The sequence below is a fragment of the Pinus tabuliformis genome, chromosome 4_2 (assembly GCF_031772625.1).
Source record: "Pinus tabuliformis cultivar Carrire ecotype Pingquan chromosome 4_2, CPIR1, whole genome shotgun sequence".
NCBI lineage: Eukaryota > Viridiplantae > Streptophyta > Pinopsida > Pinales > Pinaceae > Pinus > Pinus tabuliformis.
The window spans coordinates 135,974,807-136,118,985 of record NC_142304.1 but is presented as its reverse complement, the minus strand read 5'-3'; positions in this window follow the sequence as shown (position 1 = coordinate 136,118,985).

Genomic DNA, 144,179 nt, shown 5'->3' with positions numbered 1-144,179 from the left:
CCGAATTTGAATGTCAAGCAAGTTAGATGGTTGGCCACGATCAGCGAGTTCGATTTCGAGATTAGGTACATTAAAGGTAAGGAAAACATGGTGGCAGATGCTCTCAGTAGATGGGTATAGGTACATCACTTAGTAGTTATGAGCTCCTATTGGATGCACTTACAAGATAGGATCTTGTAGGCAGGACAACAAGATGTCAGGTATATGGAGATTGTGCACATGTTGCAGCAAGGTCATAGTACATGTACATATACAGGTCATGGTATAGGTACAAGTATAGGTACATGTATTTGTACATGTATAGGTGGTAGTGCATGTACATGTATAGGTACGTGTGTAGGTACATGTACATGTAGTGGTACAGGTACAGGTGGCAGTACAGGTATAGGTACAGGTTCAAGTGCACAGGTTATGGATTATTGTCTTACAGCAGATGGATTGGTCAGGTTATGAGACAGGATATATGTATTGGATAACAAGGAGCTCAAGAACGTGATCTTGCGAGAGTTTCATGTGAAACCTTATTCAGGTCACCCAGGTTATCAAAAGACACTGAAAACAGTGAACATATATTATTATTGGCCGAATTTGAAGAGGGATGTAGCAGAGTTTGTGGCTAGATGTTTTGATTATCAGTGAGTGAAGCCAGAGTGTAAACATCCAAGTGGACTGCTACAGCTGATTTCGATTCCAGAATGGAAATGGGAGGTCATTTCCATGGACTTCATCACAGGGTTGCAGAAGATAGTGAAGCAGCATGATTCCATCATGGTCATTATGGCCAGGTTAACAAAGGTTGCACACTTAATTCTCGTGAAGTCTATGTTCTCAGCTAGTGATGTGGCACGAGTGTTCATCAGAGATGTGGTTAGACTACATGGTTTCCTGAAGAAGATTGTGTCAGATAGAGATGCGAAGTTCACTTCCAAGTTTTGGAAGGAGTTATTTGCAGGTTTGGGCATAGAGTTGGCCTTCATCACAACTTATCATCCACAGACAAATGGACAGACAGAGAGGGTCAGCCGGATAATGGAGGACATGTTGAGGATGTATGTGATGCATCAGCAATGAAAGTGGGAAGAGTATCTCCATTTGGTAGAGTTCGCATACAACAACATTTATCAGGAGTCATTGAGGATGAGTCCTTTTGAGGCATTATATGGGAGAAGTTGTACCACACCCATTAGCTGGAGTGATCCGGTTAGCAGAGTATTGATTGGACCAGATATGTTGGGAGACATGAAATAGGAGATGTAGGTGATCAAGAAGAATCTCAAGGCAACACAAGATAGGCAGAATATTTATGTAGACAAGAACAGGTTGTTCAAGGAGTTCTAGGTTAGGGAACAGGTGTACTTGTGCATCAAACCAAAGAAGAGCTTCTTGCAGATTGGATCATGTGTCAAGATGGCACCACAGTTTTGAGGACCCTTCAGTATCATTAAGAGGATTGGACCAGTAGCCTATCGAATTGTACTGGCTCTGGCAGTGAAAGTCCATGATGTTTTCCGTGTATCTTTGCCTAAGAAGTATGATGAGCATGTTGATCATATGGTTGACTAATCTGTACTGCATTTGTAACCATATGGACAATTCCAGTCGAAGCCTCAGTGTATATTACATAAAAAGGTGCTCATGCTCGAGAATTGAGCAATCGAGCAATTTAAATTGAAATGGAAGCATTTTGGGCCCGATGAAGCTACATGGGAGATGGCAGATCAGATGTAGGCCACGTATCCTTCCTTGTTTGTCAGTTGAGGCAAAGAAGCTTGACATGGTGGTTTGGTATTTTTCTTATGGTGGTTTGGTATTTTTCTTGTGGTGGTTTGGTATTTGGTTATGGTGGTTTGGTATTTTTCTTATGGTGGTTTGGTATTGGCTTATGGTGGTTTGGTATATGCTTTATGATGGCTTGATATATGTTATACGATGTTTTGATATGTGCTTATATATGATGACTAGTATATGTTTGAGATATGAATTGGTATATGATTTGGCATATGTTTTGGTATCTATATTTATGGTGATATTGCTATATGTACCCATGTATATGGATGTAAATACCATAAAGAGTTGTGTTATAAAGCTCCACTATGCGATATGGGTTTCATGTCATTATGGTTATGTTATCATGTTATTATGTTATCATGTTATTATGCTATCATGTGGCTATGTTATCATGATGTTATGATGTCATGTGGATTGACACTCGGCAGGATGATCATTGTAAATACTGTAATGAGTTGTGATTGAGCCGAGAGGTTCATTCTACAATCCAGTATGAGGGACATGTGTAAGTATGTCACGTCCTAAAAAAATAATAAAACTAATTTTGGCTCATGTCGGCCAAACAAAAAAACAAAAATTAAATAACCATATAAATAAACAAATAAAAATCTATTAACACAACAATTAACTCAGTTGTTGATATTTCACTTTCACTCTTCAAGTAATAAATAAAATATTTCGATTTCTATCTTAATATAATATAATTTTATGTAACTTTACCAAAAAAAAAATCTCTTATAAATATCTGAATATAAAATTTAAATAAACTTTTGAATATCCATATTAACTAATATATTTCAGTATGAACCTTAGCTTGAAAGGAAAAAGTAATTATAGGTAAACTAGAGTACTTACTTCTTAATAAGAGGAAAATGTGTAACTCATTCAATTTTTAATATAAAATATTAATAATGATAAAATATCAAAATATACAATTTAAACAATGAAAAATTACCACTATAGATCTATATTAATTACATATTTACCAAGCACTAAAATGGATTAATTGATGTGTAAATATTTTTTCAAGTTTGAGATTTGATCCCTCTAGGCTCGTAGATATCTCGTTTGAATGCATCTATACTAGTTCTACAACCCACTGTGAAGGCGATGTGTAAGTATGTCCATCCCTCTTAAAATAAAAGTAAAATATTCTTTAATGCATCTATACTAGTTGTACAACCCGGTGTGAAGGTGATGTGTAAGTATGTATGTCCCTCTTAAAATAAAAATAAAATATTCTTTAAATAGAAAAGCAATGTTGGCTATAATAAAAAAGAAAAAAATATATGCTATGCATTTTTAATTAGTTGTCCATATAAACTAATATCATGTAAAAAAAAATATGAGTAAGATGTTTAAACCTTATGTTTTTCAAAAATATTTTAATATGTGATATCAACTTTATATATATCTATATATGGAAAAAAAATGTTAAAAGAAAATATTTTAATGTCATATAGAATAAAATATCCAATGTGAGTTATGAATAAAATATTTTAATATGAATTAATATAAAATGGTTCAATACACATGTTATGTAATCTCTATAACATTCAAAAATGCAACTTAACAGTAAAATATTACACATCTTTTTTTGCACTCTAAAATAAGTTTGCAACAACAAAAAAATTGATCCCTCTCGGCTCATATTAGATTCGTGTTTTAGATGGATCTATGCTGGTATAAAGCTCCATTATCTAGTATGTTGTCATGTTATCATGATGTTTTTCTCTTGAGCAAATCTTTCGTTTTAATACTGCATCGAGTTGTTTTTTAAAGCTCCATAAGCAGTATGTCTTCTTTTAGCAGGTTGTTGAGGTATATGAGTGATTAAACACCAAGGAAGGTGTACCCCAAGGGGGAGGGTTCTGCAACAGCCTTGGTGAAAAATTCATGTAATAAAAGTTAAAAAACAATAACCACGGATGAATGGGACACATATTCCAAGTTGAATGTTGGGCAAGACATCCTAGGGGGTGTTCATTTGGTGTTTTATGGCTAAGTAAATTGGCAAAGGTAATGGTTAAGGCTTTGGAAAGACAAAATGTCATTTTTGGCACTTATTTATTTATTAAAATAATGGAAATTAGGAGAAAAAGGAGGCGAAAGGTCACAAGTTGCATGTGAGGAGGAAAATAATGGAAAATGAAGAAAATAGAGGCCTCATTCATAAAAAAGGCTTCTGAGGATCAGTTGGTAATATTTTGTCAGTTTAGCTTTGGAGTTATTTCATTATTATCTCTCTCTCTCATACTCTTGGACACAGATTTTTCTTGGAGAACTTTGGCATTGGAGCAAGAAAGGAAAAGAAGGAAAGAGGAAGCAAAGATCAAAAAGGGAAAGGCAGGATCAACCAACTACAGCAGGCTTCATTGCAGGTACCAACTTGCATGTGTATTTTCCTTGCTATATTTGGCATGCATGGGATTGCATGTGTTTCTTTTCTACCATGGCATGGGTTTTTCCAGGTGTGATAGGATTTTCAGCCTAGCCTTATCATTTCCTGATAGCTTTGATGAGATGGATTCTCTCATTCAGTTTAGGTGGGATGACCGGATTGGATTTAAAGATCAGTGGGGTGGATCTCCAAATTGACAAACACATGATGTAGTGGTCCCTGAGTCGAACTGAGGATGCACGAAGCCACTGACCTGGTAAACTCTGAACCTGACTATGGGTTGTAGTAAAGCCAGATTGTGTGCCTCGTTGGGCTTAGGAATACTTGTAGATGAATGGCCGGATATACGATTGTAGAAATTGTGCAAATTCTCTACAAATCTAGTTGTAAGACCATGTAGAAAATTTGACTGTAGATTAACCTGATAATGCAATATAACCAAAGCAAAATACTATAACCTACTTCTACTATCAATTTGCGGAAGCTTAAAGATCGAGAAAGATCAAGCTGAACACATATAACCAGAAAAAGAATCAATCACAATACACACGAAAATACTTTGGGGAAAGCCTCAGCTAAAAACCCCACTATTTGTATTATCATACAAAGTGGAAATACATAGGAATTATACAAAGCCTTAGCTCTCACAGCTAGCCAACTCTCAGTACAATCCTCACAAATGCTCATAGGCAATCTTGGCTTCTCACAAGCCTTCCTCTGCCCTCCAAGATCCTGTTTCCTTGCGTTGTTCCTATTGGATGATTCTCCTCCACCCAGTGGAACACTACTCTAACACACTGTTAGAACTACACAATCGTCAAGGAACCTTACCTTGATTTCATGCATGAGTTTCCTTTATAGGAAAACACATGCAATTGATAGTGCATTGTCCTTGACATTTAGCTTAACTGGGTCTTTCTCAAAATACACATGCATGAGTTTTTGATGAGGGAATCTTCAATTATCTGGAGTACACTAGTTGAGTGCATGCATGCATCAACTGACTGTTAACTCTCTATTAGTTCCTAAAACAATTTGGAACTAATTTAACTGGAATTAACTCAGTAAATTAAGCTAACTAATTACAACTCAGATATAACTCAATCTTATCTCCTTAATTTAAGGGATAATTGTTGCATGACTTCAGAAAAACTTCTAACTTGAATTTCTCCAACTAATTAAGTCAAAATAACTTAATTAATTATTTCCAAGTAGTTGTTAAGACTAAATTCGATTTTAATTCACAATTTTAATTCAAGGACAAATTAAAATTTGAATATTCTTGTTGCCACATTTCAACACTCCCTCTCAACAAGAAAGGGATTATCTTCCACCCCGATCCTGTCTCTATGGAACTCGAATTTACACTTTGACAATGCCTTTGTCAAAATGTCAGTGTCTTGCTCCTCTGTCGAAATATACTATAGCAACATGATCCTCCTCGCTACATAGTCTCTAAGATGATGATATCAGATGTCGATGTGCTTGGACCTATCATGAAATACTGTATTATCAGAGAGTTTGATACAACTCTTATTATCGCAATAGATCACAGTTGGATCCATCCTCTGATCAAACAAACCAACTTAGGATTTTCCGCATCCAAATGGCCTCACATGCTGCCTGACTTGCAGCCATGTATTTTGCCTCTGCCGAGCTGAGTGCAATCGACCTCTATTTCCTGTTGTACCAAGAAATTGCCGATGACCCAAGGTTGAAAATCCCTCCTGATGTGCTCTTCCGATCTGATGGACTCCCTGCCCAATCTGCATCAGTGAAGCCCTGTAGTTTCACCCCCTCTTTCTGTCTGTACCATAATCCATACTGAGATGTGCCTCTGAGATATCTCAATACATGCTTTGCCACCTTCCAAAACATATTGGTAGGCTGAACCATCGCTTGACTCAGTTGGTTCACCACATAGCACAAATCTGGTCGTGTGTTCACTAAGTACATCAGTGAACCCACAAGTCGCTTGTACACATTAGCCTCCATTACTTCTCCTGAAGTAGCATCCTCCTTCCTCTAGTTACCTGCTAGAGGAGTCTGCATGGGCTTGCACTTCTTCATGTGGAATCTCCTGAGTATCTTGTTGGCATACTTTCCCTGAGACATAAACAACTCCCCATCCTTCTTCCTCACTTCCATGCTAAGGAATTAATGCATGAGACCCATGTATTTCATCTCGAATTCTCTTAAAAGGTCCTCCTTGCAAGACATTATCAACTGATCATCACCAGTCAATATGAGATCATCAACATAAAGAACTATGATCAATAGCTTAACTTCCACCACGATGTGGTACAAGTTCGCATCCACTTCACTCTTTGTGAAGCCCAACCTGGTGAAGTAGTTGTATATCCTGGTGTACCAAGCATGAGGTGCTTACTTCAGCGCATACAACACTCCCTTGAGTTGGCACACATGTGACTCGCGATCGAAGGTCTCAAAACCTTCCGTCTGCTCTATGTACACCTCTTCCTTAATCTCGCCATTGAGGGATGTAGTCTTCACATCCATCTGATGGATCTTCCAACCCATTTGTGCTGATGGTGCCAACATAGATCTGATAGATGAGTACCTTGCAATAGGAGCACTCATCATAGTCAATCCCCTGGACTTGTGAAAAGCCACGGGAAACAAATCTTGCCTTATGCTTCTCCACATTACCATCAGCAGCTTGCTTTACCTTGTAAAGCCAATGGGAACTCACAACTGACTTGTTCTCCAGTCTTGGAACCAAGTCCCAAACACTATTATGAACTATGGAGTCATACTCCTCCACCATAGCATCAACCCAAATCAGTTGCTACACTACTTCCTCAAAGGAATATGGCTCGGTCTCAACGCATTCCCTAGCAAGGGCCATGTATCCAGTGTACCTCTCAGGTGACCTCCTCTATCTGTGTTGAGAAAGTTTTGCTCCCACATTCTCTCTCGCATCCTCCAACAATTTGTCAGCTTCTCTTGTGCGCTTCCGTCCATCTCTGGAAGATTATACTTGAGTGGATGTCTCCACTCCTAGAACCTCTGCATGCGGCTGCTTCGCATCAATCTAAGGCTCCTTCTCCTTAGGAACCAACAGTTCCTCCACAACCTGTAGTTGGATCTCCCTTTCAAGGGAAACTCGCATGGCCTTCTGCTCATCAAACTTGAGATCTCTGTGAACTAGTGTCCTCCGACTAGTAGGCAAGTACACTCGATACTTGTGAGGTGTATTAGTGTACCCCACAAGTATCCCCAACTCTGTTGTCAGCTCAAGATTCTTCCATGCATCCTTTTTCACATGGCAATATATCGATGAGTCAAATATCCTGAAGTGATCCATATTTGGTCTCTTACCAGAGAAAGCTTCGTCTGGTGTCTTCATCCCAAGTATGCGATGCAGGCTTCTATTCTGGAAATAGATTGTTTTGTTGCATGCTTCAGCCCACAAGTGAAGTGGTAGGCCTTGGTCATGCAGCATCGCCTGAGCTGCCCCTACAATAGTTCTATTCTTCCTCTCGGCCACCCCATTCTACTGTGGGTTATGAGGTTCTGTCAACTCCAATTTAATTCCTTCTGCTGCATAGAAGTCCTTAAACTCTTGAGAGACATATTCTCCACCATTGTCGCTTCTCAAAGCCTTTATCTTCTTCCCTAACTCTTTCTCGACCAAAGATTTGAACTCACAAAACTTTGTGAAGGTTTGGTCCTTCTTCTGGATGAAATAAATCCAACATTTACGAGATATCAATGAAAATAAAATAATACCTTTGCTTCGTTGTGGATGTCGTCGAGAATGATACATGCACATCAGTATGAACTCGCTCAAAGATAGCCTTTGCTCGACTGTCTCGATCATGAAAGGAAGACTTGGTGTACTTTCCCAAGGTAAAAACTTTGCATATGTCAACTTGCTCAAGTTTACCTTTGGGAAGTCGTGTAGATATCTATTGCATTATCTTCAAAGCTCCATGATGCAAATGGCCCAACCACCTGTGCCACAACTCGCCAATGTCTTGGCTTTGCACCAATTCTACTTTCGTACTCAATACTGCACAATCATCTACCTCTAGTTTATAGAGATTCTTCACCCGAATCCTTATCCTCTTGATCTGACCCGTGGCTATGTGTCTTAATAACACCTTTCCTTTACTAAAGACAACATCGTAGCCTTTGTCCTCCAACATCATGGCTGATACCAAGTTCTTCTTCAATCCAGGCACATACATCACATTAGTCAAGGTGATAGGAGCTCCATGTAAAAAAAAACCCTCTGAAAAGCAACCGTGCCCACTCCTGAAACACTATACTTTCCATCGTCACCCATATCTTTGTGCATCTTGAGGTCTTTCTCCTCCAAGGCACTAAATAAACTTTTATCACCGGTCATGTGGAATGAGGCTCCACTGTCAATATACCAGACACAACCCATCATCGATGACACCATGCATGCGATGAGGGTAAAGTCCATTTCGAACTGAGAGGTTAATGCCTCACCTTCTTATCCTTCCGAGGATCCCTTCTTTGACTTCTTCGATGGGAAATTAGTCACATAATTTCCCATCTCAATTTAAGTATGATATGAATTCGATTTACACCTACAACCCCGAACTTCAAACTTCAAATTCTCTTCTCAGTATACTGTTCATAGCTTTGATAAACTTACCTCTGATACCATGTAGAAATTCTGCAAATTCTCTACAAATCTAGCTCTAAGCCCATGTAGAAAATCTAACTATAGATTAACCCAATAATGCAATATAACCAAAGCAAAATACTATAACCTACTTCTACTATAAATTTGTGGAAGCTTAAAGATCAAGAAAGATCAAGCTGAACACATATAACCGGAAGAAGAATAAATTGCAAGACACATGAAAATACTTTGGGGAAAGCCTCAACTAAAAACCCCACTATCTGTATTATCATACAAGGTGAGAATACATAGGAATTATACAAATCCTTAGCTCTCACAGCTAGCCAGCTCTCAGTACAATCCTCACAGATGCTCACAAGCAATCCTGGCTTCTCACAAGACTTCCTCTGCCCTCCAAGCTCCTATTTCCTTGTGTTGTTCCTAGTGGATGATTCTCCTCCACCCAATGGAGCACTGCTCTCACACACACTGCCCTAACACACTGTCAGAACTACGCAATCCTCAAGGAACCTTACCTTGACTACATGCATGAGTTTCCTTTATAGGAAAACACATGCAACTGATAGTACATTGTCCTTGACATTTAGCTCAACTGGGTCTTTCTCATAATAGACATGAATGAGTTTCTGATGAGGGAATCTTCATTTATCTAGAGTACACTCATTGAGTGCATGCATGCATCAACTTACTGTTAACTCTCTATTAGTTCCTCAAATGGTTTGGAACTAATTTAACTGGACTTAACTTAGTAAATTGAGCTAACTAATTACAACTCAAATTTAACTCAATCTTATCTCCTTAATTAAGGGATAATCTCCTTAATTTAAGGGATAACTATTGCATGAATTCAAAAAGACTTCTAACTTGAATTTCTCCAACTAATTAAGTCAAAATAAATTAATTAATTATTTCCAAGTAGTTGTTAAGACTAAATTCGATTTTAATTCACAATTTTAATTCAAGGACAAATTAAAATTGGAATATTCTTGTTGCTACATTTCAACAATGATAAAGCCAAGAGGTGGATTTTCTCTTCGTTGGGCCTAGTGATTCTGAGATGGAATGCACAGTAAAGCCTAGAGAGTATGTCTCGGTGTAGGGCAAAGTGATCCCTGGATCAGATTGCGGATTCATGGTAAAGATTCAGAGACTAGGAGGCACTCAAATTCCTCATGGTGTAGGCGGAGAACTCTAGTGGCATCCACATTGATTGGTGTTTTTGATGTGTTATATGAGTCCCACATTCATACTTGGAATATGGCATGGCGATGATTGGATGAAGAGAGACTTGGCTCAGCCAATCTATGGTTAGGTGGAACGTGGTAGTCCCATTACCGGTTGTTTCATTGCATTGATTAATGAGAAATTCATTCCATTGATTTTCATGTGTAAATGTATTGGTGTATATATGGATTTTGATGGCTAATATTTTTATTCCTATTATGTTGGTTATATGCACATTTTATGACAAAAACTATGTCTGGCTCTCAGTATGTTTTTACTTGAATATGAATGGATAATGTGTCTATGACCTAATAGATGAATATGCAAAAAAATGACACGAGGGAACAATGGTTTATAGCGATTCTCAAATAAGTATGGTTAAGGTCTTGTTGAGTTTATTGCTTTTGTTTCATTGTTTCCTTGTACTTTTATTGATTTCAAGCTTTCATTACATTCTAGGCAGTGGCCTGGGCTTTGCGCCTGAAAAAGTGGCCTAAATCCCAGAGTCGTTGGCACAGAACTAGCAAGTTTGGTCTAGAGTCGCTGGCATGTAGGCCTGGGAGAGCGACTTTAGGTCTCTAGTCGCTCCCTTGCCCATAGCATGAGAGATACTATGGCCTCAGAGGTCTAGAACAACAGTGGGACCAAGGGAAAGGTTGTCTGAGTGGTTGACTTGTCTCGTGAGGGTTATGTTGATGATGTTGGATGACTGCGTGTGATGTTCCATTGATTCCACTTCCTTAAGGTCACATAGGAGGTCGAATCTTATCATAGTAGCCTCTCGTCTCATGTTTAACCCAGTTGGCATAGTTACTTGGGTGGATGTGGGAGAAGGGTGTTACAAGAAATTTTTGAATTCATTCAACACGTACTCACCTCCCTTATCACTCTTGAGAGCCTTCACCTTCTTGTTGGTTTCTTTCTCAACCAGTACCTTGAATTCTATGAACTTGGATAATGTATCATCTCTTTTACATCAAGAGATCCATCACTTCCATGAGAAGTCATCAATACAAATGACAAAATATTTGTGTCTGGTAGTGGAGGCTGTCGAGAAAGGTCCACAGACATCAAAGTGGATCCTTTCTACGATTGTATGTGCTTTGTTGTCCTGATCATAGAATGTATATTGTGTGTCCTTCCCCAAGGTACATCCTTTGCATAAATCCTACTAATCAAGTGCTCCTTTAGGGAGGCCAGTGGTTATTTGTTGCATAATATTTAAGGTGCCATGATGCAAATGTCCATTTATTTTGTGCCAAATTTCACCAACATCGCGGCCATGCACTTTCTATGCCTTAGTGCTTAATTCAACACAGTCTTCCACATCTATCTTATACAGGTTCTTCACACAAACCCCGATATGCTTCACCTATCCGGTGGCTATGTGTCTCAGGAATGCTTTCCCTTTGTTGAAGATGACATCATAACCAAAGTTTTCCAAAACTGCAATAGAGATGAGATTTTTCTTTAGGCCCAAAACGAACATGACATCCTTGAGTCTGAGAGGGGATCCCAACTCCCCATGAAAGGTGATTGTACCAACCCCGGTCGCGATGTACCTTTCGTCGTCCCCTAGCTTGATGTTCATATAAAAATATTTCTCCTCTAGGTCATTGAAAAACTCTCTACACCTTGCCATGTGGAATGATGCACCTAAGTCCAAGTACCACATGCTCCCCATAATTGTGCTAGCTATGCATGGGATAAGGGTAAATTCAAGCTCAAACTATGAAGCCATGGCTTCACCTTCTGCTCCTCCTAAGGTCTTCTTCCTTGCCTTTTTTTGTGGAGACTATGTGGCATAGTGCCTAAATTCATGACAATGGAAGCATTTAATTTTTGACAAATATTTCTTCTTGCCCCCTTAGCTGGATTCTAGTATGGTTTGAGATTTCTTTCCTTTTCCCTTCTTTCCCTTTCCAACCAATGCAATTTTTTCTTCATCCTCACCCTTGGATGAATTCCCATCTAGGGTATTCTTCCTTATTTCTTCTTGTACCAAATTAGACCATAAGTGTTCCCAATTTGGTAGTTTCTCCCTCTCATTCACTGAATCTTTGTAGCTATGCCAGCTCTTGGTAAGGCCTAGAAGATCTAGGATTACCAAGTCATCTTATGCAACATTTAAACCAAACCCACCAATTTCATCATGAACTTGTGTGAACCTGCTCAGATACTGTGGAATATTGTCATTCTTTTGCATCTTGATATTTCGAAGTTTATCCTTCAGTGCCAGTTTCCTATTGTCACTGCTATTCTAGAATAGTTCTATCAGTGCCTACCACATTACATAAGGAGTTTATTTCCCATGGATATTAGTGACAATGTGGTCTCGTACTCCCTCCAATATTACTCTCCTTGCCTTGGTTACATCTTTCTTCTATTGAGCAAGGTTATGGGCATCAGATGCTTGTGGTTTTGCAGCATTTGCCTTGATGTATTTTAGTAATCCATTGTCATCCAATACCACCTCCATGCGATTAAATTAGAGCTGTCTTCCAAGGCATACTCTAGCCTCAGCCCATTGAAGGTCATGTTCTCAATTCTGAAGAGATCCTACTACACTAAACTGCAAATTTGAAGCTCCTGAGAAAAAACTTTGAAATTACTGCTCTAGTTTGAATCCTGCTCTGATACCATGTAGAAATTATGGTGTAGATTTGCAGCTGCTCATGAATTTTTAATCAAAACCTAATCAACTTCTCTACAAATTCACAATTTAGAATGTCGATCACAAACATCCAATGAGAAATAACACACATGCACACAATGTTTTTTTAGGGGAAAACAATCTGCTAAAAACCCTAATGTCTTCCTGCATTAGTCTGATGAATAGAGACTTATTAAGTGAATAACCTATCTCTCTGCTCACTGAGAAGATCTGACCCATACTTAGTCAATTTATGCCTCTACTTGAACCCCTATTTCCTTGTGCCATTCTTGAGGAAATTAGGCCCCTATTATTTAGGAGTTTCCTCCAAAATGCTTACGTAATTCCCAAGGTTGATCATCTGATAGCATGCAACATCTGTACACTCAAAGTTAGTCTACAACTGATGTTACATTTCCTTGGAATCTCCACCACAACTGGGGAACTCGAATTATCTGCATGCACTAGTTATTTTGGGTTAATTGATTAGTTAATTGGATGGTCACTGAGTTAGGCTAAAGGCCCATTGCACAACTAACCTTCCACTAGTTCCTCCAACAGTTGGAACTAGTTTAACTGAAAACAACTTGAAATAATTGACCTTTATTGCTGCAAATTAGCAATCACACATGCTTAACTAAACTCTAACTCCTCCAAATCGAATTTACAGAGATAAGTGAGTGACAAGATCCATGCCACCTCTGTTAACTACATCCAAGTTGTATGTTGATGTGGAAATTAGAATTTTCTTAGTTTAATCAAGGCAAAATCAAATTGATAATTTCTTATTGAATTTTTCAACACGAAGTTCCTGGCATCTTAGAGGCGATAGTCTTAAATACAATCCTATCAAAAAAATCCAATGTCGTAGAGTTAAATTAAATGTAGAAGCTTGCCAAAGGTTTCTCCAAAGTCTTTCCAGTTCGTCTCGAACCACTTCACTTGCTAGAAGAATCATGTCTAGAATATAGAGCTAGCCTTCAAGTTCTACCCAAGGCTCCACCTCTTTTGGTTCATCTTCTTCTGGTTATGGTTCGATAGCAACTCCATCAATTTCGATTGGTTCTATTTATTAATATTTTAATCCACAACAATCAAACACTAAACTTGTTAAAGTCATTAGGAAATTTGGGTTCTTTCAGTTCGAAGAAGACACTAATACCACTCCCTAGCATATCCAATCCCTGTTGAATCTTGCACCCAAAAATGCACCTCTCCCTAAGTTTAAAGATAATCTACCCAAGTTTTTTGTGGATTGTACAATCACCACCAATGAACACTTAATCGTTTTCTCGAATGCTTGCCACAATATTGGGGAAAATGATAATGATACTTGTATGTGGTTTATTGTTGATTATTTAATTGGTAAGGTTGTTGGTGATTTCTTTGAATTATATTCAAATGATTTTAACACCTGGGGTGAACTATTTTATTCTTTTAAGTCTACTTAGGGCAAACCTCAAAGTATTATTGACTTATTACATGATTATAATAATGTTTCTTCCCAAAAGGGGAGAACATTAAGAATTTTAACCTGCGTTTTACTAATCTCTATAAGCATATTCATGAGATCATTCATCCCCAAAATCTAGCTGCCATGATGCACTATTATCGTGCATTACCTCCCCTTTATTGTTAGGAGCTTGAAGAAAAGAATGCCACTAGCCTAGAATCTATCTTTCAAACCTATCAAGAATATGAAGAACAACTTTGGAGAATGGGTGTTCCTCTTGAAAGTCAAACTAGTCAAAGTGATATGACCATAGTCTTACAACTAATCAAGACATGAATAATAGGTTGATTTCATATGTATGTAGATTAAACTCACAAACTGAAACCTCCACCATTAGGCATTCTCATGTATCTCAACAAGTCTATCAACCTACTTCTCTCCTCTCTTGCCCATGGTGTGACTTTTGCGAAGAGTATCATGATGGTAAAAAATTTCAAATTCGTAAAGCTTCTAGGGTATGACCTTCGGTAAGAAACACGACCCTACTATGGCTAATCTAGATTGGTGGTGAGCTCCAGTATTCCAGCAATAATTTTGCAACTCTTGGGGCTTCCTTCTTTACATTTATCAACCCAGTAGTTCGTAACAAACTTGGAAGCGACAATGATGTATGCACAAGTACTAGCTCTTACTGCAGGCTGTCACTTGATCAGCTAGCGCAAGTTCGTTAGGAGATTAAGCCAACTTCTATGAGTTCTCAGAAGAAGCTTTAACTATGCTGGAAGAAAGCTAACTCTACAAGGGCTATTCTACTTGCAGAAAGAGAAAGAAAGACGAAATGGAACGCAAACCCTAGTTTACCCATTAACCCTACTTTTGCAAGAAAAGAGATGGAAGCTAATGAAATGAGTGCCATTGACTGCTGAAAAGGTAAATTGAATTTATTCAAGCTACTTCTGAAGAGAAATGAGAAGAAATCATCTTTTTGTACTTTTGAGTATTTTCATGTGGAATTATTATGATTGTGATTTGACTGGTTGTGACTGTGCAGCGGTTTGGTGGCAAAGGAAGATGGAGTTGGCTTTTACAGAATGTGAGGAAGGTGTGGAGAGGTCCTAAGAAGCCCCTAGTACCCTCCTAAAGACTTCCATTACGATCAGGCTTCAAAAAATCACTCACAGGAAATTCTACAAGAGGCTACAGGGGATCTACAGGAGGTTCTACTGGAGGATCTACAAGAGGAGGCCGAAAGTGGTTTTTGGAGGTTTGAACGTTCAAAAATGATGGGAAGATGGAAATTACGGCTGGATGAAGGTGTCGAGATGTCTAGAACTTGACAAGGATGGTTAGGGATGAATGAGATGGTTGGATTTGTTCCATTGGCAAGAAAGCAACTTTATGGAAAAAATGCAGAAATTAGGGCAGATTGGCGAAATGTGGCGAATGATTTGGGAAATCTAGGAGAAGTGAGTTGGTGTTGGCTGTTTGATGGAGGGATGGTGAGCTGAGATTTCCTACAAGAGATTTGCCCATTCACTTAGCAAAACTGGCCATAGAAAGAACTAAAAACATAGTTTTGTCTAACTTAACCCAATTTCTGACCTAAAACCAGAAAATGTTGAGCAGTATCCTATGAACAGAAAATTATATGAGAGAAATATGGTAAAAGGACATGGAATGATCTAAGCCATTAAATCTAAACCAATATCAACTTTTCCAAATCAAAGGATCACACTAGTAGTTGCATGGAAGAGAAAAATTTGTGTTTTTGGTGGTAGCAGTAGTGCCTTGACCTCAAATCATGGTCCCAAGAAGGGAGAAAGGAGATCAAGACCTGTTGTTGGCCTTTTTGGATCTTTTTCTATCACTGCAACAACTTACTTAAGCAACTTGAACCAAAACAACTATTCTAACCATCAAAGGCAACCTAATTTAACAAAGCAAGATGAACCTAAACAACAGAAATTATCTCATGAATGAAAGAAAAAACATATAAATACACAAAGGAGGGGTTGGGCAGCTTGGGTTGGACCCTAACCCAACAGCTTCAGCCCTCTGGAAAAGATCAATGCTGGCTCAAAACTTGGTTCATCTTCATTATCAAAAATAGCAGTTACATTACATAAATTGTTCTCAAAAAGAGCTCGAAAAATGAGCTGAGTACAAGGCTGCAAAAAAGTGCGAAAATATACTAAGAACTGGCTAACCTACTGAGGCTCGAAGCCTTCTTATTTATAAAAGTGGGGACTCCCAACAATCCTCATAAAATTAAGGAACTCGACTTTCTAGAACTGAAGATAACAATAGTCCTACTTGACTTGCTCAGCTGCCCCTTGGAATCATCAATGTGGGCCTTTGTACTCCTAGTTGCTGATGGAGGATTCGAGGAAAGGGATCATTAATGAAGGAGACACCCCTTCTACAAGTCCTCTTCCCTGTTTCCTCGAGTTTCGCTGCCATTTTGCTCATAAATTCCTGGTCCTTGTCCAAAATTGTCCAAAAAATCTGCAGTAAACACTTATTAGACTACATGGCAAAGTGACTACCCCAATTCACTCTATTGACATAAATATATTCAAAAACATGCACAAAACTACTGAGAATGGTGGATTAAATCGAAATAAGAGGCAAAATGAGCCCATGTAGTTACCCATTTTCGGGGCTCATCAATTGGGAAGATGAGGATGATGTTCTAGTTGTTGAAACAATAAATTCACATAAATCCCGAACAACTAAAGAACAATATGCTAAACAACATTCTAACAAAAGGTCCTTGGATCATGTTTGTAATCGTTCATTTTTGAATAGTTTCGCTTCTAACCAAATGTGCATTCTTCTCCCTCCTATTCCTCTACTTTATTTCCTAGTTTCAATATTCTTACTCATATGGCCAACATTAAATTTAATGTTTCATTTCTTGGCATGGCAACAATCCCTGAGCAAAAAAAACATCTAAAATAATTCCTTAAAGGGAAAATCCCTTCCCCAATCAATTATCTAGAGGTTCAATCTCAGGAACCCAATCAAGAAAATGCTTTTGCCACTAATAACCCCTCTACTCCTTTCAAGATGTTATGCAACCATATCACAAAATACAAGAAAATATAGATCAATGACTTGAAAATTAGCCTCTTCGAGGAGACAACCTCCTTTACATCACATAAATGAAAAAGTCTTGGATGATACAAATGACAAGACCTCCTTGGTATATATAGGAATCTAAGAGGTCACAATATAATCAAAGCCTACATAACAATTATAATGTAAGGTCAGAACAATAACAATAATGGGTTTCTATGGGGCACAATAATAACAAAAAGGGGGCTAAACTAACAATAACAATAAGAAGTATACACTAGTATTATAGGGACCTAACATGCTCCTCTCCTTAAAAAAAGTGGTGTCCTCAATGCTTGAGTAGTTGTGGATGATTCTATATAAAATTCTCATCCTCCCATGTGGAATCTTCAGCAGGTAAGTTCTTCCACTTAATGAGACACTCTGAAATTGATCCATACTAAATGTTAAAACTTTGATACCAAATGCTATGCAACTAGATCAGAAAACATAAGAAAAGATAGATCAACGACTTGAAAATTAGCCTCTTCAAGGGGACAACCTCCTTTACATCACATAAATGGACAATTCTTGGATGATACAAATGATAAGGCCTCCTTAATATATATAGGAGTCTAAGGGGTCACAATATAATGAGAGACTATGTAACAATATTAATGTAAGGGAACAACAATAACAATAGTGGGCTTCTATGGGGCACAACAATAATAATATGGGGGCTACATGGGCACAACAATAACAATAAGGGGGCTACACTAACAATAATAATAAGAAGGCTACACTAGTATTATGGGGACCTAACACGGGACTCCTCCTTTCTACGTGTCAATGGAAATTTATGACAAAATTGCACAGTTTTGTTTCATAGACGGGGGATCTATGCCAAATGTTATGCCTAAAATCATCATGAAAGAAATTGGTTTACAATGCATTGATGATACTTCTAGAAAAATAATAGGCTTAAACACTTGGCAAGAATATGTCAGTACTATAAAATATGTCACCCTAGTTGTTTATGCCCTTCTTGAAATCAAAACTAACTATAACATATAAGTAATTGATATTTCAATCTCAAATTATTCACTCATACTCAGTAGAGATTGGCAAGCCCGAACTGGTGTATATCTATCACTTGACATGACACATATGGCCATCCCCAAAAATGCCAAAAACACCATTGTATTCAAGGAAGGGCATATCTCTCCCATCATTGAAGGGTTACCTCAACCATATGTTAATTACATTGAACAAGAGATGGGTGTCTACTCTATTTTTATAGAATATGATATCCCACTCCCTTCAGAGCCTCAATTTGATGATCAACCTTGGTATTTCTATTTTGATGGTGCTTCATCCCCTAAAGTTAATAGTGAAGGCATCCTTTTGTATTCACCTCAAGGAAAATTATACCAACATGCCTACAGACTTGAATACGATTGAACTAAAAATGCTTCTAATTTTGAAGCCCTTCTTCTTGGGATTGAGCAGACTCTTACCTTGGGATGTAAATTCCTAACTGCTTATGGCGATTTTGAACTTGCTATTAACCTTGTCAAGAAAATATAATCTCCTAATAACAAGATCATCAAGCACTATACTCAAGTGGTCTAGGAAATTATTTCCCTATTAGATGTTTTTAACATTATGCATGTTCGTAGAGAATTTAATGCTTTGGTTGACCGATTAGACTCCTATGCTTTGAGTATCGCAAGAAAAACCATCCCCAACAAGCCTGATTACATTTTTCAATCTTTATATAGGCCTCATCCTCCAAAAAATGAAGAATACTAGCAAGTCTTCCGAGATGATGAGAGCATATGGGCATTCCTTCATAATCAACTGGCCAATGATGATCAAATTATTTCTTTAAATGACAACAAATATCCCTCAGCTCTCTCTCCTCTAGAAAATTCATTCTCCCCTAGTGATATCCCCACATAAAAAAATAATCATATAGAGGAGTAGAAGAGGATACTTGGCGAAACTATTCCAATTAATATCGATACTCATGATGATCCTAAGATATTACAACTTGGATCCCAATGTTCAGAAGAAGAAAAAGAAAAGTGTGTCACCCTTTTTAAGGAATTCTTTGACGTCGCATCGTCATACAAGGATCTTTATGGTTTTGATCCTGGTATTATACAACATTTTATTCCAATTAAACCAGATGTGAAGCCTGTAAGACAAAGATAAAGACCTGTCAATCTAGCTCTTAAAGCAACTATCTGTAAAGAGATAGAAAAAATTATTAACGCTCGTATGATCTTCCCTGTGAAGTATTTTGAATGGGTAGTAAATTTGGTCCTAGTTAGGAAAAAAATGGGATATTGTCCTTGCATTGATTATAGATCTTTGAATAAAGCTAGAGTTAAGGATAACTTTCTCTTACCTAACATGGATCAGATCTTACAACGAGTTGCAGGATCTCAAACGATGTCATGTTTGGATGGTTTCTCTGGTTATAACAAGATTCACCTAAAAAAGTTGATAAATGTAAAACCACCTTCACCACTTATTGGGGTACCTTTTCTTATGAGCATATGCCACTTAGCTTAATTAATGCAAGTGCCACCTTTTAGAGAGCCATAGAATTGGGTTTTGATGACCTCATCGAGAAGATCATCCAAATCTATCTCGATGACATGATTGTTTATTCCAAATATTGAATTGATCAATTTGATCATCTTAGACGCATCCTCCTATGATGTAGACGATTTTGCATTTCGCTTAACCCTAAGAAAGTTGTCTTTTGTGTTACAATTGGTAAGCTATTGGGACATATCGTCTCATAAGTAGGTATCAACATTGAGCTTGACCGAATTGCTGCAATTAGGAATCTTCCTCCTCCAAACTCCAAAAAATAGATTCAATCTCTCATGGGTAAGATTAACTTCATATGAAGTTTCATAAATATTTTTATAATATTGTTAAACCTATCCATAATATAACTAAGAAAAATCATGAGTTTATGTGGGACAATTCCACTCAGCAGGATTTTGCTAATACTAAGAAAACCATTGGATTTGTTGTTATATGATCCAAAAATAAAATATTATCATAGGTTATATAGTTGGAATAAAATAATTATTAATTTAAGATATTAAATTAATTATTATTATTCTAGAACGTTTAAATATTTAATGGAGACATTTAGGATTAGTATATTGTTGTAACAAGATATGACTCTCCAAATGTGTTGTATCTTAGGCTCTATTTTAGCAGTTTAGTTAGCTAGTTGTTTTGAATAGCATTTATTGTAAATGGACACTTGTTATTTAGTAAGTGATCCATAATTAGAGGTAGTTAGGACATTGAGCTTATAAATAGCTCATTGCAAGAGTGTTTTGTTGTTCGGGTGTCAACTCTTGCAAAATCAAATATGTAATTTTTTTTTCTGATTAATAAAATTACGTGTCTGAGGACACTTCTGCCATTATTGTGGTATCAGAGCTCCAGTAATGCTGCAGTGGATGTGAGGAGGAGATTTCAGCTCAACAAAGTCCTGGAAAAATCTATTCAAATGACTAGCAAATGATTGGTATGGAAATTGTCCAATTTTTTTGAAGGAAAAGAAATTTTATTATTGATTTTAGATTTGTTAAATCTGAAAATCATTTTTTATTATTATTAAAAAAAATCTGCCTCTGTTTCTTAAATTTTTTTTATTATGCCACTTCATCCACCCCAAAATGAGATCAAAGAATCAATTCTCCATCGCATCTGCAAGGTTTGGTCGACTCCATTGTTAAGCTGAGACTTTCCATAATTAGAATTGTTGTACAATACGCTCCAGGCCTTTGGCTCCTGATTACTCCAAGGAATTTGTCGCCCTGTGACTGTGGCGGAATATTTGCAAACGCAGATAATAATGACTATAGACAGAGCCAGAGAACCCGCCATTTTCGGCCCCAAAGATCTCAAGCAAACAATGTGAATCACTTCAGTTCTGAAAGCAGAACCTGTGACATTTAATCTCTCCTCGTGCAATTGGGACAGCCCTCTTGCTCTCGTCCGTGAAGCCAACGTACTCAACAAAATAACGGCCCATCATTTTTTTTGTTGTGCCCTGACCATTTCACTGCTTTCAAGCTGTTCAATGTGTTGTCTCAAAAGACTGTTCTTTTCCCGCAATTCCTCTACCATATTTGATTCTTGTATATCTCCAAAATTGTAGCCATTGTGGACATCGTTTTCCATATTCTCTACATAGCTGGCAGCAGCCTTACGTTTAACTAAAATAACATCCTCCTTCAAACGGCGATCATGAATAGATTCATATTCCGAAACTATCTTCTCCAACCAATCGCAAAGCTAGGCAGCACTTTGTGTTACCAACGTGGAGGACAGCCTAAAAAATATTCAGCGACTTAAAAAAAAATTATTTGGAAGTTTAAGGTTGAATTAGTGAAGATTACCTGTGTGGATAAACAAAAAGACAGTCGGACAAAGAGAAGTGTTGAAGCAAAAGCGTTGGAAAGTAAAATCAGTAGCAAGAAGCCAGCCAGCATGAGCCAGCGTGGATTGCTAAAAGCATGCACCGTGAGTTATTTTAAATGGTCAAAGGATGTGGTTTTTTAAAAAAGCATGATGTATGCTTTAAAGTTCACGTAAAATTCACTTATGTTTTTTAATGGGAGTTTTAAAGAAAATATGGAGGGATAAGGTGAATCATAAAGTTTTTTTTATAGTTTGTAATTTGGAGAAATAAGGTTTTTTTATAGTTGTAATTTGGAGAAATAAGGTTTTTTTTATAATTTGTAATTTCGAGAAATAAGGTTTTTTTTATAGTTTGTAATTTGGAGAGATAAAGTTTTTTTATATATATAGTTTGTAATTTGTAATTTGGAGAGATAAGGAATTTTCTATTATTTGTAAAATAATATTTTTGGAGAAATAAGGTGTGAGGGGTTATTTGTAAATGTTTAGGGCAGTAAATTTTTTGGAGTAATAAGGAGATTTTATTTGTAATTTATTTTTGGAGAGATAAGTGTGGCATTGTAACTCAAAGTAATTTTACTTTGAGGGGGGGTAACATATTTTTTACCAGTTTTTGCAAGAGCATCATTGTAAAAGTCAAATTTTGAAAGTTACCTTGTAAATATTTGAGAAATTGACTAGAGCCAAGTGCAAAGCTTAGTCATTTTTCTCCTGCTTCAACGACTATACGAGGTCAAGGCCAAGCCCCAATAGATCTTTTTTTTGTGTAGTGTGTTGCGTGTTGTGTTGCCCATATTGATATTTTTTTCTTCTGAGTCTGATTCTTGGTGCAAGGCTTCAACACTACAATGTCCAAGTTAATTAATTTGTTCTCTGATTCCAACAAAATTGAAGGTACAAAATCCTATAAAACATGGCACCACCTCATCGAAAGAACTATCATTTACAATGAATTATGGTAAGGTAAATATGATGGTGATATTAAGCCAAATAAACCCACAGATGCAGCTACACTAGCAAAATGGGAAGTTAAGAATGCCAAAGCCTTAGCTCTTATTAAATCTTCTGTCAATGATGAAATGTATGTCCATATAGAAAATGTTACAGATGCATGGTCTGCTTTGAAAACTTTTAAATACCTCTTTGATACTCAGCCTGAATCAAAGAAATTTGATCTACAATTAAAATTGTTGCAACAAAAATTAACTGAAGGAGGTGATGTTCTTGAATATATCTCAAGACTTAAGAATATTAGGCAGGAAATCATTAATGCTGGTTTTCCAGCAATAGATGATAGCTTTATGGTCACAATTGTAATTGCTGGACTTCCTTCTTCCTACACACATTTTTTGGAGACTCTACAATTAACTGGGAAATTAGAGAAACTAAAGTTTGATGAGCTCTGTGAAATGTTGACCCAACATGATAAAACCTTTGGGAAGAAGAAGAAAGTTGGTGAAGATGTTTTTTTCACAGAGGCCAGCACTAGTAAATCATCAGCTGACAGTTCTTGAGGCAGAGGCAGAGGGAATTTCAATCAGAATCAAGCAGCACATAATGTACAAAGTCGAGGTCGAAGCCAAAGCAGAGGAAATAACTTTAATAGAGGCAACAGTTTAGGAAGGAGTAATTTTCAAGGTAGAGGAAACAACCAAGGAAGAGGCAATTTTCAAGGACAAGGAAATAATAATCAAGGTAGATGACAATCTCAAAATAGAAGTCAAAGCAGAGGAAGAGGATAATCTTCAGGAAGAGGAAGAGACTTAAGTCAAATTGTGTGTCGAAGATGTAACAAAGTTGGCCATTATGCTGAAGATTATCGAAATTCTTTTAATAAAATTCCCAATTTTCAGCAGCACTCAACGCAATTTGCAAATGATCAAGATGATGATAACTCAGAATATGTTTTTACTTCCTCGGTAGCATTACAACTTTCATGCCGTCTTAGAAGTAATTATGCAGATGCGCGAATCTTGGATTCAGGGGAAACTCAGCACATGACTTCTCGATGTGATTTTTTTTGGAATTTTCATGATTGCCAACTTAATTCCATTTTTCTTACAGATGATACAAAACATACTCCTTATGGAAAAGGAGCAGTTAAAGTTTTTCTCCCTGGCATTGGAGACAAGGATAATTTTAGGGGCGAATGTTCGCCCTTTGGCGAAATTAAGGGGTTTTAAATTTTTAGTGGGCGAATATTTTGTATCATAGTACATTTTTACAAATCACCTCAAATAGCCCACCTTATTTTAAGGGAGAGGGTAAAAAAGGTAAATTTAGCCCTTGAAATTAGGACATACAACCTTCCATTCGCCCATTTTCAAGAATAGGTTTTATTTAAGTGAATCCATTCGCCCATTTTCAAGAACAGGTTTTATTTAAGTGAATCCTATGGGCCAAATACCATATTTATAAAAGAGGTATGGTAAGTTAATAAAAATATAAATAAATGAGAGCTATGGTAAATAAATAAAACATTTTTTATATTTACTCCATAAGTCACCTTATATACATGTAAGGGTGTAAACAAATAAAAATATAAGTAAAGTGGAGGTATGGTAAATAAATAAAACATTTTTTATATTTACTCCATAAGTCACCTTATATACATGTAAGGGTGTAAACAAATAAAAATATAAGTAAAGTGGAGGTATGGTAAATAAATAAAACGTCTTTTTATACTTACTCAAAAGGTATGGTAAATAAATAAAAATATAAATAAACTAGACGTATCGTAAATAAATAAAACCTCTTTTTATATTTAGTTCATAACCCTCGTTCTATTTATGAAGGCTCAAGAAAGAGGTTTTATTTAAGTGAATCCTATGGGCCAAATACCATATTTGTAAAAGAGGTATGGTAAATTAATAAAAATATAAATAAACGAGAGGTATGGTAAACAAATAAAACATTTTTTTATATTTACTCCATAAGTCACCTTATATTTAAGAACACTCAAAAAATGGGTTATATTTAGGTGAAACCTATGGCCAAAATACTATGGGACAAATACCATGGACTAGATTGTTATTAATACCATGCAAAAAACCATTATTAACCCTACTATTAGAATTAATAAAAACAAAAATGGCACATGGTATTGACCCATGGTATTCACCAAAATGGCACATGGTATTGACCCATGGTATTCACTTCGAATGTAGCCTATTTAAATGGGGGAATTAAACCAGAATGTAGCCTATGCTAAGATTCACTAGGACTTTACAAAGTTTTATTATTTAGTGAAAGACTCGCAAAGATATTACAAGATTTTATAATTGAGTAAACTATTCGCCATGCCTGGTGAGAGATTCGCCAAAAAATTATATATACATATTATATTATTGATAAAATCGCCTTCCATTTTTCCTATATACCATGGAGATTCGCCCATTTATTATATTTATAAATTTAGGGGGGGTTCTTAAAATTTTCCCTGATTGGAGAAAAAATGATTTCCAATGTATGGTATGTACCAACTTTTAAGAAAAATTTACTCTCTTTAGTCACGATTCGACAAGCAGGACATCAGGTGATTATGGAAGATGGTTTAGTCAAGATTAATTCAGTCAAACAGAGCTTGAAAACTATCATGACAGGTTATGAATATGGAAAATTGGTACGGACAAAAGGGATAGTTATTCCAAGGCATTCTGATTTTACAGGGGCAGTGACTACATGTATTTCACTTGTAAGACTATGGCATGTAAGATGTGGACATTTAAATTTTAAGAGTCTTTCTCAATTGCAGAAACAAGGGATGGTTAAGGGACTGCCAACTTTCAAAAAGGAAAATGAAAAATGTGAAGCTTGAATTTATGGCAAACAAAGTCGAGAAAGTTTTCCAACAAACTCATGGCGTGCAAACAGGTGGCTCCAACTAGTTCACAGTGATGTTTGTGGACCACTACAAAATTCCTTTGGTGGTTGTAAATATTTCTTACTAGTCATTGATGATTTCAGCAGAATGACTTGGGTTTACTTCTTGAAGAAAAAGTCAGAAGCATTTGAGAAGTTTAAAATTTTTCGCCAACTTGTTGAAAATGAAGTCAAAGAAAAGATAGGTACTCTCAAGACAGATAATGGGGGAGAATTCACTTCAAATGAATTCAAAACTTATTGCAGTGAAAATGGCATAAGACAACATCTTACAAATGTTTACACTCCACATCAAAATGGAGTAGTCGAAAGAATGAATCGCACCCTGTTAGGAATGGCGAGATCCATGTTAACTTTCAAGAGGTTACGTCCAACATATTGGGCAGAAGCAATACATACAATTGTCTACTTAAGAAACATATCTCCAACTACTTCTTTAGACAGAATCACACCTTATGAAGCTTGGTTTGGTTTCAAACCTCGAGTTAAACATCTTCAAGTTTTTGGATCAGTATGTTATGCCTTAGTTCCGAAAGAAAAACAAACTAAGCTTGACTCAAGAAGTTTAAAATGCATAATGATTGGCTATTCTGATGAGAAGAAAGGGTACCATCTTTTAACCAATGGAAAATTTATTGTGAGTAGGGATGTAATCTTTGATGAAACAGCAAGTAAGAGTGTTGAAGAAATTGAAAGTCTTCTTCAAAAGTTAGAAACTAAGGGCAGTAAAAGAAAAGGAAAAATGCAAAGTCAACCAACTTCACCAAATTGGTATGAACTTGATTTTCCTTCCTCTGAAGATGAGTCATCCAGTCCATCTACTTCAACAACATCATCTAGGTCTTCTAGCAGTTCATCCGCATCTCCAAGCAGCAACAGTTCTTCTGACTGTGATTCTCTAGACTCTTCACCTGAACAAAGAACATCAGTTTATATTAATCCTCTTTACAATGATGGAGACTTTTCAGAATCTCAAACAACTAAGCATCAACTCCCAAAATGGGCAGTTCAACTTTTGAAAGATGTAAACCCTGATGAGCATATTAAAACAGGCACCAGAAGGTCACATAGAAGTGAAGGCAATTTTTCCTTGATAGCAAATGATTTTACTGAACCTTCCACATACAAAGAAGCAGTAAAACATAAAGAATGGCAACAGGCTATGGTTGAAGAATATCAAGCAGTAATTGATAACAACACTTGGAAACTTGTTGATTTTCCACAAAATGTTAAACCAGTAGGATGCAAATGGGTTTACAGAATTAAGTATAATCAAAAGGGAGAACTTGAAAAGTATAAAGCATGACTTGTCGCAAAAGGTTTTGTGCAGCAGGAAGGCATTGATTATGAGGAAACGTTTGCTCCGATAGCTAAATGGAACACCATCCAATTAACACTTGCATTGGTCGCTCAGAAAGGATGGAAAGTTCATCAAATGGATGTGAAAAGTTCTTTTCTCAACGGGGATTTACAGGAAGAAGTATATATGACACAACCACCAAGATTTGAAATTGAAGGGCAAGAACATAAAGTCTGCAAATTGATCAAGGCTTTATATGGATTAAAACAAACACCCCGAGCTTGGTATGCAAAGATGGATGAATACCTTAAGAATATTGGTTTTCAACGAAGTGAATCTGATGATACTTTGTATGTGCGACAACAGGGAAAGAATCTGGTAATTCTTTTTATGTATGTAGATGATTTAATCATTACTGGCAACCATGATGATCATATTGCACAGGTGAAAAAGGAGTTACATGCAGGTTTTAAGATGACAGATTTGGGATTACTTCACTACTATCTTGGAGTTGAAGTCTTCCAACATCCACAACATATTTTCATTTCTCAGAGTAATTATGTAGCAGAGGTTCTTCAATGATTTGGCATGCATGATTTCAAGCCCATTCTTACCCCCATGGAGCAAAACTTGAAAATTTCAAAATTTGAAGGGGGGGAATGGTGGACAGTACTACTTACAAACAGTTGATTGGAAGCTTGATTTATTTGACAAATACTCACCCTAATATATCTTATGCAGTCAGTATTCTTTCACCTTTTATACAGGAACCACAAGACAGCCACTAGAATGCAGCCAAAAGAGTTCTTTGATATATCCAAGGAACAAAATATTTTGGTCTTCTTTACACAAAGACTAAAAACTTTGTACTTGGTGGATATTCCAATGTCGACTTTGCTAGAAGTATTCATGATCAAGCATCAACATCAGGTTATTTAATGAACATGGGGTCAACAGCAGTATCTTGGAGTTGTAAGAAACAAGCTACAGTGGCCACTTCTTCAGTAGAAGCATAGTACATTTCAGCATTGGAAGCAGCATGTGAAATTTTTTGGTTGCGCAGAATTTTGCAGGACTTGAGCATTTCTTAGGCAGAAGCTACATCATTATTCATTGACAGCCAGTCAGCCATCAAAATTTCCAAGAACCTAGTTTTTCATTCAAAGACAAAGCATGTGGACACCAAGTATCACCATATTAGATCTCTCATTGCCAAAGATGTTCTCAAACCAGTTTATTGTCCTTCCGAAGATCAGATCTCCGACATTTTCACGAAACCACTTGGCAGAATAAAATTTACTAAGTTCAAGGATGAACTTGGTATCTGTTGTAATGTATCTTTGGATCATAGGGGGGAATGTTAGATGATCCAAAAATAAAATATTATCATAGGTTATAAAGTTGGAATAAAATAATTATTAATTTAAGATATTAAATTAATAATTATTATTCTAAAATGTTTAAATATTTAATGGAGACATTTAGGATTAGTATATTGTTGTAACAAGATATGACTCTCCAAATGTGTTGTATCTTAGGCTCTATTTTAGGAGTTTAGTTAGCTAGTTGTTTTGAATAGCATTTATTGTAAATGGACACTTTTTATTTAATAAGTGATCCATAATTAGAGGTAGTTAGGACATTGAGCTTATAAATAGCTCATTGCAAGAGTGTTTTGTTGTTCGGGTGTAAACTCTTGCAAAATCAAATATGTAATTTTTTTTCTGATTAATAAAATTACGTGTTTGAGGACACTTCTGCCATTATTTGTCTTTGTTTTAGCCAAATTGGATTTCATAAAAGAATTCATTATTTATAATGATGCGGCTAAGGAGCTATATTTGGAATTCTTATGCAAAATAGTGATCTAGGGAAAGAACAACCAATTGCTTTTATGAGTTAGAGCATATATGATAAAGAATTCAAGAACTCTTTAATTGAGAAACATGCATTTTATTTAGTCAAAGAAATCAAAAAAATTAGACATTATATTCTTGGAAAACATACATAGGTTAAAGTCCTTTTACCTGTTGTTAAATTTTTGTTATCAAAAACCTTACTTTACGGAAAAATCGCACACTAGCTAGCCAAGATACAAGAACATCGTTTAACGATCTCCACTTTGAAAACTATAAAGGGATGTGACTTGGCAATACATTTAGCACAACATCCAAAGATAATTATTTCAAGTGACAATGATGAGTCTCTATATACCCTATTTTTAATCAATGAACACTTGATCAATGTAGTAGACCACCCCTGGTATAGTGATCTTATTTTTTTATCTTCAAAACTAGAAATTTCCTAAAAATATAGATAAATTCTAACACAGAAGTTTATGTTTGGACTCTTCTAAATATTTGATTCTAAATACTATGTTGTATCCCATGTCATACAATTGCTAATTGTTGAGATGTGCCAATGATAAGTCTGCTGCTAGGTTGTTATCAACTTCTCATGGTTCGAGTCAGGGAGGTTTTCACATAGGAGGCCATTTCGCAGCCAAGGCCACTACTCGTAAGATTATGAGATTTGGTTTTTATTGGCCCATTATTTTTGTTGACTACTATAAATACATACATAGTTGCAAATATTGTCAACAAGCAGCTAGAAGAGAGAAATTCCATGTTGTCCCCCTTTGCACTGTAATTCCTAAATTCCCATTCGCTAAATGGGATTTGAATTTCATTGGGCCCATTAATCCTCCCTCATTTGCATGCCATATTTTCATATTAACTGCCACTGATTATTTCACTAGGTGGTTGGAAGTTATTCCTCTAAAGGACATGCATAATGAGTAAGTAATCGAATTCTTAGAAAATAACGTTTTCTCGTGTATTGGGTTGCATCTTGAATTAATTTCAGATAATGAACATGCTTTCATATCTTCTCATTTCACTCAATTTTTCAATTAGTACAATGTCAAACATTCCATTCTTCAACATATTACCCATAGGGTAATGGTCTAGCTGAATCCACTAATAAGCATCTTAGAATAATCTTGAAAAATATAGCCAATGACAAACATAGAATCTGGAACACATTGTTGAAGTTTGCATTATGGGAAGACCACACCATTGTAAAGTTTAGCACGGGAGCCTCTCCCTTTCAACTTGTATATTGAAAGGAAGCATTTTTCCCTACAAAATTGGAACTCTTATTTATCCACTTAACCATTCAAGTTGAAGAACTTTCTCTAAATAACATTCCTCAAAGAGTTTTGGCTTTGCTAGTTTTGAAAGAATAGCGAATTCATTCCCTAGAAAATATATAGCTCAAAATTAAAACTATCAAGAAATAATTTGATAAGAAATCCAAGACTGTGAAATTCATTGTTGATCAAAAGGTTCTTTTGTGGGATGCAACCTGGGAAGATAAGTGAAAACATCATAAGTTTCAAAAGTTATGGATCAGTACTTTCAGGATCTCAGTTATTGTTGGACCAAACACTTACCTACTTAAGGATCAAGACAATTGAATTCTCCCATACACCACTAATGGCTCTCATTTGCAGCCATTTGTGGAAGAAAGCTATTGACACAGTCATCACCTCACCTTCCAAACTTTTGTACATAACATCCAATTTTTTGTTTGTTATTTCGAATGTTGTTATGTTTCTTTTTTTATTTAAAATCTTTTTCTTTTTGATATATTATTCATTCATTTTTATTTTGGCTTGCTTTCACACTATTGTAGTTTGTTACTTTACCTATTATTTCATTTTCACATTCCCTAAGATTTATGGACAACAAGAAATCCTTTGGTAGGTGCTATGTTTATGGTAACATATTTTTGTGAATTACTAGCTGATATATTCTTCTATAGTAATATTTTTTTAGGAAGTAAGAGATATATAACTCACTGCTCCCATATGGGTCATTCATGTATTGTTTAAACCTTACTAATTAACTTCTTGATTCACCTTAAGGCATGCTTTCAACACCCCACTTCTTGCATCCCTTGCTTCCCTCCCCCATAATAACCTGCAACCTACTCCTTAACAATGAAATCATGTCAATTGTAACCAAAATTTTTGAGTTCGGGCTTGCCTTAAAGGAAGCCACCCCATGGAGTCGGCAGTTTTGACGTTAGTCAACGAAAGAAAAAGCCTACAAACCATTGCAAATATATATCATTAAAAACAAATTACCCCTCAATTAGTGTTAATCATAAAATTGAATGATGGATAAGAGGCTTAGTAAGTAGGACCCCTCTTAAGAGAAAATTTCTTGGCCATAAGTTTTTGGAATAATAAACCATATGCTTCTCAAAATAGATGGGCAACTCCTCGAATACATACATATATATTTGAAGCAACACATGTTATTATTATATGCGTGCAATGTTGAAAAGGGTTAAAGATATATGTTTTGGTTTCATATTATAAACCTCTGGGCTTAGATCAAAGGTTTGCCTCTTACATACATTATGTGGTTATTTTGGGCACCACCCTAACAAGCATGCAATGTTTTGTGTGAGTTGGCCATGGATGGATGAAGTGTGCATATACTAGGCATAGAATATGGCTTCTGAAACTTTGGTTGAGGCATATGTATATATGTGATATGTTTTCAAAGCTTGACATTTGATATATGATACATGTTGCAAACCCATAATATTGGTCCAATATGATTTTGCATGTAAACTTCAATATCCAAACCTCGATGATCGGATTCTAAACATGAATATTTGGGATCTGTTGAAGCCCCGAAAATCGGGTCGACAACAAGGGGGATACCCACCTGGTCCGGACCTTGGTTGGCAGCTCCTTATCCGTTTGGTATAGCAGGTCCGATTGGGGATAATGGGACCAGTTTCCCAATTTAAGGGTGTGTGTGTGTGCAGAGTTGGATGATGCTAATCTAAGAGTACTTAAAGCTAATTTAATTCAAACTTTTAAACTAACTCTATGCTATTGTAATCTAATGAGAAACAACACATCTAATCTATGCTAACCCGGGGTGTATTTCTTCTATTATGCGATCTAAAGAGATTTCAAACAATAACTGGTAATAAAGATCATTCAGCTATCATAAGAATAGAAATCAATTAAGATAAACCACTTTGCATAAAAAGTTAGGCAAAACAGTTGTGAACAACATATCGCATAATGAGTTATTCATATATCAAACATAAATAAATGACTCCACCGTACAAAAGTGCCAAATGGTAACTCACACATTCATGCAGTAACATATAAACAACTAAAAAATGTATATCACTTTAAGAATATAAACAGAAACAGTCAAGAGATAAAAGTACCATTTATGACTGGTTCCACTCATAAGCTTCAAGCAACAATGATTTATCTCTCCTTGCTCTAACATCTACTAAGAGTACAGAAGTGCAACATCAGTAGCAGATATCAAATGCAAACATTAATAAACCTTGATCCATCCATTCATCAAAACCCCCTCCGAGGGTGCAAAAGTGCATGTTCTGAGGACAAGTTTTTTGACAAATTTCTGGACCCTTCTCCAAATGCCTGAGAAGGGTTTAAATACTGCTAACTAATTAACTTAATTACATAAATTTAGGATACGGTTTTTAAATGACCGCCCTTCTGCTAAAGCAAAACTATTTCTAAAAATTGAATCTAATTCCTAACCATTTCTATATTTGCTCCTTAGTGCTGCAAGCATGCAACATTCGCCTGGGAAGAGTCGGTTGGTCGCCTTCTGCTTTCGTTTGAGCTATGAAAATAGAAATAACAAGCGCTGGCACCACTTTCTAGTAAACTAGAAGATATTTTCGAGAATCTTCCTCTGGCTGGGTGTATTCACTGTGTGTATACTTGGTAATAACCCAAATTTCTCTCAAACTGATTCTGCTTTTGCTATTTCGGTTTCCAGCCTTGCGAATGACTGAACAAGTTAGGGACTTTTCTCTCTGAACAATTTTCTTAGCGATGTTGCCTCCGTTCTTTGTTCCGGGCTTTTCTGGTGTGTTTTCCTTCTTTAGCGCCTTTTTTCCTTTATCGGGCATAAGCTTCAGGATCTTTTGTAAACATGCTGCTTTTGTGCGCTTTTGACTCTGAGCGTTGGATGGCCTATTGACATCAGCATCTGTTGAGTGATACTCTGGAATCTGTGGTCCTGTTGCATGCGGCATCTGTTTATGAAGGCATCTCTTCTCTGTTCTCCGAGCATTGACGCTTTCGCCTTTTCCTTAGATGTTTCCTGCACATTGCTTCATGTTATTTCCTGTCTTATAGTTTACGCAAAGGAAAAGAGTAATGATAATAAAGATTGACATGAAAGCTTTAAGCTCTTATGAATGTATGAAATCATGACACCCATAGCGAACTGACTCTTCGAAAAACACAAAATTGTCCTTCTTGAATACTTTGGCGTACATTCATTAATTTCTTTTAAGGCGCGCGCCCAATTTTGGTTTACGGCTAGCTTTCCTTGAATACTGCGCCGAGGAAAATTTGCGATGGGTGATTTCTGCGACTCGCATCGCAGCATCGCGGATCGCATCGTCAAGATGTGTCATCGCAGAAATTCATGATCACATTTATCGCATATCGTGTTCATCGCAGATCGCAGCATTGCGGCATCGCAGATCGCGCTTAGTCATTCAATCATTGTGTGCTGCTTACGCGATGTTGCGATATGCGACGTCGCATATCGGCCATCGGAGATTTCTTAAGATTTTTCATTTAAGAGTGTTTCATAATGTATGCGATGCGATGAATTTCGCGTCGCTTCTTCGCAGTTTATTGTGCTCATAAGAAAATGTTTTATTCTCTTCTCGCGATGCGATACAGCTTTAAGGAGTCGAATACAAAAATTTTCATAAAATGTTTTTTGGATTTTTTATTAAGGGTCCCCATTTTCTTGGTGTTATTGCTAATACCAAACAAAGAGGGGGGTTGTTGGTGGTCACAACAATGGCGATTCACTCGGAAGAACCAGTTATCTCTGCTTTTCTATTGAATTTTAACTTCCAAAATAGAAAAAATTTCATAAGTCTAAATTTTGTTATGGACAGATAGAGTACATTATGCCTTATCCTATCAATGATATTTTGTTTCAACCTTTTTCTATTCCAATTGTTTGCTTCCTCAGGCTTTGTCCTTGTATTTACATCAGCCATTACTTGGTCTTTTAAAGATAAAATAAGGTCTTCTCTGTGTGCTGGCTTTTAAAATATGCTCATTTGTCGTAGGTAGAGCCTCTGCTGCCAGCAGGCGTCCATAGCCTCGACAGGGTTACCTGTTACCCAGCAATGATCCTTTATCCTGCTTAAGGCTATTTACAACTTTTCAGAGAAAAACCCATTTTGACACTTTTTCCTTTTTTTATTCTCTAAAGAACAATGTCTTGGTTTGTTGGCCAAATTATGACACAGTCATTCACTTGATTTACACTTTTGTTGAACAAGCTGGCTCGTGATGAGACCCCTTGTCTTTTGATTGCAACAATCTTGAGTCATTGCCCTGTTTTGGTGGACAGTATTGGCAAAGTCAGCAAGTTATAATATCTGTGATCATGATAATCCGGCTCGTGATGAGACCTCTTATTCTTTGAGATATAGTGTTTTCTCAGATTGTTCCTCTGAATGCTGTGATTTTCTTTAGCAGGGAGGAAATCATTGTTTTTCCTTAAGAAAGCTATGGACGACAATAATAGAGTTTGAACACAGCAGTTTTACAGAGAATCTTTATTTTATTATTGATACCTTTCATTGTGCTGATATAAAACAATTTTTTGCCAAAGGTTGCTTTCATCAAATTTTTGAAGTTGAAACTAGTATCATATCTAGGCTAAAGTTTTTTAACTCTATCTGTCAATAATAAAGATCAGATTTTTCGAAAAATTTTACTATTTGTACAAGCGAAAAAAAAAATCAAAATCTGATAGAGAATTGGTGTCTTTTTCGTGAACCCCTATAGTAACCATCTACAACTGGTTTTATTTATAAGGAAGAAAAGAAAAACTAAAACTATCCTACAAAATAGAAGAATAATCTTCTATGGAAAATATATTTTAAGGATCTATCCATTAACAGGCAAAGAATCCCTTCTACCTGCTAAATCCTGCAACACAAACGTTGATGGGCCTATGACTTCTACAATCTGAAAAGGACCAAGCCACATCTTCTGAAATTTTGTATGTTTGCCCTTTTCTTCATGAGCCTTATCCCATTTCAAAACTAGATCTCCCATCTGAAAAAAAATTCTGGTCATTATGCTTGAATGAAAAGAGGATTTTATTAGCGCTTGGTGATGAGCATGGGTTTTCTTAGCTTGTTCTCGTCGTTCTTCTAATTTAATTATTTCCATTTGTCTTAATTGTAAGGAGGAAGTAGATACTTCATCGATGTATTGTACTAAAGACAAGGAGGGGATCACTAAGTGAGTTGGGAGAACCACTTCCTTCCCATAAACTAAATTAAAGGGAGAAGTGCCGATTGAAGATTTCTTCGTTATTCTATCTTCCCATAAAGCATTTACCAATGCTTTGTGCCAATTCTTTTGGTTCTGGTCAACTGTTCTTTTAATAATCCTGATTAGGTTTTTATTTGTTGACTCAGCCAATCCATTACCTTGCGGATAGTAGTTGGCCGAATATTTCAGTTTGAACCCTCTTTTAAGTGCAAACTCAGTCATTGCATTCCCAGAAAAGTATGAGGCATTATCAAACATTAAAGCCGTTGGCAATCCAAACCTAGTGATTATAAATTGATCTATAAATTCAATGATGTTTTCATAATTAGTTGTCTTGAGAGGAACTGCTTCTACCCATTTAGTAAAATAATCTGTTGCCGTGAGGATGTATCTATGCTGCTTAGAAGAGTGAGGAACGATCTCACCTATTATGTCCAAGCCCCACTGACTGAATGGTTGCTCGATGTTTACCGGCTGTAGTGGCATGGACGGTTTCTTTTGTCTCCCTGCAGTAGTTTGGCAGACTTGACATTTCCTCACGTAACTGTGTGAGTCTTTGAACAGCGTGGGCCAATAATATCCTGCACGTAAGATTTTATGTGCAGTAGCATCTCCAGCATAGTGTCCGCCTGCTGGTCCATCGTGGAGTTCCTGCAAAACCTTTTCGGCTTCATTTTTCTCAAGACACCTAAGAAGAATAGAATCGTAATTCTTTTTAAACAGAACATCATTTATGAGCTGATATTGTTTAGCTTTCAATCTCAGAGCTCTTTTCTTAGTGTGATCCAGGTGTGATGGAGCATACCCGTTCTTAAGATAATAAATGGTGTCAACATATAATGATTCTGCATCGTTTAGGCTTACCTCATACATTTGTACCTCTTCAGATGAATTTTCAAGAATTTGCGATGCTCCAGCCAACATTTTGCAGAAGCCTTGACCTCTTACAATGCTTGTTGGTTTGATCTCAAGGTTGTATTCTTGTAAGGCAGTGATCCAATTTGCTCTTTTTTCACCCACGTCCTCCTGTACTAGAAGATTTCTTACCGCTGGAAACGGTACTATGACCTTAGTATGGGTTTTAAGTAAGAAAGGTCTGAAATATTTGACCGCTTTGAAAATAGCATATGCCTGTTTCTCCACGTCTGAATAGTTGAGTTCAGCACCTTGTAAATTCGAGCTAAAAAATGCGATTGGAGCTTCCGCTTTCTCTTGATTTGCTTGAGTTAGAATCGCAACATATGATTTCTCTGAGGCAAATGTGTATAAGATAAAAGATTCTGAAAAACTCGGGGTTGCTAAAGATGGAGCGTTAATGATAGCTTGTTTGATCAGGTTGAATGCTTCATGCTCATCTTGACCCCATTTAAAATTTGAATTCTTTTTAATCATGGTTTGCAAAGGAGAAACAATTCATGAAAAATCTGGGACAAATCTCTTCACAAAATTGATTTGACCAAGGAAAGATTGCATGGATTTTTTATTATGAGGTAGGGATATTTTAGAAATTTCTTTGATTCTGTCAGGCTCAATGTGAATACCAGATTTTGACACTATGAATCCTAGAAGTTTTCCTTCACTTAATGCGAAAAAATATTTCTTTGGGTTAAGTGAAATCCCATACCTTAAACATCGTTGAAAGATTTGTTTCAAGTCTTTGAGATGGTCACTTCGCTTCTTGGAGTACACTGTTATATCATCCAAATAAATTACTACAGATTTATTGACTAAACCCTTGAATGCGATGTCCATGGCTCTCTGAAATGTAGCGCCGGCATTGATCAAACCAAATGGCATCTTCCGATATGCGTATGTGCCCCATTTAGTTCGGAATGTGGTTTTTAACTGATCATCGGGATGTACCAGCACTTGATTGTATCCTGAAAATCCATCCAAGAAAGACATTAGTTCTGAGCCTGCTACTGCCTGTAATATCTGCTCCATAGGTGGGAGGGGAAAATTGTCTTTTTGACAGGCTTTGTTGAGATTCCGAAAATCGATGCAGATTCTAATATCTCTGTTTTTCTTTCTAACGAGTACCATATTGGAGACCCATTTGGAATGTCTGACGGGGAAAATTATTCTGGCTTTTAATAACTTATTTAGTTCAGTTTTTATCTGATTTTCTAAATTGGGGTGGATTTATCTGAGTTTCTGTTGGACAGGTTTTTCGTTGTCAATCATAGGGATAGTATGTTGAATGATAGAAGTGCCGTATGTCTTCAGCTCATCGTAATTCCAGGCAAAAACATTTTTGTATTGTCTCAAAAGACGAATATACGCTAGTTTTTCTTCATGGGCTAGGTCGTGGCTTAGATTAACATTTTGTGGTTTATCATCGGTTCTTAGGTTTACTAATTCGTAGTTCAGAGTTGAACTGTAGAGCTTAGAATTGGTACACCTTTAAACCGACTTTTCAAATCGTATAAGTCTTCCAACTTAACCACCGATTTAGGTATAGCATTATCAGTGCTATCTTGTTGTATTTGTCAATCGTGATGGTCTTCGTCAATTATTTGATTGGAGTAGGATCCTTCAGAAGTGAGGAAATTTACAATATCAGGATCGTCATTGAATACTCTCCAATTTGTAATGTTGTCAGGGATGGACGGTCTAAAGATTAATTCTATTGAGAATTTATCTGGACTAAAATCTTCGGAGGGAATAAGTCTAGAGGCTACATTAGCTAAAAGGTCTGCGCTCGCGTTTTGGAGTCTTGGGATTGACGAAATATTGAATGCTATGAAATGCTCAGTCAGATCTTGTACTAAAGGTTGATAGTGTTTCAAATGACCTGATAGGCAATGTATGGTGTTACGTACCTGTTTGACGACAATCTCAAAGTCTCCGAAGACTTGAAGATACTTGACGTTCAACCCGATTGCTTTGTATAGGCCTTGCACCAAGGCCTCATATTCCGTTGTATTGTTTGTGCAATCGAATTCAAGTCTGCACGTAAGCATGGTCTTATTTCCTTCTGGACTAATCAGAAGGCATCTTGCTCCTTCTCCTTCGTTAGATTTAGAGCCATCAAAATATAATTTCCAAAACAAAGATGTATGTACAGGTTTATCTAAAAAATTAACACACTTTGAATTATCAGTTTGGGAAAAATTCTCGACTTGGGACAAAACTGAATTTTCTAAGTAAGGTGATGTATGAGCATTGAAATTGCCGAGGAAAGAATCTACCGAGTAATTGCCTATGATACTGTTGTTATATGCTATTGCTTCATTTTCTCCCTCCAATTCTGTTTTTTTTTTTTTTTCAGAGAGAAAATCCATATATGGCCGAAGCCCTCATAATTACAATATGGCCGAAGCCAGACAGAATACGGCCGAAGCCAAGCAGAATACGGCCGAAGCCGACAGATACGGCAAAGCCGTCACATATCGCCGAAGAGAAGACCTCCGCAAGGTTCGAACTCGGCTGGGGGGAGCGAAAGCCATCCGCCCCAGCCGTCTAATCATGCACACTGGGTGCTCCCTCCAATTCTGTTACTATGTACTTCTGGTGTAACTCTCGTTCAACCTTTATTTGATTCGGTTTACCATTGTAGGGTAACCACATGTGCGAATAGTCGGTTGAGAAGTATCCATGGAGTTTTTCGGACCAATCCCTGCTAAGAATCAAGCCATAGAATTCTGGGATATCAGCTACTAGAATGTCAATAACCTGACATACCTTCGGGTTGGACGACAATCTTATGGTTACTTGATTAAGTTCACCAATCACTTCGACTTGAGATCGATCAAGTTGAACTATGCGCATTGCGGATTTTTGTGGTTGAAAATTCAACTTGGCACATATTGATCTGGGTAAAATATTCATTGAAGCACCAGAATCTACCAAACAATTGTGCACATTTTTATTGAAAATTTCATAAGTGAGAAGAAAAGGGGGAGTGTGAGACCTTGATCTTCCTCCAATCAAGGCGATGTCATTTGGATCAATCATATTGATCGTGTTGGCTGGAGGTCTTCCCATGTTGTGGGAAGCTACAGCTGTAGGCAAAGACATAGTGGGCACGGCATGTAATTCTTTCATCATTATCCTCTGTTGATGTTTCAATTTTCTCAATTCATAAAGAGTGATATTAGCCCTAGTCTTTTTCATGTCATCAATAATATTGTATTCCATTTCATCCGACACTATCAGTGTTCTTGATGGAGTTGTTTGATCTGGTTGGACTGGGCTAGATTGAGTCGCTTTAGCGGTCGTTTTCTTTGTTGCGACTTTATCTTTTGCTGCAGGGCTTGCGCCCTTCTGCTTAGGGGTAGTTTGGGAAGGATCAAGTTGATTTTTGCTTCGTGTGCTAACCGGAAATGCTTCTTGATCTTCTTCTTGTGGGAGGATGAAATCCCACATTCCTTGTAGTTCCACAACTTCTTCGTCATCGGTCTGCCCTTCAGTGGTACTCTCTTCTTCTTCCTCTTCTTCGGATTCGACATTTGAGATAGCATTGGGTGGTTTCACATCCATTGAAGGGCCTCTTTTAAAAGCTCTGTAGGGATTTTTTGAAGAAGTTTCTGCTACTTGTTTTTTTATGTCAATCATCTCATTGGACATGGTCTTTAATACTTTTTGCAATCCTTCCAAATCGAAAGGGTCTTTCTTTTGTTTCTTCTTGGAGTCTTCCTTGAAGGTGACTTTTTTAGATTTGCGTTCCTCTATCGCAGATCTCTTTTCCAGGGCTACTACGCGTTTCTCTACTGCTATCGCCTCTTTCAGGTTTTCAACTAAGGTTGTTTTATTTGTCCTATCCACAAAGATTGATAAGTTTGATGGTAAGGCCGTAATATACCATTCACATCGTACTTCTTCGCTGGGTTGGGAAGCAGTGGGAGTTTTATTGAGGATCTTATTGAACCGTAAATTGAAATCTTTGATGGGTTCTCTAGCCTCAGCTTTAAGATTGGATAGGTCATTGATTAACGTTGTTGTTGATCTGTCATCAACAAACTTGGTAAGGAATTGACTTTGAAAAAAGTCCCAACTTGTGATAGACCCGGAGGGTAATGAAAAGTACCATGACCTGGATGTTCCTTGCATTGTATAGGGAAAAAGCCGGACAACAGCATCCTCGTTGGTAACTCTGTTGAGATTGACAGAAAGCATGAAATTGTTAATGTGCTCTTCAGCTAGCATGCCTGCTTCTGAATTGAATTTGGGTAGCCATTTCTCAGGATGGGCCAGTATTTGGCTCAAGGGTGGAGGCATTAAAACTGCCCCAGGATTGTTCCATGGAGACTGGGCCATCGTTGAGCTGCTAGTAAATGAAAGTGCAGAGGATGATCCTTGAGGCTGGGAAGATGAAGATATTATGATCTTAGATTATTGAAGAAGAGGGGTTGTGGAAGATGGATGGGTGGTTTGGAATGAAGATGTGGGTGGCTGACTTCACGGTGAGGGAGTTGAAATGGACGATGTAGATGAAAGAGTCTCACTGTCAAACTCTTGTGGTGTTTTCCTTGCTCTTTTCCTGGTGGGGAGAGGGAATTCAATTGGCTAGATGCCAAATTTTTCACTCTTTAATCTGGTCAGGGGATGAGCAGGATTGTACTGCGAAGTCACGCTGCTTTGAGATTTATCAGACCTCTGTGTAGAAATAGAAAATCCCTGGAGTTTGCGAATCAGAGTTTGAACTTCAGGGGGTTCAATGGTAGATTGATCTGAAATATTAGGGTAAGTAGCAGCGGTTAATACTCGAGTGACTTCTGACTCTAGATTTAAACGTATTGGGGAAGTCGGGGGAGTTGATGAGGGGGATTTACTCTCAGAATGGTATTTAGATTTTGATTTAGGTGCCATTCATAGTTCGGGCCCTCCTTCTAGCACCAAATATGTTGAAGCCCCGAAAATCAGGTCGATAACAAGGGGGATACCCACCCGGTCCGGACCTTGGTTGGCAGCTCTTTATCCGTTTGGTATAGCGGGTCCGACTGTGGATAATGGGACCAGTTTCCCAATTTAAGGGTGTGTGTGTGTGTGCAGAGTTGGATGATGCTGATCTAAGAGTACTTAAAGCTAAGTTAATTCAAACTTTTAAACTAACTCTATGCTATTGTAATCTAATGAGAAACAACACATCTAATCTATGCTAACCCGGGGTGTATTTCTTCTATTATGCGATCTAAAGAGATTTCAAACAATAACTGGTAATAAAGATCATTCAGCTATCATAAGAATAGAAATCAATTAAGATAAACCACTTTGCATAAAAAGTTAGGCAAAACAGTTGTGAACAGCATATCGCATAATGAGTTATTCATATATCAAACATAAATAAATGACTCCATCGTACAAAAGTGCCAAATGGTAACTCACACATTCATGCAGTAACATATAAACAACTAAAAACTGTATATCACTTTAAGAATATAAACAGAAACAGTCAAGAGATAAAAGTACCATTTATGACTGGTTCCACTCATAAGCTTCAAGCAACAATGATTTATCTCTCCTTGCTCTAACATCTACTAAGAGTATAGAAGTGCAACATCAGTAGCAGATATCAAATGCAAACATTAATAAACCTTGATCCATCCATTCATCAAAACCCCCTCCGAGGGTGCAAAAGTGCATGTTTTGAGGACAAGTTTTTTGACAAATTTCTGGACCCTTCTCCAAATGCCTGAGAAGGGTTTAAATACTGCTAACTAATTAACTTAATTACATAAATTTAGGATACAGTTTTTAAATGACCGCCCTTATGCTAAAGCAAAACTATTTCTAAAAATTGAATCTAATTCCTAACCATTTCTGTATTTGCTCCTTAGTGCTGCAAGCATGCAACATTCGCCTGGGAAGAGTTGGTTGGTCGCCTTTTGCTTTCGTTTGAGCTATGAAAATAGAAATAACAAGCGCTGGCACCACTTTCTGGTAAACTAGAAGATATTTTCGAGAATCTTCCTCTGGCTGGGTGTATTCACTACGTGTATACTTGGTAATAACCCAAATTTCTCTCAAACTGATTCTGCTTTTGCTATTTCGGTTTCCGGCCTTGCGAATGACTGAACAAGTTAGGGACTTTGCTCTCTGAACAATTTTCTTAGCGATGTTGCCTCCGTTCTTTGTTTCGGGCTTTTCTGGTGCGTTTTCCTTCTTTAGCGCCTTTTTTCCTTTACCGGGCATAAGCTTCAGGATCTTTTGTAAACATGCTGCTTTTGTGCGCTTTTGACTCTGAGCGTTGGATGGCCTATTGACATCAACATCTGTTGAGTGATACTCTGGAATCTGTGGTCCTGTTGCATGCGGCATCCGTTTATGAAGGCATCTCTTCTTTGTTCTTCGAGCATTGACGCTTTCGCCTTTTCCTTAGATGTTTCCTACACATTGCTTCATGTTATTTCCTGTCTTACAGTTTACGCAAAGGAAAAGAGTAATGATAATAAAGATTAACATGAAAGCTTTAAGCTCTTATGAATGTATGAAATCATGACACCCATAGCGAACTGACTCTTCAAAAAACACAAAACTGTCCTTCTTGAATACTTTGGCGTACATTCATTAATTTCTTTTAAGGCGCGCACCCATTTTTGGTTTACGGATAGCTTTCCTTGAATACTGCGCCGAGGAAAATTTGCGATGGGTGATTTCTGCAACTCGCATTGCAGCATCGCGGATCGCGTCGTCAAGATGTGTCATCACAGAAATTCATGATCGCATTTATCGCATATCACATTTATCGCATATCGCATTCATCGCAGATCGCAGCATTGCGGCATCGCAGATCGCGCTTAGTCATTCAATCATTGTGTGCTGCTTACGCGATGTTGTGATATGCGACGTCGCATATCGACCGTCGGAGATTTCTTAAGATTTTTCATTTAAGAGCGTTTCATAATGTATGCGATGCGATGAATTTCGCGTCGCTTCTTCGCAGTTTATTATGCTCATAAGAAAATGTTTTATTCTCTTCTCGTGATACGATACAGTTTTAAGGAGTCGAATACAAAAATTTTCATAAAATGTTTTTTGGATTTTTTATTAAGGGTCCCCATTTGCTTGGTGTTATTGCTAATACCAAACAAAGAGGGGGGTTGTTGGTGGTCACAACAGGATCCTACCAGAAAAATATTAACATGATTTAGTCTAAGATCAGTTGTGATGCAGTTATGATAGGGTTATTTAACAAGGTGGATACCTGTAAAGATTTGACATGTTTTTGTTAGAAAATTATATATTACAAGCAATGGAACACATAAAATATTGCAGAAACACAAACACAGAAAATGCATAAAACAAGAGAGACACATATCTACGTGGTTCACCCAATTTGGGCTATGTCCACAGAGAAACAACCAGTCCTTACTTTATATTATCCAGTAAAATGAAGAGATACAACCTACAACAAATCTAATGTTATTTCCTCTTTCCTCTCACATAGTCTCCTCTCTCTTTCTCGCTTAGAATACACACATACTACAGCCACAATGTAATTCCCTCATATAAATTGAGGGGTTGTCTTCTAGGGAAAAAACCCTAAATTAAACATAACATATACAGTCATAACATACGCCCACTGAAAGACCGAGATTGACTACGAAATTACAACATTTTATAAGGAAATTTTACATCTATTTTTAGCTTTAGGGGTGCTTCCCCCAAACCCCGTTGTCTCCCCCCCCCCCCCCCAGTTGTACACCCCTGATGGAGATTAAACGGATGGTGTTGTCACTTTGTTAGGAACTGGGGTCCAATGTGGTGATACCCTGAATAAAGAAGACAATCAAGCCCCACACCCAAAAGTTTTTCAAGCCCATCTTGGCGACCGTGTATTGTAACATGGCATGTTCGTATATTAATACCACCTACCTGGCATTTCCTCCATTTCTTTTATTGGTTTGGCTCACAACTAATTATGATGACTCATCCTCTATGTATCATGTGTCTTTGCATGGTGTTTTCCCTATCAGCACTCACTTGTTTGATCGTAAATTCGGCATGACACTGAACTTTGGACCCATTAACGTGCCACTTGTCTCTCTACTCCTGCATTAACTCACCACTTCCTCGAGCCAGGCACCTCGATTTTGGTCACTCCAAAACCCTCAAATGATTTTCATTCCTCTTAATTTGTATTTGTTTTGATCTACAGGTGATTGTTGATCGAACAATTTCTTTTTCTCTACTTCTAGAGTCTAGGAACAGGAAGTTGGCATGTTACTTACAAACTTGGCCATTACTCATAACACTTTGATTGCCAAGTATGTTTGTACTGAGCTATTTCGTTAACAATGTCGAAGTTCTTCTGGGCATTTCCTATATGTTTCCTATCTCCCTGTTGTGGTTTCTTTTGTGGTGACGAAATACTTGTTTTCAATCAAATGCAGTTTATGATTCTTGTTTTGGCAAGAGTTTAAGAAATAAACCCTCCATAATTTCTTTATTATAAAACTTCAAGTCCTTTAGCTTCACTCGAGTCATTCATCCTGCGTACAAGAAGAATGAAACCCTTGAGGTTGGTCCTCGGGAAAATAATGCCAAGAACTAAAAGTTAGTCTTTTGTGGACAACTTGGTCAAGCAAATTTTTTTCGATATGTTCAGATTTTATTGATTACAAATAAAGTCATTGTGGTATTCTATATTAACAAAGGGCAATGATGCATTTAATATATGTTGACCCTTTTAATTATGTTTTAACTATGATAATGATGGGTTTGTTATTAGATGAACAGTTAGAAAACCCTAATGTAAAATAGTCTTTTTGTTGTGCTACTAGGGGAGCCCTTGAGGCCATAAGACCTTGGGAAAAGAACCATGGTTGATTGCATGCAGGGCGTCTTCCATTTATTCTGTAAAGTCATTAATACCTAAATTATCATACCATTATCTCATGCAATTTGATTAACTTCAAATTGTTTCAAATTTGCAGAAACACTCCTGCAAAATTCATCACACACATGTCTATACAAAGTCTTGTGTATTGCCTCACCGTTAGGTATTTTTGCATACTCACTTCGTTTCAAAAGGGGCTTTTGTCAAAACATTACACGTTATTCATTTTTAGTCCTTTTCTTCATATATTTTCAATCGTTATATGATGCGACTTGGGGTTATACATTGTCAATGTATCAAGTCTATCAAATTGGGCACATTCACTAAAGGTTATTCGGCCTATGTAAATGTTTTTCAGAACAACAATGCCCTATCCGTCTTCTTGAATTGTATTGGTTACGTAGATAATTGTTTGAATCTTAATGTTATATCAATGCCTTCTCCCTTTCCTCATTTGATTTACATTCCTCGTTTGGTGTTTAAAACTCATATCTCTTTGTATTTGTTAATGAATGGTTCTTATTTTTCATTGCCTCAAGTAATTTTATAAATATATTGCAGCATGATCTTTTTTAATAGAAATAGAGGAAGAGACAAGGGAAGTGGAGGAATGAACATAAATTAATATTTAGGAGTAAGACGGGAAAGGATACCAATATTTTCTATTCATTTTGATGTTGATTCTTAGGAGTTAAGGAAGTTGTTATGCACATGTGTGGTGAATTTATTGGGATAGCCTCAAGGCCAGCCTGAGGTACAACCTCCACTGCCACAACCACATTTCCCTCAACCACCAATAGGTATCCGTGTCCCTCCACATATGTATGCCCCTTTAGTCAATCCAAACAATGATGGTTGGGGACCTACTATTTATGCACACCCTTTACGTTTGATGCAAGTTGGTTCGTTGTTTCTCCACCCAACCTTCCTCTTGACACACATATGTCGCGTCTACAATCTACTACCTCTTGAATAACGCATACTCCTCCTATTGCACCCCAATCATCCATGCCTATTAATCAACACGATTCCTTTTCACATCAAATTTCCAAAAAACAAACAATATTAGCCACTCCAATTGGCCAATCATTAAAACAACCAGTCATTCCTCTACCTACTGCCAATGAGAAAAAAAAAAAATCTCAAACTATCCCATCTGGATCCTCCCATGGTTCATCACATTCTATGACATCACATCCATGAAAGGAGGAGCAACAAGAAAATTCAACTCACTCTCATAGACAAAGGGATTAGCCTTGGAACTGGGAGTACATTACATTTTGGTACAAATTATTTGGCATGTTTATGTCAACACTATTGATACAACTATAATTTTTGTTACTTTTTTATTGGCTCCTTGATGATGCACTTATATTTATGATGACTTATTTTTGGAAGGGGAATATTATGGTACTATTTATGTATATTATCTTGCACTTTACATTATTATGGTACCACCTTTGACATGAATAATTGGAGGAGGTGCAAGGAGCATGGGAAGTACAAGGGTCTTGGGATTTTCATGATGACATTTTATTTGAGAATTGGGATATATCTTATACATGTTGGTTGCATATTGATTTTCATTATCATACTTTGGTTATGTTATGTCTTATGATTATCAACTTAATTGGAAGATTTCATAAGATAAACTAATTAAATGGTCCACATTTCTAATGCATTTTCTTTATAATAAAAAAAAAAGATAAAGAGAAAAGAAAGGGAAAGGCCAGATCGAATGGATAGAGAGAGGGTCCCACCTTTTAGAGTCAATGTCTTATTTGTAACAACTCGATGTTAAAAGTTCATGTAATAAAGTTAATAAAGGAAAAATAAGACCAAGGTCATGGGATACTTATTTCAAGTTAAATTTTGGGCAAAAACATCCTAGTGGGCATCATTTGTTTTTTATTATGCCTAAGGAAATTGGAAAAGGAATTGACAAAGACTGTGGAAAGGCAAAGTGGCAATTATTGGCATTTATTTATGAAAATAAAGGAAAATAGGAGAAAAGGGAGATGAAAGGTCACAAGATTGCATGAGGAGGAAATTGGAGGAAAAATGAAGAAAATAGAGGCACCAATAATAAAAAGGCATCAGAGTATCACTTTGGGGCATTTTTTCAGTTTGGCTTTGGAATTAGCTTCAGAGAGAGAGGAGGAGAAAGCAAGCAAGAGAGAAAAGGACAAGCAAGGAACGATTGGATCAAGCAGCTTTAGCAGGAGGAATTGCAGGTAATAGGTTGCATGTGTGATTTCCTAGCTAGTTTTTTAATGCATGTTACATGCATTTGTGTATTTGGTTCTCTTCTTGTCATCGGCATGGGTTTTTCTGAGGGTGATAGTGGTTTCATCCTTGCCTTGCCATTTCCAGATAGCCATGGTGTGATGGGATTCATTCTTGGTTGAGCTTTGGATTGATAGAAGTTTTTGGATCTGGGTGAGGTGGTCTCAAGAAAATCCCAAGGGTTGGGGGTGGAGATGGTTTTCTTTGAGAATCCCTAAATAGGTGGGTGGAGACAGGAAAACTCATAAAGGGATGGTGAAGAAATTTTGAGGAATCCAAGCTTGGTTTGGTTTTGTGATCTCAGGATGAGTTTAGATGCGATCACGGTAATGTAAGTGTGGAGGTGGTTTAACCTTTGGATTCCCTTGGTTGTTTATGTCTTGGTTTATCTCATGAAATCCCACATTCATGCTTGGAATGTGGTGTGAGGGTGATTGGTTGAAAGAAAGATTTGGTTCAGCCCAATCTGTGGTCGGGTGGTACATGGAAGTCCCAAACTTCGTTGGCTTTGCATCACTTAATGAGAGTTATTTCTCTATGTAAATCTATGAGGCATTTGTACTAGTTAATATGGTGATTTGTTGGTTGTTATTTCATGGTTACTATGATGATTATTTGTTGGTTATAAGCATGGATCTGTTATATACTCTAGCTATCGCTTGTTCCTGAATTGATATGTATTTTGTTGGTTTATGAGTGCATGAGATAACAAATGTTATTGCAGCTATTAAGAGAGGGTATTAGACATTCTTGGTGAATCTTAGATAAGTTTCAAACCTCTATGTTCATATATGCATTCATGACTTGTAGATTTCATGTTCGCTATATGTTTGACAAAATGACTATCATGGTTAGTCCTAGTTAGTTCAAGTCCTTGATCAAGTTTTATTTTAATGGATTTGTCCTTGTGTCATTCATTGTTCTCAAACATCTTATCAAGTTATAGGCAGAAGTCTGGAGACTAGCCCTTAAAAAGTGGCTCAGATTCCAGCGTTGCATGCTCATAACTAGGAAATCTATATTGCAATCGCTAGGAGGAAAGGTTATACATGTTACTGGAGGGTTGCAGTCACTGGCTTTCCTTGTTATGCAAATGAATGGGAGTCCATATCATAAAAAAGGCAAGTTAGCTCAGGGTTTGGGCACCTAGAGTGGTTGTTTAGCTCCTGGGGTCCTGTAACTCTTAAGGAAGGTCAGTAAAGTTTCAGTTTGTTGGTTCTACTTCTTTAACTACACTTAGGAGGTTGAGTCATGTCATAGTAGCCCTCAGCTCATGTTTACCCTAGCAGGCTAGTGAAAGTGGATAAATGTGGGAGGGGTGGTTTTAGGGTGGTATCAAAGCAGGTTGCATCTCTTTGGGTTATATCTGTACCACATATTGGTATTAGAACATGGTTCAAAAACTTGGACCGGATGGGATAGATGCATGTTTTTATGCATGCATTGTCATGGTTTTGGTTATCATGCATGAGGTCATTATAAGCAGCTAGCTTTGTCATGCATAATGTTGATATATTGATATGATTATGTATATACATGTATCGTGCTAATTTGGAATAATTTTGCAGTTGAGATAAGTCTCCCCTGAACATCATTGAGGTGTGATTTTGATTATGGTATCTATTTGGTTTATATAACATGGCATATTTGTGGGAAGAAGAGGATCAGAGATGACATGAAAAATGGTGGACTACAGTTCACTTGACTATCCCTACAGATCAGTTGGGAAACAAGGAGATGAGTATTCTTGTGATATAGTAGATACATTGAGGAGTTTAAAGGCATAGATCAGAAGTTGCAAGGTAGACAATAATAGGTTAGTTGAGGCTCAGGAAAGAGTAGAAAGGGATGAGGAAAAGTAGGCAGAGGTCAATGAAGTGATCCTTCAAAGTTTGTTAGACTTGCAGATACAAGGACAACTGAGGATTAGTTAAGAATAAGAAGAGAAGACTAATGGAGCATGTGGTAGTAGGTCTCAGTTAGGATATAGGTCAAATAGAGGGGACACAGCCAGAGGTGGCAAATCATTGGGCACACCTGACAGGAGGACGGGTATGTATGGGTTTCATTCTAGTTCCTCATCTAGCGGACATCATCACCATCATCACTGCCATCATCCTTATAGGAGGAGTGAGTACTTTCTAGAGGAGTTCAAGAAAGTTAAGCCTCCTACATTTGATGGAGAGACAAAGAAGTCGGAAGATGCAGAGGCATGGTTTCTTGGGATGAAGAAACTCTTTAGATTACATAACTATTCAGAGAACATGAAAGCCAAAATAACTACCTTTAGTTTTAAAGGGAAAGCATATACAGGTGGGAAGATGTGAAGAATTTTAGAGGAATTTGAGAAGAAGAGTTGATTTGGGATGAGTTCGAGAGACTCTTCAAGAACAAGTACCTATGTGAAAGGTATTATGATGACAGATCTAAGGATTTTTATGAGATTCATATGGGTTCTATGACAGATGATGAGTATACTAGCAAGTTCCTGGAGCTATTGAGGTATATGCCTTACCTCAAGGATGAAAAAGAAAAGATTCAAAGGTTCATCAGTGGGCTTTCAATGGCATATAGAGACCTGATTGAGTTTGATGAGCCTCGGTCGCTGGAGGAATCCGTTAGGAAACTTAAGCATTCTTGTAAAGTTGAGCCTAAGCATGATTTGAAGGGGAATGAGAAATTTAAAGGGAAGTAGACACCGAAGCGGGGAAGACCTATGGATGCAGGTGGGAAAGAAAATGTTGCTCCTTACAAGAAATTTAATGCAGTTGAGAAGGGACATGGATCACAACCTGGAGAGCAACAAAATAGATATGATGGTAGGGGACCGTTCAAGTGCTCAATTTGTGGCAAATATCATCACAAGAAGGATTTCCCATTGTACCAAGGTGGCAGGCCTCAAATCTATAGTGCTCAAGAGGTGCAGACATTCGGGGATGTTGGCCATAGCATTCTCATATTTATGTTTCTGTGGACAACAAGCAGGAAGATCATCAGGCATCCATTATTGAGATGGAAGGAAAGCTCTGTGATCGAGTTGTTTATATTTTTATTGACCCTAGATCTAATTATCGTTGTGTTAATCCTGACCTGGTGGATAAGTGTGGTTTGAGAAAAGAAGTGAATGCATAGTCTTGGTTGGTGCAGTTGGATACATGTACCAAGAAAAGAGTTCATCATTGGGTAAGAGCTTGTGAATTTGAGTTGAATGGTATTCCTACATCAATGCATCTGAATGTGCTTCCATTGGGATCATATAGTATGTTTCTAGGTATGGATTGGTTGTATCTTCACAGAACTATGGTGGATTATTATGACAAGGCTATTGAGTGCCTAGATGATAATGGGGAAAAGAGAATATTGCAAGGTAAGAAGAAGCCTACATCAGTTAGAATGCTTACATCTATGCATTCCAAGCACGGTTGTAGGAAGGGGTGTGTGATGTTTGCAGTTCATATTTCCAATGACAAGGGTAGGGATGTTGAGGATGTGGAAGTCCTTAAGAGGTACCTTATCTTGCACCAGTTTGAGGATGTATTTCCAGCAGATATTTCAAAGTTTCCTCCCCATAGGGAAGTTAACTTTTATATTGAGTTGGTGCTAGAAGTAACACCAGCATCAAAGACACCTTACAGAATGAGCACTCCAAAGATAGTGGAATTGAAGTTGCAGATGAAGGAAATGCTTGACAATGGATACATTAGACAAAATGTGTTGCCTTGGCATGCACTGGTGTTGTTTCTAAAGAAGAAGGATGGTACTCTCAGATTTTGTGTTGATTGCAGGTAGATGAACAAGGTGACAATCAAGAAAATATACCCATTGCCGAGGATTGATGACTTGTTTGATCAGTTAAAGGGAGCAATAGTGTTCTCAAAGATTCATTTTTGATCAAGATATCATCAGGTGTGCATCAAAGAAGAGGATATCTGCAAGACTACTTTTTGGACCGGGTATGGGCATTATGATTTTATGATGGTTCCTTTCGATTTCACTAATGCTATAGCTACTTTCATGTGCTTAATGAACAGGGTGTTGCGTCCTTTCTTGGACAAATTTGTGATAGTATTCGTTGATGATATATTAATATACTCTAAGCATGAGGAAGAGCATGCAAAACACTTAGCAGTAGTATTAAAGTTGCTAAGAGAGCATCAGTTGTATGTCAAGCTTAGTAAGTGAAATTTCTTTCATACAGAGGTACATTACTTATGACATGTTGCTTCCAAGGAAGTCATAGGGTAGCTCCTAGGAATGTGGATGAGGTCATATCATTCATGGGGTTAGCAGGTTATTCCATGAAGTTCAATAGGAAATTCTCATGGGTTTACTATCCTATTACATCATTGCATAGGAAGAGAAAGAAATTTGAATGGACAGAAGAGTGTGCAGCAAGTTTTGCGCAGTTGAAGCAGTTGTTTACAAATGATCCAGTTCTAAAGATTGCAGATCTGGATAAAGAGTTTGTGGTATGTACAGATGCTTGCAAGAGAGGACTTGGTGGAGTCTTGAAGTAGGAGGGACAGGTGGTATGCTATGAATCAAGGAAATTAAATGAGCACGAGTAAAAATATGTGACATGTGGTCTTGAGTTAGCAATGATCATTCATGCATTGAAGATGTGGAAACACTATCTTCTTAGAAAGAGGTTTGTATTGATGAGTGATCACAGTAGATTGAGATACTTATTTGACCAACCTAATCTAAATTGTAGGTGAGCTAGATGGTTGGCCATGCTCAGTGAGTTTGATTTCGAGATCAGTTATATTAATGGTAAGGAGAATAGTGTTGCAGATGTGGTACAAATCCATTTGGGAACATCACTCCCATCATTCAAACCCTAATTCAGTTGCTACATGCCCTAGACAAGTCATCACTTTGAATGCCTCCTTCCTTGAGAGTTTCTTGGCCTAAAGCCCTCCAAAAATGCCTCCTTGAGGGACCAGTGTAGCCTTGGTCAGGGGTATGTGTGCTTCAGTGCAGATAGGCCCATGTCAGGGTGCTTTCCAGAGCTCTTAGGCCCACTTTGACCTGCGCTGGGCAAGATTGAGCGAAATCATCATAGGGTTCTAAGGATATCCTTATCTTCTGGAGCCATCTAGAAGATTCCCACACTTATCACCTCTTATGAGCTCGAAATTGGATAGGGAATGAGTTAAGTAACCTCCTATCCTCTCATCCCTTCCTCCATGGAAATTAACTCTTAGTTTGGAAGTCCATTCAATACCCTCATTTATGACCAAACCTCCTCCATTTTCCTACAAATTGAGCACTCATCTAAGTGATTAGGGGCTGGACTTTGAGAATTTGTAAGGAGATATTGTTGGTGTGAGGATTGAGATTGTAAGCAAGTATTTTATGTTGTCAAAGTGTTGTGCTATTGATGTGATGTTGGTTGGAACCCAAGCTGGAAGAGTGACAATGGATCAGACTTCATGGTTGTAATTCTTCCTTCTACTTAATAAAGTCATTTACACCTTTTCCCATATTCTTGTCTTCATGTATGATGATTATATGTGTAAATGCTTTCGATTCCATTTGCTTATCGTAGATAGATCTCTTTCTTTGATTGGTTTTTTTCTTTTGTTCATGATTGCAGGTACTTGTCGAGCGAATTAAGTTCGAGAAGGAGCGACGGGAGCCAAACAAAGGAGACAAAGGGAAAGCAAAAGATAACAAGTAGGTCCCTTGTCTTATTTATCTTCTATAGAAAAAGGTTAAGCTCTTTAAATCTGTTGTTCTAGATTTAGCTACCCATTTAGGGAAATTGTGTTTATCCGTAGATGCAAAATTCCACATAACAAATTGGCGACTCCACTGGGGAACGATCATCGTTCCAGGTAGTTTACCTTCATCCTACTACACCCTAGTAGACTTTATTTTCCTCCATTGATCTTGTTTCAGCCTTTTTGAAGAGTTTTTGGTGAAAATTGTGCTTGTAAACCCCTAGGATGGCCTCTCTGGCACCAGCGCAGGTTTGGTCTAGAGACAGAGCATTGCAGAGCACCCCTGGCTTGAGGACAGTGCTCTGAAGCGCATTGTCTCCCATTCAAGGCTGCGTTGATCCTCCTTAGGACAAAAATGCCTACTTTGACTTGATTTTGTCCAAAATTTACTTATGTTTCTGCTTGCTAAAAGACCAATGATGCTTGTATCTCTTAAATCAATTTGTGTTTCCTTTGCTAGCCCTACTTTGGCCTTGATTGTTTAGTGTTTCTTAAATGATTTCTTTATCACTATCAATTCATTGTTAAAGTTAGTTTATAGTAAATTAATCTTTGTTCAAAAGAAAGTGTTGTAAATGTCTTCATTTCTTTCGAATCGAAACTGTCGTAAAGTCTTCGTTCTTGCAAAAAGATTGATTTATTGTATGTGCATTAGTTTCCTTTTGTTCATCACAACATTAAGGGAATTGAAAAGAAAAACTTGCATTTTGCATTGAAAAATTTTGTGTGTGCTCATAGGAATAGTTTAGGGAAATTGCATTAGATGTGTTCTTTGTTCTTTGATTAAAAGAATCTGATTGCTCTATCCCTACTAGCTAAGGTTTTCATTGATAAATTGAATGAAAAGAATACTTATCATATTAGTTGCATTCTAGGAATTTCAAATACATCACGTAGTGAACCTTGAAAGGCAAATTCTTAATCGAGATCAACTTAAAATTAACATCAATTAACCTAATGGAGCATTGTCACCTAAAACAAAACATTTAGAGGTTCTAGGCTAGAGACGTTTTTCGGCATCGTAAAACATAGCAGTTGTCGCTAACTTGTCTGCAATACATTCCGAGTGTGATACCCCATTCCACGTACATGAGTATATCTTAGCTCGTCCATGTACCTTCGGGTATATAGGGCAGTGTTACAGTACGTAAGGTATAAAGGAATGCTCTCACTTTGCGGTTTCGCATTAGACAACGCTAATACAAATTGGGGCTCCACATACTTTCGGGTATATATGGGAGGACAACACTAGGTTGCTATCCATCCTTAGGTAACCAAGTCGGCCACCTTGTACACTGTGAATCATTGAACACAGCATTCAGGGAGATTTCCTTCCCGTACTTCTCAGTTCGCCAGGAGGTATTCTGCAGTTCACAGTTGCTTGGTAAACCTTTTGCCTAGTTTACCCCTTTTTTGTTTATTTCTTTTTTGTAATAAAATCAATCAGAAATAGTGGAGGAAAATCAACCCTTACCCCGTCGTTCATGGAGAGCAGCGAGTAAACTGCCTTTACCGCCCGAGGCTACACCTATCCAGTCGAAGTGGTCTCATTTGACTGGATCTAGTACTTCACAAACTTCTGGTTCTTCATCTAAATTAACAGAAACACCTATACTGGTAAGTACTATGACCCCAGTTACTCCTACAGTTGTTGATACATATGTTACTAAAGTGGAATCTCCACAATTAACTGAGGAAACTAGAACTGAATCTAGTGAAATGGTAACCCAAGTTTTTCAACAACAAGTTGATTCTCAATCTGAAGTTGTTCAACAAGAAGTTACTTCTGAACCTAAATTTTTTCAACCAGAAGTTGATTATGAACCTATCATTGTTTAATTAGAAGTTACTTCTGAACCAGAAGTTGTTCACGAAGCCCAACCTGAACTTGTTCTTTTACCAAAACATTTGGATCTTGAGGTTGAACAATCAGAAGTTGTAACCTTACCAGAATAAGATCGACCGGTACATTCTCAGACATCCGTAATTGCCGAGACTTCTTCTTTACCTCAACAACAAATACCAAAAATCTATTACGGACCTGACGGTGAAATTCCTCCACCTAGTTTGATTTCTATAGAAGAGGAACCTGAGTTAGAATCACCCAGAACTCCATTCCATTTTGGAACTGGACTTTATCTGTATCCTCATACTCCTCATTTTACTGCTCCTTTTGATCCTAATTACTTTCAGACACCCGTTGATTCATTAGGAAACTTATTTGGACATTTGACTATGGCAGATTCAACATCCCAGACTGTACCATCTTTTACGGCTACAGTAGAATCTTATGTCGCAACCTCTTCGATGTTTACTACGACACTTGAGTAACACTTGTATGGTGTTTCGTCCATCCTATCGAGTTACTAATCTTTATCTGGAACCCACTCAGGTGTTGCTTCTAGCCATTGGTCTTCACCAATGTCCTCTACTGGAATTTTATCTGGTTCCTCATTAATGGATACTAAACAGCTCAACCCATCAAGTTCATATCAAGCTGGTTCATATGGTTACCATCCTATGTATCCGCTTTACACTGGACTACCACCATACAGAGAACAATATGCACATTCTCCTTATCCTCCATTTTCTGGGGGGAAACCATATGTGGGTATGTCGTCGTCTTTAGGTCAGCCTGGAATGACTGTCTGTTAGTGGCAGCCAACAATTCTCGTTCAACCTAGGCTAGTGTATCCATCACAACATATGAAATTTGTCTCATCCATACTTACAACACCTGTTGTTACAACCTTACTGCAGTCACAAGCTCAGAACCTTAGACCCCCAAGTTTCAAGTGTACAGATCCAAACTTCTCAAGCAGTTTTACAACAACCACTTGTGTCTAGAGTCCAACAACTCCAGGCTAGTTTACAGTTTACTGGAATGACTCAGACTTACACTGGTTTAGTGTATTCATAACCTAGTCAACCTTACATTGGTGGGAAAGAACTGTTAAATCAACAACCATTGTATCAACAACAACAATAGTTGCTTCAACAACCTTGGCAGCCCTAATATTAATAGCAACAATTCCACTAATACCAACCTCATCCTGGACTTGGTCAACAAACCTTTGCTGGGTTTGGTCAACAACAAGTTTATCTAGGTCCTAGTCAACAAGCTTATACTGGGTTTGGACAACAGCAAATGTATCCTGGTGCTCAACAACAACCTTGCACCATATTTGCTCAACAAACTTACCCATATCAAGGTTACTAGCAGCAGATGCCTTATACTAGTATGCAAAGGCCTATTGCCCAGGAAATCCCATCTTACCCTAGATATTCTCAACCTGACCTCAATAGACAGTTGCCTTTCGTTGCGACACTTGAGTTACCAGATCTAAATTGGCTCACCAATGACCCAAATCTTTATGCACCTTGGTGGTCGGTGATTCCTCATAAGTTACCTTCCGATATTCTGAAATTCAATGGAAACCCTGGAGAAGACACGTCCAACCATGTCATGACTTTTCATTTATGGTTTTCATCAAACTCCTTGAATGATGATTATGTTAGACTACGTGTTTTCCATAGAACACTTACTGGTCCGACTACGAAGTGGTACATTGAGTTACCACGAGCTTCTTTTGATAACTTCACTACTTTAGCTACCACGTTTTTAACCCACTTTCTAGTTACCCATACGATATGACACTGGAACAGAACTATTAACCAACTTTAAACAGACTACTGTTACTCATATCTCTGATCATATTCATGAGTGGCATCGTCGTCGTCGAATGGTTAAAACTTATGTTCCTGATCAGCTCCTAGCTGAGTGGTTTATAAAATCCTTGTTGTCATCTATCACTGAGGATGTGGCGAAAGGTGGAGTTGTCACTGAAGAGAAAGTAATTATGTGTGCCTAATATTTGGACTTGATTTATACACAGTCTGGCATGCTCTATGACAAGATCCCGAATGCACCCCGAACAGCTTTCATTGTTCCTCCTCCACCATCGAGTAAGGAATCTCATGTCGGTGACGGTGTGATTGGTTCTTCGAGCACACAAATGGTAGGTAGACCATCTAGTCAAACACTTTCCATTTCCAATCAAACTTCAAATGCATCTGATAACACTCTTGCTTTCGAAATCAATGTTGTGTCATCTGACAAAGGCAATAATGAAAAGCAGCCAAGAAGCAAGAAGAAGGGGAAAAATAAGAAGAAACAAAATAACTTCCCCCAAGAGAAATCATCTGATTCATCTCCTTCAGCTAGGAAACCTCGTTACCCATGTTTGATTTGTAATGATGAGCATTTTACATGATATTTTCCTCACCGCTCTGAAGTCTTAAAGCTTCTTAAGACTTCTAATACATCTGCGGTATTGACTGAGCCTTTTCCGAACTTGGAGACACATATGGTTGCTACAGACCATGCTTCCAATGCCCAAGTGCTTATGATATCTGCCTCTAAGCAGAAAATGATATTTTGGTGTCAACACGAAGTAAAGATTATGGAAATCAATCGTCATCGTCAAATAACCAGGCTGATCAACCTAATCCTTCGACCTCAACTTCGAATGATCCTAATCCACCACCTATTGCACCAGAGTTAGCAATAAAATTGCCTAAGGGAGTTGTACATAAATCAACATTTGACCCTCGAGCTCGAGCTACACAGAACTATAATATAGTAGAAGATTTGGCTCAGTCACCTTCTACTATGTCAGCGCTTGAGGTGCTTTAGAACCGCCCCTCCCAAAAGCAGGCTCTATTGTCAGAAATTTGTGGAATCGATCCAAATGATTCCAATCTTTTGGTTTTCAACCATGCGGGTTATACGCCACAATTACCAGTGCAATTAGCATTCCTGATTCAAGTAAATGCCTTGAATAAACTTGTTCATCAAACCATTATTGACGAGGGGGAATCCACTTGTATTATGTCTATGAATTGTTGGAAAACACTTGGCTCACTGCCTTTGTCACATTCACTAACAACGTTAAAAGCTTTTGACGGTCGCACATATATGCCTTGTGGGATATTGAGTAATCTGCAAATCGAACTAGGAGGCAAAATAGTAACTGTTAAAGTTAAGGTTGTTGACGGACCCCTTGACTACAACGTTTTGCTAGGAAGGCTGTGGGTCTATACTATGGTTGTTGTGGTTTCAACATACTTTTGTACGATTGCATTCCCTCATAAGGGTGGAATCACAGTTATTGACCCGCTCATCTTCTTCGCCTGTAGTTCACAGGCTACTGGAAGCATTTTGTTGGTACAAGGACCACCGCTATCTCTTCAAAACATTAGTGTAGGTCCCTTTAAATATTCTTCCCTAATGGGTACTTTTTCACTGCCACCACCATCAAATTTGGCGGAAGTGACAAAATTTGAGACTTCCAACATGATATCTTCCACTTCATCTAACTTAAGGAAGATTACCAATAGCTTTGAAGTTGATAGTAGTAATGAAATCATGCCGCTAAGCCCTATTGAGCTAGCATAGCAATCAATATTTCTGGCTTGCGTGATGAACCCAAATCCATTTTCGTCAATTGTATGGGTAGATCGTTCATTAGAATATGGTACTTCCTTCGATCCTTTTTCATGTATATTTTCTATTGATGAAGGAATCATCCAATCAATGATGATGGAAGGAGAACCATGGGAAGATTATCATCATCATTCCCATCTTCTAGATCACATAGAAGATTATTCAAATGAACTTATCATCCTTCAGTTGTCGATTTCCTTTCTAATTTTGTTTTCATAGATACAGTAGATTCCGAGCGAAACCTGTCAAATATCGAAGAAACTATTTCTATCAATATTTCAACCAAACCTACATTGTAGAAAACATTCATGTTGTAAATATTGTTCTCCATCAGAACTTGATATTTATCGTTCTCTCTTTCATGAATTTCGAGACATATTTACATGGTCATATGAGGAGATGCCAGGAATTGACTCTAATATAGTTGAACATGAAATCAAAATGTATCCTGATGTCAAACCAGTGTAACAGCACCTCCATCATGTTCATCTAAAGAAGGTTGCTGCTATTAAAATAGAAGTTGAAAAACTTTTGCATGCTGGTTTCATTTACCCCGTTCCTCTTACTGATTGGGTTTCCAATATTTTTCTTGTCATGAAGAAATACAGGACAATACGAGTGTGCATCGATTATAGGGACGTTAATCAGGCTTGTCCAAAAGACAATTATCCCACTCCCTTTATTGACTAGATTATTGATGAATGTGTCAAATGTGAAATATTCTCATTTATGGATGGATTTTCGGGCTATATTCAAATCAATATCCACCCAAAGGACTAATATAAAATTGCTTTTATTTGTCCATGGGGCACATTCTCTTATATGAAACTCCCTTTTGGTTTGAAGAATGCAGGGAAACTTTTCAGAGGGCAATGAACTATGCCTTCCATGACATCAAACATATTGTTCAACCATACCTTGATGATTTACTTGCTCATTCACAAAAGAAGTTTGATCACCCGCAAAATTTGAGAGCTATATTTTTACGGTTTTGACCCTACAAAATACGACTCAATCCACACAAATGTGTGTTTTGTGTTGGTTCTATTTGATTGCTTGGATTCGTAGTTTCTAAAGAAGGAATTTGACTCGATCCACTCAAGGTTTAGGTAATTCTTGACTTGCCTCCACCTTCCAATCTACTAAAGTTACAGAGACTCCAAGGGAAGGCTAACTTTCTGAGGAGGTTCATTCCCAATTATGCTTAAATGGCTAAAGGATTTACTCATATTTTGAAAAACGGGAGACCCTTCCATTGGGATCAGGTCGCACAAGCTTCCTTTGATGCTCTTAAAGATACCTTGATTAGATCCTCATTAATGTATTCCCCGAATTATCAAAACGACTACTTCTTGTATCTCACCACTGCAGATGCAACCATTGGAATGGTTTTAGTCCAAGAAGAATATGGGATTGAACATCTGATATATTATTTGAGCCGCAATCTCAATGATACAGAAGTTAAGTACTCTTACGTCGAAAAGTTAGCTCCGGTTGTTGTTCAAGCTATACAAAGATTTTGCCATTACATCTTGCTCCAAACGACCACTATCATTTCTGATTGCAACCCTATGACATAAATTTTGTCACGTTAATTGCTGGGGGGAAATACTCAAAATGGATCGTCATTTTGCAGGAATTTGATTTGGAATTCATCAAATCCAAATCAAAGAAATATTTTGTTTTCGCCGAACTTCTTTGCAATCTTTCCTCGAATACCATTGATTCAACATCAGAACCATCAATTCTGGATGAGTCTTTGTTCCTGATTTTGTCATCTGACACGTGGTATGGAGATATACTAATTTATCTCCAAACCCAAACTTTTCGACCTAATACCTCTCGCTCGCAATAGTGACGTATTCGATACCAAGCCAAAGATTATCTGATTGTTTGCAACACTCTTTACCATCGTGGTATCAATACGATTTTAAGAAGGTACCTCACTCATGAGGACGTCGAGAAAGTTTTGAATGATTTCCATTCAAGTTCTTGTGGTGGACACTTATCTAGTTATGCTACCGTGCAGAGAATTCTCTGTGTTGGTTACTTCTAGCCTACCATATTCAAAGATTGCATAATTGTCATCAGAAGTTGTCATGCATGCCATATTTACAACCGTAAAGCTAGATTACCACCTGCACCATTGCATCCTATCGTCATTGTTGGACCATTCGCCAAATGGGGCATTGACTTCATGACATGTTACCCCACCTTGGCCGAGGGGCATGGGTATATTATAGTCACCGTTGACTATTTTACAAAATGGGCCAAGGCGATGCCAACATTAAACAACAGTGGTGAGATGACTGCACTTTTCTTTTTCAACCACATGGTTGCCTCGTTTGGTGTACCAAAGGCCATAGTTACAGATCATGGGTCACATTTTTGCAATCACATGATGGCTGAGTTAACTGCCAAGTTAGGACTTTCACACGATAGTTCTACTCATTATCCGCAAGCTAATAGACAAATTGAGGCCATCAACAAAGTGCTGAAGCGAATGCCTCAAAGAATGATAGGGGTTCATAAAAGAAACTGGCATTTAATCTTGTACTCTGCCTTGTGGGCATATCGAACCTCGGTGAGAAATGCAACTGGATTCACACCCTTTCAATTGGTGTATGGTCTAGAGGCAATCTTACCGATACAATGTGAAATTTCATCTCTCAAACTCACAATTGACCTATTACCTGACACTTCTGAAGAAGAAGCGTGTTTCTTGGAACTTATCCATCTGGATGAAACCCGTTGTGAAGCCGCATTGGCTAATGAAGCACATAAGAAACGAATCAAGGCGCAATATGACAGAAATGTCAAGCCTCGCATTTTCTCAGAAGGAGACCTGGTCTTACTTTACGATCAGGAAGTTGATAAACTAGGAGCAGGAAAATTTGAACCACTATGGATAGGTCCTTATATTATTAAGCATGTTTTCGAAAAAGGTGCCTACAAGTTGGTGGATTATGATGGAATTCCATCGTTGCAGCCCCGAAATGGGATGTATCTCAATCTTTACTATGCTTAATTGAGTGTAGTAAAAATCATTGTATATATGCTTTAATTGCATGTGTGTGTGTCAATGTGTCTTTTAGAGTTTTTATGTGGTTAAGTAATCCGCTTTGCATTTGTTGCATATGTCGGAGCCTTTGGAACCATTTGTCAGTTACACCAATGGTGCTAGTCATAGTACACAGAACCTATCTTCTGCAACATGGACCATTTTCGCTCCAAGTGGCAAGTTAGTGAGTTTCAAGGGATTTGTATCGGTCGATCGACAAACAATATTGCTGAGTGTAGCGTATTGATCGAACTTCTCTCTAATGCCATTTCACTTGGCATCCGCCAAATCATCATTAGGTTGTACTCACAACTCGTTGTACTACAACTAACAAACATTTATACCGTCTGAAACCCAATGATGCTTCGTATGTTCCTTAGAGTTCGTCTTTTAGAAAGGCATTTTGAATACTTCAATATCAACATATTTCCAAAAACTTTAACACATTAACTGACTTATTAGCGAACTATGTGTTAAACAGACATTTGTGACACATCTAAAAGGAAATTTTCAATTCACATCATTAGTTGAATAGGATTGCACATAGCCATATATATAAAAACTCTGAAAGTAAAATAGATGGATGTTTTAAAAGTTTTTACAAAATTTGTGTCCAAGAAATGTTTGGTCATCTGACCTAAATACTCAAAATGCATGCAAAAAACATCCTAAGTAGACCTAGTGATGCTCATGATAATAGGTCACAGCATGAGTTATCATGCGCAAGAGCCGCATCCAACAGCCTGGAACACCAATAGTATGGTGATGCAGCCTCATAGGTAACTCCTCGACCTGGACATCTAGAATACCAAGGGTTAATCCCTCCACATGATCCTACAACTCTACCAGTGTCTCGGCCAAATCCAAATCCTGGAGAACTGCTCTCCCAACATTTCTCTGCACTGGCCCACCTGCCTCCTGTTGGTGCCTCATAGGTCGAACAATACCCACATCTGCATGCATGAGAATGATTTTAGTTTAGTCTTGGAACATCAAAACACAAAAACATGTAGAAACTTAAAAATCAAAAAACATTTTGGTCAAAAACAATTTACCTATAGCACCCCATTGAGTGCCCACTGGTAAACTCAACTCTGGATCTCCACGAAAATCCATCCCTGAGTATGGATGCTCCTCGATGACAATGTGTTGTTGATCAATCCAACTGAAGAATGCAGTGGAAAATTTAATTGATGACTGACCAACATGTCTAGCCACCAATTCGACCCATCGTTGCATCTGTGGATCTTTAGGACCAGCTACACCCAGTGTTACATGCTAGGGTTACATCAATGGAATACTCTCTAAGGTAAAAGCAATTAAGAGCCATCCATAGCTAAATTTATTTGTCTTACCACTCTTTACCTTTTTTAGTTGCTCGTTCAGTGAGGAAAGTACTTCCTCACACCAGTTGAATAAAGTTGGCTCAAGACACTCAACTGCATACTACATATATGATCTGTTCGCCAGATGAAATGTCACACTTCCTGCCAACTTTGCAATGGTGAAAAGGATTGTTCTCAAAGGAAAATCATGAATATCTTTGCTGATTATCTTTCCGTCCTTGCTAGGCTAAGTACCTGGCCGATAGAATTGTCGAACATAGTCCCTCACTAACTCCCATCCATGGGAAGAACCTGAAAGAGATATGGGGGCACCACATCTTGACAACCTTGTAAGAAAGTAAACATCATCGATCACAATAGGGACCACTTTGTCCCTTATGTGAAAAGCATGATCTGTCGGATTCCATGCATGAGCTAAGAACTACAATAGTTCTGATTGTTGCCTCATTCTAGACAACCTGAAGTATTTGAGAAACCCACAGTTTTTGAGACACTCAACTGTACCCGGATCATTTAGGGAAACCATGTCTTGTTCTTCATTCTCTCTTTCTCACCAAGTGATAGACATTTTGATCCAATGAAAGCCTGAAATCAAACCATAAGCTTAGTTAGGATCCTCTTCATGCAAAAAACTGGAGAAATTTTGGGTCAATTTGGTGAAACAAGTTTGTGAAACTCACCTAGTGCAGCGCAGGCAAGGAGACAGTGCACTGCAGTGCAACTGGCCTTCTATCTGGGTGCTTCCCAGCATAGTTTTCGACATGCAAGCCTGCGTTGATCCCAGGGCCAAAAAATCAAACCCCAAGGGCCCTAAAAACCATAAAAACTTGCATGCAACAATAAAAGAATGACATGAAAAGAAAGAGGAGGGGTAGATCTCCTACCTGGCCCGAACGGCACAAGAAATGATGCACAAAATCTCTCGCAATCAGCTGATGGAGATCGAGGTAAAAATAGGGTCAAAGCACAAACTGAATGGTAAATATAAAATGGTGAAAATAACATGGTAAATTCTTGTTTTTATGTTTATTTCATGATCATTAAATGTGTAAACTTTAGTTTTACCTATTTTTACCAATGAAATAGGTATGTTTAATCCGTTTGGTGTTGCTTTGAACATATTTATAGCTAGCCTACAAAATTTGACATGCACGATCGTGAATTGTACTTTGACCACAAAGCATACTTTTATCTCTTTTTTGAGCTCTGTTAAACATCAAAAAAGGAACCCCTTGGAGTCCTATTTAAGCTCTTTTCAGACTCTCGAAATATGAAAAGATTGTCGAGTGCTTGTCCTTTTCATCTCATTAATAGATTGGAAACAACATCTACTCAGTATAAGTTCAACCCTTTTCCGGACTGAGATAGATTATTTACGAAAAAGGAACACGTTGACCAAACATGGTCAATAGGTTCTCTCTTGTATTGTTTTACACTTTTTCGGACTTGAGAGACAAATCTACAAAAAAGAACTTGTGGAGTTTTCTTTTTGTCCCTTTTCAAACTCTCTAAACATGAAAAGGACCGAGTTATCATTGTCGTTAAATTTTTTAAAACATCAAATAGCGACAAACTTGTCCATCATGACAAGACCGAGTTTCACCTTCACTAGACTCATTAAAACATCACATAGTGATGGATTCACCCGAAGGGTGGAATTATACAACAAGCATATGTTATCCTCCTCAAGCTTGATAAAAATAAAGAGGTACTGGTCAACAATGACTGGGGAAAATGGGAAAAGGGGTAAACCACTTTATGGCAGCAGGTCGCTCTTGAACATGACACTTTCACTTCATCATTGTGACTACATGGGTTGGGTTATATGCTTGATGGTCATCATACCTTGGTCTATCATACCATCCATTACTTTGGTTTTGGGTCAATGCTGCCAATTCATTTAGTGTCGCTGACATGTTCAAGAGAAGTCACTCAGTTAAAATTCATCTTTTGCAATACTCATAAACCTTCATTTTCATGACCGTCATTCCTAAACCTTGTGTCATCAGTCAAATTCCATCTCCAAAAATCATTACACTTGTTTCGTGTCGTTGATGTGGGATACATCAAGGCCCTCCTGCGATGATTCGCTTCTTGTCGACATCAGCACATTATCCAAGAAGTTGACTTAGAAACACCCTTCAAATACCTTGAGGCTTGCATGCATCAATGGCAGGTTTCTCGCTTCCGGCGATAGGTTGACATCACTGGAATTCGACCGAAAGACTTTGTATGGTGTTTGATATCAAAACATCCATTCACACCATGCAGAATGTACTGCAGTGCCTTGAGGATCATTATCATTATCGGTGATATCTCTGGCGTCTGTTAATGGCTTACATCATTGGCTGGTAATCAGACGGTGTCTTCCCATTTCAACTTTAGATCACATATTCACATGGTTAGGCTCATACTTGAGCAAACGATTGAATGAGATAGAAGACCCTGAATCTAGTTTCATCCATCTAGGTTGCGATTTCGGGAAAGTACCAAATCATCTGTGCAATTCCTTTACATTGATGGTCATCCAATCATGGGTCTATATCTGTAGATGATTGTCTATGTACTTGTAATGAAATTTTATATGCTGAGCATGGGTATGCCTTCCCTCAGCGATTCATGAGAAAAAATCAAAATATCATGATATTATGTATTGTAATCGATGCAGGTCACCATCCAATTTGGAAGCTCCTCATCACATCGTAAAGCATATCACTCGACATTATTATTTTCGACTTCATACTTTAGGGGGAAACTGTTACACATGCATTTGGGCACATCACTCCCATCATTCAGATCAGTACTATTAGGGCTTATCAAACCCTAATTCAGTTGCTACGTTCCCTAGACAAGTCATCACTTTGAATGCCTCCTTCCCTGAGAGTTTCTTGGCCTAAAGCCCTCCAAAAATGCCTCCTTGAGGGACCAACGTAGCCTTGGTTAGGGTTAAGTGCACGTCAGTGCAGGTAGGCCCATGTTAGGGTGCTTTCCAGAGCACTTAGGCCCACTTTGACTTGTGTTGGGCGAGATTGAGCAAAATCATCATAGGGTTCTGGGAACATTCTTATCTTCTGGAGCCATATAGAAGATTTCCACACTTATCACCTCCTATGAGCTTGAAATTGGATAGGGAATGAGTTAAGTAACCTCCTATTCTCTCATCCCTTCCTCCATGGAAACTAACTCTAAGTTTGGAAGGCCATTCAGTACCCTCATTTATGACCAAACCTCCTCCATTTTCCTATAAATTGAGCACTCATCTAGGTGATCAAGGGATGGACTTTGAGAATTTGTAAGGAGATATTGTTGGTGTGAGGATTGAGATTGTAAGCAAGTATTGTTATGCTACTGGAGTGTTGTGCTATTGATGTGATGTTGGTTGGAACCCAAGCTGGAAGAGTGACGATGGATTAGACTTCATGGTTGTAATTATTCATTCTACTTAATAAAGTTATTTACACCTTTTCCCATATTCTTGTCTGCATGTATGATGATTATAGGTGTAAATGATTTCGATTCCATTTGCTTAAAGTAGATAGATCCCTTGGTTTGATTGGTTTTTGTCTTTTGTTCATGATTGCAGGTACTTGTCGAGCAGATTAAGTTTGAGAAGGAGCGACGAGAGCCAAACAAAGGAGACAAAGGGAAAGCAAAAGATAACAAGTAGGTTCCTTATCTTATTTATCTTCTATAGAAATAGGTTAAGTGCTTTAAATCTATTGTTCTTGATGTAGCTACCCATCTAGGGAAATTGTGTTTATCCATAGATGCAAAATTCCACATAACAAGATGCTCTTAGCAGAAGGGTGTAGGTAAATCACATAGTAGTTATGAGCTCATATGGGACAGATTTACATGATCTATTTGTCGGATGACAGTGAGCTCAAGAAGCTTATCTAGAGGGAGTTTCAGGTCAAGCCATATTCAGATCACCTGGGATATCAAAAGATTTTGGCAGTTATGAAGAAGTTCTACTATTGGACGAATTTGAAGAAGGAAGTGGTGGAGATTGTTGCCAAATGTTTGGGCTATTGGCAAGTGAAATCTAGGTGTAAGCATTCAGCTAGTTTGTTACAGCCTATTCTGATTCCATAGTGGAAATGGGGGGTCATCTCCATGTATTTAATTGCAAGTTTTCCTAGGATATCGAAGCAACATGATTCCAACATGGTTGTGGTTGATAGGTTAAGCAAGGTAGCTCGCTTCATTCCAGTGAAGACTACTTATTCAACTAGTGAGGTAGCTTAGATCTTCATCAAGGATATAGTGAGATTGCATGGTATTCCTAAGAGGATCATATCAGATAGAGATGCCAAGTTCACTTTTAGATTTTGGAAGGAGATGTTTGTAGGTTTGGCTATAGAGTTGGCATTTAGTACAACTTATCATTTGCAGACAAATGGACAAACGGAGAGGGGTCAACAGGATACTGGAGGATATGTTGAGGATGTATGTCATGCATTAGCAAAGGAGGTGGGAGGAGTATCTTCCACTGGTGGAGCTTGCTTACAACAATGGTTATCAAGAGTCACTGAGGATGAGTCCATTTGAGGCATTTTATGGGCAGAGTTGTAATACTCTCATCAGTTGGAGTGATCCAGTGAATAGGGTACTTATTGGACAGCATATGTTAGAAGAGATGGAGCACAAATGAAACTTATCAAGAAGAATCTGAAGGAATCACATAATATACAATAGAGTTATGCAGATTAGTATAGGGCATTTAAGGAATTCTAGTTTAGGGAGCATGTGTACTTACTCATCAAGCCTAAGAAGAGCTCCTTGAGTATTGGATCATGTGCCAAGTTTGCACCTCGGTATTGCGAGCCTTTCAAGATCCTTGAGAGGATTGGACTAGTGGACAACATACTTGCACCTCCTCTGACAGTGAAAGTCCATGATGTTTTCCATGTTTCATTGCTTAAAATATATGTGATGGATGTTAATCATGTGATTAACTGGTTTGTATTGCAGGTGAAGCCAGAAGGAGAATTCCAATAGGAACCTCAATGCATATTGCAACGAAAACCACTCATGCTTCAGAACCAAACAATCGAGCAAGCTAAAGTGCAATGGAAGAACTTTAGGCTTGATGAATCTACTAGGAGATGGTTGATCAGATGTGGGCTACGTATCCTTCATTATTTGCTGTTGGTGGAAAATGAGTTTTTGATACATGTACGTATTTATGTATGGTTGTTATTTTAAATACCACAATCAGATATATTGTAAAGCTCCAATAAGCGATATGGTTGTCATGTTATCATGTTTGTCATGATGGTTTTTCTTTTGAGCGGGTTTTTTATTGTAAATACTGCATCGAGCTAACTTATAAAGCTTCATTGGCAGTATGTTTTGGTTTTTAGTAGTTTTTTGGTCCTAGGTGTCATAAAACACTGAGGACAGTGTACCCCTATGGGGGAGGGGTCTGTAATAGCCCCGAGTTAAATGTAATAAAGTTAATAAAGGCAAAATAAGACCAAGGTCATGGGACACTTATTCCAAGCTGAATGTGGGGAAAAAACATCATAGTGGGCGTCACTTGTTGTTTATTATGGCCAAGGAAATTTGCAAAGTCATTAGCAAAGGATTTGGAAAGGAAAAGTGGCAATTATTGTAATTTATTTATGAAAATAAAGGAAAATAGGAGAAAATGGAAATGAAAGGTCACAGGTTTGCATGAGGGGGGGAATTAAAGGAAAATAGAGGGAAAATGAAAAAATTAGAGGCATTAATAATAAAAAGGCATCAAAGCATTAGTTTGCGGCCTTTTTTCAGTTTGGATTTGGAATTAGCTTCAGAGAGAGAAGAACACCAAAAGGAGAAAACAAACAAGAGAGCAAAGGAGAGCAAAGGAAAGTAAAGGAAGGACAAGCAAGGAAAGATTGGATTAAGCAGCTTCAGCAAGAGGACTTGTAGGTAACAAGTTGCATGTGTGATTTCCTAGCTAGTTTATGAATGCATGGTACATGCATTTTTGTATTTGGTTCTCTTGTTGTCATTGGCATGGGTTTTTCCTGGGTGACAATGGTTTCAAACTCGCCTTACCATTTCTCGATAGCCATGGTGTGATGGGATTCATTCTTGGTTAATCTTTATATTTTCCGAAGGTTTCGGATCCAAGTGAGGTGGTCTCAGGAAAATCCCAAGGGTTGGGGGTGGAGATAGTTTTCTTCAGGAAGCCCTCAACATGTGGGTGGAGACAGGAAAATTCCTCAAGGGATAGTGAACTAATTCTGAGGCTTCCAAGCTTGGTTTGGTTTTGTGATCTTGGGACCAGTTTAGGTGAGATCACAATAGTGTGAGGTGGAGGTGGTTTAACCTCTAGATTCCCTCGGTTCTTTATGTCTTGTTTTATCTCATGAGATCCCACATTCATGCTTGGAATATTGCACGAGGGTGAGTGGCTAAAAGAAATATTTGGTTCAACCCAATCTATGGTCGGGTGGTATGTGGAAGTCCCTGACTTGGTTGGATTTGCATCACTTAATGAGATTTATTTTTCTATCGAAATCTATGAGCCATTTCTACTCGTTAATATGATGATTTGGTGGTTGTTATGTCATGGTTATTATAATGATAATTTGTTGGTTATAGGCATGGATCTGTCCTATACTCTAGCTATGGCTTGTTCATGAATTGATATGTATTTGGTTGGATGATAATGCATTGTATAAAAAATTTCATTGCCGCTATTAAGTGAGGCATTTGACCTTCTTGGTGAATCTCAGATAATTTTCAAACATCTATGTTCAGATATGCATTCATGACCTATAGATTCCATGTTTGCTATATGTTTAACTAAATGAATGTCATGGTTAGGCCTGGTTAGGTCATGTCCTTGATTAATTTTATGTCATGTCCTTGATTAATTTTATGTCAATGGATTTTTCCTTGTGTCATTCATTGTTATAGAAAGTCTTATCAAGTTATGGGCAGAGGTCTAGATGCTAGCCCTGAAAATGTGGCTCAGATTCTAGGGTCACATGTTCAGAACTGGGAAATCTAGACTACAGTCGCTAAGAGGCAGGGTTATCCATGCAAATGGAGGGTTATAGTCGTTGGCTTTCCTTGTTATGCAAGTGACTAAGAGTCAAGATCACAAAAAATGAAAGTTAGCTCAGGGATCGGGCACTTAGCTCAGGGATCGGGCACCTAGAGTGGTTGTTTAGCTCCCGAGGGGTCGTGTAACTCTTGAGGAAGGTAAGTAAAGTTTTGGTTTATCGATTCAACTTCCTTAACTACACTTAGGAGGTTGAGTCATGTCATAATAGCCATCATCTCATGTTTACCCCCGTAGGCCGGTGAAAGTGGGTAAATGAGGGAAGGGTGCTTACAGGGTGGTGCCAGAGTAGGTTGCGCTCTCTTTGGGTGATATCTAATACCACAGATTTGTATCGGAGAATGGTTCAAGCACTTGGACTGGATGGGCTAGATGCATGTTGTTATGCATGCATTGTCATGGTTTTGGTTATCATGCATGAGGTTATTGTATGCATCTAGCATTGTCATGCATGGTGTTGATATATTGATATGATTATATATATACATGTATCGCACTAATTTGCACTGATTTTGCAGATGAGATAGCCTCCCTTGAATGTCATTGAGGTATGATTTTGATTGTGGTATCTATTTGGTTTATCTAACATGGCATGTTTGTAGGACTAATCATGTCATAGTAGCCATCAACTCATGTTTACCATGGTAGGCTGGTGAAAGTGAGTAAATGTGGGAGGGGTGGTTACATTAATTAAAATTGTTTTATAATCAACCTTTATAAATCCCTCCTCTTTCTACCTAATCAGCTTGATTAGAGACATAATTAATCTCATCTTTAAATTTAAAAACTTCCAAAACTATTTGGAACCTTTTTCAAAAGAGGAGAGATCTATGAAGGCAAGAGAGAAAACTATTGAGGGAGAGGTATGATATAACTTTTTAGTTGTTTTCTTTCAACTGATTTTATTTTCCATTAAGATTTTGGGGCTAATCCTGATGGTAAAAACAACCTTATATCACCAAGGGGAGACAAATTAGGTGACTCCATTGAAATTCCTGAAAATTTAATAGGTGTCTTATAGCTTTCTAATTCATTTATTGATGTTTGAAGGTCTGACTATCTTTGTCAATGCTAACATCCATTTGTTTGCAAAAAGAAAGTTGCCCACATCTTCACCCGTGCAAAGGATTTCATTTGGTTGTCACTTGTCTTGGATTATTGTATATGATACCATTACAATGGTCTATGATTGGGCTATTCAAAAGCTTTCGCATAAACTTTCCTTTTCAGGATTTTGGCTATACTTTTTATTTAATAAAATCAACAATTTTATTTTCAATCCTCTTATCTAAGTGCCTCTATGTATTTTTTTTTTGTAATCTTGGTGGTACCTTTCTATTAATTTTTGGAAATAAAGCAGGTTACATCCATATTTCTGAGAGCTAAGTGGCCTCAACCTACCCAGTGGGAAACCAGATATGTTGGCCACCTAACAGCAAAATATGCCATCCATAAGCAAAAAATAACAAGTATGTCTAGCCATGCTATATATACCTGAGAGTCTTTATACTTCCTATTCTCTAAATAACAATAAACATTAACTGATAATAAGTCTAAAACTATAGGATTAAAGCATTCAAAATGAAAACCATGGGTGTATTGTCATTGTTCATCATCAGCTGAATCCAACAGAGCAAGGTCCCTCATAGTAGAACCAGGCAGATTCGAGTGGAGTATGCAAGAGATGTGTTGCTCAATTCGGCTTAGTCAACCACTCTGTTGTTGAATTTGGAACTATATTTTTTGCAGTTCTTTGGTGAAATCCAATTTCCCCCGAGGGGCTACATATATGTCAAGAGGAAACTTTTCTAGAGATTTTGCCAGAATGCTCTTCATCATCCAGAAAAGGCGCATCATCCAGAAAAGGCGCACCATCTGCTTGTATTGGGTTACTCTTCCACTAGTATGGCCTGGATCTGGGGACACTTCTTGCCACTTATCCATGTATAAATCAAATTCTTCCACAGTCTCCTAGATTTCTTCTTCCCACTCTACAATCAACTGCCTAACCAGGTTGGAGCTGCTGGCATGGTAAGCTTGGGTCGCTTCGTCAATTATACGCGAGGCTGGATTGCGCGCTCATCCCATCCCAGTTTCCCCACTAGAAGAGATGGGTTGGCTTCCCGATGACGAGGTTTCCTTTCTCTGCCTCCCCCATCCTCAGCTTCCATGACCATTATTCTTTGTTCCCTTTGCTCGATCCATTCTGTTGTTGCTTCCTGTCAATTTATTTTCTTTTCCCACCCCTAGATTTCCACCAGCCCAAGGCCGCAGTTTGGGTGCTCGACGCTGCCATAGGTCACACCCACACTACAGACTAAGAATCGCTACCAATGACTGAGAGCATTGGTTATCTCCATCTGCCCCAAATTCCCCTTGCACACCAATTCCAAAGGAGTGTGAGCGCCCAAGCTACCCTCCTCAACAATCCAAACATAATGTTTTCCCCTCCAACTGTACTTAAAGCTCTACCACCCTCATGCATTAAACCTCGCATGCTTTCTACCACAGCTCCAAGTGTTGGCTACATGTGGAGGATGGTCGTGATGATCTTAATGATCCACATTAATCTCTAGGACTGGACAAGCCCACTAGGGCCGACCTACACCCCAATCGAGGAAAATGCCTCTATGTATTTAAATTCAATTTGATTTCAGTAGTTCTTCTATTGTTTTAAAAACTTATGCTCTACAAGACTTAAGGCATCTTCCTAAGCCTCGATTATCTCACTGTCCATTTTTTATGTCTATAACAGTTTTTCTCTACAGAAACTTGGGCCCTCTAGCCTAGGCTCTGATTAGCTCTCTGCCCTAAACAAATTTGATTTAAATTTCTCATTTCTTTTCTTTTGCTTACTTTTCATTTTGAATCATAAGCTTTCTAATTTTACGTATATAGTGTTGATGTAAATATTTCTCTTTTTTTCTTGCATATTCACAAAATCAAAAAATCATATAAAATTAAAAAACATAAACTTCACTTAATTCTCGAGCACACTATCTCATTATCTCGTTGTGGTAATAAGATTTGAGGAGTTGATTGGTTTAAAGTTTTTTAATCTTAAAACGATCATCAACATATTATCTTTCTATAAAATATCATCGACTTGTTGATGGATGCGCTGAATCCATTCAATGAATTTGGTTCCTTTGTTGGCCTCAGAGTGAGCATGGGAAGACTTTGCCTATGTGGAAGCAAGGGGTAGTGCTACATCAAGAGGACCCAATGGTTGAAATCCCAAGACCACCTAGAAAGGTCTATCGTTGGTTGAGTTATGGAGGGATCAGTTGTAACTGTGTTGAACATAAGGAATACTTTCATACCATGTTCATGGATGCTTGGAGTTGTACATGTGTGACATACGCACAATCATCATGTTAATGACCTTTTTTTGGCCATAAAATTGGGCGTGGAAGGCAATGGATTTGGTGAGATTGGTGTCCAACAATGACTAGAGGTTCGACCAAAACATGCTTAAGAACCTACTATCCTAATTTGATATTATGGTATGTGGAATTCGAAAACGTACCCACACTCATTCAAAGAAGAGCTTGACACTAGCCTCTGATGTGAGAATGACCATATTACAAAATCGATCAATAACCATGAAGACACAGTTGTTGCCCTTCTTGGTGGAACGAATACCAAACATATAGTCCATTGAGATGGATTCCCAGGGCCTATCGGGAGTAAGTAGAGGGGTGTACATGCCTTGCTTCTTAATGGATAGTTTGGAAATGGTGCACAAAATGTAGGACCTAATATACTTGTTGATATTATGTTGAAGTTTTAGCCGAAAGAAATAACTTTGTAGCACAACTATTGTCTTTTTCATGCCAAAGTGTCTTGCCATCCAACTGTATTGAGCTTCCTAAATCAACTTTACACATTCACTTGAAGGAACATAGAGATGGCCTAAATGGCATAACAGTCCATCCTGAAGATGAAATTCAGTGACATTCATGCATGTGCTCAAAATTTGGTGGGTAGGGGCAAAGTGAGGATTGCTCCCATAGAGTTGGGGCCACTTGGAGGCCTCATATCTGTAGGAGTGGAGCATTGTGGTTCATGTTGCAACTGGAGGTAGATTGAGGCAATTAATGATGTGATTGGTGCTCCCTGTCTTATATTTGATATTGAGATGAAATTGCTGCAAGTTTGTGGACCACTTTTGAAAGCGATCATTCTGTAATTTTCCTTGTGTTTGCATGAACTAAAAAGGCTTGTGATCAATGTGGATGATTGTCTCCTTCCCGAGAATGTAATGCTCCCATTGGCATCAAGCTTTTTCAATGGAATATATTTCATTGTCACAGGATGGTTATTTATGGACAACATTTGGTAGAGTCTCACTTTGGTAGGCCACCGTATGACCATGTTGAGTGAGAATTATGCCCACAACATAATAAAGCATATGTCTTGATCTCAAAATGTTTTTACAGATCGAGTAAGCAGAGAACTTGGGATAAGAACATGTGGTATTTTATATCATCAAAGGATTTCTATTGTGACTGGCCCCACAAGGATTTTTCTTTGCCACCACCCTTGGTCAATTTGTTGAGGGCTCGTGCAATATGGGAGAATCCCTACAGAAACCTACGATAGAAGTTGGCAAGGCCTAAGAAAATCTTAAGCATATTTAGTGTGGTTAGTCTTGGATAGACATGAAAGACCTAAATCTTAAGTGGATCCACATGCACAGCATGCTCATTAATAATGTATTCTAGGTATTGGGCCATGTTCATGTCAAAGGAGCATTTTTCCAAGTTAGCATATAGTTTTTGTTGCAACATATTGTGAAGGACCTACTCAATATATTACAAGTGTTCTAACCAACTCTTATTGAATATGAGACATTGTACATAGACACCACCAAAAAATAATTGGTGAAAGGTAGCAAAATATCACCCATCAACCTCATGAAAGTTGTTGGGGCATTCATCAAACCAAAGGGCATAACCATCCATTCAAAAATACCTTCTTTGGACTTGAAGCAGTCTTCCATGCACTAGTTTGTTCTATTGAGATTTGGTGGTAGTTAGACTTCATATCAATATTATTGAATTACTTGGCCCCCTTGAGTTGGTCAAGAAGGTCATCAATTCGAGGAATTGAGTACTCGTTCTTGACTATGATTTTGTTCAGGGCCTTATAATGAATGCAAAGTTTCTAGGTCTTGTCTTTCTTCTACATTAGTACAATTGGGCTTCCATAGGGTGAGGAGCTCAATCAGATGTGCCCATTTTGGAGCAGCTCTTAGAGCCGGCATTTCATTTCCTCATTTTCCATAAGTTAGCGGTGATAGGCTATCCCATTAGGTAGAGGTGAATTGGGGGTTAGATCGATTGAACGCTTGACCTGATAGTGTAAAGACACCCCAATGTGCGAGAAGAAGGCATCTGTGTATTCATTCATGACCTTGTCCACTCGCTTCTACTGCATGGAGAGGCCCTGTGTGGAACCCATAGACATGGCTATGACCTTCTTCTCTCTTTGAGAGTGAATCTAGAAGGAGAAAAATTTACCTATCTCGGATATGACCTTTGTGTATTGCTTAGAAAAGATCAAAGAAACGACAGTAGGTGGAGCTACCTCTAATATCATGTATAGTTGTCTAGCCAAAGTAATAATAACATTGTTGGGTATAGACTTATATACAACATGATGCTTCCACAAGTACGGTTGGCCCAAAAGAACAACACAAATTTCAAGGGGGAAATATCACACAATATGTTATGAAACCAGCTCACAAAAAGATAGAAAAGAGAGATCAACACCCTTAGAATTCAGCCTCTTCGAGGGGGAAACCTCCTTCACATTACGCAAATGAACAATTCTTGGATGATACAAATGAAAATACCTCCTTTCTATATATAGGAGTCTAAGGGGTCATAATATAATCAAAGCCGACATAACAATAATAATGTAAGGGAACAATAATAACAATAGTGGGCTTCTATGGGGCATAATAGTAACAATATGGGGACTACATGGGTACAACAATATAATAAGGGGGTTGTACTAATAACAATAAGGGGTTACACTAGTAGTATAGGGGCCTAACATGCCCCTCTCCTTCAAAAAGTGTTGTCCTCAACGCTTGAGTAGTTCCTGATGCTTCTGTATAAAATTCTTGTCCTCCCCTGTGGAATCTTCAGTGGGTAAGTTCTTCCACTTGATGAGATACTCTAAAATTGATCGATTTTGTAGCTGTCGAGTTCTTGTTTCTGTGACTGCTCCAGGTTCCAATATGATTTTTCCTTCCTCTTCAAGTTCTGGCAATATTGTTTGAATTGGGATCTTCTGCAACTTTTGAATGAGTGGCCATACTTCTTCGTCCTTCTTCCATTCATCCCTTGCTTCGTTTATCCAATCTGGTTGGATAATAGAAATACACAAAACAATGCTTCCACATCCTCATCCTTTCTTGAGGGTGCATCAGCAACAAAATTTTGCTTCCCTTTTCTATAGATGATGTCAAAGTCATAACCCAACATATTTGTGACCCATATTTTTTGTTCTTCTAAAGATAATAGTTGTTCTAAAAAAGTATTTAAGACTATCATGATCCATTTTTACCTTGAAGTGTCTTCCCATTTGATAAGGTCATCATTTCTTAAGTGCATGTAGTATTGCCAACATTTCCTTATGATAAATAGCTTGCTTGAGATGTAGCAGTAAAAATGCCCAATCACCTACATCAAAACATTTTTCACTATGATGTTGATCTACCTGTTGTTTTATTCGATTTTGCACCAAAGTGACGTTATCCTTTAAAAGTTGGAGAACTTGTTGTTGATGCTCGATGTGATCTTTCACTGCTTGTACCTTTTTCTTCTTGATATGTCCTTCTATCTTGAGAGTTTGAGGAGCGGTAATTTCTTCCAATGCTTTACAAGATATGATCAGATTCATTTCTTTATGCTCAGTGTGAGCTTTAACTTCTTGAACATTTTTTTTCTTGATATGTCCTTCTATCTGGATAGTTTGAGGAGTGGTAATTCCGGCCAATGCATTACAAGATATGGTTGGATTCATTTCTTCTTTATTGATGTGATCTTTCACTTCTTGAACCTTTTTCTTCTTGATATGTCCTTCTATCTTGAGAGTTTGAGGAGTGGTAATTCTTGCCAATGATTTACAAGATATGGTCAGATTCATTTCTTCTTTCTCTAGGGTTGGGTCCTGGTGTATATCGTCTTCTTTTGATGTGTCTTGATCCTTTTCTTCCTCCTCTTCATACTCTATGTAAAATAATTTCTTCTCACACACTTATGACCTTTACTGCATTTGCTATCATAATTGTAACAAAGCCCTTTTTCTCTTTTTTTCTTCCTATTGTTGTGGTGTAACCCTTGTAGGTTGTGGAAGACTAGGAGAAACAACACTTCCATATTTATAGTTGTGAGGGATAGAATTCCTTGTTTCCATAATTTTGCTTTCCACTTTGTAACAAAGTCATTTTTCTATTTTTTCTTCCAATTGTTGTGGTGTTTCACTAAAGAAGGTGTTTTTCTTTGTATCCTCATAATGTCCTACTATTTCCTCCGTGAAAATTGACCACGTAAGAAGTTTTTTACGAGAACAAAGCCCTTTATACCATAAAAATTGATCCGGTTCTAAATATGAAGATGCAATACATACCTTTTGTAACAGTGGTACACCATGTAGATCAAAATATTGCTCCATCTGTAGTATCCAATTCATTGGATCCTTGCCATCAAACTTCCTCATATCGCCTTTTCTTCATTTTCGGAGCTCGATATTGAAATGAATGTAACTCTGCAATTTTGGCTCTTCTAGTTTTGAAATTGCGACATGTCGTAGCCCTCGGTGTCCTCTTTCTAATCACCAGTCTGATCAAAATCGGATTCCCCAAGAAAGAGTTGTGCACAATCTTCTAAGATGACCTGATTGTATACCTTTTCAGAAGAGCAAACTTATAAGAAGTGTTGGAGAGGTAAATCCCCTCTACGGATAGAGGCGATCCCTACTAGCCCAGAATGGGTCTAGCAACAATCAGTCAATGCTACTATGCAAGTTCCTAATTGCAAATAAAAGATAGGCAATGAACACCTACTTGGATTCCAACGCTATTGTTTGATGAAGAGATGTCATTCTCGCTCCTTCGCTTTGGCCGGTCATGATCTTCCACGATCCCCGTAGATAGATACCTGCACACACGAAGAGAAACACAAACACAAGCGTGAAATCTAATAAATGCAATTATACATCAGTCAGAAAGGATGTAATTCACATTAACCATTACAAAGACAAATGAGAATGGAACCATAACAGTAGTCATCTATTATTAATCAATAACAGAGAAAGGTACAACCAAAGTTCTGACGTTGAGTCCTTCTCAAGAGGGTCCAGCCAGCAAGTCTCTTAAGCATTCACCCTTGGAGGTAGATCTCCCAAGACAAAAACTCTCTCTCACACAAGCAATACTTCACACCCTTCCTTAAGCTCTCTAGCAAATCCACACTTATCACACCAACTACCTACTAGTAGCAGCACTCTAAGCACTATCAATTCCACACTATCAAAAACTAGCTGCTCATGGCCATGGTAGAGGCTTAAATAGGAGAAGGAGTCTCCATGAATGGTGGGAGGATGAGCTTATCTCCAAGGAAGGTGGCTCAAATGACGAACAGACATGCCATAGAAGGGAGGGCGACATTCACAAGGCCAACAACCAGGTCTGGAGTCATCTGGAAGGCTGGCTGTTATAACAAACTCGCCCAAACTGGATCAGCGCAGGTGTATAACTGAACTGGAGCGCTGACATCGCATCTGAATAACGAAGAGGGTTATGTCAGCGCGACCCAAAACAAACATAGGATGCCTGGCTCATGGAATTCGACCAGCGCGGAAAACACGTGTGCTTCTGCGCTGGTAGCGCATTCGTTGCACTATGAGGCGCTAGTCAGCGCGGTTATTTTAATAACAGTCGCGATGATGGAATAAACTTTGGCAAAGTGGGTCATTTGGCCAGATTAGAGAGCATGAGCATGATTAATTGGAGTTCATGACACAGTAGGGAGACTGACAGAGAGACAGTGACAAATTACTGTGTAACAGATGCCCCCTAAAGCATGAAGCCCGAGAGAGTGGGAGGGGTGAAATGCTTTACAAAACTCAATGAACTGGAACACCACCAGGAAGAACCCGCACGTACGTACAACTGATATCTCTATTACGCGTAGTCTAGGCATGGGCGCAGCCATCCAAAAGACATACGAAAAGGTCTATGGTATGGACGCAACCACCCAGCTGAAAAGACCATGATGATAAGAAGGTATGGTCGCCGCCATCCCAAAAGACTCAGGTATGGGCGTAGCCATCCATCAATGAGTCATGTAATAATAATCCACAAAATCGCAGCCTGTTTGCAACAGACAAAAACCAGGGTCTTGCGCTCCATCCCCACCCGAACAAAGTACAAGTCCAAGCATGTGAATACGTGAGCCGAGGTCGAACATGCATGAACATCGTCTGATTACCAGCCAATAATGAAAATTTTTAACAGATGCGAGAGGTACCACCAATAATGACAATGGTCCTCAAGGTACTTATAGGTACAATCCGCGGCGTGTGAATCAATGAGCCGGTGTCGAACACCCGCAGAATCGTTCGATCGGAGGCCAATGATGAAAACCTCGCGTCGAACACGAAGAACCTGCCATTGAGGCATGCAGGCTCTAAGGCACCTGAAGGGAGTCTCTAGGTCACTTTCCTGGATAATGAGTTGAAGTCGACAGGAAGTAACCTTGATCGAAGGTGGGCCATAATGTTTCCCACATCATCGACACGAGACAAAGAAGGATAAAAGATTTTGTGTGAGACATCAGAGGGAGGTGGTAAGTTTGCAGAGGTCAACTTCTCTTGAACATATCGGCGGCACGACAGCGGGTTTGGCAGTATCTGGCATCAAATGAGCAGAGGTCATGGTGACAAGGCAATGGGCAGATGAGAGGTCAAATAGGATAACCCAAACCCACGGAGGCTAGTGTAAACAAGATGAGAAATCCCCACCCAGACACGAATGCAGACTAGTGCGATGTTCAAGAGCGACATACTGCCGACACGACCATTATCACAGTTCCATTTGCCCCACCATTTCTGGCAGGTACCTCGATTATTTTTGGGTGACAAGCTTGACGGGGATAGCATATGCTTGGGAAGCATCATTTCGACGGTGTCCGATGTCATTAAGTTTTAACGAGTCTGACAAAGGAAGAACTCGGCGTCTTTTCCTGTTTAGAGAGTCTGAAAAGACAGCGGAAAAGAAAACTCCAGGGGGGTCCTTTTTCGTAAAGTTGTGTCTCTCGAGCCCGAAAAAGTATAAAACAATGCTCGAAAGAACCGCCCGACTAGTATGATCGAGGAGTACTTTTCGTGAATAGTGACTTCGACCCGAAAAAGTAAAAAAGCGGTCAGAAGTACGTCGTTTTGGAGCCAATAACGAGTGCGAAACGACAAACACCCGGCAATCTTTTTAAGTTAAACGGTCGAAAAAAGAGCTTTAAAAGCGACCGCCTCTCGTTCCTTTTAACGAGCCGAAAGGGAGCTTGGCCATCTTTTCTTACTTTACGTCGAAAAAGAGCTTAAAGACGACGTTTTTTGGATCAAGTGTGTATAGGACCGTCGTGACCCTGCCGATTACTAGAACCTGCACAAGAGCACCACACACGTAAACCTGTTCGACATGTTAAAAACATAGTAAAACATGCAAAACAGCATAATATAGCGACATTAGCACTAAATACATGGTAAAAACATGACAAAAACCCACATTTATGAAAAACCATACTCAATTATAAATTTTTGACCATAAATAGGGGGTAAAAGAAATTTTTTACCATTGTTACCATTTTGAACTGTGGAGAACGTTGTGGAGCTGCAAGGTTGACGAAGCGAATTCCATCCCGTGCGGACACCATCCATCCTGCGACTTGTTCCAGGTAGGTTCTCCTTCTCTTGCGCTTCATTTTGAGTCCTTTTTGCAGCATTTCCACGGTGGGAATTGGCCATTTGGGCAAATTTTTGGAGCTTCAATGCGCTCTCGGTCAGCGCGGATTTCCTCATCGAGTCTGCGCTGATCGATTAATTTTTACACACACCACCTCCGGATCAGCGCGGAAAACACGTGTGCTTCCGCGCTGACCCAAACAAAGGGGCGCCATGATCAGCGCGACTGTTTTAAAAACAGTCGTGCTGACGCCGTGAAATTATATTTTTATCATTTTGAACGTATAAACTTCAACAGTCAGGGCTCTAATACTTTTTTGTGGTCATGCAGGACACAATGGCATTTGTTTGGCAAGAGAGAGCTCACGATAACGAAGATATAGCGGCTTATGCCGATGCTGGGTGCCGTAATGCAATGCGGGCATGTGGGTTGCTCAAATTTTTCCTCACTCCACGCCTGCGAGCACAACCTGATCTGCGCGAGTTCCTAATCAGAGCCTGGAATCCTGTTGATGGAAAGTTTACGATTCGAGGCCGTGATATCGAGTTTGATTCCACGGACATTTATTTTTTGACCGGGTTATCACGCCGAGGCGAGATGCCCATTCTGGAGGGGCAACGACCCAGTGGTGAAACCCTCGATATGCTGATGGCTCGGGTGTGCCCACAGGCACGCAAAACACGGAGTGGGAAGGTAGGTATTCCCACGGTGGAGGACATCGTCCTTCGATCCATACTCTTCCTGGTGACCCGGGCAGCGGCCTGTTTGGCCAATCACGAGGCCTCAAAGACCCATCTATTATTAGCTCTCGAGTGTTTACAGCCCACCATATTCAACTGGGCAGCAGCAGTAACAATCAGCATGAAGAGACAATTGAGCAACTGTCGACGCGGTGAGTCGAAACAGTTTGGCTACGGGTCCATTTTAGTCCCGCTCATGCTGGAGCGGGTGCCGGCATTACAGCTGCAGGACATGGTCGTGGATCCACCCAGAGGTCCCCGAGAGACGAGGGCTAGTCGATGGGGCCATGTCATGCCGCGTGGAGGTGGCGGACGCCCAGTGGCATGGGGTGTATATTTTCGAGAGTGGCTGGATCGGCAGGTTATTTTTGTAGAGGACTGGCCATATGCTGGCATAGACTTCCGCGGTGATCCAGACATGCCACTGCCTGCGGGAGAGCATTGGGACGATGGTGGTAAGCCACTTGATCTCTTTTTTAATTTTTTATTTTTTTTAATGTTTTTTTTTAATTTTTCATGTATAGTCTTTATGATGAATGCTATGGTATGCAGATGTGGGACCCACGAGACCCCTTGGTCTAGCCCTAGAGGCACGGAGAGAGGGACAGGGTGCTGGAGCCCTGGCTCTGGCTCCTCCAGGAGTCAATATGCCGGAGATTGTGATACAGAACCTCGAGGGCTTACTGGCGGGGGTTCCAGATTACCAGGGGATAGAGGAGGTCCCCATAGCATCTCAGATTCACACAGTGGGGGTGGAACCCAGGATGCACTGCCTGTTGAGGCGAGTGGCACGGGCAGTTGTATGCTACAGAGAGCATAACCCACCACAGTAGACATCTAGGTCTCATTTCTCACTGATGTTTTTGAGAGACACGCATCTCAGATGTACTGAGGACATCGGCCTTATCTTAGACATATACACTTATTTTTGAGCGCCTTAGTGCGCCACACGATATATATATATATATATATATATATATATATATATATATATACCGATTTTGGATGGATCTTTTACATATGATGATGTTTTTATATGCTATGCAAATGTCTAACACAAATGTGATCTAATGTATCAGTTGCACAACATACGATCCCCATATTTTAATTTTTAATGCAAGCTTAAAAGCACACATGACAACACACATGCAAACTATGCTTGGAAAAGAATTTATTTACATACATATGCTTATTCTATGGTCTTATTATGCTTTCTATGTCTTCTTGTATGATGTTTATCTATTACGCAAATGTCTGTCTAATACATGGTCTACCAATTCATCAGTTAACGTATTTAATCGTCTCGGAATGTGTTGATATGTGATGTAATCAAAATTCCTTTCTAACAATCTTACACGTAAATACAACCTTAGAATGTGTTGGTCTCTGACGGAATATCACCCGTTGAGTTGATGGACGACAAGTTGAGAGTCCAGGTTCACCACCATTGCATGAATGCCGAGATCAACTGCTTTGGCTAGTAACTCAATTACAGCATTGTATTCGGCAACATTGTTAGTGGTACGACCCAAGCACACACCTTGAAGGTCTATCAACTCTCCGTGAGGATCATAGATCGCCCACGCCGCAGAAGACAAATTGCAAGTGCTACAACAGGCACCATCAGCGAAACCAACATAAGGTGCACTAGACATCTGCACAAGAAGCAAAAAAACACAATAAGAGGCAAACACGCCTTCACACCAAAGAAAAACGTGAAATCACACAAAAACACTTGCTTAAAAACACAGGTATGTACAAACTAGGTGCACGAAATCATGCATAGTATTTTTTCAAATAAAGCCCATTACGGGGCTTGTCGAGAGGATTTCCTTCGTAGTCGATCAGCTCATATGCTCCCTTCTGCAAAACTCTCTTCACAATATAGGGGCCTAGCCACATGGATTCGAGTTTTCCTGCCCCTAGCTTATCCTTAGCTTGATCATAGAGCAGTACTAGATCTCCCTCAACAAAGGAACGAGGTTTAATGGTGTTGTCGAAGTGAGCCTTAACTCTCTTCTTCTGTGCTTCGATAGCTAGAGAAGCTAAGCGACGGGTCTCGTCTAGCCGTTCTAAATAAAGAAGTTGTTCCTCCACCAGAGTGGTGTTGGGAAGCAACTCGACAGCTAACTTTAACGAAGGAATCTCACACTCAACAGGAAGGGTGGCCTCCAGTCCATAAACGAGCTGAAAAGGGGTGAAACCGGTGGCGTCCTTCACAGAGGTCCGATAGGCCCACAAGGCGGGGAACAACATTAGATGCCAATTAGACTTGTGTGTACCAACGGTACGTTGGAGCATTGTGATCAAGACTTTGTTCACAACTTCAACTTGGCCATTGGATTGAGGGTAGTACGACGTTGAACTATCTTGACGCAAGCCTAGTTGGGTCGTTAGTTCCGTCATCATGTGATTATGGAAATGCTTTCCGTGATCCGTGACGATAGCCTGAGAGACTCCAAACCGAGTAATGACATGATTAAACAAAAACTGCGCCGCTGTGTGACCATCTTCGTTCAATGTAGGCATCGCTTCGGCCCATTTGGTGAAATAATCCACGGCAACGATGATATACCCATGCCCCCCGGCCGAACGAGGGTTACATGATGTATAATCGATGCCCCATTTGGCAAACGGACCTACGGTAACAACAGGGTGCAGTGGTGCAGGAGGTGCATGCATTTTCCGGTGGTAGATCTAGCATTCATGACATGCACGGACGGCAAGGATGCAATCCTTGAAGATGGAAGGCCAGAAATAACCAGCACGGAGGATTTTCTGGGCGGTGGCATATCCGGACATGTGGCCGCCACAAACACTGGAGTGGCAGTCATTCAACACCCGCTCAGCCTCCTCGAGAGTCAAACATCGGCGGAGAACAGAATCAGCGCCGAAGCGATACAGGGTATCGCCAATGATGCGATAGGGTTGAGATTGATGACGAATCCTCCATCGAGCATCTTTCGATACATTGGGACGGAAGGAAGACGTCTGCAAATATACGATGATGTCCCCATACCAAGGGTCGAGGGTACTGATTAGAAACAATGTTTCATACGGGATATGCTCTTCCGAACGAGATGGTGCAGAAGGAGATGGCAAAGAACAGAGCAATTCTGCAAAGACCAGAGACTTCTTAGACTTGGCAGCAGTAAATTCCAAGTCAAACTCTTGGAGGATTACGATCCATTTCGAGTATTTGCCCCCAGCAAATGACGCGAAAAAATGTATGTCATTGGGTTGCAGTCAGAAATCACAGTCGTGGTGCGCAACAGGATATAGTGCCGGAAACATTGGACGGCGCAGACAGCTGCCAATGCCAACTTCTCGACATAAGCGTAGCGAGTTTTCGTATCCAAGAGGTTGCGGCTAAGGTAATAGATAACGTGCTCATTTCCATCAGCATCATCTTGCACCAGAACCATGCCGATGGTGGTGTCAGCGGCAGCTAGATAAAGAGTATAATCACGGTGGTAGTTCGGAATGAATCGTCTAAGAAAATTCGCTTTGCCCTGCAAGCTCTGCAACTGCTGCAAAGAGGCAGGGGCAGGAAGATTCAGGATGGCCTCAACTTTGAGGGGATCCAGACGGATGCCTTCTCGGGAGACGATGAACCCAAGTAGTCGGCCTGATTCTACGCAGAAGACACACTTATGAGGATTGAGCCTAATGCGGTAGTGTCGACAGCGGAGAAAAATTTCGCGAAGATGAGAGGGATGGTCCTGACGCTTGGTTGAATGAGCTGGGAGGTCACCCAGGTATGGCTGTACAATGTGATGAATATCATGAAAGGCATAAGACATTTCACGTTGGAACGTGGCGCCGGCATTCTTGAGACCGAAAGGGAGCTTCTTATAGGCAAAAGTGCCCCAAGGACAGATAAAAGTCGTCTTATGTTGATCTGTTGGTGCAATGTTGATCTGGTTATAGCCAGAGAAGCCGTCCATAAACGAGTAAATTTCGCTTCCTGCACACTCATCAATAAGCTGATCGATGAAGGGTGTAGGGAAGTTATCCTTCGGACAGGCACGATTGATATCATGGTAATCAACACAGACTCGGATAGTACCCTGCTTTTTATTCACAGGGACTATATTAGAAACCCAATCCGTAAGTGGAATGGGGTAAATAAAACCGGCCTTGAGAAGCTTTTCGACCTCTGCTTTGATAGCTGCGGCCTTTCGGGGGTGCACAGGGCGTAAGCGCTGACGAACAGGCTTAGCACCTGGATACGTAGGTATTTCGTGCACCACTATACTAGGGTCGATGCCGGGCATTTCCTCATAGGACCATGCGAAGACATCACGAAATTCGCGAAATAGAGTAGTGTAGAGTTGAACTTCCTCTGGAGTGCAAGTGACTCCGATATGAATGTGCTTGACAATCCCTGGTTTGACAGAGATGTCGATAGGTTGGGTTTGCATGATGTTTCCCATATTGCCCTCAGAAGACACTTGATAAATCTGAATAGGTGTTTGGAGGGGCGGGGATGGGACACACGAAGCAAACCGCTCGAGACATGCGATCATTTCCGGATGGGGAGGGAGAAACGAAGAGCGGTGGTGGTGATCTGACCAAGGGAGCTCTTCGAGAGACATTGTCTCTATGATGGCTTCATCAGAAGGAAATATTTCCTTCAATGGATCCGAAGTAGCCTCATCTTCTAGCCAAGGGAAATGAACATATGAATCGGGAACACTGCTCGGGAGAGCAGGTTCAGCAGGGGGAGCCGATGTAGCAACGATTTCGACGTAGTTGAGCTCGGCAGGACTCAACGGCATCATATCACCCCAAGAGTCTTCCTGATTAGCGGTAGGAAGAACCCACGGATCAGAGCATACAGAGATCATGTTAATAGGGGCGAGATTCGAAGGTGGGAGGGGAAAGACTCCCATTAAAGTGGGATCTTTGAAAAGTCCAGCACCCACGCTCTCGAATGACTTAGAGGTATGCTCCACGAATGGCACATTACCTTCAAAAGAAGAGGTGAAGAAGGAGAGCTGGTCCACCGTGACAATCTTCCCTTGGTGAGGGAAACGAATGACACGGAACAGGGAGGAAGCCACGGCTTGCATGGTGTATGTCCAGCTCCATCCGAGGAGGAGGTTGTAGGTAAGATTGGCGTCAACAACTTCGACCTCCACTTCCACCGTCTTTCCTTCCAAAGAGATGGGCAAGCGTTGGAGGATACCGTAAGGACGGGACTCTCTTCCATCGAAGGCTTCTAACGTGGTAGGAGACTGACTCAAAGTAGGAGAACCAATAGCCTTCCAGCAAGCAACAGACATGATGCAAGTTGAGGCACCTTCATCAATGACCGTACGATGAATCGTTTTGCCATTGATGATGACCTGTATAAGGAAAGCGACTTGGTGAGGCAGTCTCTGTGTAAAACCCTTGAGATCAAAAGAAATCAAATCTAAATCAGCCGGGTCGATGCCACCAATAGCTGATAGCAAGGACTTCCTCTGGGAGGGGCAGCTCTGGAGTACTTCTAGAGCGGACATGGTAGACGGAGCCTGAGCTAAGTCCTCAACAATGCTATAATGCTGGGCAGCACGAGCATTAGGGTTGTAAGACGACTTCCGGAGTACACCTTTTGGAGGGGGTCGGGGGATCGTCTCAGCGCTGGGCCTTTCGATGTGGAGAGGACCAAAACTGGACGGAGGAGCGCTGGAGGGGACCTCCGGCTCTTTCCCGGCATGAGATGGATATTCTTTTGCTCGAGTAGAAACATGGATGGGAATCGTTCCAGGCATGAACACTTGAGATCCGAACAAGGAAGAGGGTTGAGACGGGTCTGCCACCATTTGAGTTTGCTGGGAAGGGAAAGGTTCTTTAAGCACGGCAGGAGTCCCAGGAGCACCTTTCAATAACCGACTAACTTCGGATTGCCTTGGACAGTCCTTAGTGTAGTGATCCTCATCACAGATGAGACAAGGATACTCAGGTTTTCGTTTAGCTCCTTCCTCGGGTGGAGGCTTAGGGGAATCCTGCTTGGGCTGTCCGGTTTTATCCTTAGCTTTCCCTTTCTTTTTCCCTTTTGAGGATTTATCCGCCACGGTGGACTGAACGGCGTTTACCTCGGAGGTACTTCCAGAATTGGATTGACCCTGAGAAGCATTTCCATTAGAAGCATTCTGTTTTTTCTTCCCAGGGTTTGCGGCCGATTTCTTTGATGACGAGTTTACAGAGCCAATGACTCCGTCAACAGATGGTTTTGGTGGAGCCTTGGATTGTCCAGGCCTCGGGGCGTCTGGCAGATAATCATATAAAGTACCTGACTGAGAGTATACTAAGTCAAGGTACTGAGCACGCGCGATAGCCTGCTCTTCAGTTACACAAGCTCCCATGGCGATGTCTCGCGCAATTGTAGGGACAAAGGAAGTTGTGAACCAATCGGTCAGGAGTTGATCAGGAATCCAAAACTTGATCAAGCGACGACGCCTTCTCCATTCATGTATATGATCAGATATATGCGTAGCCGTGTCCTATTTGAGAGACGTGAGGAGATGTGTCCCTGTCTCATACCGAATGGGTAACTGAAAATGAGTTAGGAATGCCATAGCCAGCGAGTTGAAATCTTGAAACGTGCCGCGATTCAGCTCAATATACCACTTAGCGGCTGAGCCGGTGAGAGTTCTCTGAAAGAGGCGGAGCCGGATAGAGTCATCAAGCCATGAGTTCGATGAACACCAGAGGTGATAGGTCATGACATGGGCTTGAGGATCTTCACCAGCTTTGCCATCAAATTTTGGACAATCACCGGGTATTTTAGTTGGAACTGGTGGCCAATACGGATTATGCAGAATGGGGTCATTTGTTAACTTGGACACATCTGGAAGTTCCAACGTCGCTAAGAAAGGCAACTGAGGGTTAAAGGACATTTGTGGCTGTGGAAGAGAGGCAATACCGGGGTTCCAACCAAGTGGTGGTTGCCCCCATGGACTCTGTCCAGATGGACCTAGCCCAAAGGGGCCTGGCCCATAGGGACTTTGCCCTGTCCATATGTATTCTGTCCATACGGATTTTGTCCATATGGATTTTGTCCATATGCAGAAAGTTGACCCTAGGTCTACCCCCCAGCACCCCATGGATTAGCAACTTGACCCGCAGGTGCAGCGTACTGATAATTCTGGTAAGGAGTGACTTGCATCTGTTGATAATTTTGATACGGGGTAAACTGAGTTTGCCCTGGGGTTGCTGGTAGCCATACATTTGCTGAGCTCCATACTAAGCCTGATAAGAAGGCTGCGTTTGGTAAGAAGGTTGGGGCCGTGGCCCACCTTGCATTTGATAACCCATTTGAGTTTGGGGCCCAGAAAGATGTCCTTGAATAGGTTGGGCTGGGACCATCTGGCCGGAAGGTTGGCCTGGTTGGGTTTGGGATGGACCTGTTTGCCCAGAAGGATGTGCTTGCTGGGTGCCAGGTTGTCCTTGAGCAACCAAGGGTTGTCCTTGCGGAACAGATGGTCGAGCAGGCTGGACGGCCGGTTGACCTTGAGGTTGGCCAGCCTGTCCAGAAGGATGATTAAGACGGGCAGTGGGTTGGCCTTGCTGCGTAGAAAGCTGGCCCATTTGCCCGGAAGGATGCATAGACTGAGCAGTGGGTTGGCCCTGCTGTACGTAGGGTTGCCCCCCTTGCCCAGAAGGATGACTAGACTGAGCAATGGGTTGGCCCTGCTGTACGTAAGGTTGCCCCCCTTGCCCAGAAGGATACCCCTGTTGGACTGCCGGTTGAGCTTGCGGAATAGATGTTTGTCCAGCTGGTCCAGAGGGATAACCCTGCTGGAGACCAGGTTGGCCTTGTTGGATGTAAGGCTGTCCTGGTTGTCCAGACGGGTAACCTTGCTGGGTACCGGGTTGCCCCGGATAGCCAGAAGGTTGACTCTGATAGGTAAACGACGGACCACCAGCGGCCGAAGGTTGTCCCTGATAGGGTTGTCCTTGTGGGCCCCCAGATTGACCTGGGTAAGACTGGCCATAAAGTGGCTGCCCTTGGGGGACTTGCACATAAGTTGGTTGGCCTTGATTCGGCGGTCCTTGAAACTGCGCAGGGATTGCTTGGCCCCCATGAAAAGAGTGAGTACTAGAGTCCCAAGCAATGGATAACGGTACCGAAACCTCAACGAAAGGTTGAAGCGGCAAGGTTTGAGAGTATTGGAGGTATTGACCAGTAGAATCGTAATAAAAGAGTGGACCTTGCGCATTCGGATCCTGAATAGGTTGCCCATAGGCATCATATGGTCCCCCTCCTGGAAAAGGAACAGAAGAGGATGGAGCACTTTGTGCAGGGTGGATGACTCTAGGCGAGAGTTCCGGCTGGCCACTACTCACTTGACCGTGAGGGGAACCAGCACCAGTGTTCGAAGATGACGACGCTGTTACGGCACTAACGACCGGAGTCGAGTATGCTACACAAACAGTTGGATTCGTGGGAACTGAGGTAACAGGTGTAGTATGGGGTCGTGAAACAAAAGGTCCTGTGGTGGGAATGATCTGAGGATCCCACATAGTCGTAGCAGGAATCCTGGCAGCTACTCTATCCCTCAACGATGAATAATGCGGGGGAAGTGGAGAAGTAGCTGGGATGGGAGTGTCAACATTCGACACCACAGGTGTCTCACCTGTGCCAGAATATGTCTCATCCATGTGGGAGGTAGACATCGGAGACGAGACACTAGGGGGAGTAACAGGAATATCGTCCTTGTCAGGCTCCTAGATAGGGTTCCAATCTTCTTTGTAATCTTCGTCACGCGGGGCACGAGAGTTGATAGGTTGGATACTCGGGATAACCGGAAGAGTATCACTTACAACTGGTACCTCAGGAGCAGCAAAAGATGGAGAGCCTTGATCACTTGGGACGGAAGTTGACGGGTCAGCCAGGATGACAAAACCCCAAACAAGACCTAAAGGAATCTAACGATAAAGACCTTACACAAACTAACGCATACAAAATCTAACCAGGTGATGTTAACGTGGCCGAATAAATTTTTAAGACACAGGAACTAAACTTGACCATTTCATGTTTCAAGAGTCGAGAAAAGGACGAAAAGATGACTCTAGTCTCCTTCGAATGTTTAATGAGCACGAAGTGACAAGACGCTCACTGGCACCTTTTCTTTTAAGGAGTCCGAAAAGGATCAAAAGTGACTACTCTGGAGACTCTAGGCAAAGGGTTTACCAAGTAATCCGTAAAACTACTTATACACCTTGGCAATCGTATGAGAACCAAGGACTTTCCGTACTGCAGTCAATCTTCCCGAATGTTGTGTTCAGTGCGTTACAGCTCGCACGGCGGCAGACTCGACTTCCTATGGATCAAGGATAAAAGCCTAGTGGGGTCTCCCTATATACGCGACGGTACGTGGAAGCACAGTCCATGTTAGACCACTATCGAGTCACAGAAGGAGGAATCACCCAACCGTAATGTGAAACAATAGTGACTATGTTTAAAGACGTCGGAACATGTCTCTAGCCTAGACCTCTAGATGTTTGCGTTAAGTTCCAATGCGTTTTTAGGTTTATTCAGTTTATTTTATGGTTGATCTTGAATTAAGTTTCGGTTTCGGGCCCTATCGTGTGATCTCTCACAATTACCTAGATGCAAACTACATGCCAAAGAATACCATTTCGTTCGATGAATTCTAACTATGAGAGGGTTAAGAGTTTTCAACCAAACAAAATGAACTCAATCAATCAAACAATCTAATGCAGCTAATGGCAAAGAAATGAAACTTTTTCTTTTGAGAACGCAAATCAATGAAATGCTCTTTTTCCCATTAACTATTGAATGCAAAAGATATTAGTTCGATTTCTTTTTCCAATGGCACGATGCACTTAAAATGAATTTTGAGAGACAGCAACACCGAGTAAAGAGAAATCAAATCACTCAATGAAAAACACAACAAGCGTGAAAAGAGCCGATTGAACCCAAGCAACTGTGATCCGTGTCTGGGTAGTGAGAAGTAATCGAAACAATCCGAGGACTGGTTCAATGACAATCACCTAAACAACCAAGCAAAGAAAGCAAAAAGAGGAAGGTTTTCGCAAAGGCAAAGGCAAGTAGTAACGAATCTTTGTGAACGAGTGATAAAACAAAGTCAATCCAGCGAAAACGGGATGATAACACCAGGTCACAGGACACAAAACAAGATCTGCCCGACAAGACTTCGCAAGCAAGTGCTTCACAGTTCAAACAATAGAAATCAGGTCATAAACCAGGTGGAAAGAGTAGGAGATAGTCAACCAACAGGCTCAGGAGGTAAAATTGAGACAAATTCAATTCTACAGGATCAGCGCGGGTGACCCGTAGCAACAAAGCGCTAACCAGAAAACACGCGTAGCAACAAAGCGTTGTCAGCGCGAAAGTACACGGCTTAAGCGCGCTGGTTCGATTTCAGAACCGTCGCGACTGTTTAACGTACAAGCGCGATGACCACGAAGTCAAAGAAACAGCTGTGCGCTGTCAGCGCGACTGTTTTGATATAAACCGCGTTGAGGCTAAAAAAACAGGCAGAATCAAGCCAAAAGCTCCCAAACCAAGGCAATAGCCTTTTAGACAATTAAGACACCTCCCATATGGAGCCAAGAAGTCTAAAAGCAGAGAACTAATCCCCAATCTTTGAAAAGAGAATAACAATCAAACTCAAAACAAGAATGAACAAAAAGAGGCAAAGGCCAGCTCCCCAGCGGAGTCGCCAAATTGTTGGAGAGGTAAATCCCCTCTACGGATAGAGGCGATCCCTACTAGCCCAGAATGGGTCTAGCAACAATCAGTCAATGCTACTATGCAAGTTCCTAATTGCAAATAAAAGATAGGCAATGAACACCTACTTGGATTCCAACGCTATTGTTTGATGAAGAGATGTCGTTCTCGCTCCTTCGCTTTGGCCGGTCACGATCTTCCACGATCCCCGTAGATAGATACCTGCACACACGAAGAGAAACACAAACACAAGTGTGAAATCTAATAAATGCAATTATACATCAGTCAGAAAGGATGTAATTCACATTAACCATTACAAAGACAAATGAGAATGGAACCATAACAGTAGTCATCTATTATTAATCAATAACAGAGAAAGGTACAACCAAAGTTCTGACGTTGAGTCCTTCTCAAGAGGGTCCAGCCAGCAAGTCTCTTAAGCATTCACCCTTGGAGGTAGATCTCCCAAGACAAAAACTCTCTCTCACACAAGCAATACTTCACACCCTTCCTTAAGCTCTCTAGCAAATCCACACTTATCACACCAACTACCTACTAGCAGCAGCACTCTAAGCACTATCAATTCCACACTATCAAAAACTAGCTGCTCATGGCCATGGTAGAGGCTTAAATAGGAGAAGGAGTCTCCATGAATGGTGGGAGGATGAGCTTATCTCCAAGGAAGGTGGCTCAAATGACGAACAAACATGCCATAGAAGGGAGGGCGACATTCACAAGGCCAAAAACCAGGTCTGGAGTCATCTGGAAGGCTGGCTGTTAGAACAAACTCGTCCAAACTGGATCAGCGCGGGTGTATAACTGAACTGGAGCGCTGACATCGCATCTGAATAACGGAGAGGGTTATGTCAACGCGACTCAATACAAACATACGATGCGCTGGCTCATGGAATTCGACCAGCGTGGAAAACACGTGTGCTTCCGCGCTGGCAGCGCATTCGTTGCACTATGAGGCGCTAGTCAGCGCGGTTATTTTAATAACAGTCGCGATGATGGAATAAACTTTGGAAAAGTGGGTCATTTGGCCAGATTAGAGAGCATGAGCATGATTAATTGGAGTTCATGACACAGTAGGGAGACTGACAGAGAGACAGTGACAAATTACTGTGTAACAAGAAGTGCCACGTGTCACTATTTTGACCTTACGATCTAAAAGATATACACAAGGAACTACAGTCCGTTCACTTTTTGTACCTTCTTACGAAATTTCAATCTGATGCTCAAAACAAAAGTTATGACGATATTCCTCAGGTCACCCATTTGGAATGTAATTCGAGAGTTTGGAATAAGGCCAACTTCATCAGATCATATCTCTGCAAATATAAAGAGAAAATCTCTGAAATTCGGACCCGAGGTTTAGAACGATTTCAACCCAAATTGGTTTTTTTAGCATTTGAAACATCGCAGGAAATAAATAAATAAATTATAGCACAAATGCCACGATGACTTGTTTGGAGTAGCAAAACCCTAAAATCGAAATCTCTGATACCAAATGTTATGAACCTAGCTCACAAAAAGATAGAAAAGAGAGATCAACACCTTAGAATTCAGCCTCTTCAAGGGGGCAACCTCCTTTACATTACACAAATGAATAATTCTTGGATGATACAAATGACAAGACCTCCTTTCTATATATAGGAGTCTAAGGGGTCATAATATAGTCAAAGCCGACATAACAATAATAATGTAAGGGAACAATAATAACAATAGTCGGCTTCTATGGGGCATAATAGTAACAATATGGGGACTACATGGGTACAACAATATAATAAGGGGGTTGTACTAATAACAATAAGGGGTTACACTAGTAGTATAAGGGCCTAACACAATACCTCATCCTTAAAGGGCTTAATTTCGTAGGGAAAGACACATTGTTGGATAACGCAGAATGGTGTATGCTTACAAGTGTAGTGTTTTGTGTGGTGATATCTTCCGAAGTCATCGTATTCATGTTTATTTTTTATCGACATTTCGAACCAACCTCTATGGTTCATCATCACAATCAGATGAATGAAAAATTCAGAGATGAATAGGGTAATAAATAGAGGAGAGGGTTGGGATGGGAATGGATGGAGCCGATAGTTTAGAAAATGGTATGAAATAGATAAAGTTATTATTTAATTAATTTTTGTTAATGAATATTCAATTTATATTAATGAATATTAAATATTAGATAATTATATTGTTTAATTATTGAATAAATGATTATAATTTAAATGTTGTGACCTAATAAATCCACTAACTTATAGTTTTTGATTGTGCAAAAACTATCTCTTCAACCCGATATCACGTTCAGCCGTCGGATCGGGTGGCAGGAGATCTAGGGCTAAGAGCGGTCGTGCTTGTTGGAGGCGGGACCGAGGCAGTTTTACTATAGTAGCCTGGGTTATCGGGCGGCTCTATTTACTTAAACAGTTTTTAAGAAATGCATGTGATGCCATTGATCATGCAACACGTGGATCCAGACACAATGGAAATAGCGCCTTCATCGCGCGAGTAACAGTCGTGCAAGTAGTCCGCGCAATATTCTTCATTGTTGTCAGATCGGGAGGCAGCAGATCAAGGGTTGAGGTTGATAGGGCTAGTTGGTGGTGGGACCGAGATGGTGTGGCCATAGTTTCCCACGTTATTGGGCATCAAATCAACTACAAAGTGACAAATGGATCCAAGATCGATGGGCATCTAGGGCGGCTGACTCCCATCAATTCCGCGGACTTCCATGGCCGGAGATCGTCAATTTAGATTTGAAAATATATCTGTACCTCTAAAGGTGACACTCCTAAGCTTTGTGGTTTGTAAAGTGAGTGCGCATGTGACATTTGCTTCCATGTATATTATGTAACTTTTTTGTTGATTTAGTTTAATAGAAGGTATGATTCTTACCTGAGTAAAAAAATATTGTGAAAAAACTATAAGTTAGTAGATTTATTAGGTCACAACATTTAAATTATAATCATTTATTCAATAACTAAACAATATAATTATCTAATATTTAATATTCAATAATAGAAATTGAATATTCATTAACAAAAATTAATTAAATAATAACTTGATCTATTTCATACCATTTTCTAAACTATCGACTCCATCCATTCCCATCCCAACCCTCTCCTCTATTTATTACCCTATTCATCTCTGACTTTTTCATTCATCTGATCCGGATGATGAACCACAGAGGTTGGTTTGAAATGTCGATAACAAATAAACATGAATGCGATGACTCTAGAAGATATCACCACACAAAATACAGATCGCAGAAGCCTCAAATCTATAAGTGTAATGTTATTGACAGGTCCAACCACATGAAAACCTATGTTGAGATGAGGTTGTTTTGATTTGTGTTATTGACAATGAAGTGCATTCGAACAATATTTACCATATTTTCCAGTGGAAAAGGCACTCACCTTCCTTTGGTTCTTTGGGTTAGTTTGGCTAGACGTTGGCGGTAGAAATGGTGGTGTTGGGTTTTGTCTCAATGATTCACTTCCCCTTATCTAGATCTAATTCGAAGTTAGGACTTGCATCTAATTCTAAGTCTTTTTTCTTGGCCACCAATGACTGCTTTGAGCAACATTCATTAGTGTTATGCTAAGGGATCTTATGGGACTCACACCACTTTCCTGTGTCTTTGTTTTTCTTCCCATTACCCTTCCTTATTTGTGGCTTAGACGAGTTGTCCTCGAGAGGTTCATCCTGGCTCTATCCTTTGTTATGTGAGTTGGATTTCCTTTTCCTTGCTTATGTTATGGGAAATTCACATATCCAAACTCTAACTTATTCTATTTAAATTTCTGCCCAATTTTGACAACATATCGATAAGTTGTGCCTAATGAGGAGATGTCTATAAAATCCATCTCTATCTAGATGTATCTATGTAAAATGTTGTGGTACTTGAGAACTATATTTCATTCGAAGTCTTTGATACCCAAATGGGTGTGCAAGGTATCGAAGATATTTATGAACTTTGGCACCATTTGGTCCCTCTCATGGTGCAGTGTGGTCCATCTCATGTACTAGTTATTGTAGCTTCCAATAGGGTGATATTGTTCTTTAATAACATACTTAAAAGATACTCGGGTGGGTATGACAACAAAAATTGTGCATTCCTCTATGGCATTTTTCTCATATTAAGTCTCCCACCAATCCTTGACATGGGGGGGACCTTAAGGAGTGCAAAGATAATCTTTTCTATATAGAAAAAATTGTGGATAGAAAAATACCCTTCTAGCATATTTAACCATTTATCTAGAACATTTGTATCTAACTGGCCTTCAAATACAAGAATATTAAAACTTATTTGTAATTGGAAGGGAGTGATGCCTTCAAAGTGGTCATTTGATGAAGATGCATCGGTTGTTGGCATTTGTCGAAGAATGTGGGAAAATTATCCATCATCTCATTCCTTTATTGCTTGAGAGCTTCCTCAAACAATAGTTTAATATGATATATTGCTCCCTTATCTTTATTTTCTTTTTCCATGGGAGGCTATCAGGGTCTGCAAGGGCAGTCTTGTAAAGGCTCATGTAATTCAAGTCCCACCTCCTTACACCCTAACCTTGTTGGGGAAACGCACACAAAAACATATAAATATAAAACCAATCTGACATCACTAATCCATCTGTATGAAAGGAATTAAATGAATTACAGATGTATAACAAAACAAAGAGATGTAGTAAAAGTTTAATTCTATTAAGAAATGGAATATGCTAAAACTATAAATAATGTGGAATGAAACAAACTCGCTCGAATGGTGGTAGCTTATATGTTAGAAGAGATGTGATTGTTGCCCATATTCACTAGAGTGCATTACAATGAGGCTGAAAGGCCCTTTTTAACATAAAGCAACAATGAGGAAACCCTAAATATCCAAAAAATTAAAACTAAGAGATAAAATGCCAAAATATTTGTGGCGTCGATGGGGATAGTAGGTACATCAACTTCATGGGGTTGTAACTTTTTTATCAAGCCTAGGCATACCTATGGTAATTTCCTGGGTTGATACCACTGTTGGGTTGTCTTATATTCTTTCCACGTAGTTAACAGGGGGTTTGAAGGGCACCCGTAAGCCCACTTTATGGGGTCTGGGGCAGCGCCTCGGAAAATTTTGGTTTTGTACCCTATGTTAGGTTGGACGGACCCACCTATGGTTTTGTGCATGTTTTTCGCACATGTTTTTTGGACACAATGGTTTTCGGTCCATGGTATTGGACGCGATGGTTTTCGGTCCATGGTATTGGATGCTTTGTATTATAACATTGAAAGGAACATAATGAAAAATCAAGCTGGTAGTCCCGGTTTTGGGATCCAGGGGAAAATCTCTGTGTATATGTGTTTTATGCATTCAGCTCTCGCATTATTTATTTTCTGTGTTTTAGAATTCCTATGCAGGTAATTTCTGTACGGGGTTAAAACCTACATTTAGTATTAGAGCAGATTTGGCTTCAAGGGGACGCCTTTGTTGCTGAGGGGTTTCGCTCGAGCCTGTGGTAGACCCTATTCAGTGGGAGATCTGCGAGATCGATTCTGGTGGTGAAAGAAGATGGCAAGCAGTGGAAAGATAGAGATCGAGAAATTTAATGGTCAGAGTTTTGAGTTGTGGAAACTCAAGATGGAGGATCTGTTGGTGGATAAAGATCAGTGGATCGTGGTAGATCCGGGTACTAAACCAATGGGAGTGTCCGATGAAGAATGGAAGAAGTTGGATTGGAAGGCAAAGAGCACAATATGATTGTGGGTCTCATATTCAGTATTGCTGAATGTATCATGGGAAGCTACAGCAAAGGCTTTGTGGGACAAGTTAGGGACTTTGTACCAATCTAAGTCTCTGGTGAATAAATTGTTCCTGCGGAAAAAGCTGTATAACCTGAGGATGAAAGATGGATACTTGGTGACAGAGCATCTGAACACATTTAATACTGTGGTAAGTCAGTTAGCATTTGTTGATATTAAGATTTCATATGAAGATAAGTGCATCAGTTTGTTGTGTTCTCTACTAGATTCGTGGGATAGTCTGGTTATTGCAATAGGTAGCAATGCAACTACCTTGCAATTTGATGAAATAGTCTCAGCCTTGCTGACAGAGGAGATGAGACGGAAAAATATGGAGAGCCAAAATGGTGATGCCTTGTCTGTATGAGGACGGTCCCAGAACATAAACAAAAATAAGTCATCTAGTGGGAGATCTAAATCTCCAGGAAAACCTGTAAAGGTGGTGTGTTGGAAATGAGAAAAGGAAGGCCACTTCAAAAGGGACTGTAAATCTAAAGCTCCTGACAAAGGAAAGGGATCTGATGAGGCTCCTTATGCAGAGGCGAAAACCACCTCAGATGAAGGTGGGGATGTGTACTTGACTTCTTCAAGTACACATGTAGATCATGAGGCATGGTCAATTGACTCAGATGCATCCTCTCACTTCACTCCCCATAGAGAGTGGTTCTATGAGTATGAGAAATATGATGGTGGTGATGTCTTCTTGGGGGATGACAGGAAGGCTAGAATCATTGGTCGTGGAAAAGTAAAGTTGAAGCTGCAAGGTGGAAGGGTTAGAACACTTCCGGGTATTCTGCATATTCCTGCATTAGCCGGAAATCTGATTTCTGTTAGTAAGCTGGATGATGCAGGTGTAAAAACAATGTTCAAGAAGGATATCTGCAAGATGGTTCGGGGAGCACTAGTATTGATGCGGGGAGTTCAGATTGGAACTTTGTACAAGCTGTAAGGTAGCACTGTTGTTGATGGGTGCAATAGTTCTGTGGTTCCTGAAAGTGGAGCAGAAAATCTAGTGGTCTCTGGAGAAAAGAACATGTTGTGGCATCAAAGGCTTGGACATATTGGAGAGAAGGGCCTTCGAATACTTCATGGTAAGGGTATGGTAGAAGGTATGAGTAATAGCTCTCTATATTTTGATTTCTGTGAAAATTGTGTATACGGGAAGCAGAATAGGGTGAGTTTCCCCTTTGGTGGTAAGAGGGCGAAACATATATTAGAGCTTGTGCATAGTGATGTGTTTGGACCTGTGAAGGTTCCATCACTGGGTAAGTCTGTGTACTATGTATCATTTATAGATGACTTCTCAAGGAATACATGGATATATTTCCGTAAGAAGAAATCTGAAGTCTTTGACAGGTTTAAAGAATTTAAGGCTCTAGTGGAAAACCAGACAAAGAAGAAGATAAAGGTGTTGAGGACAGATAATGGTGGAGAGTTTTGCAGTAAGGAATTTGAAGAATTCTATGAGAAGTGTGGTATAGAATGGTAGAAGACTACTCCATATACACCTCAGCAAAATGGAGTTACAGAAAGAATGAACAAGACGTTGATGGAAAGGGCAAGAAGCATGCTCAGTGGTGCCAAGTTAGGACAGGAATTCTGGGCAGAGGCGGTGGATACTACATGTTACCTGGTCAATAGGTCACCTTCATCAGCGTTGGAGGATAAGACTCCACAAGAGGTATGGACTGTTAAGAAACCCTCTCTTTCACATCTAAGGGTATTTGGATGTGATGCATATGTACATGTTCCAAAGGAGAAAAGAACAAATTTGGATAGTAAATCTGAAAAGTGCATCTTTATTGGGTATAAGGATGGTTTAAAGGTTTATAAGCTTTGGAACCCAGTAACAAGGAAGGTTATGTACAGTCGATATGTGGTGTTTAGAGAGGTGAAAGATGTTATTAAACATGAAGTCCAACCAAAGGAACCTGAGAAGATAGAGTTTGAGCTAAAGGAGGAAGAATTAGACTCTACAACAGAGGAGGAATTAGAAGATGAAGAGCCACAAACTTCGGCTGTGAGAAGATCAGTTCGAGAAAGAAGGAAACCAGAAAGGTATAGTCCATCTGCTTTCTGTTCAAATTTTGCTTTGTCTGTTACTGATGATGATCCCAGAACTGTGAAGGAAGCAGTGGATACAGAGGATGGAAAACTCTGGAAAGAGACCATGGTTGATGAAATGGCATCTTTGCACAAAAATGAGGCTTGGGATCTGGTGGAGTTGTTGGCTGGAAGGAAACCCATTGGCATCAAATGGGTGTTCAAAAAGAAGACAAAAGCAGAAGGAAAAGTGGAGAAATACAAAGCTCGGTTGGTAGCAAAAGGTTATTCCCAGGTGCTAGGAATTGATTTTGGTGATATTTTTCCTCCTGTTTCCAAGGTAACTTCTATTAGATTAATTTTATCTGTTGTTGCTGCTTTTGATTTTGAGGTAGAACAGATGGATGTGAAGACAACATTTCTTCATGGGGATCTGGAAGAGGAGATATACATGAAGCAACCTGAAGGCTTTGCGGTGAAGGGTAAGAAAGAATTGGTATGTAAGTTAAAGAAGTCTCTATATGGGTTAAAATAGTCACCAAGGATGTGGTATCAAAAATTTGATACATTTATACGGGGACTTGGCTTCACCAGAAGCAAAGCAAATCACTATGTGTATTTTAAATTAATTGGTGACCGTGTTATTTATCTGGTCTTGTATGTGGATGATATGTTGTTGGTTGGAAATGACAAAGAAGTTATCCAGGATTTGAAGACCCAATTGTCCTCCAAATTCGACATGAAAGATCTTGGTGCTGCAAACTATATTTTGGGCATGGAAATTAAAAGAGATTGAGCAAAGAGGAAGCATTGGTTAAACCAGAGGAAGTATGTCGAGACAATATTGCAGAGGTCTAATATGCAGGATAGTAAACCGGTGAAGGTTCCTATTCTTGTAGGTGTGAGGTTATCTGTTGAACAATGTCCCAAGACACAAGAAGAGGAAGAGGACATGTCCCGTGTTCCATATGCAAGTGTAGTCGGTAGCCTGATGTATGAAATGGTCTGTACTAGAGTAGACATTGCACATGTAGTGGGAATATTGAGCAGGTTTATGTCAAAACCAAGGAAGGAGCACTGGATAGCCGTGAAGAGGGTTTTTAGGTATTTGCGTGGCACTAGTGATTATGGTTTGTGCTACCAAGGAAGACCAGGATTGGATAGAGTGTTGGATATTCATGGCTTTGTTGATGCAGACTGGGCTGGAAATCTGGATCAGAGAAGATCTACAAGTGGGTGTGTGTTTAACCTATTTGGAGGTGCAATCAGTTGGATGAGTAAGAAACAATCTGTAGTGGCATTGTCAACTACAGAGGCAGAATACATGGCAGCCACTCATGCAAGCAAGGAAGCATTTTTCTTGCAAAGATTGTGTTCAAGTATGGGGTTAGTACAGGAAGCTATAAGGATAGACTGTGACAGCCAAAGTGCAATTTTCTTGGCAAAGAACCCCGCATATCATTCAAAGACAAAGCACATTGATGTTCAGTATCACTTTGTGAGGGATATGATAGAAGACAAAAAGGTGTTGCTAGTAAAGGTGGAAACTTTGAAGAATACTGCAGATGCATTGACAAAATTTGTGAGCTCTGAGAAGTTCTCTTGGTGTAGAGATACAATGGGCATTCCAAGGCTGGAAAAATGACTAAGCTCTCTTGTGGCCCCCTGTGGAAAGAAAACAACAAGTGGGAGAATGTTGGGTTGTGTTATATTCTTTCCACGTAGTTAACAGGGGGTTTGAGGGGCACCCATAACCCCACTTTATGGGGTCCAGGGCAGCGCCCCGGAAAATTTTGGTTTTGGACCCTATGTTAGGTTGGGCGGACCCACCTATGGTTTTGTGCATGTTTTTCGCACATGTTTTTTGGACGCAATGGTTTTCGGTCCATGGTATTGGACACGATGGTTTTCGGTCCATGGTATTGGATGCTTCGGCATGTATAAATATGTATTATAACATTTGAAGGAACATAATGAAAAATCAAGCTGGTAGTCCCAATTTTGGGATCCAGGGGAAATCTCTGTGTATATGTGTTTTATGTGTTCTGCTCTTGCATTATTTATTTTCTGTGTTTTAGAATTTGTATGCAGGGAATTTCTGTACGGGGTTAAAACCTACAACCACATCAAAAAATATGTTGTTTAGGGCCTCAAAACAGCCTCGAAAGTTCGATACCCAAAAAAAAATTGCCAATATGGAGAAGTGTGCTTTGAGCCGGGACCATAGTTGAGTGGCCACCAATATCCACCTGGATCAATGGGTCAATTCATTGAATGATTTGACGCGACACATTAAGAGTTTTATCTATATTATTAAATGATTGATTTAGATTAACCAAGTTTTAGCAACATTAATAAATTAATTACCAATACAAAAATTAATATTTATTGCTTCATGTCCTTGATGATGGGTGAATGGTTCACCTAAAACATCTCGTGTTTCAATAATCATTAATACAGTTTCTCCAAAAACATTTATTTTTCATTGTGAATTACAACTGTGGAAATTTGCATTCGAAAATATAAAACTTTCTCAATAAGATTGATTATATATATATATATAGTAGATATTTCAAACATTATTTATTTAGTGATAATGATTTTACTAAATGGTTCAACCTATTACTCTATTATACATATTAATTTTGAAAAAAAGATTGTATCCATCAATATTTAGGAGTTCGAAAACTCTATTGTCAATATTTATGAATAGGAATGGAAGAATATGATGAATGATGTCCATTAAATATAATGGTAATTCTAAGAATAGAAATGTTGAGTATTCTTCACTTATAATAAGGTTAGATAGATCAAACATTATTAGTATTCAGTGATGTCATGGCATAAATATGAATAAAATGTTCAATAAAAAATTTAAGGGAAAAATCCTATAAATTACACTAAGAAAGGAGTTGAACACTCATGTATCAGAGTGCAGTCATGGAAATCTATGAGTATGCCAGTAATTATGCATTTATGGCTTTGTAGTATTTATTTATCATTGAACCCTACAACTTATTATCAAAAAGTTTTTATAATTAATACTTGGTTAGTAATAGTTTATCATTATTATACTTTAGGAACCGGAACGATGAGGAGAGCTCTGGCGATCGTCCTGCGCGTGACCTAACCCTGACTCCGTTGCAGCGCCCCTGCGCCTAGCAGCGCTGCTGCTAGGCCCGCATCCCTCTTCTGCTGACCTCCCTCCTTTCGCTCCTGGGCCTCCCGCCCTCCCCCAGCTCCGGGGCCTCCCCCGAGCGCGCACCGTGATCCCGCTTGCCTCAGCATGGATCCGCCTGGTGGGGATCCGGACCTGCAAAGGGCTTTCTCCAATCTGGTCAAATCTCTTCCGCCTCAGCGTCCTAGACCAACCGCAAAAAATTTGTGAAGAAGCTGGATGTTTTGCAGGAAGTCCAGCTGCCGCCTGCTACGCCAAGAATGGCTGCTCTCTCTCTTTCAGAGAAAGGATTAATTGGACAGTTCACAGGGCTTTGGCCGTCGCCCAGAACAGTCCAAAGGTGGGTTGAAAGAAACTGGTCGGATAAGACTCAAGGAAAAATTGCTATCAGATTCTGTGGCAGAGGATATTATACCTTTCACTTTGAGACCAAGGAGGACAAAGATCTAATATTCAGAAACGGGCCCTATTTTATGGATTCCAGGGGCCTCTATCTCAACAAATGGACTCCGGACTTTGATACAGAACTTGATATTCCGAATGCGGTTCCAGTATGGGTAAGGTTACCCCATCTTCCCCTTCACTGCTGGGGGGACGAATCAGTTAAAGCCATAGGAAATGCAGTAGGTAAATACATAGATCGCAGCGAGCCCAAAGACAACATGCAGGCGTGTGCTCGGATATGTGTTGAAGTCGACCTAGGTCGCGGATTGCCGGAGGCGATCAAGCTGAAGGTGGATGATTGGAGTCACATTCAACAGCTGGACTACGAGCAAATTCCATTCAAGTGCAAGGTATGTCACGAGTACGGCCACTTTGCAAATAGATGTCCAAAAAATGTGAATGTAGACAATGATGAACAAGAAGGGCAATGGGAACCTGTTAAAAAGAAAAAATCTTCTCCCCCCACCAAACCAGCTGCGGATTCTGATGCCCCTGGAACCTCAAATCAACAGCCCCCTACCTCCCCTTCTCGGACCCCAGATCCTCCTCTTCCTCCTTCTACCAATCCCTTTTCAATCCTTTCCAAAGTTGAATCAGGGCCTGACTTTCCCTCCATCGATCCCCCGCCCATTCATACGACCTCTCCCATTATGCAGCCACCCCTCCAGCAGCTGACCCCGTACCTGCAGGCCCCCCCTGAACCTCCAGTTTCGAGAATTACCAGAAGCTCTTCAAAGGACCATGGAGGGCCCAGTGATATACCAAAAAAGCATGGACCTGGAAGAAAATCAGCTAAACAGCAAAGGGATGAAAGTGCTCAAAAAGACATAGCAATGGGCACTCAAACACCAATAGAATCTTTTATAATGGGGCATCCGGAAAAAGAAAACAATGGCAAAGGACATGAGAGGCGGGCACCTCTCCACACAGCAAGTTTATCATGATGAAAATTCTATCTTGGAATAGCAGGGGATTAGGGCACCCCTCCAAGCTAGTTGCCCTTAGGGACCTGATCCATAGTGAGAAACCTGGAATCATTCTAATTCAAGAGACAAAGCAGGAGCAGTGTGAAATGAACAAAATCATTAGCCAGCAAAAAAAAATTTGTGGAAAAATAAGTGAGGCAAGAGGAGCCTCAGGCGGTATAGCAACGCTTTGGGACAGTAACAAATGGATGTGCAGCTCTTCAAATATTCACCAACATTGGATTCGAACTGCTCTGGACAGCAGAAATGGAGGCCAGTCAGTGATAGTGTATAATGTGTATGCCCCAAACCAATGTAGAGAAAAAGAGATATGTTGGGACACTTTGAAAGAAAATATAGATCTGGATCAGAATGCCAACCTTATAATAGCAGGGGATTTTAACCTTGTTCTGCATGCAAACGAAAAAAGAGGTGGTATCTTTACCACTGATCCTTACAGAAGTCGATTAGAAACTATAATTCAGGATCATGATTTGATCGATGTCAGGCCTAAAAATCGTAAGTATACCTGGAGCAATAGAAGACTTGGAGCCAGCAACATCATGGAACGGCTGGACAGATTCCTTATCAGTATAAATTTCCTTTCCTCGTTTTCTTCAGGCTACTCAAATATCCTTAACGGGTCGGCTTCGGACCACTATCCAATAACACTATCTCTTCAAAGTCACTGCCCGTTAGGACCCATCCCATTCAAATATAGTTCAATATGGAATCGGATTCCGGCTGCAAAAGAAGTGGTGCAGACAACATGGCGCCAGCACGTAGAAGGATCTCCAAGTCACATCTGGGAGACAAAGTTAAAACGAGTAAGGCAGGCCTTAAAGAGCTGGGCAAAAACCAGCTATCAAGAGCCCGAGCTAAACAAACAAAAAATCAAACAAGAGCTAGAGGAAATACAGCAGAGTATTGAAAGGCAGGGGCTAACTCAGCAGAACAAAGAGCAAGAGGGCAGAGTTTACTCTCAATTGAGCCAAATCCTTAGAGATGAAGAGGAAAAATGGAGGCTGAAATCAAGACAGCTCTGGTTGCAGGAAGGGGACAAAAACACAGCTTACTTCCATAAGCAAGCCACTGTGAGACAATTCAGAAACACAGTGAGCACAATAACAGACAACGAGGGAAACATATATAGTACTCAGGATTCAATAAAAGAAGCAGCCTCCAGGCACTTCTGTCAACTTCTGACAGAAGACAAAGATCCTGAAGACTACTCAGACATGCTCAAGCACTTACCAAAAGGGGTCACCTCAGAAATGAACAACAAGCTTATGAAAGAAGTGGAAGATGAGGAAGTTAAAGCAGCTATCTGGAATTTACAACCGGATAAGGCCCCAGGACCGGATGGATTCCCTATATGCTTTTACAAGGAATACTGGTCTCTAATCAAAAAAGACCTCTTAAATATGATTCGATGGGTGTTGAGAAAAGGTAAAATGGGGGGATTCACCAATTCCACTTACTTAGCTTTAATTCCTAAAGAAAACCGCCCTACAACTTTCTCGAGATTTAGGCCAATCTCCCTATGTAATTCAGCCTATAAAATCATTTCAAAAATCCTGGCAACCAAGCTAAAACCCCTCCTCTCCACCTTGATCTCTGAAAATCAAGGGGCATTCCTCCCCAATAGACACATCACTGATTCTATTCTTCTTGTGCAAGAGGCAATCCACTCCAGTATAACCAGAAAGGAAAAAGGCTTTGTTTTAAAGTTGGATCTTGCCAATGCATTTGATAGGGTAAGACACTCTTATCTGTATGTTGTTCTTCACAAAATTGGGTTTGACCCAACCTTCATTACTATGATTACAGCTTGTATAAATGGACCTTGGATCTCCCCTCTAATAAACGGGAGGCCTTGTGCAACCTTCCAGTCATCCCGAGGCCTTAGACAAGGCTGCCCTTTGTCTCCCTACTTGTTCCTTCTCATGGTTGAATCATTCAGTCAAGCCTTGGCTTATAACAGGAGAGTAGGCTTAATCACTGGCATTAAGATTGAGCATGGAGTAAAGAATATCAACCACTCACAGTTTGCGGATGACACTCTGTTGATGGGAGGGGCATCAATAACAATAGCGAGGAGATTTAAAAAGATCTTGGATCAATTCATGGACTATTCAGGAGGGAAAGTCAACCAAGTTAAAAGCTGCATCTACGGTTGGAATACCTCAAATCACACTGTTCACAGCATAGCAGGCATATTTGGAGTTACTTGCAACATAGGCTGGAACCACTTCTCCTACTTGGGAATGCCAGTGAGTGTTGGCCCTCTAAAAGCAGATACTTGGAATGGGATATTGGACAAAATAAAGAGGAAGGTGCAGCAATGGGGCACGATGTGGTTGAACCCAGCAGGAAGGCTGATTCTTCTAAAAACAGGTATTGCTTCTCTCCCTATTTATCGCTTCTCTCTATATCAAGCTCCCGCTATCTTCCATCAGAAAATGGAAAAACTCCTCAGGCACTTTTTTTGGCAAGGGGGGAAAACGGATAAAAGCAAATTTAATCTTGTCAGTTGGAAAAGCATAATCCAAATTCAGGAGAAGGGCGGATTGGGCATCAGATCCCCAAAGCTTCTCAATCTGGCCCTAGGAGCCAAAATTGTTTGGAATCTGATCACAGGGCCCTCAGTGTGGTGGAAAAGGGTTTTGGAGGCTAAATATTTAAACTGCACAAGGCAGCAGTTGCTGAATTCCAATATTCCTATTAGGGATTGCACAAAGATCTGGCATCTTTGCAAAAAGGCAATGCCTTTCATGAACCAAAACATATCCAAAGTCCCAGGCGGAGGAAATAGTGTCAACTTCTCCTTAGACAAAATCCTCGGGCAGCAGCCTATTGGAGAAAAAGCCGAGGCAATGCCAATCATAAGCTGGCTCAATGGAAAAGGACTCCATCTTTTGTCCCAAATTTCTAAATGGGATACCTCCACTCAAGCCTGGATAGGCTGGAATTTACCTGATCCTCCCAATGAGCTGGGAAATAGTCTCAATGTGCTAAAGGAGCTTCTCCACAGCAAAGCTCCGGTCCAAGAAGGCGCTCTGGATGGATATCGTTGGGATCCATCTGGAACGCAGTATACAGTCAAAGCGGGACATCAATATCTCTGTGACAGTATTTATCAGCAAGAACCCTGGAACAATTGGAAATTAGTATGGAAAGCAGAAGCCCCCCCTAAGGTTAAGTTTTTCCTCTGGCTTCTCCTGAAAGGGAAAACTTTGACAGCAGAGAATTTAAGAAAGAGAGGCATAATGGGCCCTTCCAGATGCCCAAATTGTTGTAGGTCAGAAGAAACAATACAGCATTTATTTATTGATTGCCCGGTAGCTGGTGAGTGCTGGAAGGAAATGGCTCTACTCGGAGAAACACCATGGGAACCCCAGAACACAATTGCTGAAACCATCCATAAATGGAGGAGGAGCTGTCCGTGGAAGAAAAAAGGAAGTCAACTGGCACAAAGAGTATGGAACACCATGCCTCTCACTCTCTTATGGCGCATCTGGCTTGCGCGAAATGGTAAAGTTTTTCAAGAAAAAGGATCCAGCATTAGGAAAATTTGTCACAAGGCCAAAATGCTGGCTCTGGAAACTATAACAAATCACAATAACAGTAAAGTTAGTGCAACAAATTACAGCGTAGAGGAGCGAAATTTCCTCAGCTATGTTTTGGAGAACACTCCCAGGGCCCAGGAAGTCAGCGGGATAGGGATCAAGGCGAAGGAAGTACACAATTCATGGAAGTTACGAGTGAAAGAGGAGGAACTGTCCAAGTGGATGAGTAACTGCAATAAATTCTGCCTATTCTTCGATGGGGCTTCAAAGTCGAATCCAGGATTGGCAGGTGCAGGGGGCCTTATTTGCAATGCGAATGGCGAGCGCATCCTTTACTATGAATGGGGACTAGGGGAGAATTCAAATAATAGAGCCGAAGGACTTGCCCTGTATCAGGGGCTCATTCAACTAACCAAACTCGGGATAAAAAAAGCAGTTGTGTTTGGAGATTCTTCAATAATAATTAGGCTCATGGCGCACAGGAAGAGCACTCCCAACATTCTTCTTCAGCAAATAAACCGGAGAAACCAACTACTTCATGAAGCAATGGAAGAGATAAGCTACTATCACATACTCCGCAGTCTGAACAAGGAAGCGGACAAATTTGCCAACAGGGCATGCGAAAGGCCCGTTGGCAGTCTTCGCTGTAACTCCAGCGTGTCGTCTCAACCGCTACCATGACCGTTCCAAAAACAGTCAACAGCTCTCTGCCCCAAACTGACAGCAACAGAAGAATTGATCAGGTAATATGCGCTGGTGGCAAAGTCAAGCATGTGAAAAGGATTTTGCCCGGATTGGTTCATCGAAACCTGCCAAGAAATGTGAATTGGCACAAGATAACAGAAGAGGATCGTCCTTCCAAATCGAACAACCATACTAAGCCAGATCTGCATCCGATTACACATCAGGCCAACAGTGATTCCAAGATGCTCGATTTGATCTCTCCCCGCCTCCGAAAACAGCAGCTCGACTCTATAAATTTACCAGAGAACAGATCTACACAGCGCATCAAGAACGGAAGTTTGTATGAGTATTGGGCAATCTGCTCAAATCAAAAAGAGAGTTCACTCCATAGCAGCAGCGCCACTCAGCTACGCTCAGGCATTGGACACTCGGGGATCAGTAGTAAGAGTAGCAAACAGGACGTGGTCGAAGACAAAGATGGCTAGATCAGAGGATTGTTGGCACTGCGCAGACCTCCAGGCTGAATTCGACGAATTGAGAGCGCAGCATCTTGCCATGGAAGACCAGGTTAAAAGCCTGGAGACAAGAATGGAGGACCAATTCAAGATTTTGAACGAGAAGTACAGAGCTGAAATTAACCTCTTTCTGCATCGAGTATCCTCTCTTCATGAACAATTTAGAAATCTGGCCAACCGCTGCAGTCACGCAGAGGAATCAATCTCAATCCTCTAATATATGATGGATAAGAAGAACAAGGATGCCCCCAGCTCCTCCAGCGTCAAGCAGCCTGATCCAGAGCCCCACCCAGAAGAATCCACGGCCAGACAGATTAGCCACATTGAAATAGATTAATTATGAAGTGTAGATGTAAATTTTGGTCTCTGCAGTTTGTTAGGATCTACAGTAGCCTAGGAATACTTAGCGATAGAACTACTAAGGCAAGGGTCAAGGAAAGGTCCTCTTTTGTAATTCCTTGGACCCAGAATAGCCAGAAAATACTGTATGTTTTCTTGGAGAACTGACTCCTTCTTTTCAGCCATAATATAGCATCCAAAATTTGTCTAAAAAAAAATAGTTTTTCATTATTAGTCCCTGCCTCGCCAAGGACTATAGCACTTGCCTTGCGGTCAAAATTTGTTGACTCTCAATTATTTTGCTGAGTTTTTGCAATTTTAACTAAAGTTTTGGGAAAATGCTGAATATTTCTATAATCCTGTAAATTAAAAAAATAATTTTGTAATTTCTAGAAATCTTATTTCTAATTTTTGGTTGGTTGAGCGAGCCTTGATGCGACATAATTCCCTTCATGGAGGGAAATTTATTTTTGGTATTTGTCAGTGCCTGAAAAATCATTTTAAAATAATAATAAAAAGACTAATTTTGTGAGTGGTCATTCTGTCGGTGAGTGCTCTAACACTGTTATGCCTGACACTGCTACTACTTTTCCCATTGATGTTAGAACTGACAGGGTTCCAGGTCCCTTACGTAAGCAAGGGGGTGGCGTGGGTGGGGGGTCCTGAACAAATATGCAAAGGAAGGAGAAAGGGTGTGTGAGGTGTGTGAAAGAAAAGGTGTGTGGAGAAATTGTTTCCATGGGAGTTTGTTAAAGAGTAGGGACTATATCAAGTCAAGCTTTCTTCCTCCACACTCTGCACAAGGCTAATTTAATATGTGGAGTCAAGGAAAGGACAAAAAAAAGATAATTTTGTGAGTGGCCATACCAACGGTGAGTTTTTTGATACTGTTATGCCTGACACTTCTACTACTCTCCTCAATGATGCTAGAATTAACGGGGTTTCAAGTCCCTTGCGTAAGCAAGGGGGTGGGGGGGGACTTAAAAAATATGTGGAGGAAGCTTTTATACATTAATTTAATATCAAACTATTACTATTTTGTTGTGAAGAGAAAGGTTCTGCGGGAAGTGCAAGAAAAAGGGTGTGTGGAAAAATTGTGTGCGGGGGAGTTTGTTAAAGAAAAGGGACTATATCGAGTCAAGCTTCTTCGTCCACACTTCGCACAATGTATATTTTAAAATTTTAATAAATTACTTTGCAAATCGTATGGAAATCAGTGCCAAAACTTTCATTCCTGACGTACTATCTTAGTCTTTAATAATTTTTTTCAAAGAAACTGATAGTTAGCTTCATTAACAAATGCTTACAATGTTGTCTAGTGTTCGAGATTTCCCTTTTCTAGCTATGGAATCTAGATATTTGTTTTTCTTTATTTGAAATTCTTTTTATTTAAAATTAAATGAGATGATTGTTTTGTTTCTTTAGGACAAGGTATGCAATCCTTGTGTACTGGAATTAATTTTTAGTCTTTAATATCTTATGCTTTACGCTTTATTAATTTTGAGCGATTTCTAAGATGCATAAAAAAATAGCATATCTCACAACACCATGATCGAATGTAGGGTGTTGTCCTGAGATTCAAAGAGAAATCCCTAGTTTTTGGCAAGTTGAAAGGAATGTTGAAATGCGCAAATGAATGCATAGTTTTAAAAACATATTTATTTCACTATCTTAAATCAATTTATTTAATTAAATAAATAATTAGTTTGAAAAATTGTATTATTAAATTTTGGGGAAAATTCAAAACATCGAAATGATATATACAGAGTGAAGAGGAAGATTTTATTATGTGTCCTCCGCACTCCCGCATCTTTGAAATAAGTAAATTGCAATGAGAGGCATATTGATTTCATTATTAAAATATTGTGAGCACAATTACATAAGCAGATATCAAAGGAGAAACAATAAAATGAGCAGAAAACATGCAAGAAACAAAGACAAAAACGTATTTATGTCCAAGTTTAGCTAATTGTATATCATATTTCTTTTTGTTTTCTTGAATTAATTTCAATTCAATATTTATTATCCAATATTAAATGAAGTGTCTTTGAAATGCACATGAGAAAGAAGCATTGTGTTGGAGAACGGGTGTGTAGAACAAGGAACAAAAACATTTCCCCTCCTACACACTTCTATCGTACACCTATGTCTTTGATTTTGCGGAGTCTGAAAGTGCAAGTGATGGTAAATTTAAAAATTTAATATATATGCTTAAATGATTTGTGTGGAGCGGAATGTGTGTAGAGGTGTGGAAGGAGAAATATGGATAAACGACAACTTTGCATCCTGGTAGCAAATAAAACAATTCCACGTTAACATAAAACGATATACACGGAAACATTGTTTGAAGGCTTTGATCGTTTAAACATTGTACCAAAGTAGAAACAACGAATCTTGGTATTCACGGTTCTCGATTACTATCTGCATTTGTGATCTCACATTTCTAAACTGAATACTTACTATGCAGTATTAAATGGAGTGTTTTTTTAATGCATGCGAGGAAGAAGTGTTGTAGAGGAAAACAGGTGTGCGGAGCAAGGAACATAAACTTTGTCTTATAATGTTCCGTAACTCCACATACATTCATCCTCTCTACACTCTTCCACACAAAACTACATATTAATCAATTAATTAGCTATTTTGGCTTATTAAAGTTCGGGCCATGAAAAATTTATTTTGGATTGTTTCTACAATGCAATGTGAGAAATGTTTGTGGAAGTGCAGAAGGAGAAACATGGACATTGACATTGAAAATCACAGTAACATAGGGACTCCTAGTGCGTTTTCCTGTTGTTTCATTCTAAAAAAAAAGCATTGTAAACTTTTACAGATTGATTTGTGCGGGAGAACATGTGTATGCAGTCGTTAGTGTGTGTGGAAGAGGGGATACATATGTGATATTGGGGGTGTAGAGGGAACTTTTTCCTGTAGACCTGAAATTATTTCAACTTTAAGCAGAAACTTAGTATCCAATATTAAATGAAGTGTCCTTTTAATGTGTGTGGGAAAGAAGTTTTGTGTGGGAGAATGGTTGTGTGGAACAAGGAACACAAAATTTGATTTGTAATGCTCTCCATTTCCGCTTATACTTCCCCTTTTGGGCATGAAAAATTTGGTTTTTGTGTATATCAGATTATGTCGATGTGGGCTTGTTTTATTTGATATCAAGATACAACAGAGTTGTGGCAACATTACTTTGTCGATGATCCAATGTGCAGTTTTCAAAACTATGTTTGAAGGCTTTGTTCATTTAAAAACTATATCAAAGTAGAAATAATGAATCTTGGTGCTCACGGTTCCCGAATACTATATGCATTTGTGATCTCACATTTTTTAATTAAATACTTATTATCCAATATTGAATGAAGTGTCTTGGCTTATTAAAGTTTGGGGCACGAAAAAATTGGTTTACCTAAACGTTTTATTTGGTATCCAAATGCAAAAGAGTTGTGGCAAAACGATGAATGTTAATTTCTTCTGCAATGTTTCGTATTCACACTATATATTAATCAATTAATTGGTGGTTTTTCCTTATTAAAGTTTGTGTGCGAGGAAGATGTTTTCTGTGGTGGATTGTGTATGTGGAGCAAGGAACAAAAACTTACTCCCAAAATGTTTTGTAACTCCACATACATTCCCCCTTTGCACGCTTCTTATGCATATCTCCTTCCGAGACAAGACTACATATTAATCAATTAATTAGCGGTTTTGGCTTATTAAAGTTTGGGGCATGAAAAGTTTGGTTTATGTGTACATTTTATTTGACATCAGGATGCAAAGGAGTTGTGGTGAAATGACGAATGTTGGTATTCACGGTTCCTAAATACTACTTTCTTCCGCAATGTTATGCATTCACATTACATATTAATCAATTAATTGGAAGTTTTTCCTTATTAAAATTTAGGGCATAAAAAGTTTCAGTTACGTGTATAGAGGGTGCGAAATAAGGGTGAGTGATTAATTGTGCCCACTACTATGTTGATGAAAACTCATTTTATTTGAGCTTCTCGAATACTAAATGCATTTGTTTTTTTATATTATTCAATTAAACAGTTATTATCCAATTTTAAATGAAGTGTCTTTGTAATGCATATGAGGAAGGAGTGTTGTGTAGGACAATAGGTGTGTGGAGCAAGTAACAAAAATGTTTCCCTCTCTGCATGCTTCTACAACACACCTCCTTCTCACTTAAAATTATATATTAATCAATTAATTAGCGGTTTTTCTTATTAATGCATGTGAGGAAGAATCATTGTGTAGGAAAATGGATGTGGAAGGAAAGGCAAATAAACTTTCTTCCGCAATGTTTCATATCTCTGCATACATTTTCGCATATTACATATTAATCAATTAATTAGTGGTTTGGGCTTATTAAAGTTTGGGACATGAAAACTTTGGGTTATGTGTATATAGGGTGCAAAATAAGGGTTGAGGATTAATTGTTCCCATTACTATATCGATCTAAGCTCATTCTATTTGAGCTTCCCGAATACTAAGTGCATTTGTGACTTCACATTTGTCAATTAAATAGTTATAATAAATGTAGTGTATATTTAACGCATATGAGGAAGTAGTGTTGTGCGGGAAAATGGGTGTGTGGAACAAGGAACATAAACTTTGATTCGTAATGTTCGTGCTTCCACATACATTCCCTGTCCACACACTTCTACCACATATATCCCTTTCGCATAACACTACATATTAATATATTAATTATTACTTTCGGGTTATTAATGCATGTGAGGAAGAAGTGTTGTGCGAGAAAAAAGATGTGTGGAGCAAGGGACGAAAACTTTCTTTGGAAGTGTTTCGTACCTCTATATACATTCCCATAAACTACATATTAGTCAATTAATTGGTGGTTTTGGCTTATTAAAATTTGGGGCACGAAAAATTTGGGTTATGTGTATATCAGGTGCAAAATAATGGTTCTAACATTTTTTTTTAACATACTGTCATTATTAATATTAATATTGTTACTATTATTATTTCATAGTATTTAAAACATATCATGAAATTTTGAAAGGTAACATGACGATTCTAACTACTAATTCTATTTATCTCTCTATAGGTTCATTGGTAAGATGTTCAAAATAAGATATCATGAATAATATATCATCTTTAGTTAGTATCTAATACGTATGTTGAAATTTTAAAAGGTAATGTGACAATTGTAACCACTAATTCTAATTATGAAATATGTAGGAGCATTGGCCATGTGTTTATCATGTAGCTTTTAGCATACACATTGCCAACGCATGTGCAATTACTTTTCAAGGGAGATGGTTACAAAAGGATTTTTTCTTCTGTCTGTATGGTGGTCGTTCTAGTAGTTGCATGATGTGAGGTAATTTCTCTGTAGACTCATTTCAAACACAAGTGCAAAATATGTAGCATTTTTTCAGGTAAGCGGTGTGTCCTTCCTTCCGTATGCAAGTACTTAGTGTTTATACAATAGACATTACAATTCTATAACGATGAGGTCCACAATTCAAAAAGTGCATAATATGAGAGTGCTAAAAACATTTATACTATATGTGTTGCTATCGTGTAGCTATTAGGTCTAAATTGTTTTTGTGTTATGAGATTAGAACCTCTTTTTTTCTTATTTCTAGATATTTTATCTAATTCATATCTTTGAACTTGAAGCAAGGAAGATGAATACAAGTAGAACATATATAGTTAAAGAGAGTGATAAATTTGCTAAGGGGCGTGTTTATGTTCTATTTATTGTCATTTGATTATTACATTATACAACTCTGCTTTTTTTCCATATTTTTTATATACTCTAATTGAAAATGACATTTTTTAAATTTCTAGGAAACATGTAACACTTAGAGATTCGGATCCAGGAGGACAACTACAAGGAAAAAAGCACTTTGAATATTTCTATAAAACATTTGTGCATTTGTACATTTGTTAATTTTTTAGTTTAATATATGTAAGAAGGAACTATAAATTAGAATTTTTCAAGACTAAACTCTATTTAGTATTTTACCTATCTACGTAGAATCATTTTCTATCTGGTATTATGATCTTGATATTAGAATATACCTTAGAAATGACTTTGTGATATTTGGTTCTATCTTCATAACCCAATTCTTATTTAGTACCAATTATAATGTCCTTTTAAGTAGTGATTTGAGTGCAATATTTGTGAACATGCAAAAAATATCAAATTATGAACTAGTCTCAAATAAATATATTGTCAATGATGTGACGATAGACATGGACAAAGAAGAAGAGATGGGAATGATCACAATTAAAGAAGCATATATTGCGTGAGATACAACAAAAGAAAAGAAAAAAGGAAATAAATAGAGACAAAAGGTAGTTTTGTCCAAGTTTAGCTAATTGTACATCATATTTCTTTTTTCTTTTTTTGAACTAATTTCAATTCAATACTCATGACTAGGAAAAAAGATCGAGTCTATGCCATTATTAATCAAAGATATCATTAAATACATAACATGAAGCATTTTCCATGGCATTATGTTAGTTACATATCAAACTTTTTTAGACAAAGTAAATAAGACAAGACCAATACTCTGTGCAGATATGACAAATAAGAAGGTCGAAATGTCAATAACATTGCTTGTGAAAACACGGTTTATTGAACATCATGAGGCAAAACTTATTGCAAATGTTAGTGTTTCTATTGGAAATTTCAAAATAATTCCAAAGCACAAAAATGATAGTGGTGATTGCGCAAAACTATTTCACTAAATAACTTTAGCATTCTAGAAAAAAATTGTCTTGTTTCTGGAGAGTACTAGTTTTTCCCAAATATGGTAATTGCAAATTTGTCCCGTAGTCAAGATCTGTTTCTAGTTGGCACAATCGGTGTCATTGCATTTTCAACAACACAGACAAGGATGCAATAATAGTGACAAAATTACAGGAAGCATTTTCCATGGCGTTGTGTTAGTTACATATCAAACTTTTTTGGACAATGCAAATAAGACAAGACCAATACTCCAAGCAAATTTTACAAAATAGAAGGTTGAAATGGAAATAACATTGTTTATGCCAAAAAAATTTATTGAATAACATGATGTAAAAATCATTACAAATGTTGGTGTTTCTATTATAAATTTTGAAATAATTCCAAAGCGCAAATATGATAGTGGTGATAGTGTGAAAACTATTTCACTAAATAGCTTTATCATTGTAGAAAACATTTGTCCTATTTCCAGAGGATACTGATTTTTCCCAAATATGATGATTGTAAATTTGTCTCGTGAACAATATTGTTTCTATTTGGCACAATGAGTGCTATTGCAATTTTAGCAACATAGACATGGATGCCATATGTATTAGAAATTAAAGACGAGAATGCAGATCAGGACAAATAAATAGTAAGCTTAGATTTATTTGAATGTCTTAATCATAACAAGTTATTGTTTGTCTCTTATATGGTTTACATATTTTGTTTTGCAAATATTTCATATGTGACATATTCAAGTACACGACAAACTTCTTTTGATATATCTTTCAATCCAAAGACAATTGCAAGAAAAGAAGATTATGATCTTCTTTCCAAAAAAATATAGTTAAAAAACCAGAAAAAGTTTTTCGAACTTCACAATCCATGTTCATATGTTCATTGAAATCATAAAAAAAATTGGAAATTCTAAGAAAACTACTTTCTTCGATGACTGGATTATGCATGGTAAACTCCATATAAATATATATATATATATATATAGTTGTTGACTCTCGGTTTTCTAAATCAATTTTGCAGCACTTGCAAGGACTATTGATGACAACTAGCGCATATGTGAGTCCCTTTGAGACTATATGTGAAAAGCAATAGTCCAATTAAAATTGCTAGAACTATGGATGAAACTATGGTTTATTGTACCATTTGCAAGGAAAATTGTTGTTTTGTTTATTTCCATCGATCAAACTATATCATACACGCAAACAACAAGACTACAGCATATTAAGTTCTAATAGGCGTGGAACTGAAGAAAGTGTTACCTGATCTACGAAAAGTTTCCTATCAGCAATATTGTGTGATCAAATCAGTTGTTATTATTTTTTTGTCTAGTTTGTAGATCCATGGCACATTTACAATAAACCATCAAAACATGATTTTGCATATACAACACAGTTCCCTCTATTTGCATTATTGAGGAATCTAATGACAATATGCTTCTCTTTAGTTGCATTGTCAAGCAATCTATTGATCATATTATTATCGAGTTTTCAAAATCAATTTTTTTACGGAAAGTGTGGATATCCTTATTAGTAGTACTAATAAGACTGAATTACCATTGACTAGTCGTGAGGGGTGGGGGGCACCCACACTTCCATACCTCCACACCTCCGCATTCCATAGTTCCAATCTTAACCTTTCCTTCTACTTTCTATTTGAAGAATTTGACCATTACAAAGAGTTTTTTTGGTTTGTTGGATGGTTGGGATCTGATTTCATCTTGTGGTCACCTGATTTGAAGCTATTAACATTGTATAAAGACATATTTCAATGAATTTGTTTCTTTAAGTTCCATGTTTTGTATTATGTTATTTATTAACATCATATATACTCTAACATTCTCAATATATAATGTTTATCTAGCTCATTATCTCGTGTCCTGTCTACTTTTCTACAATGTGATTTCTTACATTGTTTTATTTATTTATCAAATTTGAAAATCTTATGATTAGTAAAACAATATTAGAATTTTTTTTTCCTTCACACATAGTTTATTTTTGCATAGACTTTGCCATCGCACATGACTTCTTAAACGAAGCAATAAGACAAGTTAATTCAGCACGTAACTTTTCCTAAAGTAAGGAATGATATCCGTATGTTTGTAATTATTAGAATGCAACTTTTCCTAAAGTGGAGAACAATATATGTTTGTTTGCAATTGTAAAATTTGATTAGATTAGAAAACAAAGGCAAATACTTTCACATATAACATTTACAATAAATTGTCAAAACGTGATTTTGTGTACATATAATGACAGTTCTTTTTGTTTGCATTGTCGAGGAATCTAATGATGGTAGGGTTCTCTTTAGTTGCATTGTCAAGCAATCTACCAACAGTATTCTAGAGATGATATTATTGTATAGTTATCAAAATCAAGAAGTGTTCTATGGAAAGTGTGGATATCCATGTTACTAGTAACTAGTAAGACTGGATTCCCATTAACTAGTGGCAAGAGGTAGGGCATCGTCCGCACTTCTACACATCCACATCTCCATAGTTCCAATATTAACACCACATTCTACCTTCTTCTTGGAAAATTTGACCATTGTCGGAGATATTTTTTGGTTTTTTTGATGGTTGTGATCTGACTTCATCTTGTGGTTACCTAATCTATAGTTATTAACATTGTATAAAGACGTATTTCAATGAATTTGTTTGTTTAAGTTCCACATTTTGTACTATGTTATTTACTACCATTATATATACTCTAACATTTGCAGTAAGATTTATATGGAAACGGTTTCTTGCATACTGTAGGTAACGATTCAGGAAACAAAAAACGCGCGCGCTCTGCTCTGTTCTGCGGAGTTGGATTTAGGTCTGCAGCCGCCATCGCTTGGACGCTGCCATGAGCGGGCCTGGGGGTGGGGATTCCGCTCCCACCCCTCCATCATCCTCTGAAGAAGCTTTCCGAAGACTTTTATCGCAGAAGGGGAAGAAACTTCAGACTGTTGATGTGCCGAAATTCATAAAAAAGATCGAAGAAATTCCTGAGATAGCACTCCCAGAGGAATAGCCGATTAAAATCGCTCTTGCTCTGTCTGATAGAGGCCTGGTAGGGCAGTTTATGGACCGCTGGCCTTCCACTAAAACTACGGACGACTGGATTCAGCGAAACTGGAGACCTCAGCTGAAAAACAACGTGATTTGTTATGCTGTGGGACGAGGCTATTTCATTTTTGAATTTACCACCAAAGAAGATCGTGATCTGGTGTTCAGAAACGGGTCGTATTTTATGGGAAACCAGGGTCTGTATCTTAACAAACGGAGCCCTGACTTTGATCCTTCTGTCGATGTCCCTAAGGAGGCGCTAGTCTGGGTTCGACTACCTAATCTCCCGATACACTGCTGGAGCTATCAATCTCTGCAGAAGATTGGTAATGGGCTGGGTCGTTTCATTGACAAAGTTGATCATAAGGGCCAATATACATGCGCTAGAATCTGCGTGGAAGTCGATCTGGAAGCCGGTTTGCCAGAAGCGGTCAAACTTACAGTTGGAGAATGGCAGCATTACCAGAAGTTGGAGTACGAGCAGTTGCCGGTCAAATGTCGAACCTGTCATGAGCATGGACACTTCCAACGAAACTGCCCAAAAGCTCCAACAGGGAACACGGTTGAAGAAGAAGGATGGAAAGAAATCAAAAATGGAAAGGCTGTTCCAAAGCCCCCGGGGCAGAACACCTCCGGTCCAAAGGGGAAGTCTCAAATTAATTCAAAAGCCGCTGCTGCTCCTAAAGATGGCTCCTCCTCAGGAGAAAAGGCGGTTGTCATGGAGATCCAAGAGGAAACAGAAAAAATGGTGAAGCAAGCGAAAGAAAATGAAGTCGAATCATCTGTTCCACCAGTTGATGATTGTCAGAGGGGAAATGAAGGCAATGAAGAGCACATCAGTCTAGCCTCAGACTCTGAGGGAGAATCAGAAGAGATAGATTCAGAAACTGATAACTCGCTAGTCACTCCTATCAAGACAACAAGGGGGCGGAAATCCAAGAAGAAACAGAGAGAGGAAAAAACGTATATAGATGTCCTCCAAGGATCCCAAAAAACCCTCAAAGGAATGATGAATACCAGATCAGATCGCAAGAGTAACAGGGCTCCAATAGGAGCCTCAACCCCCCAAATTAGTAAATAATGAAATACGTCTCCTGGAACTGCAGAGGATTAGGTAGCAGGTTGAAAGAGGAAGCCTTGAAAGATATAGTGAGAATATACTCGCCTGACATCCTCCTCGTCCAGGAGACAAAGATGGAGGATCTCCTTCTCCTCCAATCTAGTAAAGCTTTTTGGCAAAAAGGTCATGGAAGAGCGGTTAGTGCAAGAGGCGCTTCTGGTGGAATAGCCACCTTTTGGAACAGCGCCATATATGATTTTATTCAAGAAAAAAGTAGCCCCCACTGGCTTCTCACTCAGCTCCTCCACAAAGATTCTGGTCAACAAGTAAGTATGTTTAATGTTTATGCCCCTGTATTGCCAGGCGAGAAAAAAATTTGTTGGAATTCACTTCATTCTTTCCTTTCAGAGCAAAATCCTGCAAATATCATTATTGCAGGTGACCTGAATGTCACCCTTGCTCTTGATGAGAAAAAGGGAGGCTCCATTGTCAGGGACCCTGCCAGAGAATGGGTTGAAGATATCATGCTGGGCTGGGATCTGGAGGATATTAAACCATCTTCAGGTAAATACACCTGGTCCAACAGAAGATTAGGCCTCAATCATATTGTTTCCCGTTTGGATAGATTCCTTGTCCATTCTTCTTTCCTAACATGCGGTCTTATGGCCACTTCTAAAATTCTTCCAAATCTCACTTCAGATCATAAGCCCATCCTTCTCGAGCTTTCCCGGGATGGCAATCTAGGCCCCATTCCTTTTCGTTTCAGCCCTCTGTGGATTCAGCAAGAAGGATTCCAAGAGGTGGTTTCGGAATCCTGGAATAGACCTGTCCAAGGCTCTCCTTTCTTTGTATGGGAAGAGAAAATTAGGGGCCTAAAAAGAAACCTTAAAGAATGGGCTAAAAGATTGAAAACCCCTATAGCCAAAAGAAAAGAATTTCTAAACAGTCTTGTTGCTCACCAATTAAATATGGAGCATAGTCCTGTATCTCAAAGTCTTCTCCAAAAAGAAGTCGAGCTTCAAAAAGAGGTTCACAGATCTAGCAGGGAGGAGGAAGAATTTTGGCGACAGAAGTCTAGGAATCTATGGTTGCAGTCTGGAGATAAAAACACCAGCTTCTTTCATAAGCAAGCCGAAGCCCGTAAGAATTTCAAATCAGTCTCTGAGATCCAATTCCAAAACACTGTGGTTAAGGATTTTGATGGCATTAAGAGAGCTGCTTACTCCTACTTCCAAGATCTTTATTCGGCTCCTGAAGAACCAGCCATTGATCCTCATGCCTACCCGATTGAATTAATCCCCAAGTGCGTTCACGACTCGAATAATGTCATGTTGACAGCTCCGATCAATATGGACGAGCTTAAGAAAGTTCTGGACAGCATGGAATCTGATAAAGCCCCAGGCCCAGATGGGTTCTCTGTCAGGTTTCTTTTGACTTGCTGGTCAACAATAAAAAAATATTTATTGAGAATGGTCAGAAAGTCCCAGAACTGTGCTAAGCTGGGCGGTGGCATCAATTCGGCCTTTCTCGCCTTGATCCCAAAAGAGAAAGGCGCCTTAAACTTCAGCAGATTTAGGCCCATATCCCTATGCAATTCCAGTTATAAGCTGGTCTCCAAAATTATTTCCAACAGGCTTAAAAACATATTGCCAGACATCATCCCTGAAAATCAAGGCGGATTCATAAAAGGAAGAAAGATATTGGACAACATTATGCTGGTGCAAGAAGCAGTTCACTCTAGCTGCCAAAGAAAAGAGAAAGGTATGGTGATTAAGCTCGATCTGGCTAACTCATTTGATAGGGTGAGACATGATTTTTTGTTCATTGTGATGAAGAAGTTAGGCTTTTCAACAGACTTCATAAACTGGGTGAAAGCCTGTATTGCCTCTCCATGGATCGCGCCGCTGGTCAATGGTCGTTCTACTGACTTCTTCCAAGCCTCTAGGGGCCTTAGACAAGGTTGTCCTTTGTCTCCACTTCTCTATGTTGTTCAGGCCTCGGTGCTTAGTTTCCAACTCGAACACAATCAGCAGATTCAAATCCTGCCTGGCCTCAGAACTACTCACAAGGTGAAAGACATTAACCATGCCCAGTTCGCCGATGACACCTTGTTGCTCGGAGGAGCCAGCATAATCTCTGCCAGATCCTTCAAGAAGGAGCTGGACATTTACAGGTTGATCTCGGGCAGCAAAATCAACTATCGAAAATGCTCTATCTATGGCTGGAATTGCTCGATCAAGGAGCTGTCAGATATTGCAAGGCTTTTAGAAATGGATGGAATTCGAAATTGGGAGTCATTTAAATACCTCGGGATCCCAATCTTCAAATCTAAACCTAAAGTTGCTCATTGGCTGCCTCTGCTCGATAAGATAAAGAATAGAATCCAAGCTTGGGGTGCCTCTTGGCTGAATAATGCAGGGAAAGTCATCCTTATGAAATCGGTCCTTATAAGTATGCCCCTATATCAAAACTCTGTTCTCCTTGCCCCCAAAACCTTTCTCAGCAAAATGGACAGTCTGTTGAGAAGATTCCTGTGGGAAGGTGGGAATAACAATGATAGAAGGATTCATTTACTGAATTGGGAAACTCTCAAGAGACCATTTCTGGAAGGAGGCCTTCATCTGCGTAACTTGGCTGCTCAAAACCTAGCTTTGGGATCCAAGATCCTTTGGAATTTAGTCTCTGGAAACTCTAGCTGGAGTAAAAGAGTCATTTGGAAGAAATACTTCCAAGGGCAACGCTTGAGATGTTTGGATAAGCCTCCAAGATCTTCAAAAGGCTCTCCGATCTTCAATCTTTGCAGTTCTGCTAGGGAGCAATTCATCCAATATCTTTATTGGATCCCTGGTAATGGGAGAAAAATCAAAATCTGGGAAGACTCGATACTGGGTGATCAACCATTGAACCAAGTGGAAGGTCTTGCAAATATCAAAGGTTGGCTTCAGTTCTGCAATCTGCATACTCTGTGGGATATTTCGAACTGGAAGGAAGCTCCTGATAGAACCTGGGATTGTTGGAATCTGGGGGAGGTCCCCCTTATGTTGCAGGGGGAAGCTTCTTTACTATTAGATCTGCTTCAAGGCAAATCTCCATCAAAGGCCACTTCTAAAGACAAAAGAGGCTGGGGCTCACTCTCCGGCTCTTAAACTGCTTCCGAAGGTTATAAAAGAATTATGGCTATCCCATATGCTCCTCCTAATCCAGCTCAATGGAAATTTATATGGGATTTCCCCTCTCTCCCCAAAATTGACTTCTTCTGTTGGACTGTTGCACACCAAAGCATTCTTACCAGAGATAATTTGCGTAGACGAGGGATGGAAGGGCCTTCCAGATGTTCCCTTTGCTTGTCTGACGAAGAAACTGTCAATCATCTGCTGCTGCTATGTCCCTTTGCTCAAGTAGTCTGGAGGGGAGTTCTGATGTTAGGTCCAGCTAACCTTGATCTCCCAGATAGCATTCCCTCTCTGCTTCGAAATTGGGCCAGTTTATCTCCCTTCTGCCTTACAAAAAAAAGCCTTCTTAAAACAAGTTGGATGTGGATCCCTAAATTCATCTGCTGGAAGCTGTGGTTGGAAAGGAATAATAGAATTTTCCGAGGAGAAAGCTGCACTTCTATAAGAGTTATTTCTAAAATCAAAGCTTTGCTGGGCGAGGCTTTGGAAGCCAATACTTCCCCAAGGAATGAAACGAATCTGGTCAAAGAGGAGGAGCAATGGCTAAAAGGTCTGGTTCCAAATCTGAAGGAAAGGTCCATCCCCCCTGCATTCGCCCATGCCAACTGGGAGATTAGGCTGGAGGAACTGGAGTTTATTAAGTGGAGATCGGCTCTGGATGATCACTGTTTATTCTTCGACGGGGCCTCTAAAGGAAACCCTGGGATTGCTGGCAGTGGTGGGGTTCTTCTGCGTCCTGGAGGTTCTCTGGATTTGCGGTTTCATTGGGGTCTGGGAATTGAAACCAACAACAGAGCGGAGGCTCTTGCATTGTGGCAGGGGTTGAAACTGGCGATTAACAGGAATATCCTCTCTCTCTCTGTCTTTGGAGATTCTAGACTCATCATCCAATCATTGATCCATCCTACGACCTCCCATCAAGTTCATTTAGCCTCTATTATCAAAAAAATCCGGCTATTATTGCCCAAATTCAGTAAGATCTCCTTCTTCCACATCTTAAGGAATCTTAATTCTCAAGCTGATATGGAGGCCAACCTAGGCTCCCTCTGCAATCAGAGATCTTTGGTGGTCAACTCGATTGAATCCTCCTGCTCCATTCCTTAATGGTTCTGCTGGCCGGACTTCCTTTCCTAACTGTTCTTTGGGCTATCTCTTTTCTCCTCAATACCCTGATCTAAGGGTTTTCAACCCACTGTATATTCAATCTTCTTAAAATGGTGGTCTCAGGCCTGCTCTCATTCTATGTTTGTCCTCCTATCATTGGCCTCTGTTTCCAGTCGATGACCTGCTTCTCAAAAGCCCACAATGGTCCTTCAAGATGGCACCGCAGTTCCAGTTTTGACCTTTTCTATGTTCTCAAACCTGAAGGCTGTTTCAGCATTACCATAGTTTCTCTCCTCCGAAAGGCTGCATTCTCTGTGCGAAGTAAAATTGGGCCATGCGATGGATCTCTTTCGCTACAGCAGTAGCCCCACCAAAGTAGTCGTGGATAGCCAGTATCTTCCTCTAATCAATAGCACGCAGCACTTATGTATTGCTCGATCAGGAATTTCCCGGGAAGTCCTCTGGCCCCCGTGCGTTGTTCCATACTGGTCTACAGCAAATCAACTGATGAGCCCCAATTTTTGGTACAATTTGGGCTCATTTGGCCTACTTGCTCTGCTCAAACCATTCATTTTTTATTGCTTATGCATTCATTTCTTGGTTTATTCGTGTTGTTTGTAGGAAGAAGGGTAGGCATTCTATCTACGTGACTAATACATGATGATTTCAGGTTTTGGAATTAAAAGGGAGCAAAGACCACGAAAAAGGAGACAAGGAGACAATGAGGTGGCACTGCTGGTTTTTAGGAGAGGATGTCCACGGTCTTAGGGAACTTCCTCATAATTCCCACCATAGCTCCGAGCTCCAATCCATCTCCCCACCGAGCTTAGAAGCAGCCAACTGTTCTACAGGAACAGCAGTTATAACTGTTCTACAGGATCAGCAGTTTAACCTTCAATTGGACAGCCGAGCTCCACAAATCAAGGACACCTGTTGGATGATCATTTTGCATAAATACTGAGGCCGTAGCCTTGGATAGAAGCTTTTTGAACTTTTTTATTGCTCTTGTAATTTGGAAGTACGAGCTACAGCTCGGTGTTTGTTCCTTTTGTAAGCCAGTTTTGGCATGACATCAGATTTTCGTTTATGAATAAAGGCAGGCAGATTTTGATCTCATTCTGAGTTTCTAAGGGAGCTATAGCTCTCAGGTTAGGGCCCAACCTGAGAGCAATAGATCTCCTCGGTGTTGTAATGTTATTTGCATTTCGTTCCAGCACTTTGAGTTTTTACTTTAACATGCAATTCGAATTTACAGTCTGTTAATTTAGTCTTTTCCATGAGATTGAATAGGATTAGTTTATGGTGAATTTGTTTTCAGTTGCTTAGATTCGATAGGAGGATAGTTATAATTTATTGGAGCTCCAGAAAAAGGTTGTTAAAGCTCACTGCCATCTCTGTTAGGGATTGGGGTGCAGTCCATAACCAACCACCAAAAAGAAACACAGTTCTTCTCACTTCCATGCAAGCTGCAACATAGACATTTTCGTTGAAGATCCATCCATGCACTTTTGATATTGAACCATACTTCTACATTTCACTTCCATGCACGAGTTTCATTTCTTGGTTTTCCATTGTTGTTCATAGGTTTCATGGCACAGTTATCATAGGTTAATGAATTCTCGTTTTTGGTGCATAAGTCATTTGTTTCATTTACGCTGCTCCATAGCATTCCACTTCCTTCTTATTCTTCTTGATCTCTCCTCAATCCACCTACTCAGCCTCTGTCCAGCTCATTTACCCTCCAACTCATCCATTAATCACTTAGCTCCATCTACTTAAACTTTCGTTGATCCCATCCTTCCAACCATCAACCCACTGCATGCACTCTTCCTCCATCTGACTTCTCTGCTCCTGAGCCATCACCAACTCCATCTCCATCTCACCTATCCTCCCACACCACTCCAACACTTCACCATCTCCCAAAACTTCCACGGCCAAACATCCTGTAGAATTGCACAGACTTCCTGTAGAAATCCCTGAGTTTCCTGTAGGATCCCCTGCAGACTTCCTGTAGAAGCCTGCAAACTTGGTTGCTGAGCATCCGAACGTGGTAGACTTCTGTGGACTGATGCTAGAGACCCTCTGGGACCTCCCCTAGCCATCCTGACCTTGCCCATGCTTTCCTTCCATTCCAACCGCTCCTGCATAACCAAACCCTAATCAAAAGCATCATCACAATAAATCCAACCACTTAATGAAAAAATACAAAAACATGTCTTTTCAGATACAAGTAGCTTAGATGCATGTATTTCAGTTCACTGCAAGTAATGGCATTATTGGTAGTGCTTTCATTCACATTTTTGCATAGTTAGGGTCTAGCCTAGTCAAATTAGGGTTTACTAGGGTTTTCATGCTTTATTGGCTTTCAGTTTCTTTCTGCAATTAGACTAGTCTCCTGTGAGTTAGCTTTCGTCCATCATTCATAAAGCTTCTTCTGTGAGCATGTAGAAGTTGGCTTGAGCCCTAGCGGACTTGTGCCAGCTGACCAAGTGACAGCTGCGACAAGAGCTAGTACTTGTGCATACAGCACCGTCGCTTCCAAGTTTGTACGAACTACCGGGTTGATAAAATTAGAGATAGGAAGCTCCAGGAGTTGTAGCATTATTGCTACAATACTGGAGCCCACCATCTTTTTGGCGTCGTTGCCGGGGAAGTGTCAGAGTATTAGTAATTGTTGCTTTTCTTCTACTTTCTTACTCTTGCCTTCTGCTAAGTAGTTTACTTCATTTCCATTCTGCAAAAGTAGCATAGACATTTCCTGCTTTCATAGATTAGCATTTCCTGCTTTCATAGATTAGCATTTCCTTTCTGCAAGCGTAGATTAGCATTTCCATTCTTGCAATTTCATTTGAGCAAAGTAGATTAGTTCTTTCCTGCTTTCAGTTTAATTCTGCATCTTTCATAGTTAGTGTAGATCAATCTGTCTCAGTTTTGCAGGTACCAAAAGAAAAGCAAAGCAAAAGCAATCAAAAGAAAAAGAAAGTCTTTTCCATTTCATGCCTCGTAGGAACCGAGATAGATCAGGCAAATTCCTACCAAACACCCCCACCACATCACTGAGTCACCCTTCTCTCTTCTTTGGTGACAGTGACCCAGAAGAACCTATAGGTGAACATCCTGAGATATCCAAAGATCCTATAGTAGAAGAAGAGTTAGAGACCACTCCATCTGAAGCTATGGCTGACAATAGGAGAGAAGATGAGAGAATAGAAGGTGCCTTCCCCATCCGAGAGACCAATGGAGAGATGAAAATGAAGAACATTAGCCCCTCCGCCTTACCTCACTTCCATGGGCTGACCACTGAAGATCTGGATACCTTCCTGTTTGAGTTTGCTGTCCTTTGTAGAACCTATGACTATACTGAAGATGAGAAAAAGTTGAAACTTTTCCCTTCCACTCTTAAGGATGCAGCACTACGCTGGTTCATGGGCTTACCTGGGAATAGTATCACCACTTGGGCTCAGATGCAGCAAGCTTTCAACACCAAGTACCGGGATTACTGTAGGTCCAAGGAAACAAAGGGGGAAATCTTTCGTATGTCCATGGGAAATGATGAGTCCTTAGAGGATTATGAGGAGAGGTTCCAACTAAGCTATAAGCGGGCCAGGTGCACATTTGACCCTGAATCCCTCAAGTTGGTCCTGCTCCGAGGAGTCCCTGAAGACCTCTTAGATACCCTTCACATGTTAGCTGGGGGGGACATTTACCAACTGCCTTATGAGGACATCAAGACTGTGTTTAGAAACCACTCCAGGGCAGCTCGGAAACGAGGTAGAGGAAACCACCTCTCAACTAGTGTCCCTTTCTCCAAACATGAGCTTGCAAATCAATTAGAAGATCTTAAGAGTGAGGTAAGACAGACCATTGCCATGCAGCTTGACACATTCAGGATTCAGCAAAAGAAAGAAGAAGATGAGAGAGCCTTGGCTGTCTTCTGCCCTAGGTGCACAAGGAGACACCCTAAGAACGAATGTCCATTGCATTCGGTTGAAGTGTGTTTCGTTTGTGAGGAGGACCATCCCACAAATCAGTGTCCAACCTTACCTGGGTTTAAAGCCATGTACCAAGGGGCAGAAGCTCCCACTGAACCTCTCTATTACCTCAACCAAAGGAGGCCACAGGGATCTAGACCTTATCAGCAGGGGATGCAAGGGGCATCTCAAGCTTATTACAGCCCCAACCAATCGACTCCTATGCCTTCCTGGGGTCCCCCTGCTCATCCTTCATGGTCCATGCCTCCTCCATGGTCTTATCCACCTCAGTACCCCACTCAACCTACTTCTCATTCATATCACTCACATGCCCAGCCACAACCTCAATGGAATGCACCTCAGTCGGGGTGGAGGCCCCAATACAACACTCCTCCTGCCATCTTGCCTCCACCACCAGTTCAACCTCAGCCATTACCTCCTGCTCCTCCAAGGCAACCACAAATGCCTGCTCAACCGAACCCGAACCCCAACAATAGACAGGCCCAGCAGGTATACACTGGGGAAACCTCATGCCCTACCTATGCTGTGGAGATCCAGGAGATCAATCTTCAATCTGGAAAGACTCTACTAGATCGCCAACCTCCTCCCCCAGAGGATGAGGAAGATAAACAGGAAAGTGAACCGAAGGTTATTCCACCCTTTCCTGAGAGACTAACAGCCACCACACAACCCAACCCAGAGGAGGATGAGCTTCTGGGTGAGCTCAAGCAGTTGTGTGTAAAAATACCACTTCTCCAAGCCATCAAGGATGTGCCAATATACAACAAACTGGTTAAGGAGAAGTGTTTCAAACACCCAGGCAGACGGAAGAAAGATGCCTCAACTATCAATGTCATAGGACAACTGTCTGACCTTATGTTAGGACAAGTCATCTGCCCAAAGTACCTAGATCCTAGGAGTCCTGTAGTAGATGTTCACATCAATGGCACCATTATACCTCACACCTTGATTGATCTGGGGGCTGCCATTAATGTGATGACCAGGGATACCATGCTTAAGCTTAATCTTCAGGGTTCCTTGAGGAAGACCTCGACAGTACTGCAATTAGCAGATCGCTCCACCGTGACTCCCGAAGGGATTGTGGAGGATGTCTTGGTCTCTATTGACTCTTGGGAATACCCTGCAGACTTCCTGGTTCTGCAACCAAAGGCCAAGCTTACTGGATATCCTCTCATTTTGGGAAGGCCTTGGTTAGCTACTGCAGATGCTTACATAAGTTGTCGTGCAGGAAACATGACCATCAAAAATGGTCCCATGTCCAAGCAACTAGTCCTATACCCTCCTGCCCAACCCTCCTTAGAGCATGACTTACCACTCTGGTTGGAAGAAGGAGAGGAAGACGAGGTGTACTCAGCACCTCTGTGCACCTTAGATACCACTAGAAGAGACCCCCCAACCGAGGATGACTTGATCGAGACCTTGATCCAGAATCCACCTTCCAGTGCACTACCCTTAGAGAAATTGGTGGAGGATGCCCAAGCCAGCACCTTAGTGGATCTTTGTACAACCAACCCTGTTACTCCCAGAGTCAAGAATGTGGAGTTCGGCCCTGAGAAAGCATTGAAGATCAGCTCCTCCTTATCTCCTTCCCAGGAAAAGGAGCTGTGTAGTCCGTTGGCCAACCACCTAGATGCTTTTGCTTGGAGCTATAAGGAAATGAAAGGAGTCCATCCTTCGGTCTGTACCCATCATATATACATCAAAGAGGATTGTAAACCGGTTAGGCAACCTCAGAGGAGAATGAATCCAGCCCTTAAGGACATTGTCAAGGAAGAATTGCAAAAACTGTTGGATGTCGGGTTCATCTACCCCATCTCAGATAGTGAATGGGTGTCCCCTCTAGTGTTGGTTCCCAAGAAAAATGGGAAATGGAGAATCTGTGTGGACTACCGAGAGTTGAACAAAGCTACCAAGAAGGACCATTTCCCTCTACCTTTCATAGATCAAGTGTTGGATGGACTGGCAGGAAAGAAGTTCTTCTCTTTCCTGGATGGGTTTAGCGGGTACAACCAAATCCAAATCAGCCCGGAAGACCAAGATAAGACCACCTTCACTTGTCCTTGGGGTACCTTTGCCTATCGAGTCCTTCCCTTTGGGCTATGCAATGCTCCTGCTACCTTTCAGAGAGCTGTCTTGAGCATCTTCTCGGAGCTGGTCCATGATGCGGTGGAAATCTATATGGATGACTTTACTCCTTATGGGGCCAACTTCCAGGAAGCATTGTCCAACCTGGGAAAAGTCCTAACCAAATGCACCGAGATGAACTTGTCCCTTAGTCCTGAAAAATGTGAATTCCTAATGACTGAAGGGACCGTGCTAGGCCATACCATTTCTTGCCAAGGGTTGCAGGTGGATCCTAACAAAATTGCTCTCATCAAGAGGGTTCCACCTCCCCAAAAGGTAAGGGATGTCCGGAGTTTCTTGGGATTAGCAGGATACTACGGGAGATTCATTAAAGATTTCATCAAGCTAGCCTCGCCATTGTTTGGCCTGTTGGCAAAAGATGTGGAGTTTAATTGGACTGACGATTGTCAGAGGGCTTTAAATGAATTGAAGGACAAGTTGGTGTCAGCCCCAATCCTGAGAGATCCAAACTAGGCCCTACCTTTCCACATCCACACTGATGCCTCGAACAAAGCCATAGGTGCAGCTCTAGGACAAGTTGAGCAGAAACTTCCATATGCCATTTACTTTGTTAGCAAAAACTTGTCCAAAGCTGAGCTGAATTACACTGTAACCGAGAAAGAATTCTTGGTTGTGGTCCATGCACTGAACAAATTCCGACATTTTATTACTGGTTACCAGACCTTTGTACATACTGACCATGCTGTAATCAGATATTTAATGAATAAACCAGATGTGAATGCTCGTATTATTAGATGGTTACTTTTATTGCAGCAGTTTGATTTGACCATTGTTGACAAACCAGGTAGAGAAAATGTTGTTGCTGACTTTTTATCTAGATTGGATTTGTCTGCAGATGAGGATGGAACAGTGGATGACCAGATGCCCGATGAACATCTGTTTGCTATTTCAGTACTCTCTCCATGGTTTGCTGATATAGCAAACTATCTTGTTTCAGCACAGTTCCCTCCACACCTATCTTCCAGAGAGAAGAGCAGAATCATCAGAAAAAGTGCCTCATTTACTTGGATCGGGGGCAATCTGTTCAAGCTTGGCCCCGATCAGATCTTAAGGCGTTGTGTAAGGGAGGAGGAAGTCTTTGATATCCTCCTCACTTGTCATGATGGGCCTTGTGGAGGACATTTTGCAGCAAAGAGAACTGCCTTCAAAATCCTGCAGGCAGGCTACTATTGGCCCACACTTCATCAAGATGTCAGAAGATATGTCAGTCAGTGTGACCAATGCCAAAGAATGGGGAAACCGACCCAAAGGGATGAGATGCCTCTCCAACCTCAAGTGACTCTTGAGCCATTTGAGAAGTGGGGCATGGACTTTGTGGGCCCAATCAACCCCTCTTCGAGGCAAAGGACTTACATCATTGTGTGTACTGACTATTTGACAAAGTGGGCAGAGACCAAAGCAATCAAGGCAGCAACAGAAGAAAAGGTGGCCGAGTTCCTAAGAGAAAACATCTTCTATAAGTTTGGCTATCCAAGAGAGCTGGTCACCGATCAAGGGAGCCAATTCACCTCCAACCTGGTTGAAGATCTCCTAGCTCATCACAAGATCAAGCATAGGACTTCCACCCCTTATCACCCTCAAGCAAATGGGCAGGTGGAAGTCACCAATAGAGCATTAGAAGGGATCTTGACTAAGGTGGTGAGCAGCAGCAGAAAGGACTGGGCAGATCGCCTGGTTGAAGCCACATGGGCTTACAACACCACTTGGAAGACCACCACCGGCTTCACACCGTATGAGCTGGTCTATGGGAAGAGAGCTTTGTTGTCCATTGAGTTTGAATACAACACTTTGAGGATGGCAGCTCAGCTGGACCTAGATCTCAGCCATGCACAACAAGAAAGGCTACTGCAGCTGAATGGCCTGGATGAGCACCGAATGCAGGCCCTCCTTCACTCAGGAGTGGTTCAACTTCAGAGAAAGGTGTGGCATGACCAACATCTCCATGACAAGCAATTTCAGCCGGGAGATTGGGCTTTGTTGTATGACTCCATATACAAAGATTTCAAGGGGAAGCTGAGAACCAGATGGCTAGGACCATATGCAGTGGAGAAATGCCATGACAATGGATCTGTCCTCATTCGAACCATTGATGAAGAAGCCATTCCCATGCTTGTCAATGGGCATCGATTGAAGATCTACAGGAGACCTCTCTCAAGACAAGAGTTCATCAAAACTATGGAGAAATCTGTATTGGTCATAGAGAAGGGTTCTGCCTCTGCTTTTGGCATACCCTGAGGGAAATGAAAAAAAAAAAGAAAAAAAATAATAATAAAGATCCTTGGGTGAAAACCTCTCTGAGGCACCCAAGGCAGGTGGTAGGGGTGAAAACCTCATTGAGGCGCCCCTATTGTCTTTCAAAAAAAAAAAAAGAGAGAGAAAAGGTTTGAAAAAGATCCTTGAGTGAAAACCTCTCTGAGGCGCTCAGGGCAGATGCCACGGGTGAAAACCTCTTTGAGGCGCCCCTGTTATCTTTCAAAAAAAAAAAGAAAAAAACAATAAGCAAAATATGGTAAAATTGCATGCAGGTTGCAGATGTTCTATGGAGGAGAGGAAGCCTTCAACTCAAAGCCAAGGGTCCTTATCATGCTGTCAAGGAACCTCACCAGCACCTCCTCCAAGGGTACCCATGTTTTTTTCAAGGTATGTGCAATTTTATCATGGTTTGAATCTTCTACAGGAAGATGCAGTCTTTCTACAGGAAGATGCAGTCTTTCTACAGGAAGGCGCGGATTTTCTACAGGAAAGTATAGACTTTCTACAGGAAGGCCGAACTTTCTACAGGAAGCTCTATGTTCTACAGGAAACTTCCTGTAGAAGTTTGGGACGGCCCAGAATTCATCTTAAAAGGAGATTTAGCGACTATGGATTGGTTTGGATGCATGCAAGCCTCTGTTGGCACCCTTGCACATTGCTGTCACCTTGCTCCACCATCCTTGTCGACATGCGACCAAGTTCCCTGCACCAACAAAGACGATCGATGAGTTCTCACGGAAAAGCCATTTTCAAAGTTAAACAAATGTTGGGATCTCATACCGCAGGCATCAGAAGCTCCGGGAACGTGATTGAAAGGCCAGATCCTCCGTCGTGCAGCATGCACCCAAGGAGGAAGAACTGTTACGAGACACCTCGCGGGAATCCTGTAACAGTTCAACCTGCTCGAGTGGATACCATTCACAGCACCGCCATCTGCAATGAAACGCGGGCGCATGCAACCAAAGCCTCCACTCCACCATCGGCAGCCTGTAACCACGAGCCTCCGGGTCTGTGTAAGTCGCATGCAGCAGGTAGATCCACTCACCATCGTCCAAGAACTGGAAAAATCGTGTGCAGCCACGCAGGTAAGTGTCTCAACCCTTCCTTCCATCAAATCGCATGAATTTTACTTTGAAATTGTTTGCATGGCGTAAAAGTGAATGGTTGAGCGGCTGTATGGCTAGTCGACTGGCCACGTCGGCTAGTTAAAGTGTAATTGGATGTTTGGGTGGCGGCCACGAAAAAGAGAGAAACGCACGTGAGAACACTCCTGTCGGAAGCATGAGTTTAACAGGAAAAGGCGGCGGCAAATCTGTGGGAATGGATGCGGCAGCAAGTGAATACGCAGGCGAATGATGGATGACGTCGCCCAACGGTCCGACGGGGACAGCTCATCCCCCGCGCCACGGATTGCGCCGATTCAAAATCTAATCGGCTAGATCATGCGCATGCATTTATCAACCACCACTTCAAACTCGGGTGGCTATTCTGATCTCCTCTGCACTTTGATACGCCGAGCTGTTGGCTACCAGAACGCCGGTGAAGCACACCTCGAGCGCGGGCCAACTACAGTCCTCCCCGAGAATTGCGCACAGTTTCTACAGGAACGCAGTTCTACAGGAACGCAGTTCTACAGGAACGCAGTCTTCTACAGGGAAGCGGGTGCCTCACGAAAAAAGGTGGCCAATTAAAGAGGTAACCCTGAACTCTTCATGCAACTAGTTAGTAAGAGTGGCAAGACCATCGTCCACAGTCTAGTCATAAAGATATTGGTGGAATTGTTGTTTGTTGTGCCTATGCTGTCGTTCTACAGGATGTTAGTATAAGTAGACTGTGTTGAATTTTGTGGATTATGTGCATGCTCTGTCTTAATAGACCAAATCTCTTTTGCATTTGCCACCTTTAATTAAAACAACCGTGTTCATCATGCCGGGTGGGTTTATAAGACGGGAACCCACTAATTCAACCAAATTAAGGGAAAACCCGGCAGTGGTAGAGCTCTTCACCAGAGCACAATGGATGCCTTTTTGTGATAAGCTGCAGGGTTACGATGATGAAGTGGCCGAAGAATTCTTGCAGGCTCTGAAGCCTAAATCCCAGACACTGGCCACAGTGAACTTCAGAGGTCTAAGCCTCAAGCTCACCCCGGAACATATCAGTCGGATCACAGAACTTCCTATGGGTTTGCCGTGGGATAAGGAAGAAAGGAAGCTGAGCCAGCAGGCAAAGAAAGAATTCTTTCCACCTGAGGAAGAATTCTCGGAGGACAAAAATGGGGTGCGAAGAACGAGCCTGTTGCCACCATGGAATGAAGTCAATTTGCAAATCATGAAATATATCACTTGTGAAGGCCGTTTCAGCATCGTGTATGCATATCATTTTCGGCTGCTCACTGAATTGAGGCACCGAATTGATCTTCCTGTAGAACAAAAACTGAGCATTCCTTATTACCTACTGCAGTCTCTAATGGAGTGTGCCACAAAGCTAAAAGAGGGCATACCAGATCAAATAGCCCACCATGGGTTGATCAAGCTTCTTGTGGAGGATGCACTGCATTCATATAAGGTTCCCCTCTCATGGGAATCCTTCCGGAATTTAACAAAAGATGGAGACATTAAAATGTTGATCGAAGAAACGGGTTCCTCCAGCAGCGAGGAACAAGAAGCAGTGGCCGAGGGACAGAGAGAAGAAGGCCAGAAGACCCCGACCACAGTACAGAAGAAAGAACAAAGGAAGAAGCATGAGGAAAAGGAGGACAAAGGAAAAGGTGGCACACCTATCTTGTCAGCAAGAGAAAAGAGGATGAAGAGCAGAATGGACAAAGCTGAGGTGGCCCACGTCAGCCCAAGTACCTCAACAGCACCGGCAACCAAAGCAAAAAGCAAAGCTCAGGCAGGCAAGCAAGCAGAGGTGGAGACACCTGTGTCTACAGGAAAGCAGAAACAGGCTTCTACAGGAAGCCCGAAAACAAAAACAAAGGCTTCTACAGGAAGCCCGAAGATCAGTGAGAAACAGGCTTCTACAGGAAGCCCAAAAACAAAGACAAAGGCTTCTACAGGAAGCCCGGAAATCGTTGGGAAACAGGCTTCTACAGGAAGCCCAAAAACGGAGACAAAGGCTTCTACAGGAAGCCTGAAATTGCAAAAACAGGCTTCTACAGGAAGCCCGAAGACAGAGACAAGGGCTTCTACAGGAAGCCCGAAGGTCATTGAGAAACAGCCTCCTACAGGAAGCCTGAAGACAGAGAGAGGGCCTTCTACAGGAAGCCCGGGAGTGGCTAAAGCCGGGTCTTCTACAGGAAGCCCAAAAGCGGGAAAGATAGAATCTTCTACAGGAGGCCCGGAAGTGGGCAAAGCAGGGTCTTCTAGAGGAAGCCCGAAATCTGAAAAGGAGGGGCCCTCTACAAGGAGCTCTGAGAGAGCAAAACGCAAGAAAGAGAAGACTGGTATTCTAGAAAAGGAGGCAGCAGCGGCGCTGGCCGCCCTCAGTACACCTCCAAAGCCGAAGGGGAAGAGAGAGAGGGAGACCCCTCTACCATCTGAAGCCAGGAGAAGCAAGAGGATAACCACGGGCAAGCCACAGCCTCCACCCGGCAGCCAAACCATTTTAGGGGATGTCCCTACTTCACCCAGTGCAAGAACCCCCTCTAAAACATCAGCCACCCCCGAGAAGGGGAGCCCAAAAATAACTTCCTGGACACGAAAAATAGGCCAATCGCCTTCCGAACCCAGCTACAGGAAGCTGAAAATGTTCTACAGGATACTTTGGCCCGGCTACAGGAAGCGGAAAAGAAGCAAGGAGAAGGACTCTCATCACCACCAAGGGAGGGTGAGGTAGAACCGCCTGAAGAGATATAAAGAGAACATATACCAGAACCTAGCCCTTCACCTAATCTGAATTCATACTACACCTTTTTAGAGGCGGGCAAAATCATACCGCAGAAATTTACTGTGCCTCTATTTTTTGAACTAGAGAAAGAAAGAGTCTGTTCCCACACATGGATGCAGATCGCCAAATCAAAGGGTGTGGCGGACATAGGCCCTTTACAAGAGCAACTCAAGGAGGTCAGGAGTGAATTCACCATGGCTAAACATGTGGCTAATTGCCAACGTGTGCTTCTACAGGAAGAAAATCAGAAGTTAAGATTGCAGCTACAGGAACTAAGGGCAGGAGCAGGAACATCCTCCAAGGACATCACAAATGAACAACAAAGCAAAAAGGAGCTGACCACCAGTCTTGAAGAGCCAATGACACTTCTACAGGAAGTAGAGCAGCAAACAAAAATTGAAGTGCAAGCCCTACAAGAACAGCTGCAACAAAAGGAAGCACAATTGGCCTGCATGGCCAGTTGGGCCATGGAGGCAATTCAGTGCAGACCACCTGCAAAATCCTATGGATTATTCTTAAAAGATCAATGGCTGCAGTTCCAAATAAACACCTTGGCACAAAGAGGTATTTCACATATCCAAAACCCACAACAATTTTCTGAATTGTGCAGTACTAGTTCGTCTAAGGACAAAGCCAAATTAGCAGAGTTTTACCTCCACAATTTGGCTTTGCCTAATGAAGTCTCCTGGGATCCCAATATTGCCTTGGGTGATATGCAATTGATGGCGTTCGCCTCATGGTTAAACCATGAGGATTAGAGAGCAGCTGAAGCAAAATCGGTCATGAACCGAGAAGTGAGCGAGCCACTGTTCATTCGACCAGAACTAGAGGATCCGGTGGCACTCATCTCAGCCCACCAACAGTTGGCTACGGATCCCACAGCTTCCTTGAGATTTATGGACAAACAGGCCCAAGCCATAGCCCACTTTGAAGACATGGAAAGGTTGTTGGAAGAAAGTGTTGCCCAAGCATGTGCACGAAGATGGAATACCCTGGCACACAGCTTGAAAATCAGAGAGTACCATACCCCCATTCGGATGAGGGAAGCTTTGGCAAGGGTTGAACTTTACAAGAAATCCATGCAAAGCCTCCAGGCTAGCTGGATTGGCCTTCAACTCAGCCCACCACTACTGCTGGGATTGACTGAAGGCAATACCGAGGAGGATGACAGTCAACAATGGGAAGAGGTGAACAAGAAAGCAGGGTTTCATATCCACAGAGAAGACACTACCACAGAGCCTTGGGATGCAAGGGAAGCAGTGAAAGCAATGAAGGATGAAGATTTGGACTAAGTTGCTCAAGGATGAGCAAATAGTTTAGCTGGGGGGTGATGATGAGCCCCAATTTTTGGTACAATTTGGGCTCATTTGGCCTACTTGCTCTGCTCAAACCATTCATTTTTTATTGCTTATGCATTCATTTATTGGTTTATTCGTGTTGTTTGTAGGAAGAAGGGTAGGCATTCTATCTACGTGACTAATACATGATGATTTCAGGTTTTGGCATTAAAAGGGAGCAAAGACCACAAAAAAGGAGACAAGGAGACAATGAGGTGGCACTGCTGGTTTTTAGGAGAGGATGTCCACGGTCTTGGGGACCTTCCTCGTAATTCCCACCATAGCTCTGAGCTCCAATCCATCTCCCCACCGAGCTTAGAAGCAGCCAACTTTTCTACAGGAACAGCAGTTATAACTGTTCTACAGGATCAGCAGTTTAACCTTCAGTTGGACAGTCGAGCTCCACAAATCAAGGACACCTGTTGGATGATCATTTTGCATAAATACTGAGGCCGTAGCCTTGGATAGAAGCTTTTTGAACTTTTGTATTGCTCTTGTAATTTGGAAGTACGAGCTACAGCTCGGTGTTTGTTCCTTTTGTAAGCCAGTTTTGGCATGACATCAAATTTTCGTTTATGAATAAAGGCAGGTAGATTTTGATCTCATTCTGAGTTTCTAAGGGTGCTATAGCTCTCAGGTTAGGGCCCAACCTGAGAGCAATAGATCTCCTCGGTGTTGTAATGTTATTTGCATTTCGTTCCAGCACTTTGAGTTTTTACTTTAACATGCAATTCGAATTTACAGTCTGTTAATTTAGTCTTTTCCATGAGATTGAATAGGATTAGTTTATGGTGAATTTGTTTTCAGTTGCTTAGATTCGATAGGAGGATAGTTATAATTTATTGGAGCTCCAGAAAAAGGTTGTTAAAGCTCACTGCCATCTCTGTTAGGGATTGGGGTGCAGTCCATAACCAACCACCAAAAAGAAACGCAGTTCTTCTCACTTCCATGCAAGCTGCAACATAGACATTTTCGTTGAAGATCCATCCATGCACTTTTGATATTGAACCATACTTCTACATTTCACTTCCATGCACGAGTTTCATTTCTTGGTTTTCCATTGCTGTTCATAGGTTTCATGGCACAGTTATCATAGGTTAATGAATTCTCGTTTTTGGTGCATAAGTCATTTGTTTCATTTACGCTGCTCCATATCATTCCACTTCCTTCTTCTTCTTCTTGATCTCTCCTCAATCCACCTACTCAGCCTCTGTCCAGCTCATTTACCCTCCAACTCATCCATTAATCACTTAGCTCCATCTACTTAAACTTTCGTTGATCCCATCCTTCCAACCATCAACCCACTGCATGCACTCTTCCTCCATCTGACTTCTCTGCTCCTGAGCCATCACCAGCTCCATCTCCATCTCACCTATCCTCCCACACCACTCCAACACTTCACCATCTCCCAAAACTTCCACGGCCAAACATCCTGTAGAATTGCACAGACTTCCTGTAGAAATCCCTGAGTTTCCTGTAGGATCCCCTGCAGACTTCCTGTAGAAGCCTGCAAACTCGGTTGCTGAGCATCCGAACGTGGTAGACTTCTGTGGACTGATGCTAGAGACCCTCTGGGACCTCCCCTAGCCATCCTGACCTTGCCCATGCTTTCCTTCCATTCCAACCGCTCCTGCACAACCAAACCCTAATCAAAAGCATCATCACAATAAATCCAACCACTTAATGAAAAAATACAAAAACATGTCTTTTCAGATACAAGTAGCTTAGATGCATGTATTTCAGTTCACTGCAAGTAATGGCATTATTGGTAGTGGTTTCATTCACAGTTTTGCATAGTTAGGGTCTAGCCTAGTCAAATTAGGGTTTACTAGGGTTTTCATGCTTTATTGGCTTTCAGTTTCTTTCTGCAATTAGACTAGTCTCCTGTGAGTTAGCTTTCGTCCATCATTCATAAAGCTTCTTCTGTGAGCATATAGAAGTTGGCTTGAGCCCTAGCGGACTTGTGCCAGCTGACCAAGTGACAGCTGCGACAAGAGCTAGTACTTGTGCATACAGCACCGTCGCTTCCAAGTTTGTACGAACTACCGGGTTGATAAAATTAGAGATAGGAAGCTCCAGGAGTTGTAGCATTATTGCTACAATACTGGAGCCCACCATCAACCAGCTCTGAGGGACTTCTTGTCAAAGCAGACGAAATGTTCAACCCCTGACTCTGATCATCTAGCTGACCGGTAATTTTCTGATAGAGTGGCGAACAAATCCATATCCAAACAGCTTCCTTGAGATTCATTCTCTGTCTTTGCTGTATTGTATGAGCATGCGGCAGCTTGTTTGCCGCCCAAAATAAAAATAACCGTTATTGTCAAAAAAAAAAAAAAAACATTCGCATTAATGTGTAGCTAGCTCATTATTCTATGTCGTATTTTCTTTTTTGCAATGTGATTTATTACATTGTTTTATTGATTTATCAAATTTGCAAATCCTATGATAACAATGTTAAAAAAATGTTTTTCCTTCGCACAAAGTTTGTGTTTGCATAGAATTTGCCATTACACATGCTTTCTTAAACAAAGCAATAAGACAAGTTAATGCTAGTGTGTAACTTTTCCTAAAAGAAGGAACGATATCAGTCTGTCTGTGATTACTAGCATGTAATTTTTCCTAAAGGAGAGAACAAGATCCATATGTTTGCAATTGTATAATTTGATTAGACTAGAAAATGAAAACAAATGCTCTCACACATAACATTTACATTAGTTTGATGATCGAATTTGCCATAATTTTCAAAATGTATGTTCCATGAACATGATCAGAGTACAGGCGATGCAACATTATCATACTATTGTACTATATGTTTTGAAAAAGCATGTGTTTTACTGTGTTGAGAAAATTGCAATAAATAGCCTTTAGCACATACTGAAATTGAAAATTGGTTCAGTAAGTAGAAAAAATCGGCAATGATTTCTTTATTAACCAACGATAGTTCCTGGAGGTTAGCGCTTCTATTGATTGTGCTATGAAAATGGAGATTTGTTTGCTCCATTCATGTTTCGCAAGATCTCTTCTAATTGTGTTCTTGTGGCGTCCAATTCATCTTCTAATTAGCATTTGTTGAAGTTCCAATTTGTTATTCATTAGCATTAAGATATCTTAGTTAAACATTAAGATATTTTGGTTGAGCATTAATATATCTTTGTTGACTGCATATATATCTTCCTGCATGTTTTTCCATTGCTTATTTCATCCATTTGTCTCACTATTAGTATTGCAATAGTAACAACTAAACCACGTTATTATGAGTGATAGAGTGTTCCTCCTCGCCCCTGCTCCTCCCCCGTTTGATGTACTAGTTATCTTGAACTACGATGATAGATTCTAATGCAAAGCTAAATTAATAATTCCAAGAATATACAATGCGTCTTTCAAATTCCTCGCAGAGATTCCATTTAAAGTAATTTTGGCTTTAAAAAAAACAATTTTAGGAGGCACTTCACTAGAAAAAAATATATATATATATGACACCGATGATACCAACAAGACTTAGAAAATCCATAAAACAACAAACAAATGATAGATAAAATCCTAATAACACTTGTTAGTTTCTAAAGAAGCGAAGCAAATCACTTGCTTAGAGCTTTTAGAAACGAGTTCAGTGCTAACGGGCTTACAAAAATCTTCAGGAAATTCATAAAACAATAGACATATGATAAATCAAACCTCGATAATGCTCATCAGTTTTAGAACAACTAAAGCAAATCACTTTCCTAGAGCTTATAGAAACCCGTTCGGAGCCAACATGCCTACATATAATGCTTTGGAGGCCATAAGTCATCTAAATCACGAATTGACATCAAAGTTTTGAAAGGGAATTTAACTCTTATCGATTTTAATGGTATTCATTAACCACTGATCATCATCAATCTAGCTAATATTAATGTTCCTAATCTACAAAAAAAAAAAATACTATTCTAATATCAATTATAAACCATATCTGTTTTTCTTAAATTCCCACTTGAGATAGTCCAATTCATAGGATTGTGTTTCATGATTGTTGCATTTGGCACACTGTAGAGATCGATATGAACATACTATTTTATTAATATCATGTTTCTGATTCTATTTTGATTTATGTAATGATACAATGACACTGAAATATTGATTTTATTGCATTGGGTTATTGCTTGTTTATGGAAATATTATTTTTCGTATTAGTTTGAACCCAATATTCAATCTGCCTTAATCCTATGATTAACTAAATCTTCCCTGCCAATAAATACAAGTATTTTGGGCATCTATTCGACGAATCAATGCGTATTCAAGACATCATTCGAGTGCTCAATAGCATTTTCTATGTTAGCTTGTTTCACTACCAATCAATGTTTTACTAACAAATAGAGTGAGCAAACCTTGGTATTGATGTTTCTCGAATACTAAGTGCAATAGTGATTTCACATTTGTGAATTAAACACTTATTATCCAATATTAAATTAAGTGTGTTTTTAATCTGTGTGAGGAAGAAGTGTTGTGTGGGAGAATGGGTATGCAAAGAAAGCAACACAAACTTTGTTTCACAATGTTCCACGCTTCCGCATACATTCTCCCTCCACATAGTTCTTGCACACACTTCTGTTTTACACAATACTACACATAAATCAATCAATTAGCAATTTTGGATTATTAAAGTTTGGGGCATGAAAAATTTGGTTTACATGTGTATCAAATGCATAATAAGTGTGGATGATTAACTATGTTTGTGAGCCAATTTCGTATATTGACTCAATATGGTTTCTACCAGTTCACGTTAAGCTATAAACTAGAATTTTAGAACTATTATCAATTTTTATAATTTTATGATTTTAGTATAGCTTTTAGATTTTTAGTTTGTGACGAGTTTACAAAGCAACAAAAACCTTCCCCTCTTCGCACATAAATACCAGAGATTTTTGTGTACCGAGAAAGGGTGTGCGGATGAGTTTGTGTCCCTTGCTCCACACATGCATTCCTTGCACACACTTTCTGTGACACTCCCCACACAACTTTTATTCGCACACCAAAACATGGCTTTATCATCATAGCTTAGTTTGTCTATGTACCTTGGTAGAAGTTCATATTCCTAAGAATATATCTCAATGGTAAGGTAAACCATTTTATCTTGCTAATGGGGAGGTTGAAGCATTGTGTAGGGAAATAGCTTGCATCCTGGTCCGGGAATAGTCAACACGAGGTCAACAATAGAATCAATATATACTATTATGGGAAATCAAAATGACGGTTTGGGAATGCTTACTGACTCCATATTATTGATTAATGTAAATATTTGACCTTTTGAATGTTCAAAGATTCTAAGAAAAGAGGGTATGTTATATTAGTTCGTACAGAGGGAGAATTAAACTATTGAACCATCAACATAAGTCTCCTACACATAAGAATGCATTGAACGTACCTTGAGTGAAATGCATTAAACATTAAAATTAAGTGTTTGAGTTTTAAACATTTTTTGGGAAATGAATTAATCAACTAA